The sequence below is a fragment of the Metopolophium dirhodum genome, chromosome 6 (genome assembly GCF_019925205.1).
Source record: "Metopolophium dirhodum isolate CAU chromosome 6, ASM1992520v1, whole genome shotgun sequence".
Lineage (NCBI taxonomy): Eukaryota > Metazoa > Arthropoda > Insecta > Hemiptera > Aphididae > Metopolophium > Metopolophium dirhodum.
This window is the reverse complement of record NC_083565.1, coordinates 1,681,369-1,825,547: the sequence shown is the minus strand read 5'-3', so window position 1 is coordinate 1,825,547 and position 144,179 is coordinate 1,681,369. Positions and strand designations below refer to the sequence as shown.

At 29.3% G+C, this 144,179-nt stretch overlaps 13 protein-coding genes and 1 long non-coding RNA gene across 27 annotated transcripts; 6 read left to right on the top strand and 8 right to left on the bottom strand.

The window, feature by feature from the left end:
* The first annotated feature begins 2,391 nt into the window (after positions 1–2,391).
* Positions 2,392–15,791, top strand: LOC132946286 (neuronal synaptobrevin). The gene is made up of 6 exons (XM_061016198.1): positions 2,392–3,018; positions 5,301–5,421; positions 5,487–5,565; positions 5,645–5,724; positions 8,903–8,954; positions 12,125–15,791. Coding segments are annotated over exons 1-6 (354 nt in total). The 5' UTR covers positions 2,392–3,016; the 3' UTR covers positions 12,145–15,791.
* Positions 15,792–16,436: 645 nt separating this feature from the next.
* On the bottom strand, positions 16,437–26,469 carry LOC132946285 (uncharacterized). 2 transcript variants are annotated; one of them, XM_061016195.1, is made up of 6 exons: positions 24,610–26,469; positions 24,166–24,247; positions 23,856–23,973; positions 23,088–23,279; positions 21,442–21,737; positions 16,437–18,401 (listed from the first exon to the last, which is right to left on the bottom strand). In XM_061016195.1, exons 1-6 carry the CDS (start codon positions 24,693–24,695, stop codon positions 17,544–17,546), a joined length of 1,632 nt encoding a protein of 543 aa, XP_060872178.1. In that variant the 5' UTR covers positions 24,696–26,469; the 3' UTR covers positions 16,437–17,543. The 2 variants fall into 2 exon arrangements, with proteins under 2 accessions (XP_060872178.1, XP_060872179.1); XM_061016196.1 differs by lacking the exon at positions 24,166–24,247.
* Positions 18,923–21,630, top strand: LOC132946288 (uncharacterized). 2 transcript variants are annotated; one of them, XR_009664691.1, is made up of 3 exons: positions 18,923–20,064; positions 20,796–20,860; positions 21,491–21,630. It is a non-coding gene; the product is annotated as an uncharacterized LOC132946288 (long non-coding RNA). The 2 variants fall into 2 exon arrangements; XR_009664692.1 differs by lacking the exon at positions 18,923–20,064 and adding an exon at positions 20,127–20,334.
* A 137-nt stretch (positions 26,470–26,606) lies between the features above and the next one.
* LOC132946283 (facilitated trehalose transporter Tret1-like) lies at positions 26,607–38,376 on the bottom strand. Of its 6 annotated transcripts, XM_061016190.1 has the most exons (9): positions 37,181–37,338; positions 36,328–37,116; positions 34,055–34,130; positions 33,908–33,995; positions 33,740–33,821; positions 33,538–33,655; positions 30,667–30,858; positions 30,290–30,585; positions 26,607–28,773 (listed from the first exon to the last, which is right to left on the bottom strand). In XM_061016190.1, the coding sequence occupies exons 2-9, from the start codon at positions 36,439–36,441 to the stop codon at positions 28,030–28,032; spliced, it is 1,710 nt and encodes a 569-aa protein (XP_060872173.1). In that variant the 5' UTR covers positions 36,442–37,116; positions 37,181–37,338; the 3' UTR covers positions 26,607–28,029. The 6 variants fall into 6 exon arrangements, with proteins under 6 accessions (XP_060872173.1, XP_060872176.1, XP_060872172.1 ...); XM_061016193.1 differs by lacking the exons at positions 36,328–37,116; positions 37,181–37,338 and adding an exon at positions 38,219–38,376; XM_061016189.1 differs by having other exon boundaries at positions 36,328–37,338.
* LOC132946287 (synaptobrevin-1-like) lies at positions 37,505–42,239 on the top strand. 2 transcript variants are annotated; one of them, XM_061016200.1, is made up of 6 exons: positions 37,505–37,775; positions 38,281–38,369; positions 38,469–38,547; positions 41,138–41,217; positions 41,292–41,343; positions 42,047–42,239. In XM_061016200.1, the coding sequence occupies exons 2-6, from the start codon at positions 38,286–38,288 to the stop codon at positions 42,067–42,069; spliced, it is 318 nt and encodes a 105-aa protein (XP_060872183.1). In that variant the 5' UTR covers positions 37,505–37,775; positions 38,281–38,285; the 3' UTR covers positions 42,070–42,239. The 2 variants fall into 2 exon arrangements, with proteins under 2 accessions (XP_060872183.1, XP_060872182.1); XM_061016199.1 differs by having other exon boundaries at positions 37,507–37,843.
* A 9,466-nt stretch (positions 42,240–51,705) lies between these two features.
* Positions 51,706–81,816, top strand: LOC132946973 (chloride channel protein 2). Of its 6 annotated transcripts, none has more exons than XM_061017114.1 (18): positions 51,706–51,945; positions 72,893–73,148; positions 75,572–75,700; positions 75,772–75,905; positions 76,366–76,648; positions 76,925–77,009; positions 77,137–77,238; positions 77,349–77,451; positions 77,546–77,677; positions 77,776–77,938; positions 78,025–78,140; positions 78,231–78,345; positions 78,420–78,557; positions 78,655–78,914; positions 79,900–80,039; positions 80,246–80,387; positions 80,490–80,717; positions 80,803–81,816. In XM_061017114.1, the coding sequence occupies exons 1-18, from the start codon at positions 51,889–51,891 to the stop codon at positions 80,929–80,931; spliced, it is 2,712 nt and encodes a 903-aa protein (XP_060873097.1). In that variant the 5' UTR covers positions 51,706–51,888; the 3' UTR covers positions 80,932–81,816. The 6 variants fall into 6 exon arrangements, with proteins under 6 accessions (XP_060873097.1, XP_060873100.1, XP_060873096.1 ...); XM_061017117.1 differs by lacking the exon at positions 51,706–51,945 and adding an exon at positions 61,398–61,414; XM_061017113.1 differs by lacking the exon at positions 51,706–51,945 and adding an exon at positions 64,914–65,372.
* A 3,979-nt stretch (positions 81,817–85,795) lies between these two features.
* Positions 85,796–88,836, bottom strand: LOC132946600 (large ribosomal subunit protein eL34). The gene is made up of 4 exons (XM_061016647.1): positions 88,750–88,836; positions 88,567–88,639; positions 88,264–88,461; positions 85,796–85,947 (listed from the first exon to the last, which is right to left on the bottom strand). Exons 2-4 carry the CDS (start codon positions 88,629–88,631, stop codon positions 85,848–85,850), a joined length of 363 nt encoding a protein of 120 aa, XP_060872630.1. The 5' UTR covers positions 88,632–88,639; positions 88,750–88,836; the 3' UTR covers positions 85,796–85,847.
* A 1,194-nt stretch (positions 88,837–90,030) lies between these two features.
* LOC132946601 (gamma-aminobutyric acid receptor-associated protein) lies at positions 90,031–91,417 on the bottom strand. Its single transcript, XM_061016648.1, has 3 exons — positions 91,168–91,417; positions 90,694–90,891; positions 90,031–90,615 (listed from the first exon to the last, which is right to left on the bottom strand). The coding sequence occupies exons 1-3, from the start codon at positions 91,255–91,257 to the stop codon at positions 90,547–90,549; spliced, it is 357 nt and encodes a 118-aa protein (XP_060872631.1). The 5' UTR covers positions 91,258–91,417; the 3' UTR covers positions 90,031–90,546.
* A 6,167-nt stretch (positions 91,418–97,584) lies between these two features.
* Positions 97,585–102,601, bottom strand: LOC132946516 (large ribosomal subunit protein eL22-like). Its single transcript, XM_061016553.1, has 6 exons — positions 102,441–102,601; positions 101,960–102,196; positions 101,154–101,894; positions 100,769–100,890; positions 100,585–100,690; positions 97,585–97,723 (listed from the first exon to the last, which is right to left on the bottom strand). Exons 1-6 carry the CDS (start codon positions 102,459–102,461, stop codon positions 97,679–97,681), a joined length of 1,272 nt encoding a protein of 423 aa, XP_060872536.1. The 5' UTR covers positions 102,462–102,601; the 3' UTR covers positions 97,585–97,678.
* Positions 102,602–106,272: 3,671 nt separating this feature from the next.
* On the bottom strand, positions 106,273–110,526 carry LOC132947219 (paired amphipathic helix protein Sin3b). Its single transcript, XM_061017460.1, has 2 exons — positions 106,425–110,526; positions 106,273–106,358 (listed from the first exon to the last, which is right to left on the bottom strand). The coding sequence occupies exon 1, from the start codon at positions 110,174–110,176 to the stop codon at positions 106,592–106,594; it is 3,585 nt and encodes a 1,194-aa protein (XP_060873443.1). The 5' UTR covers positions 110,177–110,526; the 3' UTR covers positions 106,273–106,358; positions 106,425–106,591.
* On the top strand, positions 110,527–114,509 carry LOC132947220 (protein OSCP1). The gene is made up of 7 exons (XM_061017461.1): positions 110,527–111,471; positions 111,793–112,171; positions 112,356–112,666; positions 112,734–112,893; positions 113,689–113,842; positions 113,910–114,107; positions 114,342–114,509. Exons 2-7 carry the CDS (start codon positions 111,952–111,954, stop codon positions 114,496–114,498), a joined length of 1,200 nt encoding a protein of 399 aa, XP_060873444.1. The 5' UTR covers positions 110,527–111,471; positions 111,793–111,951; the 3' UTR covers positions 114,499–114,509.
* An 11-nt stretch (positions 114,510–114,520) lies between these two features.
* LOC132947222 (protein aveugle) lies at positions 114,521–116,247 on the bottom strand. Its single transcript, XM_061017463.1, has 3 exons — positions 115,719–116,247; positions 115,088–115,204; positions 114,521–114,691 (listed from the first exon to the last, which is right to left on the bottom strand). The coding sequence occupies exons 1-3, from the start codon at positions 115,755–115,757 to the stop codon at positions 114,521–114,523; spliced, it is 327 nt and encodes a 108-aa protein (XP_060873446.1). The 5' UTR covers positions 115,758–116,247.
* Positions 116,248–117,142: 895 nt separating this feature from the next.
* Positions 117,143–137,600, top strand: LOC132947218 (NACHT and WD repeat domain-containing protein 2). Its single transcript, XM_061017459.1, has 22 exons — positions 117,143–117,370; positions 117,468–117,556; positions 121,160–121,276; positions 122,320–122,523; positions 124,393–124,537; positions 124,639–124,864; positions 126,773–126,971; positions 127,034–127,483; positions 127,565–127,704; positions 128,057–128,512; positions 128,597–128,849; positions 128,911–129,083; positions 129,334–129,553; positions 129,612–129,824; positions 129,895–130,055; positions 130,203–130,489; positions 130,562–130,775; positions 130,872–131,090; positions 131,156–131,705; positions 136,418–136,746; positions 136,813–136,993; positions 137,053–137,600. The coding sequence occupies exons 1-22, from the start codon at positions 117,268–117,270 to the stop codon at positions 137,215–137,217; spliced, it is 5,094 nt and encodes a 1,697-aa protein (XP_060873442.1). The 5' UTR covers positions 117,143–117,267; the 3' UTR covers positions 137,218–137,600.
* A 111-nt stretch (positions 137,601–137,711) lies between these two features.
* LOC132947221 (solute carrier family 25 member 16-like) lies at positions 137,712–141,091 on the bottom strand. Its single transcript, XM_061017462.1, has 7 exons — positions 140,441–141,091; positions 140,270–140,362; positions 138,939–139,072; positions 138,689–138,874; positions 138,471–138,627; positions 138,272–138,410; positions 137,712–138,023 (listed from the first exon to the last, which is right to left on the bottom strand). The coding sequence occupies exons 1-7, from the start codon at positions 140,532–140,534 to the stop codon at positions 137,849–137,851; spliced, it is 978 nt and encodes a 325-aa protein (XP_060873445.1). The 5' UTR covers positions 140,535–141,091; the 3' UTR covers positions 137,712–137,848.
* Between the last annotated feature and the right edge of the window lie 3,088 nt (positions 141,092–144,179).

Sequence of the window (144,179 nt, the reverse complement as noted above, 5' to 3'; positions counted from 1 at the left end):
CATTATAATATTATTACCTATACGAAAAACGATTTTGAGCAGAGATAGGCCATCTCAGTGCAAGCCGCATCGACTATTTCTAAGGATATTTTATTTATATTACAATAAGTAGGTAATTTTAATATTCTTCTTCTGTAGTAATACTACAGATTATATAAAACGAATATAATATAATGTAATATAATCTGTGGTAATACGTTAACTGGTAGGTTAAACTCCCCCCCCCAAAAAAAAAAAAAAAATTCATCACAATTATATCCTAATATATTATTATTAACTTACAACGTATGAGTCAATACAATACCACCGACGCGCGTATTTTATAACGGTGTAACTATATAGAATTTATTATGTTCTTCCCATAGAATTATTCTAAATATTTTAAATATTTCGTCGGGAATAGAAAATAAAATTAACATGATTGCGTAAAATTCAAGACCCCAATAAATAAGTATGTTTGAATTACAACAAAATCGATTTTAACGAAAACTGCATACATTCATTAGTTCGTTAATTAACTCCACAACATGTATGTCTGCAGTATTTAAAAAATACTTTTTAAAATAATTTAATTTGAATACCTAACGCCTTTAAACTTAAGAGTACAATGTAATAATATTATTACTATTTTATTGTTGTACCTATATATATTATATAGGTATTGGTATATAATATATAGCGTGCGCATATTATGTATACATAATACTATAGTACCTATTTCTTGTCGTGTTTAAATATATATATATATATATATATAGGTATAAGAATATTTAGAACTTCAGATTTAGATTAAGTTAACCCACGTTGTCGGACTACGACGTCAATAAACAAATAGATACTTTTAAGTTTCATCAACGTTTTATCGTTGATGATACCTATATATTATAATATTTATACTATATATAAGTAGGTACTGCAATGAGAAAAACAAAACACGAACCGACCGAAAATCACTGTTTATCCTATATATTGGTAGTTGGTACGATCAGGTCACGGAACTTGCGAACTAATGTGTAGAGCTGGATAATATTACGCACGAGTTATTGGTATACCTACCAAGTACATTGTATAAGTGCCTACAACAATAACGAATAATAACGAAAATAGAAAAATGTCAGCATAGAAATATCAGAAAAAATGCCAAAAATCGTATGTTGTGAACATCAATATTATGTATGTGTATATCCACGTAGCAAGTACCTACTTAAACACCCAATACAATAAGTAAAAAAAACCGACAAATGATTGGGACGGACAGCTAGTCATCGTGTCTTTTTGACGTCATTTGTGTACCGTGTGTAAATATAAATATCATGTATCTATAATATGATAATGTGCCTATAATACCTACAATACACGCACGTCCGTATGCGTACTCCAATATAGCGTGTGCATGTAAAATACGCGTCATGTGCATATATTACGCCCGAATTCGATCGCTGCCGCCGCCGCCTAAGAGCAATATAGAATAATAATAATATATAATCGTTGGCGGAGGACGCCCACGGTCGAGGAATCAGCGTTGCGCGCGACGAAATCACATGTACCATATATACCATGTACGGGGTGATCCTCATTTAACTGGTTACAGTAATTTTAAGTCATAATATGAAGTACAATGTACCTACGCATATATATATATTTTTAAAGTGTTAAGTATTTATAACACAACGTTTTTACAAATAAAAATATGTGTAATAATTGTTTACTATTTGTTATCGTACCTACGACCTACCTATAGTCTATATAATATTATGACTATCTACGCGCGGTGTCTTAGGGTTTTTTCATCTTGTTTTCAATTTATCACCTATATATTAATTTAACTACACAACTTGCAGGAGTAGAATGCTTTTCTGAAAATGTTGACGTGTATCGACTATCGATATCGAATGATGAACAAAATATGGGAACTTCTATCACCTGCATAGTATGAAAATGGACTTGAGAAATCATATAGCGTAGCGCCGCGTAAAAATGGAACATCCCGTATATACAATATATATGTATAAACGTACGCGTATACGGGCGCTAAAGGTTTTCCTTGTTTTCCGCGGTGCGTGGGCGGCGGTTGCGAGGCGTCTGCGGGGGTGGTTTGGGGCGCCGGTGTCGGTGCGGGTCGGTTACGGCGGCGGCGGCGGCGAGCGGGTCCGCTGTGGGCGACTCAGCTACGCGTACAATTGTATGGGTTATACGACCGTGCAGTCGGACGGCGGTGGTGGAATCGTTGGAGGTGGCGAAGGTGGGTGTGGAGGTGGTGGTGGTGGTGGCGGCGTTGTAGCTGGTGTGTGTAGCGCCCTCGACGGGGGTGCGCGCGGTGTTCCGTTCCCTTACGACGCGGCACTGCCGCGTATAGAGTAGTCCGTTCCGAGGGACCCGATCGATCGTCGAGCGGACGCCGCTCACCCACACACCCACACACACACACGAAAACTTACGCACACACTGACGTGGAAACTTACACACAGACACGATATATGACACTATATAACGTACGGTGGGACGACGCGCGCGCGCACACGCATACAGACGGTACTGGCGGGCACTCACACGCGCGCGCGAAAGCTCACGGCAGCCAGTGCCTTCTACAGTCGTCGTCGACGCCGCCGCCGCCGCTGGCAAAAACAAACTTTAATTTCAAATAAAATTCTCGTCCGGTACCATCTCACACTGTCGTCGCCGTCGTCATCGTCGCTATAATAATAATATAACATATTATACCGCGCATATCACGCTAGCCCGGTGTACCCTTATTCGTTATCATAATACCACATACCTACGCATAGGTGCCACCGAGAAAATTCTATACCTGCGACCGAAGAGGAATATATGTTACATCCATTCGCCGCGCAGCGCAGGTCCTAAGACATAACTATACGCTGCAGCTGAGTCGCCACTGCTGCACTCAGGCGCGCATATACTATATTATAATATAGGCAGTCGTCGTCGTACGACTCGCACATTCGGCGTACAGCAGCGACCGTAGTCGATTCATTCCGATCGCTTTACGGGCAAAATGTGAGTATAAATGTATAATATTATCGTACCTATAACAATAGGCATACATATTATTTTATTATGACGTTCGTCTATATAAGAACAGTATATTATAGTCACAATATAATGTGTAATATATATTTCATAATATATGGCTATGTCGTGTCACGTCAGTTTCGTATACGCTCATCAAAACGTACACGCGTGAGCTCGAGGGTCACGTCGTTTTCGAATTCCCACAAACTTTCCTCGGTTGCGGCGGCGGGGAGTGGGGTAGGCCGTTTTCGCTCAACGCCCAAACGCGGTCGAGTGTATAGCTATACAGTGCTCTCCGCGCGACACTCTCCACCACCCTCCTACCCCACAAAACCCTTCCAGACCGTCTCCAACAGGATTCCGCTTTCGGGGAAGTCCGCTCCACCACAACGACCGCCGCCGCCACCACCACGCCCGTGCGTGCGAGATATATGTTACCCTCGTAACAACTCGTGCTGAATGCTTACGCATCGTACGATACTTTCGACAGATACCGTTTTTTTCGGATGGGCGTATAATATAATATATCGCGTTGCGGGGTCTATGAATTATGTATACACATTATAATACAATATTATGTTAGGTATTATGATGTGTACGTGTTTTCATCCGGACTTTCCCGCACGTAATCCCGTAGGCGGCCCCCGCCGTTTTTACCATCGATTTATCAGTGGGAGGCGGCGATGATGGTGTGTACTGTGTTGTATTATTATGTATAGCTATACACAGTTCCCTACCTACATAGGTATAGGTCAATTTCAGCTGCAGCTCATCGTCGGTATATTATGCACACGATATTATATTATTTACCGATGGTGCTCTATATATATGCAGCCCCTATTTAGTGTACACTGTGTAGTACGACACAAGTACGAAAATTCAAATGTTCAGTAGGTACGTACTACTTAAAAAAAAATGTGTAGCATTCAAAATGTCCAAATTATCTTTACAACTTTGCCCGTATGCTCACACTTAAAGCTGCACAGCTTGATTAATATTATACAACATAAAGTGTGCTGTACGCCTGTATTTTACGATTTTTTTTTTTTAATTGTGAGTAGTTCTAGATGAATATTCACGTAACATAAAACCTATAATATGTAATTCTGACGTTGCTTCGAAAGTATTACTGTATAGTATACGACTAGTATCCAATTGATTATGAATTAACTATATTTAGGACTAATGATAACCAGTAACGGCAGAAAATAGACGATCAACTTTTTATTTATAACGATATAATATTAGAATCGTTTTGTGAAAACGTATCACACATTTATAACGATAATATTATCCGGAAAATATTATCAATACTTACATATTAAGTACATAAAAGCGTTAATATGTATATTAAATAAACTATATAGTATAATATATATGTGGCAACTATTCATATTTTTATATTGTTTTTTGGCTACTTAAATTTGAAAATTATATAATATTAATTTATGGTTTTGGGTGGAGATTAAAAAACACTATTAATTTTAAGTATTTTATTATTAATTTTCATGAATTCAATATTATCTACTTAACTATAGTAACTTTTTATTCTACACACTTCAAAAGCGTATACTATACAATTTTGTATATGAAATCGTTAAAAAACTATATTTTTTTTAGCAAAAAAATCAACGTCGAAACGCCTAAGTTTACCTTGTATATAACGGCTCAGTATACTGTGTTGCGTTAATTATAATTATTGCTTCCATGTTTGTTTGCAAAATTTCAATAAATAATTAAATAAGGAAAGTTAGATATTAAAAAGTTAATTCTGAAAAAGAAGTCAACAAAATTAATTCATATTGCACTAGGTACTCGATTTTTCCGATCTCCACACCCTTAAAATCACCCGGAACGTAAGTCGGTCAAGTGAACTACATAATATTATAGATATATATTATAATACGTACAAACACGTATTGTATACGTTTGTATATTGCTAACTTTATTACGACGGCTATTGTGTAAACGCGTGTCCTGTACCCACCTTCAGAAATCCTATGTGCAAACATGGCCCTGCCGAGCACGCGTGACAAATACGACAAACAGTATTTCGTGTAATTGAGCAAACAAACTAGGGTCGAAATACCTTTTTGTATAAAATGTAATACGCCCTTCTTCGTTTCTCGCGTCGCCAAAGAAACCACTTACTCGTACAACGATCGATGATAATGATGATTACGAGGACAGTGATGATGATGATGATGATGATAATAATATTAATTTTACATTATACATTTATTATAAGTTATGTATGTATGATACAGGGCCGATGGAACAGGCGCTGGACTTACCGCCGGAGATGACACAGTGGTCGGAGGCCCAAAGACACCACAGCAAATCGCGGCGCAAAAGCGATTGCAACAAACACAAGCACAAGTCGATGAGGTGTGTACGAGTGCAAAAACGGTGCGATTTATTTGAAACTTACTGTATTACTCGATGTATTTTAGGTGGTGGATATTATGAAGACGAACGTGATGAAGGTACTGGACAGGGATCAAAAACTCTCCGAACTGGACGACAGAGCAGGTTTAAACCGTTTTTGCTCATGTTTAATATATTTATTTTTTTATTATTATTAATTATTTGTATTTATTTTTTTTCACAGATGCATTACAACAAGGGGCATCGCAATTTGAACAACAGGCTGGAAAACTAAAGAGGAAATTTTGGCTACAAAATTTAAAGGTATGTAGTAACATTATTCGATATTAAGAATTACTTAAAAATTATGAAAATTCATACTCGTTCAAGTATTTTCATCAATATAGCTCACCTCAGTTTGAGAGAACAAAGCTGAATTCAATATTCATAATTAAAGGATTATTTTTTATTAGATTTAAAAAAATCGTTTTTTCACAATTTTGTTTAGAAAGATTAGTATATTTTAAAACTAACATTATTAGGCCTCATCAAATATATCTTTTTTTTAAACATATTGTACAGACCAGTAGTTAATAGATTAAATCAACAATTTCTATGAAAATAAACGATATTGTGGACATACAGAATAAAATTGATGGTTAGCGGAAAAGCATTAACAAAATTGTAAATTGCATCTTTAAACAATTTATAAAAGCGTTAAAAAAAACAGTACGTTCTATAACACATAAGCTACACGACTGTTGTTACTTATTAGTCATTTTGTGTATACATTCGATGTACAATATAATATTGTAAAATAGGTCAAAATGTAAAATATCCGAAAATTACACGTCTATGAGGAGTATAGGGGCACCGCCATACACTGATTCTTTCTATATTTGATCTAGGAACATAATATGAAATATGTTTTGGTATAATTAAACCTATAAATGGACTTTATAGTTTATTATAAGTATATCTACCAATTTGAAAATTACACAAATCGTAGCTATCTATATTTAAGTTTTGAAATTATCAGTTATGATAATATTATTATGCTTAATAAACGGTTTTATTCTTCAAAATAATTTGTTTTAAAGACTAATAGTTAAGATTTAAAAAAATATTAAACACATAAATAGGTAGGTATATAATAGGTATATAATTATTTTAATTTTTGCATATTTCGATAAAATTCAAATTTATTTCAAAACGATTTTAGATTTTTAAGCTTTAATAATGTAAATGGTTAAAGGTAAATTTTTATACTGCGTGTTGGATATAAAAAAGATAATAAAAAAGATAATAAAAAATATTGATGTAGGTAAGCTGTGGGCTAATATACCCAAGTTGTATATTTATTCCTAATGTTACTATCGCAACACAACCGGAAGTATGCAGCAAGATAACTACCACAATATATTTATATATATCTAATAAATGCTATATCTACATGACTACATAGGAATAGAAATATTTTTACTAAAAACTTGACACCATGTTATAAACATAAGTCGATAATATTTAGAAACAATATGACTGCGCGCCTGTAAGTTGTCATGAATCTGTGTATTTAATTCATAAATAACAAACTTGCGTTCAGAACTTGAAGTTTGGATACGCCATTCTCAGTTTTTGTAAAGTCAGCTGCTATAAAAGACATGATTACAAGAAAATATAATATTACCATTAATACAATATAATATATACATTAGTCCTATTATCTATGAACTGTTATATACTTATATGGTTTTAATAACTTTTTTAAAAATTATATTAAAAAGGTTAAATGCGTTAAAACAGGGGTGGCTCCAAGGGGGAGGGGCTAGGGGCCGCACCCCCAAGCTGTATTTCTAAACAATTTTATACTGTTAAAAACAAAATTACAAAAATAAATCATCTAAATTGTCTGAAAATGATGACTTGCCCCCCCCCTCCCCATAATCATAACCATGTCTCTGAAGCCACCCCTGCGTTAAAATAATTAGTTAAAATCAATTAAATTATCAAAAAACCTTTGCCAATAAAAAGAATGCACGGACCACATTATATAGATAAATTTAAAAAATAATTACCTCCCTTTATATAACTTATTAGATAGTTTACTTTATACTTTGTAATTATTATTATGATACATTTTTAACAAACAACAGTGTCTACTTAAAAAAATGTATTTTTAAAAAATAACTCTTTAATCTTGAAATTATTGCGTATAAAAGATGGAGAAAACACAAATTGTAAGAGACTTATCAAAAGAAAACTACACAATTTTTAGTTTTTGATTAACTTTAACACTTTTGTAGTAAGCAACAATCATAAATAAATCCAACTAACATTTTTTATAATGTAACCAAATATGTGTTAACTAATTCAATGATGTAAGAAGATAAGGTAATATTTAACAATGGGCTACACCCACATATAAATAAGTAAAACAAATAATCATATACCTACCTAATAATTACTCTTATCAATAAATACCTACATATCTTATAGTTTTTATAATTCTAACCAGTAAAAAATGACATACCTTTAATCTTTATTTATTCTGACATTCTGTACTAGAATAGGTACTTACTAGTTTAGTTAAGTTATTATTAACCTACTTCGTATACAATGTCTCAAAAGCCATAATTTAAATAGATTTATAACATTATATTTTGCATGCATTTAAAAATGCTTTTTATTTATGGTGGTTTTGATTAATAATAAATATTAAATATCACATCATAATATTAAACGATTAGAGGTACCTATACCTCAACAAATGTACAGCATGTTTTTATCTTTATGGCTATCATACCATTATACCAATATAAGTAATAATGTATAAGTAAAACAAAATGAAGCGTTATATAATATTTAGTTCAATACTTAAATTATTTTTCATTATAATACTAAAGAAATAAAATAATAGTTTTAATTAATTACAATTTGTGTTTACTATACTTTGATCGATTAATATTTCCAACAGGAAAATCATACTAGTTTTTCATTCTGATCTTTGCGTAAATACTTTACTAGCCACACATTACATTATGATGACTATTTATTTATAACCCTAATGTATAGACTATAGACGTATGATTACGATTTAAAATAATTATTTTATTATGGGGAACGGAGTGGCCGAGCGGACTAATAAGGCGTCGGTTGCGACGCGCACCAATGCCGGTTCAAAACCTCGGCCGCGGGTGCCATTTTTCTTCGGGCAAGTTATCGTGTTCGGAGAGAAGTGCCGCCATCCCCCACCCGGGCATGGCAGATACCTACGGGTGCCCACTTAAAAAAATTGCCAGACTGTGTAAATGTGTTTAAAACCTACAGTGCTTTTTCACACAGTAAAACCTAACCTAACCTAACCCAATGACCTAAGTTGCCAAGGGTTAATAAATAATAAAAAAAAATTATTTTATTGTTCTTTAATATTATCAAATTTGATAGATTTATAAAGTTTAAAAAAAAAATTGTAACTAAAGAATTTTTATTTTTTTTATTTCAGATGATGATCATAATGGGAGTTATTGGTCTCGTAATATTAGCCATTATAGTTGGTAAGTTCCAATAAAAACACTTTGATGGCTTAAGAATGTATAACATACCGGGAAATTATACAAATTTACCTATTCACAAAAATAATTGTTTAAAAAACGAATACAATATACAATAGAATTTAATTAAGCATTCCTCAAGTTTCAATTATATATGATATAACATTTCAGTTAGAAACACACAAAATTAATAAATATTGTTTTTAAAGCTTATTTTTTTATTCAAAATTCAACTTTGATTTATCCTTATAATACTATAAACATAATTATGTATTATCTATATATTATATATATATTTTTTTTTTTTAGTACTTATTTGATTACCAATATAATATATAATAGTATATATACAAATATATATGTATACATTATAAATAAATACATATATATATATATATACATTTAAATATATAAATATATATGTATGTATTATGTATATAAATGATTGATGTGTTCAGCTTAAAAATATTGTTGTTTAGCTGAATTTAGGACATTCGTTGTACTATAATATAAGGTCATATATAATATCAATAATATTTCCTAAATATTACTCGTTTATAATGTTTGAATAACACAGTATTATCCATTTTTAGAATAATTTATTTAGGTAAAAAGTTAATGAAATAAAACATAATTTTATTGTGCTATTATTAATGACGTGTCTTGTATTTGACAATGTATATTGTATATGGGATATAATACACATTATATACCTAATATTATACATATTTAAACCCTCTCAACATACCTATTATACTCTATAGTAGTCTATACCAACACGATAAACTAGAGAAAGACATTAAACAAAGCAACGGAATATTTTTAAAAAAAGGAGACAACACATACATAATATATTATACATTAATACATTATACTTACACAATGGATAATCATGCTTTGTTTTGTGTGCTTTATATTTTTGTGTGCCGTTTATTTATTACTATAATTTTTTCGTTCCGATAACGTCATGTGTTTTATGCATTTTGTTTCGACAACCGTTGATACTTAAATACTTGAACATAATTCTTGTTGAAACAATCTAACTCGAACACACTATTCTCTTCGGTATGTAATCTATTATTAGGTAATTTGTTTTTAAATTGTAAACTATTTAATACTTTTATATTTATTCCGTGTTTTGCACTAGTATTGCTATTTATTATCACGAATTTAATTTCAGTATTAACAACTCCTAAATATATATGAAATAGAGAATTGAAAACAAATGGTATGCCTTAAAACCCTTTAAATATTGTAGTCCTCCCATTATTCAATTATTTAGTATCTATACAATTAGGCTGGTCATCAGCAATACACGACCGTGGACGTGCGAACTAAAACAGCATACACAGAATACATAGACTATATTATACATTTATACATCATTTAATTTAATATCAATATTTCTTTGACTTATATTTAATTGCCTATCAGTAATTTCATTCAATCATTTATATCAAACATGTAGCTATTATTTTAAGTAGGTATCTATTTAATGTTTGTACATTTGCATGGCTTATTATAATATATTATTTATACTAACACAAGATTGTACACCACGGTATTTTAATAACCGTTATAGCAGTTCAATCAGTTAATATAATTGCAAATTATTTTTTCATCAACTTATTAATAATATATTATAAATTACTCAAAAAGTTAACTTTTGTACCTATTGTAGTTTTTACAAATTTACTTTGCACTTTAAAATAATTGTTCAAAATATTGTAAATTGCATATTAATTAAAACGGCTGTATTTATATCAAATGGTCTTAAATGTATTGTTAGTAAGAATTTGTTTTTGTAAACATAGTTATTTTACTGTAATGATAATATAATATATCTATTATCTACACTTTAAACAGTATTATACAGTACCTACCTATACACACTTCATAAAATAATAGTGATTCCCTTAAACTATACTTTATAAATTATATAATTATATGAACTATACAAATTAATTTTAAAATATACCTACTTAATTAATCTAAATAATAATAATAAAATTAAGGTTATGAATATATTTTAGTCGTTGAAATAAATAATAATACATACAACTTCATAATATAAAAAAGTAGATACCTAGGTACTATATTATAAAATGTAATAATATCTTCTGTAACTTTTATATTATGCTATCTGAATCTAACTGGTAACAATAAGTATAAAAGCAACTTTCTTTTAGATTATAGATAGTTATAGTTCATAAGTTATAACTAACAAAAATATATAATTAAATACAAATTCTAAAAATGTATTTATTAACTGTCATTCGCATAATTTCAACGTGTAAAGTCTGCTTTTTATAATTTAAATAAGTTTAAATAACGATCAAAAAAATATTAAGTTTAAATTTTAGATACAGTATACCTGCCTACATTTATTTTAAATACTTATACATAATTTTAAAACTGTAGGAAATCTATTAATGTTTAGTCCACTTAAATATAAAATATATGACTATAATATGTGCTATGGTAAAGTATTTGATCTACTAGAATACTAAATATTTACAGAATTTGTTTTATCTTGAATGTTACTTTTAGGTATGGGAAAACTAAAATAGAAAGCCGGGTATTTTTATTTGTTAAATGTTAGCCGTTTGCACGTTGTACTTATAGTATTATTAGTTAAATATGTGCTTTTTAATAAAAATTTAACTTTTTTTTCTGGTTTTTTTAAGAGTAACAATTTTAAATTATTTAAAAATAAAAAAAAATTGCAGACTATATACAATATAGGTTATTTTCAGTTTGCGTTGGTTAAATCAATATACGAAAGCATAGTAATATAATAACATGCTGTCATGCAGCCCTAGCCCCTAGTCCTTAGATCATATATATTATCTATGAATAAATGAATTATACGGTAGATCACATACTTAATCACAGCCAAAAATATTATTTACCATAAAATACGAATTAAATGTTTACAGTTTTTAATTAAATACCTACTTGATATATATTTTCAATATTGCTTTTAGTTATAGGAATACGAGTATCAATACAATTGTTGGTACTTTGTAGTTACTATATTATATTACGTACTTATTTTTATAGAGCAATTTTATTTAAATTATTACCTATACTATTAAATAGATTGCATTGTTTTTTTCATAGTTATTCTGTCTTATTGAATGTGTTAAAATATTTATTTTTTTTTTTTACAGCTTGGTTTTCGGATGAATAGGTAACAAACTTCGATGCGAGCCACCACACACAGTGACAACCGATCAACCGTCAAAAACGTGACTCTTTAAATGATAAAGAAACTGAAGGTGCATTAAAATAAAAATAAAACTTATAGATATATATACAATATACATATATATATATATATACTAAAAATACATAAATATCGCTTTGAAAAACTGCCCCTGCCCCCCAAAAAAAATAAATACTATCGTAATAATCGTTTAAAATGATTTTTGTTATACAGACTCACAAATTTACATGAGATAGGTACACGTACCTCCCTATACGGCTATTTCCATAAAAATAAATAAAAAATAACCACATGTACTTATCTGTATATATATTATATATAACGTGTATGTATGTGTATGGGTGTGTGTATACTTTATTTAATACCAAAGTATACGAATTCTTGATGAGTTAAACAAGAAATACAAATATCCATATAACTAAAACGATAGAATATCCTTTTGTAAATATTACTTAAAACTATTTTATATAATGTACATGTCTATCATCACATATTATAGGACTATAACGGAGTTTGTATTCCTTCACTATATAATATATTTTATTGAACCATAAAAATTGGGTAGGATTCTCAACATATTACCTACGCTACAATAATATTATACTCATATGTACATTATTATTATATGTATGAAAACCTATTCATTGTTATTTTATAGAGTACTTATATATTTATATGAGTATTGTTTGTACTTATAATATTTATATCCGCTTATTTAAATTTGAATAATTTATTATATGTATGGGAAAAACAACAGCTAAGCATAATATAATCTATCAAATTGTGATAAACATTGTGGCAAAATAAATTTGTTTTCAGATAATTTAAAATCATAATACACGTAACGCGTAACCCTGGGTCTAATATTAAAGGATTATTCATCAATCGTCAATTAATTTTGTTTAAAAAATAAACTTTTTACGAACATTTCCGATAAAATGAAGTCCCTCGTCTTTGAACAAATTGATATTATAATAAAATAGCAATAAAGAAAACAACTTAAAAATATGTTTAATCGTTATATTATACGTTTATATAAGTAGACGTATTTACGTAGGAATTTAAAATAATAATCATGTACATTCCCATTTTTAATAGGTATCCAATGATTTGTATTCAGATATTTAATACACCTGGAAAAGACAGTAAAAAGCATTTTAACATCAAAAGTACCTAGTTAAATAAATAGGTTTATTTTCAAACTAACATTTTTATTTAGGTAGGTATTTATTGAAGGTTTATTATAAATTATTACGCAGAACTGTTTTTTTTCTTTCGTTCATTCAATGAGGTTCGTTCATCCTATGATAATATGTGTATTGTGCATAATATAGAATTTTCATTGTTATTAAAAATATATCGGATAGCACCTATATAATATTATCTAGGCGTGATGAGTTTAAGCTTAGTTTATGAAATACAGATCATGCATTAATGCATAATATTACTAATAAATAAATAAATAAATTATATCACTTGTTATAGCCGTAGTAATTTCGGTGCGGCGGGAACACCCATCCATTACTTAAGACTATTTTCGTTTTTAAGTAAGAACATTGTGCTTCTGTGATTTTTTCAACTTTTAATTATTGATCTACTCGCAAAGATCAAGGCAATACCAAAAATTCCGAAAATCTAAAAATCGCTTTAGTCTGTGGTTAATTTAGAACAACTATTAACGAAAAAATCTTGGGAACCTATTCTATAATGCCCACCTTATCTATAATGACCTGTAACGACTTGTGGGGAGCTATATAATTTTTATCATTGGGGTTTTTTATTTTTTTTTTTTTTGTGTTGGGAGGAGGAGGGGTTATGAATGATTATAAAGGGTATGCGCTAATGTCTGTATGTGAATTTACTATGAACACCTCCCCGTTCACAAAAAAAAAATGGAAATATGACATGGTTATCTATTTCATGTAGGTAGGTATGCATGCGTAAATTGAGAGTATAGGTTCTGCAAGGGTGATCATTTACTGGTGAAAAATAAAAATCATGATTAAATGTTAACAATTATATCTTGAACCGTTTAGGAAAATCATTTTAGGAATCTTTAATAATTTACATTTACATAATGTCAAAAATTGGCTAAAGTTGACAATAATAATGCACATAATATACACTATACTATCTACTACACTATAGGTATGATACATTAATTAAGTACCTAGGTATTACAGATGATGTCGTTGATTGAAAATAAATTAGACCCATATGGTAATTGGGGGTTCTTTTAAGACTGTAAACTTCCATATAAAACTATTTTTAACGTAATCAAGAAAAAATGAGAAGAACATAATATAGAAACAAACTGTTAAGAAAAAAAAGCTTCACTCAGTATTGTTTTTAGATGTGTCACTATTAAGTTTAATATTTTTTTTTAATGTGATAAACACACTAAGGATAATATTTTTGTTTTTTTTTTGTGGTAAATATAAAGAATTTTGTCCAAACGAAACAGAAACTATACTTAATAATCAGGTAGTATATATTATATTGTTATATACGTATGTTAAACCCACATACTAAAAACAAATGTCCACTGGTCCAGTGGTGCAGTTGTACCTTTGTATGGCCACACGGTAGTTGGAGCTTGGGTTACTGCTTACATGATAACATTATACTGTTATACTAAAAACTTTTGTAATTATTTATGTTACCTATCAGTTACTCGATGGTTTTCTCGTAAGTTTAAAATACAGTATTTATGGACTTGAACCTTTTTTTCGATATAAGCCGCGTAACACTTAGTGTAATTTACTATTTTATTTATTGTAAACCAATGAGGTATCGCCATATCGGCAAACCTGTCTGAAAAGTTTGTTATTATAATCATAAATTTAATATAAGACGACGTAATTTGTGCCTATTTGACTATTACATAAATAACATATTAACACCTTTTAAGATTAATTAATAATAATAATTGTTGTATCGATATTGAAACGTTAATAGAGATTTATAAGGGTATATATATTTTGTCTCCCACAGTGTTATAGTATATTATTAAAACATAATATTTATTGTGTAATTAGAAAGGTAACATTTTACTTTTTACTTTAATATATTATTATATTTATCTCCATCGTCGACCAATATTGTCAAAATGTCAAGCTTAGTGATTTGGAAATTTGTTCTTATATTTTCCAACATATTATGCATATAGAATTTTTTATTGTAATAATAAGTTGAGCAACGCAACAAACACCAATTTAATTGCGCAACGCGCGTATATTAGATAACATTACCTATTTATAAATAAATAATATTAATTATTATAGTTTGTAAGAATTTGGTCTACAAAAGTGTGTATTGAACAAAAAATATTATATGCTCGTACCTATATACCTAGATATATTATAACCGAGTTGTCGAACGGAAACGTCCGGATGTAATATTATTTATACGATGAAATTATCATAACATATTATTACGCATGTACGATTTTGTCGAGTAGAAAACCTTTTTTGTGGCGTCTACTAAATTTTTATCGAATATAATATTATTATACACTTATATGACGTGTGTGTACGCGTGCATATATTATCAAATACACGAATATTATGGTATTATAATATATAATATAAATTATTATTATGAAAATGTTCCTCGTGAGTTTATATAATATGATATAATATTATATTAGTGGCGTAGCCATGAGGTCGTGGGGCTGAAGGGCTGGAGGCTGGAGCACTCGAGAAATTTCAGGAAAATAAAAAAATGCTCTCAGTGTTCTATGTATTTATGTAAGACGAAACCATGTATTATAGAATTGTTATTTCTATATATGCTGTTCGCTGATAAGGGCTGAAAATATTTTATACGCCCATACGGCATCAGCGTATAAAACCTATGAGCGATCATGGAGTTTAGCCTCCTCTATATACAATAAGTTATCAGCTCTTCCCCCACTCCACCAATCAAAACCCTGGCCACGCTACTGATATACCTATCGACACATCGATGATATGTATTATTCATATTATACCTAATATAATATGTTATTACTTATCCAGTTATTCCGTAGAGTTAAAGTGACTCATGAGCTCTAGCTCTAGTTATTTACATTGCCTACAACATAATATTATAATGTGGAATCACCGAACACGCATATAATAATATATTGTACATGGGATTATTTCGTAGATCCGATGTCGGGGTACTCGGTGGATTTTTCACGATAACTCGTGTTGCCAGCTTTAAACCCGGCGATGCGGGAGGATTATAATCTAATATAATAAAACTGCAGGACGGTATTTACATTTACACAATGTAACATCGTATTATTTTCCGGCGTCTGCCGTAAAAACCATGCGATAAACTTTGTTTTTATTTAAGTTTTTGATTTACATATTATTATAAAGATTTGAAAGTCATACTAAAGTCATAATAAAAAAATAATACATTAAAAATACAAAGGAAAAACACACGAACGACGAATATAAACAGATAAAAAAATGCACGTCAAATTTCATAACGATAATATAATATTAGGGGACGGAGTGACTGAGCGGATTAAGGCGTCGGTTCCAACGCACGCCGGCGCCGGTTCAATGACGGCCGCGGGCGGCATTTTTCTTCGGGCAAGTCACGGTGTCCGGTGAGAAGTGCCGCCATCCCCCACCCGGGCATGGTAGATACCTACGGGTGTCCACTAAAAAATCTGCCAAAAACCAAAAACACACGTGCTTAAACTGTAAGTACCCTACCCCATAGTAAAAACCACCCAATAGCCTAAGTTGCCGCGGGTTAATTAATAAAAAAAAAATATATATAATATTATATTTTATAGTTTATACACCGTAGTACTATTATGGGTAACATCGAGTATTATCGACCCTTCTGTGACGGTGCGGAAGCGAACCCCGCATCGACTCGTGCCTCACTGCACCCTTAAACGATGAATAGGTACGATAATAATTATACTCATAATACTTATGACACGGTTCCAACGTATGGTCGGGTGCATAAAACGGACGGTGCCGCAATTAAGAGGGAATATTATGTCAATGTCAATATGTCACTATATTATAATAATAAAATCATAACTTTCAACTGTCTGAAAATGACTGTAAATTCAGTTTTCACAGACATATATAATTTGAGATGAGAAAAATTACCAAAACAAAATATTTCTATAAGACAAAAACCTGAACAGATACTCGGAAAATGTTTTTTCCACAAAGCTGCGTAATACTCGGTCAAACGCCCAAACCACAACACAATAAAATATTCCCATCGTTTAACTTTGCGCACCGTCCATTATAATATATAATATTATACACATAGTAACTGCAGTTATGTAACGATTATCAACATTTACGACGCGACGCGGCGACGTAGATAATTATATGCCAAGATCACGGCGGCGTCATCAAATAGCTCGTCTTGCAGCGGGCGTTGCGAGTAGCGGCCGCCGCATTATGTTTGTCATCGGCGAAATGCGCTTCGATCTCGTCGAACCGCTTGCCCATAGTCTCGGGCAGGCGGGCGTGCACGTACACGGCCATGGCCAGCGATCCGGCAGCGAAGGCGGCGAATGTCGTGGCCACGGAACCACTGCCGTCGTCGGCCACCGCGTACGGGAACGCTTTGAGCACGACAAACATGAGCGTGTATGCGTACGCCACGAGCGAAGCGCCGGCCGCAGCCCGAACTGAAACGGGCAACAGTTCGCCGACCAGCGTCCACGGAAACACGAGCACGCCGGCCGAGCCGCTGCACGCAAACACCGCGACCCCTATAAGCGGCCACAGTGGCGCCGCTGTTGGGCCGTAGGTCAGCGCCACCAGTGCGGCCGAGAACGACATGGCCAACGACGACGCGATCAGTAGCGGACGGCGCCCGACGTGCAAGGACAGCGCGCACGCCACCACGCTGGTCAACAGGCGGACAGCGCCCAGCGCCACCATCGCTTCCATGTCTGAGTAAGGTCCACCGAGGGCGGTGGTACCAGCCACCGACCGCATGACAGGCACTGCGTAGAATATAACCGGGTAACAACCGCTCAGCTGCTGCAGAAGGAACACCGTAGCCAGCACGCGCACGGGCCGGGTCACAGTCTGCGGCTGAGGCGTACGCCACCAGCAGCCCTGCTTCAACCTTCGCCGTTTAGTCGCTTGTTCGCAGCCGATGCAGTGTAGCGGCTGATGTACCTCCAAGCTATCCGCGGTGGTCGTCGAGTCGCGGTACAGACGATCCAGTTCCTCCATAAACACCTACGTAACAACAAAAATTACTATTAACCTGTTAGCATGGACGTCCACAGAAATTTTTCAGGGGGTGGGGGCAACCAATTTTTTACTATATGTTTTTATACTTTTTAATACTAAGGTTTTTTTGATATATGTATATGTTTATATTAATAAACTAACAAAAAATAACTTTATAATTTTAAATACACTCAGCTTGTTTATACTAAACTATATAAACTCTATACCTAGCCACCAAGGTATGCTCCATTACTCTATTGAAATGTATGATAAAAATTATTTACATCTTTGTTACTTAAAAATAATTGAAAAATTAAAACTTTAACAGTTATAACATGGATACAAAGTTTAAAAAAAACATAAAATTATTAAATAATTAAAAATTATAACCTATATAATATAGGTAATAGCATTAAAAATATAATATTATAAAATCAATGGTAATAGATATAATATCTATAAAATCTAGCATTAGCTAGTAGTCTTATTATATTAATAAGTAATATGACACAGTAATATTTATTATTTAGTATTTTATGAATTAAATAATATTTTATTTTTTTGCAGTCAAGATCTTGAATGAACTCAAGATGAAACTTTTATGTTAAACATAAACTTGGTTATTCATTTAAATGCAGCAATTATTAAAGTGTTTATTTAAATAATTAATTATGAGTTTATCTCTGAAAATCAGCATTATTAAGGTTTTTGAAAATAAAATAGTTGGTTTAGGGAATTATTGGGCAATGATTTAAAAAAAAATATATGTTCCCATATAATAATTATGTAAAATAAGAGGAAGTCAGCGCACGTTTGTTTTCTCTGACCTACACGCAACATCATCATAGCCCGAATTTTAATTTTACTTTAAATTATTTTAATAGAAAAAACGTTTGAAAAATAACAAATATTGTGCATTATTCAAATGTATATTTTAGCATCTATATAACTATAATGTTGAAAATCAGGCTTTTATCTGACATGCAAAATGTCCTCTTTTTTTAGGTAAAAACAAATTGACGAAATCCGACTATTCACAGGGTGTGTGAGTTTTTCTTGTTCACATGTTTTTGTACTAAACACTCACCGGCTTTGACGCGCTTAACCCTAAACATAATCCTCTATAATTTTTGCAATAGGTGATTAGTATCTAAGATTACTCAAAAATCATAAAACCCGATTTTACAAGAATGCGTTTTATGTATGTTTCGCATGGGTTTGAGAGGGGTAAAAAATATTGCGCTGACAAGCTCAACGTCCTCTTAATGTAGGTATATTATTATCACGCATAATTTATATTTAAGCCGAAGTTGTTAATTATATTATATCTAATGCAAATCTCGAGTGTTTATAGGTATATATAAATGTCTAATCATTAATGTGTACCTAGTGGACAGTGATATTTTATCACGCACGTGCACATAAACATTAAACACGTTTATTGAGTGTTGTGAAAATCATGTTTTATATATATTTGATACCACGAAACTTTCGAAACTACAAAACTATTTGTATACTAGTTAACACTTGACACGTAGATTCATTAATATCATGTTACTTAAATAAAGTAAATATACTATTAAATATAAAAATACAAAATATATGGTTCTTTTATCCTTGTATACATTCATAAAACGTATCAAATAATTTAATTGGTAAAAATTAAAAGGTTAGTATATTATGCTATATTTATCTATTGAATATTTACTATAATTTATAATCAAAGGGGTTTCAAAAGTCAAAACAAATCAGGACGGAGCCTATCACGCATTCACGCAACATATTCCTGTACCTTGATCGTATACGTAGTATTGAATTTAAGATTGTTGAACTGCATAAAATAATATGTTAATATATTATATTATATTATAATATATTGCTGTAACTATAATAAACAAAAACAATATTGGACCATAGAAAACATAAGAGAATACATGAGGTAAGATGAGACAATCTATTTTCTCAAAAGTTCTGATTTGAATAAAATCACTTTGGAACCTTTATGGTACCTAAATCAGATGATTTTTTATAAGAAATTAGTATTTAAACGATTTTTAGTATCTAAAATAATAAACTCGTTTTCTTGAAATTTAGTCTGACTGCTACTTATTTTATAAAAAAGCTAATCAATTTTAAGGTACGAATAATTAACTATTTCTAATTTAATCAATTTTACAATATCTATGTAATTACATTTGTATATCGTAGTTCAGTTTTTTAAAATGTAAACAGTTTTCAATTGTACGGCTTTGGTTGAAAATAATAATTAGCCTAGTAGAACGTAATGGGACAATTAGTCATATATGACAAATCATGTGGGGTAAATGGTATTATCCCGTACTCCAGCTGTTTGTTATTAATTCTTATTTTATATATTAAAAAAAAAATGTTTGTTCGTAGGTAATTCTAAATAATTGTTCTAAAATATTGGCTACCTATTCAACTAAACAGTAAAACTATAAAAGGTACATTTTTTTATTAAATATTTATTAATTGTAACATTATTATTATTATTATTATTATTACTAAATTATTAAATTATGTTCAATTATAAAAAAATAAAAATGTTATTTATAATTTTAAATACTTAGTTAAACTATTAATAAGAATCAACTGTAATTTAAAAAGATATTAAGTTGAAATTTGATAATAGTCTTGTAAATATATTTTAGACTTATTTTATCCCTGCATTCATAGAGGAGTTGTGATGTTTTGCATTTTTAAATTTTTATCTTAAGACAGATACATTTGAATAGGTAGGTAAAGAGGGAAGGTAGGTATATATAAGAATTTATCTTATACGAGTATTTTATGATATAAAGCCAAAAATTAGGTAGCCCTTTATGCACTGGGTTCATTCATCTACATGTCAGTAGTACATAATATTCTTTATTTTTATTATCGTCATTTCTGTACTTCAGCATAATATAGGTGATAGGTACCAAATTTCTAGCGTGTTTTTAAGTTATTAAAAATCTGTAGGAATACGTTGTACCTATTACAGCAAATCGTATTTCGAGAGTTTTGTCAAAAAAATTAAACGAACTTGATCATTTGTCGGGTATATTCTTCTTAATGAAGTCCTTGCGTCGTAGGTACGGTCGGACCGGAACTTGGCCAGCCAGACCGGACTCTCCGGCAGGAAAATGACCAGGAGCACCGTCGTGACGGCCGTGAATATGAAAAATATCACGTTGACTGTCTGCCACTGGAACAGCGATCCGACGGTGGTGGCGAACAGTACGCCTACTGAAAAGAACACGCTGTTCAACGACAACAAAACTTGTCTGTGTGAAGCATGAGCTATTTCCGAGACGTAAACAACGACCATGGACGTCATGCCTGCAAATCGGAAACTGTTAGAAAATCTGTACTTATAATTTATTAATATTTACCTATACGACTTATTAGTTATTGTATACACCAAGTATGCTTCTTCCTATTTTATGCTTTAATGATTCACTAGTTCAAATTCTGATTTTAAATTTTCAAATATGCTAAATGTTAATTACTGTATCTTCAAATATGTACTTTGATTTTATATACCATTCAAGCATAATAAAATTGAGGGGTGTTCTGTGGCAATACGAACCTCTTTTTTTAAAATAAGAGCCGCCCTTTTTATTGCAAATTGTTAAGCAGATGATTTTGTTGATTTAACTTGATTTTTATTAGGTATAGGTATTTACTTTACTTACGAAATGTATATTTTCTGTTCTATGAATTATGATTGATTGTTATGACAAGACTTACTAATTTTACTAAAATAATAAGCCAAATAGGGACACAAGATATACCAAGTTATAAATAAAATGAACAATATTTCAATGATATTATACTCAGACGATCGATAGACATTAATCTTGGACTTAGCTCAGCTGTCAGCCTGTCCATATATAGTATATACTAATACCTTATTCACGGGCACGGATAAATACAAAAATAATAAAAAAAACTTTTCAAATCCGAATTATTATATTTATTAATTGAGAAATAAAAGAAGAACTGAGAAGGCAGTAAAACAATAGTGTTTACTACAAAATTACATGTAGACTAGAGTTAATCATTTTTCTATAATATTTAATATATATTACGTTTATATTATGGTCATATAAGATAATTTATAATTTAAGTTCCTAGTCAGGAATTCGGTAAATACTAAATAGGTATCGTATTAGAAGACAAGGCCTGATAATAATGATAAATCAGCATATAAATTTAAGTTATGCTAATTTCATTCAGGAATAATGAAAAGGGGGTGCTTGGGCAGTGATGTGATCACCAGCTGGTCACTACAGCAGAACAAACCACTAGGTAAATAATGTGTAAATAATATAATAATTTAATATAATATTATGATCATTAGGTATAGGTAAATATCAGAATTTGAATAAATGCATTATTAAAATAAAAAACGAGGATGATAAGCATGATCGGTGAATCGTCCTGTATCCATACAGATATAAATACTTCTCAATTTGTTTGGTCGAGGATTAAAATCGTACGCGTACATCATTGATATCGAAGGATTTCGGTACTTAATATTAATTTATTTTATTCGTGGCGACTCTGCCGAGAGCTGTACTATATAGGTAGCCAAGTAGGTATACTATATTATTAATTTCAAGACGGTCACTCGCCATAGATCGACCGTATGTCCATATATCATATAAGTAAGTTAAAGTGTCTTACCTCCGCCGATGCCTGCGAAAAATCGGCAAGCGTAAATCAGACGCATGTTTTCGGGCCGAGCAACCGAAGCGATCGACCAGGATATCAAGAGCGGCACGGACGTGAGTAAAAACGCGTTCTTCCTGCCGATCCGGTCCATTATGACGCCGATTGTGATCGCCCCGATTGGCGTGCAAAATACCAGAATGCTAGCTAAAAATGCATTAGTACGTTTGTTATAATGTTATAGTATAATTTGTAATATAATATTGGGCTGTTGTATAATCGATAATCGGAACCGCAGACTACGCGGCGTCAGATCGACTGACTTATAGACCCAAGTAACGCATTGGTATAACTGGACCTATACATAGGGCTGGTGGTATTTAAAATGTCGATATAACTATACAGGAATTTGTTTACCACAGATAGCAACAGTGTTTCCGGTAACTGCCACGGTAATTACCGAATCACGACATACCAAAAAGATTACTAGTCTAATTTATACCATTTATTAAACACGAATCTAATTATGCCTACACGGTTAATCAGTAGGTACCTAATAGTACGTAGAGTCCGATCAAAATACAAGACAATAGTATTATAGTAGGTAAGTAATAAATATGTTGTTGTGTCCCTGATTTGAATACATTGGTCTGATAAATAGCATTTCCCGTACGATAAAGACGTTCGTGTTTTTAACTTTAATTTGTATTTACCCATCGTTAATCAAAAAATATATTATTATCTAGATATTTTTGTGATTCAGTAATTTAGATATACACTTACTTAACCAAGATAACTCTGAAACATCTGTAAATTCGTAGTGATTCAGAAATATGTTCGAGTAAACCATATTGATTCCGGGCTGAGTGACCAACAAAAAAGCAACTACACTTGCTAATATCTAGGTAGAAATACTCGATTAGTGTGCAACATTCCAATTTTTAAAATAAACGTTTGTGATCTAGTTTTAGGTATATAATATAATATAATATAATATATTTTTTGAAATGAGATTCTGTAGTGAAGTTTTAATACAATAATACACCAACGAGAACCAATCGGTATTGATAATATATTATATAGTCATATTAACCTGAGGAAAAAGATCTCCCCATGACAGTTTGTTCGTGGTGACATTTTTTTCGACATTTGTTATGATATCATTTGATTTAAATCTATGAAAACAACAAAACAATATTCAAGAAATATTTAAAAAGTAGAAAATAATAAATTGTATAGGTCATAATTTATATAAATTATATAAAAATCTAAATTAGAAATTAGCTCATAAAATACTAAAATAAAACATTAAACAACTAATATGCAAATCAAAAGCAAACACCAAGGTCGCTTTATTTTAGATTATACAAATATGAAATCGAAAGTTTTAAAACTCACAAGAGTAATAATGAGCAAATATGTTATATTTACAGATTATACAAAAATAATATAAGACTATAAAAAATATAATCGCAATATTATGTGCGCATTATTTTACAGTATTATTACTTTGTTGTATTTTTTATTTTTTACTCACTGTATTCCATTTGAAATGGTTTGATGATTTTTCCAGACGCATGAATTTCTGGAAATAAGTGGTGTAGTAAACGTACTATACGACATTGTATATGATATAATGAATGAACAATAAATATGTGCTGCAACATCATGATGTATCTAACGTGTTTAGTGGATACATTGATACAATGTACGAATTCGATTCTTTTTAGCGTACTTTGATATTATTATATAGCAATGTCTTATCTCATCATTTTAATTATTGTACGCTGCACCTCGTGAAATGTATGGATTTAGTTTAGTACATATTATATTATGAAGGTATACCTACACATTGTATAGAAACGGAATAAAACTAAAACGTTATCTGAAATATTAAGCAATCACGTCATAATTATATTAGATCATTCCCAATAATTGAAAAAATAAATGTCTGTTATTGTCTACAAATTTAATACATCCATTAGGTACAGCGTGTGATATAATATTAAACACATATTAAACACACTAATTTGTAAAGGAAAATCACATGCATATTATTACTCGGTCGTTAGACAACACTTCGGACTTCCTGATTTCTATACGAGTAATACACAGAATGTATTATTATTATAATATAATAATTATTATTAGGCTACTAATTCAATTCCGGCAGCCGGCCTGGAGTAAACCGACGAGCTACCGAGATAATCTCTGTGGGCTGCGTAAAAAAATGGGGCTGGTAGCCTAAAACAAATTGACCGTTGTTATTTTCGGGCGAATATAGTCGCATTTCTAGGTGGTGACATAATATAGAATGATAATATAATAAAAATCCAAATTGATGGTTAATAACTATGAATGCGTCAATGGTATATTACTTTATTGGGCATTCCACTCTCAAGAATTGATAATGCACGCGACTCCCTGATATCGTCCATCAATGTGTTTTGTATAAAACTATGTCAACTTTAATGTATAGTTGTGTATGTGTATACGTAAGTGAGGAGCGAAACCACTTTTTTATAACTTAAATATTTCCTTAACCACTGGAGAAATTATTATTGTCTTTCTCAGCCAAAACTAGAGACTTCTTTTAATGTCAGTTGAAAAGGACTTAGATACTTCAAAATATATAATGAAGATGTTGTTAATTTAATTTGTAATAAAAGCCAAGATTCAATGAAGTTGTAAAAATAGTAATGAAAAAAAAATACAATTTAATGATTTAAATTTAAGACTTTTATTGATACTAGTCGTAATATTAAAATGTTTAACATTATTTACAATATAATATTTCAGATAAAAATAAAATCATTCAAATGTTTATTAGTGTGATAATTATAATTTATAATATTATAATTTTATTATATTTATAGCTATTTGATTCATTATAATTTTAAGATATTAAGCTTAATTATAAAATATATTGATGTTTACCCCTAGGCAATAATCATCTTATTTAATGCCGGCAATTAGAATATTTCTTTAACCGTATAGGTACATAATTAATTAGTGATTTGTTGTTAACCTTATTGGGTAAGATTGATTATCAGAATTATATCAAAATCTGATATAAACTAGAATTTCCTAGTAAAAATAAATGTATAAATAATCTTATGTTTTGTATTATACAATTTTAGCTAATTTTGATCATTATTAAGCTAAACGATTTTTATTTAAAAATAATAATATAATCAATAATATTAATTATAGGTATAATCAATGGTATTGTGTATTCAAATATAATATATACTATGTACATACAATATAACATTTATATCTAAAAGCAAATCTAATTTTAAACTTATAAAGTTATAAAAATTGGTTAAAAATGGTTATACTAAGGTCATACGTGTAAGATGGAATCGGTAAACATTGCATACATCTAGCATTAATAACTAAATAACTTACATATTGCGTTTCTTAATATTTCCTTTTGGTAGCTTTTTTATACGTATAGTTTAATGCCTATTAATATATTGGACATTTTAAATTATCTGGATACTTAATTTTAATGTTTAATGAAATAATGACTTTTTATGACAAAAATGTATTTATTGCACAAAATCATTATAATCAATGCAAAAAATTAAATCTAAAAAAAATTAACTTAATTTTGTTTAGTGTTAAACATACTAACATTCAAAATTATTACGCAGTTCGGATGATGCTTTTTGAACTAATTGTGGCTGCATATGGCGCGTTGTTATAAATTTCAAATAAGTAAATAAGTAAAAAAGAGAAAAACTAGAAAAACTGAAAAAATAAAGTGAAATTAATAAAAATATTATCTAATTATCTGCAGATAATCAGATCACAGTTTTATTTATATGGATAAGATAAAAATATATTGTTATACAACATAATATGCACAATACTGTCAGTGGGTTGTTTTGGGTATTAAAACACCCCACATCGGCCGTATTTATGCAAAAAAGTATGTACTATAAGAGTTTAATACTATATGATTCAAATTTATACAAAATATTAAGGGTTCAAATTGGTCTATTTCATATTAATAATATTATTAATTGGAAGATCGATGACTACACAGAGTATGTAAGCTCCTCACATGTTATATATTTTAAATATAAAAATAAAACACCTCCCAAAAAAAATTCTGGTTACGCAACTGTACCTACTATAATATATGTGTGCGAAATAAAATATAAAAAAAATAAATTAAATATCATGATATATATTAGAGAATGCGGGTACGTAAAATATCACTAAATAATAATATTTTTTTATAAAATCAACAGTGTTGAAACACTATAAAGGTAACGAAAATTGCGATGAACAGGATTATTAGTTACCCATTATCATACTAATTATAATAATCTAATCTACACGTAAATTGAACTCGAAATTAGAATACCTCGTTATATTATATAACGAATAAATTGTACCAGTTACCAGTACACAATAATTTGTATGTAAACAGTTTATTATTAATTGTAAATATTCGTAAATATTCAGCGCAACTACACTTGAAATGAGGATTTACCATTCATAAAACATATTACATTACATAGACGTTATGCTTATATTATTATAAAAATTACGTCGTATACAATAACAAGTTAACACTTAGAATTAAGATCGTTCGTATTGATTAACGTTAGATTAATATATACCTACGCAAATATTTTAATCTATGTATACATAATATTTTATTAGTGGAGATGAGGGCGAGAGAGGTTTGACGTGATTAGAAAAATATAAGTTTGAGCGATAATTATTGTACATAATAATTAATATTATATAATATATATATATATATATAAGACATACGTATAGACTATAAAGTGTTATATAGAGCCACTTTTTTTGATTATACGGATGAGTTCGCCGCTTAAAATTCCACCCATATATTGATGATGAGAAGTGTAGCGGTTGCAAATGTTCGCCAAACAGGGAGTGTATAATATATTATCATGTTATCGGCGAACGAGCTTTATGATGTTTTATTCGATCGCGCGGTGAAGTAATCCTCTATTTCTCGGAAGCTCTTGCCCAACGTCTCGGGCAGGACAAAATGCACGTATACGGCCATCGACAAGGACACGACGCCGAACATGAGGAACACGTGTGGCACTGAAACGGCGGCCATCATGTAAGGAAACGCCTTGAGAACGGCGAACATGATCAGGTAAGCGTACGACACCAGCAAGCAGCCACCGACCGCCCGGACGGGCGTGGATAGCAATTCGCATATCATCGTCCACGGGAACACGAGCACGCCGACGGAGCTGCTGAACACGTACAGCATGACGCCACACAGGGCCCACGGGACGGCAGTGGCGTCACGGTTACTGTGTGTAGCCGCCACCAGGATGGACGACAGCGTCATTGCCACGCACGAGAACACCAGCAGAGGTTTCCGGCCCACGCGCAACGACAGCACGCACGCCAGCAGGCCAGACGCAAACCTGACGGAACCCAGCGCGGCCAATGACTGGATATCGGTGGCCGGCGAGTAGGCGGCAGGCATCACCGACTTGAGTATGGGCAGTGCGTACGATATGGTCGGGTAGGCGCCGGTCAATTGCTGGAGGAGCAGCAGCAGCGACAGTATGGCCATCGGCTTGTACGCCGCGGGACTGGACCGGACGGACTCGATGAATGACGGTTGCCGGACGTCCGTTCCGGCGATGTCATCTGACGCGGATTTCAGGCGCCTCCACTCAGCTTCGAACACCTGCCCGACACGCGCGTCGTTTACTATTTGGGGACGCGCACGACGAATTGGTTCCCACGGACTGCAGTTTCACCGGGCAATGTTACCCCTCCTCCACTTTGTCTTATCTACTCACAAATACCACCAAATAATTGCAAATCTAATTTCACTAATTGCAAATCCATTTTTATATTTTTACGATTTTTAATTTTTGCACCCAGTCCATTCCCCCACTTTGTCCGATTGACTGGTAGTGCATGTATATCACCGCATACACATCGTCCGAATTGGTACTTGTTCATAGTTGGATTATTGTTTTTCACACACAATTTAAAGTCATCAAAACACAATGGCAGTCGCCAAATCGGTTGCTGTTTAAATTTAGGATTTACTAATTGTACCTAAATACCCCTCTATACTGGACGTGTTGATTCCCGTATTTCGAAGGAAGATATAAATAATTATAGTCAAGTAGAGCACATTTTTTTTCCTAATTAAATATTATGATTTTATTATTAATGATAATAGGTGTATACCAATTTCCATTTTAAATCAAATAGTTATTATTAAAAAAATATAATATAGATAATGTGATATGTATTGTGTATATATAAGTATATACAACTATCATCGGCTTATATTTAGATTTCAGATACCTTTTATAGTAAGCTGCAATAATGATAATAACTGCATAGGTTATACAATCTAGTTACGTATATGGCTACATTATATAATCAATTAGCACCTATATATTTTATAGTATATAATTACGGATTACCTATATACGTGAGTCTATATTACTAATAATAAATTGCTTCAAACTAAACTATAATTTAACTTTAACAACAAACTTAAAAACTTCAACAAAATCTTCAAGCAGAAATAAAATACGAATCATGAACCAATTTGGCTCACGGATGAAAGAAGATGCGATAAGGGAACAAATTCGGTCAGTAGGGTAAACTCAGTAACCAGCCAACACATTTTTGAATAAGTTATATTTTGTACAATTTTTTTTATCGACATCGGTTTTTTTAAGTTTTTTAAGTTTTAAGTGATATTATACATTTTTAATTCCATATTCTAATCAAGCAATTGGCTATTTAATCTACTTATGAATAAATTGACGATTACGAAATATCGAAAAATTATTGTTTACTGATAGAAGAATCACAAGAGTACCTAAATTTTTTCACTTTTGAAGACTTAAAAATATTTTTTTTTTTTATTTAATATATTGCCCGTCACACCTGCTTTTTACTTGTTTTCAAGAAATATCATTATTTTACTATCTATGTATAATTTTGTTCATTTTATTAAAGCCATCTACGAGACGTACAAATAATCATGTTTTTACTATGAAAAAAATTTCAGTGGGAACCAATCCGGACGTCCGTTGCATAAGATACCGGAAACCAATTCGAATAATGTATACAACCAAAATAATAAAATAATAAAATAATAATAATACTATACGGTGGGTTGAAGAATATGGTCGTCTTTGACGATAGGGTATTATAGTTGTATAGGTAGGTACCTGATTATCGTTCGGATAAATCTGTTTCACCGCCATTTTGGCTTTATCAACGTGCTCGGAACTCTTAAACTTCAGTATCCATATCGGACTCTCCGGCAAGTAAATTATTATGAGCAACATGTTGACGACCGTGAAAACGACGAACGAGAAATTTATGACTTTCCAGTCCAGGTCCGCCAAACAGGTGGAGAGCAGTATGCCACCAGAAAAGAAAACGCTGTTCAGAGACAACAATATCTGCTTGTACGATGAGTGACTGATTTCCGACACGTACACTATGCCCACCGTAGTCATTCCTGAACGATTTGTTAAATATAAACATATAATATAACATATGTGTTATTATTTTATCCAATGAATTTTTTACATTTGTATACCTGCGCCGATCCCAGCCAACAACCTAAATGCATAAAACGTGTAGATGTTATCAGAACTTGAAATAGTCGCTATTATCCATGACGCGAGTAATGGTAAACAAGTCAAGAGACAAGCCTTTTTCCGACCAATCCTATCCATCACCAAACCGACGAGGAACGCTCCAACGGGTGTGCACAACACCGAAATACTTGCTTTCATAAAGAACAACATAAAAACTTCGCATTAACTATAGGTATACTTGAACACAAAATCTTAAAGTTATAATCTTAAGCTCACATTCACTAATTGTAATTCAAGTGTAATTATTATTATTATATTATGTGCGTCTCAAGGTACAAATAAAGTGTTAATTAATTAATTATTGAGTGTCCCGTATTTTGAGTCGCCTAGCCGTATACTCATTCCCTGATATCCACACGAGGCCCTACATTATTTTATTTTCAATAAGACAATACGGACATATGCCCAATTTATAATTTGTACATTTTATTAATATTATAACTAAATTACAGTGTAAAATTAATCTTAATAATAACATTATGTTACATTATGTTATATATGATAAAATACAAATTTAAAGCAGGGTTATTAAATATTTTCTATAATGTGTGGCAATGTCGTATTTAAGGGTAGGGGGGTGGGTCCACCATAGTTCCATATTATAGTCCCCCATTAACCCCATAAATACCTATCTAAACATCTAATATATCTATTAATATATTCTGTAGCGGAGCACACCCACTTAAATGTGTTTGGAAAATTAAATAGACCCCCTCCATGAAAAATTCCTAAATACGCCACTGAGGTGTGGGTGTCAGTGATGGTAAACGAACAATTGATTTTTCTATGTGATACATTTTATTGAATATTATTTTTTATTTACAGCATAATATATTAATTAAAAATGGAAATAAATAAATTACCACAGATTATATAAAATATATATAGGTAATATATAAACTGTGATATTACTTAGTGTTACCAACAAACTCAGTGTCAACAGTTGAGATGCATTTTTAAATAAGATAAGATAAGATACGAATTTGTTCGGTAAAATTATAATTTAAAACTTTTAGCAAACTGTTTTGAAATATAAAACCCTGATCTCAATTCTTCATCTATTAAATAATAAAACTATGACTGAACCAATTGTCACATACCTATGGCGTTTTTTTTTGAGGGGGACCAAATCCGACCAATTGTCCTAAATTTATCAGTGATTCCATGACTCATCACTGTTACTTTTAAAAAAAAATATTATAATAATAATGATAGAATGATGTTAATCAACGTTACGATCTACAAAATAGTAATGTTAATTTCAATGAATCATTTAACAATTATTTTCCAGCAGAACTCCTCGTAAATAAATTTCTTTCGAAAAAAAAAATTGATGGGTAATATATTTTTATTTTTTTAAGAAATAAATAACATTGGAGGCAGCAATGGGATTCCATAATTACCTCCCTGCCCATGATTCCAAAATGAAAATAATAAAATAAATAAATTCCTTAAATATAAATACGATTATAATATAAATTTATTTTAGTGTAATAAACGTGGCTAAAAATAATATTTTTATTTTTATTATTTTTTATTTAATCATTTTTGTTGACTGTATATAATTTGTTACTACCATTATAATAATTGATTACTATTGGTAAATCACAAGTTCATAGTCTCAATGGAAACGTAATTATAGTAATAATTATAATAATAATAATTTAAAAAAAAATCACAATAAATATAATTTAATTCGGGTACTTTAATTTTCGGATAGGTATTTCGCGGGTTTGTAGGGCCGGATTGGGTAATCTCGGCCTTTCGAGTAATATTTTTCTACCGGCCAATAATATTCTTTAGTGGCCCGTATACAGTGCCGGATAAACCGCCGGTGCAAGCCCCGACTCTTTGAAATATTTGGGGGCCCCGATATTATGGATATCGAGTACTATATAAAATAAAATTGGTAGGTACTTGGTAAAATGTATGTTTTGTTTTTTAAAATGCTGTATTTAATTAATTTTACTTTGAAAGTATATTTAATTTATTCCCATCGGTGGTGAATTATAATTGCCAATGTTTGATTGATTGTTTTGTATTTATTGTACACATTATCGTGTACGCTGGTACACCAATTAACCGATACACGATCAAAGTTATCATAGTTGTTTAGTATACTTGTAGCTTTTTTTATAACATTTTTAAATTAGGGGTACCTAAATTTTTTTTGCACCGGGGCCCTAAGAGTTTAAGATCCGGCACTGCCCATTTATTGGTCAAATTTTAATATTAATAAATAATAATGACCTTATCACTAGGTATAGCTGTTTTAGGCCATTTTCTCCTACCAACCCCAAGTGTTAGCGGCCTTTCGAGATTTTCTCGAATACTCGACTGGCCTATCCGGCCCTGTAGAGTTGGGTACTATACACCATACGGTATAAGTACTATAGTATTTATAAAATTGTAATATATAATACAATTTACTATTTAGAAGGTATAGGTACCTATTATAATATTTAGTACCATGTTCATTACTTTCGACTGAAAAACTGGATTATTAATTTTAGACTAAATACTCTTCTTAATAGCGTAAATATCTCTACATTTTAGTATCTTATATAATATTGACTGGATAAATAATTATTTCATTATTTGTACTCTTATACTAAAACATATTTAATTTAGTGAGTATTTGATACAATTATTTTAATATGTGTCAATAAAAATATATTTTAACTATTAACAATTAGTATTGATTATTAATGGTAGCCTATTAGCCATTAGGTAATATATATATATTATTATATACAGTCGTACAGACAATGTTTGCAATTATTAAGTTTAAATATGATAATGGTTATTACCTATCCATGACAATTGATCTTTATTTATTGACGGCATATGATGCAACATATTATTTGAATAAGCTAAATGTATTCCCGGTTGAATCACCATTAACAAAGATATACAACTAGCCAATACCTAAAAAAAATAATCTTATAAGTTATACAACATTTAAATAATTATTTTAATCAATAAATTTAGTCAAACGAATTAAAAACCTACTTGAGGATATAAATCTCTCCATAAAAGACTAGAAACTGAATATTTTTCAACCTCGACATCTATAATTATATTCTCTGTTTTCCTGTAGACAAATTAATCATCTCAAACGCATAAATTGTAGTAGGTACCTATATCAATAAACCAAACATGTTTAGCTTTAATACGTACCTATTGTTTCCAATTAATTTATTTTGACCATCATCATCAGTTGCATATTTGTTTATACTAATTATACTTTTAGTGTTTATATTGCAGTCTGAAATAAATGTTTTGAATTTTAAATTATTAAAAATATTATATAATTTAATTACGAACTACTATTCTCGGGCAAAGTGGTTTTATCCGCAGTAATTTTCTCATTCTGATCTTTGATATTGCTCATTCTGTTACCCTAAAAATTAAATTATCAAAATAAATATAAAATATTTCTAGCCAATAGCATTGATGTACATTATAGGGAACATTTAATGGAGAACTGCAATAAATTGAGAATATCTATCTATAGAATACGAGTAAATGTTTGAAACAAATAGTATATATTATGATATACATGTAAAGTGATAGTATTATATTACAATACGATTCGGAAAATGTGTATCAAACTATCAAATTATACCAATAATAATCATTTAAGGTCATGGAGATGGACCTGCGCATTGATATTATATTGTTATTATTATTAATATTATTACGAATCTTTCAGTATTAAATAATAGTATAATACACTAAACTAAAATATAAGATGAATATTTCAATGATGTAATACATTTGACATGCATATCGCATATGTGTATCGATTGACTTAGGCCACAGTTTTACGACAGTATGTTTGTTACTACGAACAATTATAATCATAAATAATTTTAAAAAAATTAGCAATAACGTAGACAGATAGCTTATCCAGTTTCTACGAGCCTCATAATTATTTATTAAAAGAGTGGCCTAAACGAGATACCAATAGGCAATAAGATTTGACAGTTTTAAAACATTTCACGTCGGCTTAGTATTTTATTGTACAAAAAAAATGTGCAAGATTTTATTGTCACTTAAAAATATTAAAATTATTAAATAATTAAGATTACTATTAACTAGGTACAAATGTACAATATTATAAGTTATAACTATTTGAGAGACAAATAGAGTTATACATTTATTGCGACCTTTCGACTAACTATTCAGTTAATTAAACGAGAAGCAGAAAGGTGTATACTGCAGTGCGTATTTATTCTATAGGTACATATCATATTGGCTGTTCTATAATATATTTAATTGACTTTTGGATTTTCTTATACAACAAGGTTAATTGAAATTGTATTATTACGATTAAATGCATTGTATTGTATTTTATAACGTAACAAAAACTAATAGACATAAGCTGGGTAGAAATAAGAAATTACTGAAACCTTATCACATAATCATATTAATAAAAAGACTGGATAAGATAAATTCCATTTATCGGGTATCGCTTTTACCTATTATTATGGTAATTTGCATAGAATATAGAATTACATGGTTATTACCTGTTACTTGTTAGTTTTCTAACGCACGATTAGTTTTCAGTATTGCCTAATATTAATTAGATTACATAATAATATAAAGTTATAAAAAGTTATAAATATAATTTATAGGCCTAAAATTTAAAATTGTATATTATTAACATAGACATTGAAAATTAATAACTGAATAATAGGTACCGTTACAATTATTATAAACGTTTTATTTTTTAAAACATAATTTGAAGAATTTTATTTTTGGATTCAAATTATCTATACTCACTATAGAAATTCAAAAAACATTTCGCTTTAACTTTTAAGTGAAGTTTATTTGAATGTATTTGGTAATATTAGTAGAAATTGTACTAGCCATTCGTATATAGTTAGCTATACAAGTGTATAAAGTTTCGATACCAAAATTAATTTATTATAAAAAGTAAAATAACCGGTATAAAACTATATCTAATAGATATTATCTATACATTCCAAATCGGAAGGAATAAATTGTTTCCACCAGAGCGCGTTTTGTTAATCTACTCTCCCAATTGTTGACTGTTTTTATATTATGTTTTAAAGACTTATAAATTGTATGAATGTATTGAATTGGATTGAAGGAGTGCCTGCATATCTAATGCTCCCCAAAAAAGTTTTCGATAAATTACCTATAATAAATTTAAATAGCATCAAAGTAGATTTATGATAAATCCACCTTGGTATGCATGCGTTTAAATATCATATTTTATTTTCCTCCCTATATGCATGTATGTACCTCCGATTGCGGATGAATCCTAAACGATATTAACTCTTGCATGTTTTATTAATTTATTGCTTAGATTTCAGATTCAGAGTAGGTATAGTGGTAAGTGGTATATATAATAGTTAATGCACATAAAAAATGTAGTCGCTACAATAAATATATTACTTAAGTAGGTATTTATTGTTTTGTCAAAATTGACCTTATTCCAATAATACATTTCTCACAAAACTATAAATGTAGTAAATAGTAATCATACATAATGAGTCGAGATGAGAGTCTCGACTCAGTTGCAGTCATCTGCAAAGCGTAGTTAAATTATAATTAACTATTTAGTATACCTTATTTGTGTTATAGAGAAGCAAACGACGAAACGAAGTTATAAATTCAACAGCTGGATAACTGCAGCGAGTGCAGCGGTCGAAAATGAATAACAGCGTATCGCGTATGTACATAATATAGTTTACTATATTATGAGCATTGAGCAGTGGACGATTGGCAGTGGTGGCAATTATTATATTATTATACGGTCATACGGACTTCGAACTTTTAAGAGATATATCATTACCAGCAATGCATGCGATTAACATGATTCACATTTAGCGTGGTTGTTAATTTACATGCTTCCGGCCCGTACGTCAGCCTAAAACGCGCATAAATTATATTGTAGGTACCTATTTAATTTAATACATTATCATTTATCACCATCGGCTATACCTGCCTATATGATATAACTTCGCCATCCGAAGTTGTCAAAAAAAAAATAAATATAAAAATCATGATGTATTACTTAAGTAATATTAGTATGTAATACTATAATTTAACCTAGGTGGGCGTGGTACCCAATGCAAAAAAAAAATAGCTTCAGTTAGTAAAGTTTAGTCAAAGTTAAGAACGTTTAGTTATAAGTTGTTACAATAATGGTTGCGTTATCTAACTAAATTATTAAGTTATTAAGAACCAGTTAAATTAAAAAAGTTTAAAAAAATTAACTTGTTACTAGCTAATGTGCACATCTGCTATTGAATCTCAGTATACTTATCTGTTAAACATAAAACAGGCAAGTCGTGTATAATTGCGAGCATAGAAAAAATATTAATCCGATCGTTGAGAGGTAACACACAGCACATCTGAGTTGAATCAACAAATCACAGTTTAATGTTTTAAATATAAAAGTAAAATAAAATATATTACGAAAGTGAAAACTCAAAACACTGCGTGACGCTAAATTACAAGAGGTACAGCGTAATTTATTCATCGTCGATCAAATTCCCATCATTGAGTACAATAAATGACTAGATAGTTTAAATATTAATCAATTGACAACTTTAAATATTTGAATTCCGCGAATAACGATAAAATACCTTAAACGTCGATTGCGAAATCGCGGGTATAACCTGTTAGTTTTTAGCCCGCGTTCGAAGCGTAGAACGTGTGCCAAAGACGTTCCGAACCACAAGGCGTTTGCAACGTCACCGCGCAGGTACCGTATCAATTATTTTGACGTCACTTTATGATTGCATCACCACCAATCACTTTTCATCAACAGATTCTGTTGTACCTATTTCATTTCGATTAATAATTATTATTCTACTATTTCCTAATCTCCATTGACTCCATTCTACAATCAACAGTCAAAATTACGAAACGCTAGTCAGAGGACCGACCGGAGCAGACCTTTATGCGATAGTCGTCCAATTATTGTCGAGATTACCGAAAACCGTACGACGTGCGTCAGTGTCGTCAGGCAGTTATTCAATTCCGACCATCGACGTCCCGCCCTTGACCAGTAAGTTGTATACCTACGTCGTCCATTATACCGCATCAGCGACCCGGCCAATAGATCTAAATATCCCGGTGAGTACTATACGATCTAATGCGATAATATTACGTCCCGCACTTGTGTTATTTTCGAGTTTTCGACAGCCAGAAACTATGATGACGTTTAAGTCGAGTATAAAACACTGCGCCGCGTTTCGCCGTCTAGAATGTTTTGCACAGTTTTCGATCGCCGCGCGTTTAAAACTTACAATATTGGTTTTTGAGCAGGTGTAGGTGTACTACATTTAGCTCACACACAACTAACATACCTACGGCATTAGTCAGCTAATCTTTGTTTACCCACCAAAATGTTTATTGTGACGTTTTCTGTTTCCTGATAACTGGCAGTCACGAAAACGTTTGCCCCGACGATAATATACATAATATTAAATATAACTCTACGTCACGTACCTATTAGACATTTAGTTTCTAAATTTCCGTAGCACTGAAATTGGTTCCATTAACTCTTGCAGGCACAATGGCTGATAACAAAGGACAGAGCACAAAAAAGCCGACCGACTCCCAAAAGAAACTCCAAGAGTCTCAAGCTCAGGTTGATGAGGTCAGTATGATCACTTTATAATAAATTTGTTTGTACGAGTGCATTATCAGCTTTGTACGTATTTAATGAAATTATCTAATCATGTATAAATATTTCAAGGTCGTTGGAATTATGAGAGTCAACGTTGAAAAGGTATTAGAACGAGATCAAAAATTATCAGAGTTAGATAATCGTGCAGGTACATAAAGTATAATATATTATCATTGTTTATTTATTAATAAACAATAATACATATTGATTAAATATTTTAACTATTACGGTTAAAAAAAATTTAATAACAAATTTATGTTCTTAGTAATTTTAGTTATATTATGCTATAATTTAAAAGCTGGGCAAGTTAATAACGGGGCGGTATGTCATATGCAGGTTAAATGTAACAATTCAATAAAAATTACTTTTCAGAGAAGAAATGAAAAACTAATTTCTATATTATAACTAATCAGTAATAACCTTTTATTTTATTTTAGTAATAATAACTGTAGAACATTTTTTTTTCTAGATAGTGTGATAATAAACAAATTTAATAATTCTCTTAGAATAAAAAAAAAATACTTACTATCCAAGAAAATCCAATTTTTAAGTTAAATTTAATAAATTTAGCTGTGAAAGACTTTATTTTTTACTTCAATAAAAATTATTAAATATTTAGCTATTATATTTATAAATCACTAAATTATAATAACATTTTTAATAAATATTTCTCATACAACTATACAGTATACATTTTATGTATACAACCTACTAAAAGAACCATAACAATTAAAATATTTTTAATATCTAATGTAATTTACTTTTTAAAAAATAAAATAATACTATGGATAAAAATACAGTTCTTATTTAAGACTAATTTAAATATCCAAAAAAATAATTTAGGTTATATAGTATAGCTAAACCTAGTTAATAAGTTACTAAACAAAGTCAACTATTTAAATGAATAAGGAATAAAGTTATATTATGCGCAGCTTTGTACAACCAAATATAATTCATTCTTAGATATTTAACTTAAAATACTTTTTCTGAGTCATTCATTATACTTCATAAGTATGTTCTTACACTTTCTTATTTACTTTTCTTAGGCAGCTGGTTAACAAACTTATTAAACAAATAAAAGTGTATGATTAATCTGCTTAATATTCAAAAATAACTACCACATGTCTTTCTACAAAAATGTAATATAATTGATTTTTGTTTATGCTTACAAAACATTCAGTAGGAAGGTAAGTTTGGTTAATTAACCATAAATAGTAGATAGCGTTTTCAATAAGATAGTTTTATTTTATGTAGTAAAAAGTTATCATGTTAGTAAATAAGTGATGCCATTTGTGGGATGCATTTATAATGTGCATCATTAAATATATGATTATTATCATCTATTATATATTAATAGAAATAAATATTGAATAGACTACTAATATGTAAAAATTCAAAATTCATATTGACATTTTAGTATTTTACTATAGAAATATATAATAGTAATAAATGACACCAATGTTAATTGTTATATAACGATTGACGCTTTAGATAAATAAAGATTTATTTAAATGTCCAATAATTTATTTATTAGTATTAAATGTTTAGTAGATGCACGTGTAATATAAATTAATATTGATTATTTGTCTTTTTTATTTACATTTTGTATTTAAGAGTGAAATTGTATTTTTAGTTTTGAATGATTTGATTATTCAATTATAGTGGAGTTTGTTTAATATGTTATATATTTTTTAATATTAAAATGATGCTGCATACAGTATTAAAACATATTTAGGTTTATCTCAATTTAAAACGCTTGTACCTATTTAGAAAACATACTATAGATCACAGAAGATGCATATAATAAATATTTTATAGTTTATTATATTAGTTTAATTGGTCTTAGACATTTTGTAAGATTGTTAGCATAGCATATACCTAGAAAGTAGAATTTAAAATGCTCTTGGGGAAATAATTAATATATATTAAAAGACTTAAATAAATCATTAGAATAGAAACATTATTGGGACGGTGATGTATTTCTTTTATTAGTGTCAATATAACTTATCTAGTTGTCTGTTAAAAGCCAAACAAAAAGCCCTAAAAACCCGTCTCCGCCTCCTTAGACCCCTACTGAAATCTAAAATGAATATAAATATCAAACTACTACTAATTTACAAGTCCTTACTCAGGCCACTTTAGATCTACGGTGTTCAATTATGAGGGGCCGCTAAACCTTCTACCCGTACACAATCCAAGCCTTTTAGTCGATATGCCAACACCTAGTTTCATCTGCACCCTGGTACTTAACCAATAACAATCTCTACAAAGATCTTAAAGTCCAAAATCTTAACCAAATCTCCAAATTCTATTACACCAGATTTCACAATAAACTTCAACAACACGCAAATCCACTAATCTCTAAATTAACAACGAACACACTCACTGATAACCCGCGCCGAAAACTTAAAAGACAATGGTATAGAGATCTGCTTCTTTAGTAGGCGAGCAGAATACATGCTGGATGTTGCTACCTTTCAAATTTCAAACATTTTCATTGTTATAACTGTCACTTTATAGGGTGTTACGACTGGGTATCCTCCATAATCTGATGATTCGTGTTAACCACTATTATTTGTCACTTATCAAACCTACTCATTGTATAAAAAAATGTATAGATTGTAGATTTATTTCAATATAATAAAATAAAAAAAAAGTTGTCTGTTAAAATCCACTGTTTCAAAATGTATTTAAAAATTATATTTTTGGATAGTCTAACATAAACATTTTTGTTACAGATGTTTTGCAACAAGGTGCATCTCAATTTGAGCAACATGCTACAAAACTTAAAAGGAAGATGTGGTGGAAAAATTTAAAGGTTAGTTAGTACTTTGTAGTATTAAAATAAACATAATTTAACTTAATTTACATTTAATATTTTTATTTTACTAGATGATGATTCTATTGGGAGTTATTGTAGCAGTACTTTTGATTCTTATTGTCGGTAAGTTGTTTTGAAAATTTCACTTTAATATTATATAATTAATGTTAAGAGAATGTCAGCTCCCTATTTTTATTTTATTTATCTGACCAACGGGGATCAGAATTCAGTTTGTATTCAGTTGAACCAATCTCGTGTTTTTAGGCTTTAATATTGTAGAGAATTAATCTATAATTAAACTTAAGAGTACGCTATACTCTTATGCATTCTTGCTGTCCTACAAACACAAAATATGTTAAATTGGACATTGTAAATATCCCATTCAACTGTTATCTTTAATATTAGACTGAATTGACATATTGTCAAATTTAAAAGTAAGAATATTATCTAGTGAATCTCATAGGTATATTTTAATATTCAACTTTAAAGCGCAATATATGAGCATATTAAATTTCTAATATTTTACATTCTCAACTTTCCTAAAAATTGAAATATTGTAAATAGCCAACGAACATACGCATAATGGTCTTAACCTCAAGTTAGTCTATCCATTGTAATATTAATAGTAAAAATCTAAGATTGTTCTGGTAAATTCAAATTTGTCATGTTGTGAATTGGTTAGAGAGAGAAAACAAATAGTGAGCTGACATCCCCTCTAATGAAAAAGAAAAATATTTATTTATAACGTAGAAAAATTGTACCCAATTGGAAGGATAAGTTATTATTATTATTTTAACAATTAATTAAATAATAATTTTAATTACAGGGTCATTCTTTGGTTCCAATTAAGTAATGCTGTTTATGAACAGAAAAAAGCGGAATTGTCATTTTACATCCTGAAAGCATTAACTTAACATTATTATTATTAATATAAATTGTGATAAATAATAAAACAATGTGTCGCGGAATTGCATTTTTAATAGATTGCAATATTGCATTATATACATATTTGAATTTTTTGTCTGTTGCTAGAAATATTTTATTTAATCTAAGAAATTTATTTAATTTTTTAATACTCAAATAACTATAAACAGAATTTTTTTTTTGTTATTCATTAAACATTCAACACTGTACAGTAAACTAAATTCTAATATATAATCATTAATAATTTTTAATTTATTCCTTTATTATTATTGATTATTATTACTTTTAATTTAATTTGAGGTTTTAATTGGCTATGGTAATAAAATATTATTGTATTGAATATAATATTATTTAATGTATTTTATTTTATTTTATTTTTTTATATCAAACAAATTATTTTTATAATGTAGGCTGATCGAATATAAAATATATTATATTTCTTGTAAATCTTGTCAACAACATTTATTTTTGTTAATAATAACTTTATAATATTTATTGTTAAAATGTTGAAAGCTTTAAGAAATATACTATGAAAACATCAATTTAAATAATTAAATTTTAATTTATAATTTGTTTGGAAAATGTTTAATATTACCCAATACTAAATATGTAGGTATTTTTTTATTACAACATTTTACAAAGTATAACATTACTGATTACATCTCTAATTAAGCTAGTTCATTGCTAAAAGATTTTTTAACAAGAACTATAGATCATTTACTTTTAGCAGTAATCTGGGATAACAATTTAATCCATGAATGAATTGTTGTTAAGTGATAGCCAAAGCATGCACTCTTTACTTACACCAGTCGCTATACTGGAAATAAATGTGATCGAAATGTATCTCCAACTTACCAATAGGTTGTTATTTGTTCGAGTCCTGGTAAAACACCATATCCGATAACTATTGGAGATGGATAAAGGTGTTAATGTATAGAATGATTGACATTTGGTATTTTTGAAAAATACCTAGGTAAAAACTTAAAGCAAATATTATGAAAACAAAATCTTAAATTTAATAATTTACACTATAAATTTGTACAATGTATTAATGTAATATGTACTAAACATTAATGGAAACATCTGAAAATGCATGGTTAAAGTTGAAGTGTCTGTTACATGAAACGAAATATGTGTTTGGAATTCATTATCCTAGACAGTGGTGGAGAGTAGAAATATTTTTGAGTGATATATAAAGTACAATGATAATTTTATATCTATATTAATTAATAATTAACTAACTCATATTAGTTCATATGAGAATCCAAGTACAGTATAAATTTTTTGAACAAACATTGATTAACAATTATTGTAATTAATATGATTAATTAAATAATCTTAGTTACAGTTCATAAATCCTACTCTTCTGAGTATGTTAAATAAAGTTAATATAAGGTAAAATACTGTGTTTTAAATCCAAAAGTATACAACTTAAAGTTTGATATTAATGCTGTTCAGCTCCCAACCTTTTTTTTTCGATATTTTTTTCTTCAAAATAGAAGTTTTGCACGCTTAATTTTATGGTACTTTCAAATAAAAACGCTCAAACTCACTTTGTAAGTCAAAGGCTATAAACAAATTGTTCTCAGGGTGAAACTGGTGGTGTACTGGTCACTGGTGTTTACCATCCACGGTTCGGTAGTGAAATTAACTCGGCTCACTCTGTGCGACTTCGATGAGTATATTATGTAATATGTTTATCTACTCATTCTACTCATAGTAAAAGATGGCGAGTGCTGACAGTTGGAATCAATCTAAAAAATCTGTGTTTATCCTGTGTTATTGATCAAGGTTATTAACCTGACATGTTATAAATATTATTAATTATTTACTATTAATTATGATTAGTGAAAATCTGAAACATGAAAATTATGATCACACGGCGTTATAGTTAGGCTATTTCTCTACAGTATTACCGTGAGTTAAATCTATGGTAGTAGCCACTAGCCAGTAGATACAACGTATTGACTATTAATTAACCGCATTAATATCATATGTATGAATAATGATTAATGTATTATATATTCGAGTATTTGACATGAGTGTCATATCCACAAAGATTGCAAAAACTGAATTTCAAATCATACAATTTTAATAAATTAAAACTAAATATAATATGCGAAATAAAAATGCTTGTTTTATTGTTGCGATCCATGTATACAAATTTAGGGAATCTTCGTAATTGGGTAAGTGTATACTGTATTTGTTAAAATACAAAAATACTAAAATAATAGATTTCTTATGAAATATCAGATTTTTAAATGATCTACCTACCACAACTAAAAATATAGTTTCATAAATGTGCATAGGTATATTAATAAAATGTAACATGATGGTACTGTACAATTTGTTGAAAGTAATTTTGGTACGGGGGTCTAAGGTTTTCGTAAAAAGTTAAGAAATTTCGTGTTTTCCCATCTATATTACCTATGCACTACGCACAGGCTGTGGCGTCTACAGGTCAATTTCACGGGATGGGAGCGGGAGTTGCGGGAAGAAATAAATCTTGTATTTGTTAAAGACTTAAGAGAACGCTATACACCCGAATGCGATGTCATCGTCTTAGAAGTGTACAACATAGAAAAATCTGTTTTACGCGGCACAACTTTACTCCCTCTGTATTTATAGTAGAAACTAGAATTACCAAAATTCCCACGAGTAAGAAATAACTGTATATCCGTGTTGTAGCGTTTTCATTATTTGGATAACATAAATACAATAAAAGTTATCAGTTTGAGAACATTAGGTTTTTTTTTGTTTTAGATTCTGAACGGAGCCGAGGGATCTAGTGGTTTTACAATAGTGTTTATTTTTATTTTTTATCCTGTATGCAAAATTTCTACCAGAAGAAGTGCTTCGATTTCAACAAATAGTATCTTATCTTTTAAAAACCACTAATAATGGGATTTTAATTTCTAATGCTTTGTTTATCACCATAGAATAAAAACAAAAATTTTAGTTATTTTGGTGTAATTTATAATATTAATTCAACTTACAGGCTATAATAAAATATTAAATATAATAACAGTATAAAATATCCAGACTCACAAACCGTCTCCGCTCAGAATCGTTTTTTGTAAACAATCATTGAATTCAAATTTAATACAATCCATTATACAGTGACCCACTAGTAACCTACTGTACAGCAGAGTGACATCCACTTATCCGCTTTTTTTTCAATTAATTATAAAAAAAATATTGGTTAGTGCTATCAAAAACAAATAAAACGCTATGACACAGATAAAGTTCTTTCCTACGTGCTGTGGAATTTTAGTAATTGCTATAAATACAAAGGGAGTAAAGTTGTCCCGCGTAAAACAGTTTAATATGATATGTTGTACATTTGTATAAGACGGAGACAACGCATGCGGGTGTAACGTCTTCTTGGGACATGAAAAAAATGTACAAACGATGATTAAAATATGTTATAGGCGTTATCTATTCTAGTTATCTATACGCGTTAACCTATACCTAATCTATAACTGGAACAACAAAATATTACACTGCAGTATACTATACCTACCCACTGTAGTATACTACACTACTTAAGTATATTTAAACATACAGTAAACGGGTAGATACTCAACGTACACCTGGTCGATGGTTCCCATGTTTCCGAATTGCCAGTTTTTGCCAGTTTTTGGTATGAGGTATAGGTACTTACTCGTACTCGGTATATGGTTTTTGTACCTAAAATTCTTTTGCCGAGGAAAACTTATGCGAGAAACCTCGTATTCAATTACAGATATACCTTAGCTCATCGTTATACCAAAATGTTTTGATGCTTATGAAAAAAAATTTTTTCATAATTTTAAATCACGGTGAAACTATATTTCTGAAGAAAAAAATTACATTTGTTATCGTTATTATTTTTTATAGTATTTTACCTTTTTCAATGACAACGTACATTTTTAATTTTTTGTACACCTAAGCAGAATATTTTTCTAAGTACCTATTTTGATGTACAAAAATCAAATTTCAAACGAGTAAGACCTATATATTTAATTAGTTGTACTTAAGTATATTAATTAAGTAAGTAAGACATTAGAAGTTTTCAACTATTTTTATTTTATGTTGATAAAATTATTTTTCTTAGAAAATATAGCTTTAAAATTTATTACAAGGTTTCTCAAAAGATTTTCTCACGATATATGACTGATATTTAAAAACACAACTTATAAAGATAGTATTTTTATTTTTATTGATAGACAATAGTATAATGACTCTAACAATACCTAACTTTGATTATAATTTATAATATTTTATTTCAAAATGTAAATTTAGATCATACTGTTGTACTGTACCAACTGCCGTTATTTTTAAATTCCCACAACTGGTGCGCCCAAGTGCATGTGCCGCGAATCGTGATAGTTATTAATATCATACTTCAATACTTGCAGTAAGTATAGCCATTAGCCCGTATAGGTATTTAACATATTTAGTAAAATTGATTAGGTTATGTTAAATCAGCTATATTACAGGTATGCAACAACGATATTCGTCTTAAAAAGTATCTTTTGTAAGATATTACACATACCTAGGTACTCAAATTTACCAGCCCTAATAATTGTATTTTATGTTATTCTTTCAATCATTGTGGTTGTTATATTATTATGTTTAAAATTAAGTAATAATAATAAACATAATAATATGTAATATGTCTACGAATGTGCAACGCCTACCGTTTTTACAGTGAATAAACGGAGAGAACAGGGTCGTTCATAATTTTGTATTCACGAAGACACGAAGATGTTTTTGAATGCAAGATGTAAAATATGTTTCAATGTTTGTTAATCGTTAATACATATGAGTTAGTATGATGGATTACGGATATGACGTCCTCTTTTAAGTGTAAACATTCAATTTAATTTAATCAGTTATTATAGTTTTCGATAATAACCGATATATTATATTCTTTAATTCACACTAAATATAATGTAAGTATCTACGTTCATGGTTTATCATGATGACCTTTCAGATAATTGGGTAGCAAGGTTCGACTGCACTGTCGTAGTGTATACTTTAGGTACCTATATTAGTTATTTACATAGACCATGATTATATTATAAAATATTACTTACATTTTTTATTTATGAATTATTAAACTACTGAATTTATTTTTTCAATAAATAGTGAATTATAAATATATTAAAATATGTACCTACTGAATATAATTTCTATTACAACGTTACTTTGTAACGGAGGGGTCTCCCCGCAGTTGCTTATCAATTATCACCTTGGACCTAGGTCAATAAACTTGACCATTTTTTTATAGCACTTTTATATTTTTACTGATACATTCTACACACATTTCTTCTTCATTAGGTATGTAATTGACGATATTTACATACCTTAATACTAATTATATAAGGATTTTTTTTATTAATATAATGCAGCTAATATTATTTTTTAAAACTTTTTCTACTCTCTCAAACAAAGAAATCCTAGATCCACCACCGATGTTGTATACTCACGTCTCACGCCATGACAACTTCAAAAAGACTAAGTATACGACTTGTAAGTATATATAATTGTATGCGTCGTTTATTTTGTTGTGTTGAATCATAAAAAAAAAACACAACGAAGTTATGGTGGATAGGATACCTAATTTCAAAAGTTGGGCTCAAATAATAAATGAGATAGAATGTCTGAAAAATAAACACTTACTAAAAAAGTATTGCAATAAAATCGTGAATATCTATAGATAATAATTTATGTCATATGTGTGTAGTGTGTGTTTGTGTGTCTATTAATATAAGTAAATATAATATATTATAATATTATAATATTATATAGGTATTCATTATAATTTATAAGTAATATTATTGATTGTAGATACTAGTATACCTACTGTAATAATTATTATACTGAAATGGTAATATACATTTTGGATTAAAATGATACCTACCTACCTACGTAATATATTATGTGCGTATTAAATCTGAGCCATTAAATTGCGGTTGAAATTATTTCAGCTTATAATATATAGTTCAATGTCAGCCTATTTATTAAGATAAAGTGTATACTGTCTTATTGCAATTCGTTAGGTATATACCTACGCAGTTCGCAATAGTAGAATTTATTTATAATAAAATTGTTGTTATTGTATATACCTTATGTTAGTCATGTGTAACACACTTTTTTGAAGTAAACCACCAACATATTTTGCTGTTTGTAAAAATAAAAAGCAAATCGGAGTAAAAACAAATTTAAATAGCAACATTATATTCTATTTTATAGGCAACTTAAAATGAATGTTTATTATCATTAAGTAGATGGTTGGTGTTAGCCAACAAATAATAAAAACGAACTAAATGATCTTTTCAGGTTTTTATTTTTTATTTTACAACACTTCATTAAATATGTTTATTTTCAAAGCTAAAACTAAAGACGAATTATCAAATCTTAATAAGTATTTATTTTTCAGCTGATGGATAATTGACTACAATTTACGTAATAGTTATTTATTTTTACGTATCTAGGTTGAAAGAATATTACATAATTATATTTATACGATACTTACATACATATATTATAATGATTAAAGTAAAATTAGAATATAATGTAATTGCAGATAAACATTAATTACAAATTAAAACTATTTAAAATAAAATACATACCTATACCTAGGTATTAAAAGTCCAAGATAATAGCGTGTTTATTATTTATCCAGTACCTATACTCTATAGTATAAAATCTATCATCTGACTTTTTTTCTGTCATGTTGACTAAAAACGTAAGTCTAGTAAGACCCATGTTTTGGAAATAGTTTTCAATTTGGTAATAGGTACGACATTACCTTTAAAAAGTTAAAATTGATTAAAACATATGTCTATTGAAAGCGTTAATTTGGTTTTAATGTACATTTGGTAATTTGTATTGGGTAATTTGTAATATAAATTGTAATTTGTATTTATGTTCCTAATTCTAATTATATCTTATTAAATGTCTAAATGCTTATTATCATCGGTCCATGACTTCCGCAAACAGACACTAGCCGGACATAACCGCACATAACCTAGCCTATATAGGTACATACATCATTCATATTATGTTTATTTAAAATTAACTTAGATTCTGAGTGGAGCGAAGAAGCTAGTGATTTTACAATGATGTTTTTTTTTATTATTTTTATCTTGTAGACAACACTTCTACCAAAAGGAGTGCTTCGATTTCAACATAATATAGTATCTTATCTTTTAGAAAATTGGATCAATATGGTTGTTCAAAGATGTCATTTTTCGACTTTCTCAATAGTTTTGTAACACCGCTGGAAAACCACCAAAATACCCTATTGCTAAGCTATTTTTTTTCGAACGTTTTATTTATCACCATAAAACGAATACAATTTTAAAATAACCACTGAAAAAATGAAAATGTATGAATTTATATTTATTCAATTTACTATTGAATATAAACATAATTTAAGATAAATCTAATTTCAAATTATATAATATTATTTATTAAATATACTTATTTCTATATATAAATATAAAAAATATATATTACTACATATAATTACTAATTGTTACACTGATCTTCCGCTCAGAATCGTTTTTTATCGAATGCCATCATATTGCATTCAATTCGAATACTGTAATAATACACTATCCTGTCCGAAGATCTAAGGGACGATGTACAAACTTCCAACACCGCTGATATACTCCACCCCACTGCTCTTACCCGATTTTCAAAAATTTAATATTGAAGTATGGTGTATAATTGAGTATTACGATTTTTGGACGACTTCTTCCGAAATAGTAAAAATATATTTTTTAATTTTAATATTAAATGTATTATTACTATTTTATATTGCTATGTTAATAGGTATATTTAAAAAATTCAGATATAAATATATAATAATATAAGCTAAATAACTATAAAACAATTTAAATGGACTATAATGTGAAAACAAAGACTGTTTTATAAAATTACACATATCTACGTCTTACACGGCTAAACGTATAATAAGCATTGATTAATACATTTATACGTATCACCCTTGTGTTCTGTAGCCAACAAAGATATAAAAACATCCTTTTTTATTGTAAGATAGTGTAATATGTAGATTTTATATTATAACAAGAATTTTATACTAATATTATATTGTATATTAGCCATTAGGTATAACCTATTAAATAATAAGTATATTGGTTAATAATTTGTATTAATGACGTATTAAATAAACATAATGTATAGGTACTACTGAAATTAGTTACCTATATTATAATATCATCATAGTAGAATAAAAAAATATATTTGAATTTAACTGCAATGATATTATTATAATTAACTATTTTGTTTACGCGATCGAAATACGCGTATTTACTACAACTGAAGTAAGTACGTAATAATAAGTACCAAATACGAAACAATAAAATTATAGGTACCTACTGTACACTTGTGTGAATCTACATTAAATTAAATATTAATAATACTTGTTGGTATTGAAATCGTAACCACTCTCACTGTCGAACTATTAAAATGTCATGATTGAGCAATGCTATGTTAAAATGAAGCGTTAGCTCATATGTCGAATTATCATTAAAACCATATAACAAGTGGAATTATTCTTGTTGTTATTTAAAACATTAAAATGCTGACTAGTTTGTACATACTGAAATTGTTATCAAGTAATTATTAAATTTTTTTTTCGCATACAAAATAATATTTAGTATTTACTTCCAAAAGTTACTTGCTTATTGGAGGGTCGCAAATTGACATACCTATAATCTGAACCTATTTAAATTATTTATAGGCTATAACTTATAAGTTATGTTATAGTAGTCAAACTATGTATACATATAACATATTATTATGTATTATATTTTCTTATTTACAAAATGTATGCATTATTATTATCATTATTATATAAATATAATATATGATATATAGGTACAAGTATATATGTAAAATTTGAATGACAAAAAAACATAAGCATCGTACTAAATACGGCTTTCATATTAGATTCATTGTCAAGCGATAAATGTACAACTGAAAATTAGTTAATTATATTTATTTTACTATGAACACATATGTTTTTTATGTATATTGTAAAATGGCCGAATAGCAAAATATGATATAATGATAATTGATTAATAATCAGTATTGTGCGGTGCAATAATATAAAATAGTCTCTATATATGTATGTAATATATATATTTTATTTGTGTACATACTGATTATTAGTTTCAATAATTTGAAATTTTTATTTTAAATGAATAATCTTGTTAATGTTATAATGGTATTTTTCAAATATAATTTCTATCCAATTCGTTTTTATAAAAGAGGCATACATTGAACAATATAATTTTTTTGTATGGATTAACGTTTATAAATGTAGGTACATATAGCCTATAGGTAATATAACTCGTTTAAAACGATTTTATTAATTAAAAATAAATACTTTATTGCTATATTAAATTTAATAGTAAGTTTATTATTTAAGATAACTGTTTGAAATGCGATACATTCCCTTAGGTTTTGTAACGGTATTACCTACAACTATAGATAATGTATTCCACGGATTACCAACAGTCATGTGGTCATCGTTGTGAAGAACTGTCGTGTATGCTCTCCCTGATAATTATTGTTTATAAGTTATAACTGCTAACGTAAAATAACTATTGCTATTACCTTATTATTTTTAATATTTAGTTTAAATTTAAAATTTAAAATTTAATACTTCAGTTTCTTTTAAATATTAATTAATGTTATTATAAGTTAATATTATAACTAGGAATTATGGATAACGAAAACGGAAGGATTCCTCCGGACTCACATGAATACCATCATACTTTGGTAAGTCAATTTTATTATACAACTAAATTGTGGTTTTAATTAAATTCAATAAAAAGCGGTAGGTATTTATTGTTTTATAAATGTTTTGTATACATAGTTTATATAAAAAGAAAACTAAGTACCTTAAAATTTTATTTAAAAATATAATTATGATCCATTCATTTTTGTAATAACATCTAAAATTACAACTTATTATACTTATTCTGTATGATATATAATTATTATTTAATATTTACAACGTTTATTGAACAAATTAATTTTAGTTTGCTGATAAACTATTATTTTCTATAGTAAATTTAAATAATGTAACAGCTAATAATTGATACGAGCTATATATTTGTTGTATTAATATTACTAAATACTCACTAATTTAGATATAATTACCAATTTCTAGCAATCGGCTGTTAAGTAACCAAATTATCTGTTGAATAAAATATCTATAAAGCTATTTATAATAGGTATAAAGTCGTGTTTGTGGATCATTTCGGATGTAAATTGTAAACGCGGATTTTATCAAAATAAAATGTTATAATATGATTTAATAACTTAAATGTCATGTGCCAAATTTATTTTGATTCAAAAACAATAAAATAAATACTAACTGCCGTAAAGGTCCATTATTCGAATATAGTTAGTTTAAAAAGTGTATAGAGTTCATTATATTTGTGGAAAATAAGTATTAAAACAACGAAGTATAGTTATTTAGTTATTCATTGGTGTTTGTATTTGTTGATAAATTATATCGTTAAGTATGATTAGATATGATTCGGTACAACAAAAATTAAATCATACAAAGTAGTGCATTTATCTACAAATAATGCTTGTATAATGTATATATATCGTTAAAATTATTTTAATTCATGAATGTTTAATATATTTTTACAAGTAGCTCTATTTACGATTGTAAATCTCACGATTTGTTTATAAGTAATAACCAATTATCTATGTTACATGGTTTGTGTTATTTAACAATGGATTATACACTCGTAATTTTATCCTAAAAATATTAAAGTTAAAATATAGTTTCTCGAATGTTGAACGTTTTTGATTTTATATCACAAAAATACAACATAAGACTATGTGTTATATAATAATTAATTATCTTTGCATACGTTTTCAACCAAATAAAATAAAAATATACCTATACAAAGAAAAATATTATATAATGTTTATCAAGTTTATGTGTAACTAGTATAAGAGTGTCTAGATTAAAACAACGTATTATACATTTCATACCTATACGAAACACAGTAAAAATTAACTACAACATTTTCAGTAATTGCTTATTAGTTTTATATTTATATTTTTATTGAAGTACAATTTTAAAAAAGTTTTACGAATTCGGTAATTTGTAACTAATATAGTTTGAATAAAAATTACAATTTGTGTTTTATTCACAATAATCTATTTTCTTATTTTAAATAGTCAATAATTTACAAAATATATATTTATTACTTGAAAATTAAAGTTCATTATAGTTATAATTTTTGTTGAAACTTGACTATAATTTGCTATTTTTTTCAAGACTGTTAAATGTGGTAAAATGTTAAATGGTAAATTGATTAAATCATTTTAGGCTTAATCATACATGATATAATATTATGAAAGCTAGTGAACATTTATAAATTCCTGCTATAGTTTTTAATTATAATTACAATTATTTGTAACGATTTAAATTCTAATTAGAATTTTCACTACATAATAATATAGTAGGTACTATATAATCTATATGATTTAATAAAACAAGATTAATTTATGAACAACAGTTCATATAATATGATACATTGATACCTATACTATAGGTATCTTGAATAACTGAATTATATTGAATTGTGAGTTCAATATTATTTTAATAAATCATTTACCAGTAACTGATAAATGTCATTGTATAATATAGTAAGTTTGAATAAGAAGAATGGAGTGGTGAAGATTTTTTTTATCTCCATGTGCATATTTAATTCTTTACTTATTCACTCTAATAAACTTTAAGCTATTGAAGCTGATAATCTACTTATTGTTACTTTATTTGAAATCTATTCGCCTTTATTTTCAAAAACATTTTGTATAAGTTAAATCACTTATTTTAACTTAAATAATAAATAATAATGATTGATTGAACATTTAATTGTTTGTTAGTTTAACAAAATAAAATCTCATTCTGTGAAAGTATAAAATTTAAAAATAATAACGCCTAAATATCTAGTCATAGTGGAGTAACACTTTGAAATTCCTACAAAATAAATAACTGAAAATATTTAATATTATTGGTAATGGTAATATGGTTTGACTTTTAAAAAACGAACTCATTGTGTAAAAATGATTGTTTTATGACGGGAAATTAGCATTTATTCTCCACAAGAATATATACGTTGGTGAGTAATTGTTCAAAGATTTTTACCTCAAAATAAATTAATGATATCAAACTAACAGTTGGAGTTTTATTCGCAAGCTGACCATTACTTTAAATATTTTTTTCAAAGTAAAAATAAATATATAAAATACTACAATGATTATTTTATTACATTATATTATATTATATTATTATATTCAATATTCAAATAATGTAATCATACCAAACGGTATAGTTAAACAAGAAGTACGAGAATGGATAGAATTGAATGATGATGTACATAATTAACTGTGACTGACTGACCCAGACACCTTAAAAGAATTAACAGAAAGCGACTAGACTAAAGATTGTTATACTACTGAGTACTGACAGTTTTAATACAATATGTATGTATAAATGTATAATACATAGGAGTAATAGGTACATAGTACGTGCATGACAAAACAGTACACGTACATTTTGCAAATGAACTTCTTTTATGAAAATCGTAAGACTAGTCGTCTAAAAAGTTCATACAAAGACAAACAATAAATTTAATTAAACAAATTTTACCCGAAAAATTAAAACTTTAGAAAAATTAGCTAATATTAAATATTGATATACGATGAGTACGTTTTAGTTTTTATAAAATCACTATTATTTTTTTAATTTATACTTAGACATATTATCATGGTCACATAAAGATATTTTAATGCAACTTTTTATGAGGTATTATATTAATCACTTTCTAAAAGTTTGTATAATATCTATAGTATCTATAAAATGTTTAACTAATTAACGTAGTTAATAATTTATTAATATACCTATTGGAAAATCTTTAAATCCATAAATGGAAATGGTTGACTGACTTAAATCGATTAAATTAGTTTGAATCACTGCATACTATTTAAGAATCAAATGTCTAAGTATCCAACGAATATAATACAATAATAAATGTATATTATATAAATAATGAATGATAAAACACAATACATTGTTTAAATTTAAGAATGAATTTATTCTGAAATCATTAAATAAGTTTAAATGTGGAGATAATGATGTGGTTGTTGTAATAAATAAGATATTACATTTTTATAAATAATGTGTTACTAACGTGAGTGTTTTATTATAAATCATTACATTAAAAATAAAAATTAATTTAGGTACTCAAAAATTGTTAAATCTTTTATTAATATACAAAGTTACTAAGTATTACTTCCATTTTCTCATATTTTCTAATTTTTTTTTTATTTCATCAATGAAATTACAAAAATAAAATTATTCACTTCAATATTTGTGATAAATTAACCTCTATAAGCAAAGCTTCTAATGAAGTAAATGAGTTAAGTACAACCTGTAGTTATACCTACTAATTAATCATAATCATAAAGTGAAAAATTAAATTTTGAACAAATGGAAATGGTATTGAAGCTTGTCGAGTCCCTTAAAATATTACTATCCTCCAATGGTATATCTCTAATGCTAAAAAATCACACAACATGGAATCTGAAAATGATTAATAGGTAATTAGTTTAATTGTTGCATACGGTTTTAAAATGAATATAAAAAGTAATAATAAGTATGTTAAATATTAAATAAAATAATTTACTAAAAGTGTCAAGGTAAACAGATTATACAATATAAGCAATAAGAAATTCTACTGTATCCTGTTGTAATATTTAGTATAATAAAATATATGTTAGGTATTAATAATAGGTAAAAGGTACTAAAATATATAACCTATATTATAGTTACTTTAATTTTATTGTTTTTTTAAGAATTTGTAACATTTTTATAACTTGTCTATCCGGTTACAAATATTTAAAAATAAAAATTATCTCTTGAGAAAAAAAATTGTTTTATTTTGACTATGGATTGGTATACATAGTTCACAGATCTACAAATCTAAACTTCACAAAATCTATAACTAATAATTATTTTCAGACGATTCTAAATAATAATGATAAATTTGAAAGGTATAATAGGTGCATAGCAAATAAATAATACCTTCAAGTGTATTACAGACTTCCAAACAATAAATAATACCAATCAAATTAGCTATTGTAAAAACTGAGATGGCGATGCGCTCATGTTAGTATTAAAAAATAATATAGTATAGGCGTAGGTACCTATACCGGCTACCACTATTTTCTGTCTATAGTCGAGTAATACTTTTTTTGGCATAACCTCATTTAACCAGACAGACAGGATCTCAAAGCGATTATGAAGATTTAAAGATGCAGTAAATGGACGATTAATAATTGTTAGGGATTCCTTGTCATATACAGACTGGAGTCATGTGGCACCCCGGGGACTCCTGCAGGGGGTGTAAATATGAACAAATAATTTATCGAGATATTGGTGACTTCTGTGTGTATATTATGTATGCGAATGAGAACTGCACCACAATAATAATTGCGATGTAACAATAATATATTACACACACTTAAATATTAATTAACTTATCACACATTCACACGTTGGTCGTTGACACAATCTTAATATGTTGTCGCATAAAATGCCAATAGTTGAGCTCCCTTGAATAGGTTAAGATCCAGCCCAGAGGATAAAATAAAAATAATGATAAAAGAACATCCAATCCCAACCTGGTGTTTATTTCACTAATACATTTTCCGGATTGGAATTCGTCATTGGAATTACCTAACAAGTTATAAATTAGTTTCTCATATATTATAAGTATCTATTACGCCGTGTAGTTCCAAGCCCCGCGCACCCACTATACCACCTCCGCACAAGATCACGTATTTTTGAAATGAGAAGAAACAAGTTACTCATCGGATATTCATTGAGTTGGATGAAAAAAAATAACTTGAAAATAAAATCGGGATTTTTACAGACGTATTTATAGGTACCAAATTCCTGATTTTTAATAGGTATTAAATATCTCATCGACAACTCTTCGAATATAAATCAAGATATAGTATCTCTTCATTGTCTCTTATGAAGTTTTGCCACTAACTCTAGCACCTTATTGTAAATATATAATACATATATTGGTATTAATGTCGCTAATATTTTGTTTCCAGTTACTTAATTGCTATATTATTATTAAAAATTCTAATAAGTATATAATAAAATATTAAACGTTGAATTATTGTAATGGTAATTTAAATGTAATAAATAAGTAAAATATAATGTATAAGCTAATGGACCCGAAAGAATAAAGATGAATTAAATAAAAATAAATAAATGTAACACAGATACATTTAATTTTCATAAATGAAATTCATCGTTTGAAAAAAAAAGTTTAATATACGTTTTAGTGCGTATACAATTTGAGTATAACATTATTATTTCAATGTTCTCAAATTTATTAACAACAATCACTTGATATTTTAACTATTATTTACTATTATCATAAATAATACATGGGTGCCTACTTCAACTGTTGTAATAACTTGATATATACAGGGTTTAATCGTGTTTCTCAATAATTATCCTCGGTTATCAAATGTAATTTCATTGTAAAAATATCAGAAATCGACTTGATACACCCTGTGTAATTGCTAATACAATATTATACTATATATCGTCATATTATGCTTATCGTAGATAGTTCACGCCTTCACGGTGTTGGCGGCTGCTACCTTGCGGCAATAGGCAAGCATTTTTAAAAAAAGTTTTGACATAGATACGTGAAATTATAACACGTATTTTAATATAGGCAAGTTGTATAATGATGTTCAGCCAATAGCCATTATACGACCGGAAACAATTACATTCGTTACCACATCTGCCGGGAAGATCTGAATCTGTTTAGTATAAATACCTATATTATGATCGTTAATATTTGTTAAAAATTGGTAGCCTATACTATATAGCCTACGGGTAGATAGGTTCATACAAATAATAAATCTAATAATATGTAGGTACTATAGGTATAGGTACAATAACTGAAAATATATTATAAACATAATAATACAGTGGTGGTAAAAAAAATAGATTTACATTTCATCTTTGTGAAACTTTAAAAATCGATATTAATTGTATTTCATATACCTACTATTTGGCGATGGATGATATTATATAACTGCTATTTAAATTTTGGAATTAATAATAAACGTCAAGATTACAGGAAAATGTTTACAATTTTAAATTTAAGAATAATCACTTGGTACACTACCTACCCAATATATATTACTCAATAGTCATTATTTTTTGCATTAATATTTATATATTTAGTGCCTATTCATTATACTAGACAATACATTATAAATTACTTTAATAATATTAGTATAAGTAACCTTGTTAAAATGCGTACATTAGTATTAAATGCCTAACAACTAAAACAAAATATACCTGCTTGATTTTGTATGACAATCGCGCAACTCGGTAGTTGATTACTTACTTCAAAAAGATTTACTGGCACAAAATAAAATTTAATTGCGAGCAAATATATTGTTTGTTTAAAACATCTTGTTAACCATTGTTATGCTTAGGTACTAACTATGAGTTTCGATGATCGACTAGACGATAACACAAGGACGAGGAACTCATGCAGTATTTACCAAAAGTTATAATCAGTGTTAAACTTCAATTGACAATAAATAAAATTAATTTTGACAGTATTTATTGATGGTCAAATTGTAGATAGGTAATCGCACTATGTTGCATAAAACCATGAGTGAAAACCAAAAGTTAAAAATAAATAAAAACGTATCGATACTCTCGGGAATAACATCTTGTAGGATTTGTGTTAATTAATCTATAATGACTTTATAACAATCAAACATTTTTTATTTAGGCATCTGGTCTTAATTTTTATTTGGTATGAATCAAATATTTAAAAAAAATTAGAAAATATTTAAGCTATATGGATTTTATTTTTATATTTGTAGCTAATCATTATAATATTATGATATCAGTGATTTACAAATTCTTATATCATGTTTAACTTCGTTAAAATAAACTGAACAAATTGAATTGTCGTGGGTAGTCCAAAACATTTTAAGAACAAGATATTCTCAGCCTTTGGTCAACAAAATATAACGAACTGGATATTTTGCACATGACAAAACAATTGCATGTAATCTTTTTTGTTTTATATGCATACAATAATATAAAATGATGACTGGGCACTGGCTATTTGAATTTTAATTCATAGGTATATAATACGTTTCATACGAATAATAGGTAAACCGGATATAGTGTAGTATTTTTTTTATCCATAGTATTGTTGGTACCCGCGGTTAATGACCGAACATTATTGATGTACGACAACATTTCTTGTTATAACTAAACATGGCGACCTTTATAGTAATTTACATTAAGCAGTCAATTACTTAATGTAGTTGAGTAGGTATGAGTTCCACTAGTGACTCTTTGCTTGAGGGATTTTTCACAGATTAAATTATTTTATTTATTCATAATCGCGTATCCTAGTCTAAACCCAGTAAATAATGTCCAACTGTAGATCACTTTAATAATAATTATAAAAAAATAATCAAAACATTTAAAATTACTTTTATTTAAATAACATACAGTTTATATTAATACATTTAAATAGTACAGTACGTAGTATAATTTAAATTGTATGTGATTTAAATAAAAACATTTTTAAATGTTATTATTATGTATTTTGTCTGCTATATATATATATATATTTTTTTTATTGATCATTGAGCCCGGCAACTATGGCCATTAGCTGTTTGTTTGTTTGTAGGGGAAGATACTGTTGGTTGGTAGACACGTGTGTGTAGTTTTGGCAGATTTTCAAGTGGGCACCCGTAGGTATCTGCCATGCCCGGGTGGGGGATGGCGGCTCTTGTTCTCCGGACACCGTGACTTGGCCGAAGAAAAATGCCGCCCGTGAACCGAGGTTTGAACCAGCGCCTGTGTGCGTCACAACCGACGCCTTGGTCCGCTCGGCCACTCCGTCCCCTATAAATTTTTGTAGGTAGTAGGTAGGTACCTATTTTTAGTTCACACTGCAGATTACAATCCCACGTAACTTAACGATTTGCAGTTTAATGAAACTCATATAATTATATATTTATTTATTAAGTATTACTGCAGGCTCCGTATTTTTAATTTTAAATGATTAATTACATACATGTAATATATAGGTACCTACTTATTAAATTTACATACGCGCTCTACCTTACAAATCGAGAAGACAAGCCTAAAGAGTAGTCTTGATATTTGCAGGTTCGGTAAAACTTGTTCCAAAAATTGTTTATTTTTCTTGATTGGTTTCTGAACAACAATTATAATAATATCTTTGTTCTAGACAATATTTATTTATTTTTAAAACTGAATTATAGTTTATTTCATAGTATGAAATGAATACAATTTCCCGTTACCAACCCAAAGAAGTTTTTTTATGTCATGCATAAATACATAAAGTTCTAAACAATTAAATATTGTTTTCACTGCCAACCTAATAATATCTAAAATTAACTAAATTGATATATTTTGAATAAAAACCAAATCCATCACTAATAAGTATATACTTGTATTATTTAAATATTTTCATTCAAATTAAGAAAAAGTTGTATTTAAAGTAGGGTATTATTTTTATTATATCATTATTTGTTTAAACTATGTGAGCAGTGAGCACTGATTTTCAAGTATCAACAAAAATTACATAACATCAAATTAAACGAATCAAAAATTGTACCAACACCAAGTGTCATCATAGAAATATCTATAGATTTATCTGATACAATCGCATGATAAATGATTTATAGTTACAAGTCTTAACGTACCTATATAAACATGTTATTAGTCATATATATATAATTAAAAATGATAGTCGACCTTGAGTTTTTATAATGTTTGTGTGATCTGAATTATATAAAGCAAAAGACCAAAAAACAATCGTCAGAATAATGTTGCTTACATTTATAATTATAAACGTATTAGCACGATTATCGGTTTGTAAAGTTATTACAGTAATCATTATAATATGGAGGAAAACATAAGTTTATTCAAATATATAAGCCCCTCCACTATTGGTTCAATTAATCAGAGTTTTTTTTTTCAATATTTAGACTCCAGTGTTTCAGATTAGTAAATAAAAATAAAAGTTATATAAAATGATAGTTGATAACTAAGTTGTTTTTAAATTCAAATAGATAACATTTTATATTTTGTATCAAAATTATTGAAACTAACAAAGTAAGTGTTATAAAATATTTATTAGATTATCATAAAAACACAAAATAATTTACATTTATAATACTACGTGATAATACTATGTGATTTGGTCTTGGTGCACATAATATTATGCTACTTAAATACGTAAGTGATAATTAGTATTAGTCACACATTTTTTTAACAATACAATTTATAAATAGGTAATTAATTGAGTGTATTAATGGATTATTCTATAAACTTAATATTGAAAAAAATTTATTGTATTCTTAATATACAACATATTTATTTGTATACGTAAATGTAGAAAATCAATATTATTACCAACACTGTGTGTTCGTCATTAATCATTACGCTTTTATGAAATTAGCTGTTAATTTTTAAATTACTTTAATTTATTCAAAATAATAACAATATATCATAATACAAATAGAACTTTGATTGACCTGGATTTATACAAATTATTGTTAAGTAAACGATTAAAGTTTAAAACTATGTGTAAATTAAAAAAAATTATTTCCCTACAGTTATTATACCACACCATTGACTAAACTTTAAAGTTTAAACTATTTATCTAACTATTGAAACTATTAATCGTTACTATTATAAACAAAAGTACAAACTTTGGTGAATTAATTTAAAACCAAATTACCTATTATATTAAAGGGGGATAACAATTTTGTAAATATCACGAACAAATAATAAATATATAGAATCACAAAATTCAACAACTTTAAAAAATAAAATACATCATTTTATAATTAATGCGCCTCACTTCACATGAACGCATACACATTGACGTTCATGTGGTATAATGTGTCCGGTCATTTATTTTGTTAAAATTATAATAATATAGTTTACCGCTCAGTTGTTTACGACATTCATTTTAATATATGATTATGTAAATGTAAACTGTAATAAATGATTTTTCAATTATGCTCAATTTACATATTATACTTTTCGTGTATAGAATTAATAATTTAAAAATTAACTCCACAAAATAACTTTGCAATAAATTGCATTATTTATTAATCTAAATTAACTTATATTGGTTTAGTTATTATTTAATAATTAATATTAATAATATTTATATATTAATAGTTAGTTTATCTATTATTAACTTTACGTTATAAATATAATATAATAATAATATATGATTTTTAAAACAAATTTTTTACATGCAAATAATTCATTAATTGTCGTGTAATTAAATCCGTTTGCAAAATTATAATAGAATTGTAAGTATTAACCTTTTACTAAATATCTGTTATTTCCCTTAAATATTTTACTTTTATTTATGTTTATTTTAAATTACATAATTATTTTTAGTAAAAATTACTATAAAAGTTGACAACCGCTGGCATAACTAATTAAAAATACAAATTGTATTATTGTCGTATGCTTAAGTTATATTGTAATCATAAATTGATAATCTGCACATAATTATAAGATGTACTTAAAACACTATCAAATAAAATGTTTATATATAATAAAATAGTTCCAAATAACAAGTTAATACTATTAACTATTTTGTATACTCTATACAGTAGGTACCTACTAGGTATGATGTAATCATATCCACGTGAACTTTAAATTTAAGTATACCTGAAATTTGCTTAAACTTGATAATTACCTAACCTATAACTAGATTCTATAACGTCACTATGATAAATTTCTATCCCTATTTTTAACAACTAACTATAGTCTCGAACCTTTTAGATTCTGAGCGGAGCAATGTATTGATTTTACAATTATGTGTTTTTCTATTCACTTTTTGTGTTTGTGTTGCACACGATTATAAGTAATAAAAATAATAATTCGATTTTCAACATCAGTAACTTTCCCTATGAGAAAGTGAATCTAGTTGGTGATTTCAGGAGGTCAAAATTCCCTTAAAACTCCCTGAAATGCACATTAGTTTACAAAAACAACGGGAAAATAAAAAAAAATTAAGAAAAAACAGGAGTTTTTACAAAATATAGGTTTTTGACAAATCGATTATGGTTTTTGGTGTAACTCTAAAATTAATTTCCGTAGATATACATGCAATTTCTTCTGAATGTTTGTATTAGCATTTTCTATATACTGTACAATTTTGAAAATATTTTGACTCGCTTTGAGCTATTTGCAAACATTTTCAATTTTCATTTTTTTAGTTTTTTTTTTCTATAAATGCCAATAAAATTTTATGTTGAGTCAAATAGCTTTGAAATATAATACGAGGCTCCTCACATATCGTTAAAATATCAGTTTAAAAATATTAAAAATAAATAAGCAAGATTTTTTTTACAAGCATTTAAAGTTTAGATTTTGAAAACTTTATCAAATTGAAAATTTACAAATTATTTTTGAGGTAAACATTTTTAAAATGCTCAATTTTATATCTAAGGATTACAAACAAAAACAAGGTTCCGCGTAAGTAGTTCATACTGTAACCAAAAAATCTAAAAACTATTATAATATAAACTCGGTTTTTTTAAGGGTTACACGATGTTAAAGTTTGGAAGAAATTAAATATTTAAGCAAAGAAGAACGATTTTAGTTTTGTGTCGTATTTTAAAAATATTACTAATGGGTACTTGAAACTTCTTAAGTATATTATTATGTACAAATATGATAATATACAAATAATATTAATTTAACTTACTTGCTACCGTATTAAAACAATATAAATATAATAAACAAATATTTAATATCCTAGGCTGACAAACAGTCTCCGCTCGGAGTCGTACGAAAAACGTTTTTCGTATACAATGATATTATATCATTGAATTCAAATTAAACAACATCCATTATTACAGTGACCCATTTGTAACCTACTGTACATCAGAGCGTCACCCACTTTTTTTTAACTAGAGTAGGTTTAGTAAAATTGTTCATAATTGTATGTACAATTATTATTTTTTAATTCTAAATATTTAATAGTTAACTATCGTTATTTACTGCATTGGTTTTAATATTATAATTCAAAGAGATATCGTGTTCTTGACAATTTAACTTAGTTCATACGTAAGATTATGGACTATTTCTTTTGTATGAATACAATACAATCTAGATATAAAAAGCAAAATATAAATTGACCTTATTATTATAATGCAAAAATAAAAATATAGTTAAAATATATTACGTCATGAACATAGCATTAGTCAATTGCATATATTTTAAAATATTAAATGATAATACTATAGTACTTACTTACTAATCAACAATAACCACAGTATAAATGTATACTAAAATGGTACCTATATAGTATATAATATATATATATATATAAAATAAGTAACATGACGTGTGCTAATTAGTTTATTGTTCTGTTGTTTAATTCATATTATGTTGACTAAAGATTTAACGAAGATCGCTATAAAATACCGGCTCAGAATCAATTTTTTATTGCCTATAATCGTTATTATCCAAGCAGATAAAACATGGTGACGATGTTTAAAGAAACAGAGTAGTAATATAGTAGGTACATTGTATATATTTTATTAGTTATAGTATTCCGTGTAAGCTGAGCGTAACCAACTACATAGCATTTATTTATCTAGACGATTGTGACGTTTAATATCTTTTAATGCCCGACTTTATATATCCTTCGTACAGCTTATCCTGTAAAGTAACGGGCGTAGGTTTCATCATTGCCTCAGTGTAGTCCAATTTAAGGTGATTATTCAATTTATACTCCCTTTTTTGTGCACAGTTTATTCATGCCAAATAGTCGCACGCACAGTCGTCCGTAACTATATATGTCCAGTGTTATCAAAAATTTAAAAAAAATTCTTGTGAGCTAAAAGTAAAAATAAAACTAAATAATTATAAAAAATAGACTTCAAACATGACTGTAGGGAAAACTGCGAAAATTTCATCACCCTCTATGAGGAGACGAAAATCTGCTTTAGGCGAAGACGACGATTTGGAACGAGAAACAAAAGCATTAGCTTCATTTTATCCAAGTCCACCGCCCGTGGACTTTGTTCAAACTACAGTAAGTTAATAATGAATAAACATTCAAGTTACAACTTACAACTAGTATTGTAAATGATTTAAAAATGTTGAGAAAATTATAACAAACAGATAAATCAATTTTTTAACAACTGTGTGAATTTATAAATACATGCCAAATTACAATTTTTTTTTATATAGACTCAGATCTTACCATCTTAGGAAGGGTACCTATTTCAGTTAAATTAATTATAAAAATATAAAGTATGTATTATGATACAAAATAATATTATTAACTTATTGAATTTATTTTGTGAATATGTCAACACTTGTTAAATGTGTTTTTTTATTTAAGATACTCGACTTATGTACATACTACTGAATATTTGTACTTTTTAGGTACTTAATATGTATAGTAAGATTGTTTCTATGAAACTGAGACATGAGTAGGCAAAACAAATAAGACATTGATCCATATTAAAATACAAAAATTATTAAATGATTCATCGGCAATTATTTATAACTTTATAAGTAATTTTAGATTCTGAGCGAAGCGATGAATGTATTGATTTTACAATGATGTGTGTTTTTTTTTTATTTTTTTTATTTTTGTGTCTGTCATCACCTTTTAGGACAGTAAAAGTGCTTGGATTTTCTTCAATAGTAACTTTTCTGATAGGAAAGTGAATCTAGTTGGTACTTTGTGGGGTCAAAAGTAAAAATTTCCCAGTAGTTTTCACAAGCGACGTGAAAAACAAAAGAAAAATTGAGGAAAAACGGGAATTTTTACGCAAAATCTGTTTTCGAGAAAATCGATTTTGGTTTTTGGTGTAACTCTAAAACAAATGACCGTAGAGACATGAAATTTTGACTGAATGTTAATATTAGCATTTTCTATACACCATAAAATTTACAAAATATTTTGAGCTGTTTACGGCCATTGTCAGTTTTCAATTTTTTTAGTTTTTTTTTCTATAAATATCAATAAAATTTTATCTGTTGAGTAAAAAAGCTTGAAAATTTAATAGAAGACTCCTGGGTTATTGTTTCAAAGGCAAATGAAAAAAATGAAAAATCCTTAGTCACAGTTTTTATTTATAAGCATTTAAAGTTCAAATTTTGACAAAATACGGAAAAATCACGAAAATAATTATTTTGATTTGAGAATTCATAAAAATTTTTCTTTTTAAATCTAAGATTTGAAAATGTAATATAAGATTACTCATAAGTTTGTCTACCTTTATCAAAAAAAAATTTTTAGAAGAAACTTAAATTAAATTTTTATGAGCGTCTGAAATTTATATTTTTACAACATTTGATATTTACTCGATTTCTCATGTAACAATTTTCTTATTTTATTTTAATTAAAAAACGAATGACTGTAGATACTTGAAAATTTCACTGAATGTTTATATTAGCATTTTCTATACACCATAAAATGTTGAAAATATTTTGACTCTTTTTGAGCTGTTTACGGACATTGTCAGTTTTCAATTTTTTTAGTTTTTTTTTCTATAAATATCAATAAATTTTTATTTGTTGGGTAAAAAAGCGTGAAAATTTAATATAAGGCTCCTGATATATCGTTCTAATAGCAGTTGAAAAATATTAAAAATACATATGCACAATTTTTTTTTATAAGCATTTAAAGTTCAAATTTTGACAACATTTATCAAATTTATAATTTATTAATTATTTTGTGGTTAAAAATGTATAAAATGTTTAACTTTTATGGCTAAGGATTGAAAATTTAAAACAAGGCTCCACGTAAATAGGTTATATATAAATTACTTTATTCACAATAATATCATCAAATATACTTGGTAAAATCATAAGCTGACTGACCGTTTTCGCTCAGAATCGTTTTTCTTATACAATGATATTATATCATTGAATTCAAATTTAACACCATCAATTACAGTGACCCACTTTAACCTACTGTACAGCAGAGCGACATCCACTTATCCACCTTTTTGTATATAATTTTATCGGAATGAACAAAATGTAGTATAAAATCAAAACTTATACCTATAGGTACTTATAATTACTTGACACCAGCAGTGGCGGCTATCCCACAGGGTTAATGTGTATCTTGTGTGATACTCTTTAAAATTTGGCTGATGCTAATAATAATACTCTATGCTGGGTAGGGCAAAAACACAAAATCGTCAACATAAATATGTTGAATGAGCAAATAAAAATTTAGATTAAGTTTTTTATTTCAACTTGTACAATTTATTGTATACACAATACTCGTACTGTAAATATATTATAATCTTACAACATGTCAAAACAACGGCTAAATACTAACATTAGGGATAGGTAAAATATTTTAATAATTATTCGATAATCGATACACCGTAATTTTTCAGATATAGCCACCACTACATGAAAAAATGCAGTTTATTCATTATTATTATTTGCGTAGTTATTAGCCAATTCAAAATAAACATTTCAATAAACATATGATATTTATAATAATATTACGGTATTCTTTCCACCTTGACCCAGTTTATTTATACTCAGACCGTCTCTGTGTTTTATGCATTATGACAATCTAAGAAATCAGCGTCAGATAAAACCTATTATTATAGGTACTTAATGCATAGACTTTTCGTATCCTTCACTGACCACAACATTCCTATAAAACATCTTCAATATAGAAAGCTACTAGCTATTATAATGATATATAATATTAAAAAAAACCCAGTTCATTAATGTAATACGAAAAATGCTTACAATTTCATTACCTACATTGAATTAATTAAACTATTATAACGAGCAGAAATAGTTTTAAATTAATAAAAACAAATTCAACTGATAAAATTTGTTCCTTTATATGTGTATATAAAAATGTACAATATTTATTAAATATACGATGCTGGTGAATATGGCCCTTGAAATATTTTTTAGGGAGGCTTTTTCCCCTATATTATGTTATTGAGGGGTAAATAAATTCATTAATATAAAATGTGTATGATTTTTAACTATAAAAAATACTAGCTAACACTGGGGGTCTGAGGCTAGACAAGGGGGCTAGTACTATATAAAATGTATATAAGTATACAGAATGACAATAAACACTCATTTTCTCAAAAATAATACGTACGTTTTTGAAAATTTTTTTACGTATTTTAAAATGATTTCAAAACCAAAATTTGATATATAAAAATCAATTTTCGAACGAGTAAGTAATAAGTTATAAGTTATTACATTTATGATCGTTAGAATGGAGTGGCTCAGGGGTAGGTACCTAACAAACGGTTGATTAGTGATCTACTACTCCGCTCATCAAAACTTTAAATACCTACGTATAACTAATTCTACTCGTTTGAAATTCGATTTTGGACCTTTTCCGTTAATTCACTACCACTGTTTTTTTTTTTTTTTGTTTTTCCGTAGTGAATAATAATTGGTAGGTAGGTATCCCACTGTTTATTATTCCATGATTTTATTTTGCTCCAAGAACTCTCAATGGTATTATTAAAGTTATGGAAGTTCAAAGTTGCTGCCGTGATTACGCGTGTATCGGCACTCGTCGCTCCGCTCCGCAAATCGAAAATATCCCCAGACTTGCTATACAGCTCCACCTCAAGTTGGTCACAGGATAACCGTCGTATATCCACTCTTAATACGTATTATATACGTATTATACATATACCACTATTTAAATTGAATAGTCGTTGTAAAATGAAGGTATAGTTATTAAAAGTGGATATACGGTGGTCAACCTGTGACCAACTTGAGGTGGTGTTGCATAGCAAGTCGGGGGATATTTTCGATTTGCGAAGCGGAGCGACGGCGCCGAGGAGCGCAGCGACGAGTGCCGATACACGCGTAATCACTCCAACTTTGAAAAACCAAAAAAATAAATAGTGGTAGTGATTTAACGGAAAAGGTCCCGATTTTTATACATTGAAATGGCTTAAAAGGTATTTCGTTTCAGACTATGAAATCAAAAATGTATGTTGTAATTGAAAAAGGAAAAAAATATTTAAAAACATAATGATAAAAACTATTAAAAATATTGATTTATATTGACTACAAATTATGTAAAAATAATACTTTTCGAGATAATGAGTGTCCACTGTTAAAAATAAACCTACTATATACAACAGAAACTAGTTATATGGCTTTTTTATTTTAGTACTTATTACTTGCTTTTATTGATTGCATTATAAGGCACTTATTGTTGGATTATAGATAAGCGTATTATTTTAATACAGACAATTTAAAATTAATTTATATAGGTATGTCAAGTGTCAATAAAATAATTTGAGTTTAAATAAAATGTTTCACAGTATAACATTATTTAATCTATGTTAAACTTATTTTTTTAATTCAAACTGTGAGGGTGGGATTGGTGGTAACTGAATCGATAACTCATGTAGGTACTTCCCAATTTATTTATTATTATTATTTTACATTTTAATTTGGTTTAGCGTTTTGAAATAATTTCTACGTGTTATGATTTTTACATTATCGTAAACGATAGATTTCATGATCGTAGGTAGTATGTTATGAAAATGCTTATATGGCAAGTCAATCAATTCATAACATTTATAACAACTTATTGAATACAAAATGAAAATGAAAATGTAGAATGTTTGAATGAGGTTGGGTCGAATTTGTAGTGCATGTTCTCTTCGTTCTAAATGGTTTAAACTTGTTTTACGAACTGATTCATTATTCAAAGTTACTATAGTTAATTTAGTAGTAGACACTAGATAACCGTATTTATATCTGAATACTGATGTCTGATATATTATACTACATGTTATTTTATAACAGCTAGATCTAAAATAATATTGTACGCACGAAAAGTAAAATTCATTACTTAGGTATTACTATATAATTGTTTTAGTACCTTAGTTTTTATTTATTTCATAAAGTATAAGTTTGGTATAGGTACGATAAACTCGGGCAAATAAAAATATTAATTTATAAATTCAATAAGAGTATAATTACGAATTAATCGAATTAATAAAATAAACATTGATTTGAATTGATTATAATTTATTTATTATGTACGATCAAAATAATTATTTTCATATTTCATATTATATTAGTATAAGTTTTTCAGAAAAAAATATAAGTATTAGTGGTGTATATTTTAATAGTTTTTTAACTTTTAAATAAAGATCAATAGATACTGACTAGTGACTATCATTTATTAATTTAATGCCTGATAAATACTGTACAATAAATAAATTATCACAATATTATGTACTTATAGTGAAGTATCTAAATAAATTGTATTTAAATTGGTTATGCTGTACCTAACAAGTTTAATAGGTACGTAGGTAATATATGAAAACCCAATTTAAAAATGTTGTTAAGTAATGTATATGAAAAAACAGTATAGCTTAACTTAAATGAATCGCCTAAACTCTGCCGGAAATATATATGAATACTGGAAATTGGAATACTGAATATAGTTAGCACCGTTTGAATTTAACGTTGAATCCAAAAACCACACACTTTATAATCAATTTTATAATTACTAAAAAATGTATATTATAGGTACCTATTTGAAAATGTTAAATGTTTTATTTATTATCGATTTAATTTTTTCAAATAAAAATATATAAAAGAAATAACTGTCAGCTACCTAAGTATACTAATCAGTAATCATAATTCAATATTTTTTTCTTAAACATAAATTATTTTTTTTTATTTTGGGTGGTAAGAATATAGTGATATTCTTACCACCCAAAATAAATATTTAAAACAAAATACTTCTTCCCAACTTTTTGATAAACTTGGTAAAAATTATTTAAGTTCATAAAACATCTAGTCTGTGAATTAAAAATGTGAGATTTTTGATGCAAACGAATTTAAATCGATATAAATGTCCCGAAAAAAAACGTTAATCCAACTTAATACAATAATTAATACATCATATACGATTAATTATAATATTATTGACAAATAATATAATATAATTAGACATTAGTTTTGTGTAAATGTATAAGTACCTCTATATAGCTCAAATTATCCTTCTAACATCGCGTCATACCACTCATACTATAAGAGTAGATAGATAACTGATAAATCAAAAGTTAATTTATTATTTATATAGTAAACTTCTAAAAATAGATGTATAACAATATGATAATATAGATACTACAAACTGTATGTCCCATTATTGGAAATTCAAAGTTTTTAGTTGGGAAACGATTAATTAATAATAATAATATTAATTTAATATTATAATTATAATTTAAAGAAGTTTGGTAATTAAAATACTTGTAACAAATCGTAATGTATTAACATTTTTTATTAAAATACACAAAAGTTACAATTTAAAAATGAATATTATTTAAAACCACGCTAAATAAATAATTTGATGTAGCATTTCAAAAAATGAATACACATATATTCATAACTCAACTCACAATGTTCCAATGAACATTGGCTTTACTAGGTACCTACTGTAGTATTTTTTTAAATTCTGTAATTATTTTATTTCTGTACTAATTTTTTAATTAGTTGTATTCAATACGTTTTTTCAAGTTTCAGATTAACATTATCACTAAATATTGATTAATTTTGCTTATATAATAATTATACAGAGTACAACACAAATCGTTGACAATATTGCAAATATATTATATTTATAAAAGCCATATGTTCGTGATACATTGATACACTATGTATACCTCCGCTAAGTATGGATAGTTGATGTCCTTAAGTAGGTAGGTGCTTCTTATACAATAAATTTACATACATGTGGTCATATGGAAACATTCAATTATTTGATACATATTTTATCATGGAAATACATCGTTCCAATTATAGATATTTGTTTTATTATACGTGATTTAAATTTTTAATATTTTACTGAAATAAAAAAAACATACAAACAATGAACCATACATTTAAATGGTCAATTAATAACGAAAATTCAGTAAGTGGTATTTCTATTAACGATAAATAGTTATTACTTATTATAGTTAGTTAAAATAAATAATAATAAAAAAAAAACATCTAAACAAAACGTTGATTATAATTGAACTGAAATTGAATAATATTTCTATTATTTTTTGAAATGCTAATTGTTACATACTTATATATTTTAACAAATATTATATTATTTTTTATTTTAACTTCTTATCGGCTTTTAATACATTGCAATTGAATATGCATAGTATAAAACAACACTTTTATAATAGGTAGGTAACATAAAGTTATTATCTATTACATATTGCAATAAAATAACGATAAGAAGTGCACAGTCCATACTCCATACCTATGTATATGTTTTTACTATTCTACTCGCCGTTGCCTACTTGATACTAGAATTGATAAAAACAGTTTTCTGTTCACATCTTACGACACGAATTTAAGTCCCGAGTTTTCATATGATAATTGTTCCCCCTGTCCGGCAACACATTTGTATAGTCACCTGGCCCAATGAACATCGATAACTTACACTACACAAATAACGTACAGCAATAGATGGTTATGATTTGAATTAGATTTTAATTTAATGTCCTCGTTAACTTGGTACGTTTAATCGTTCAACAATAGTGTTTTTTTTTTCTTATTATTATGGAACAGATGTATGGACGTTACACGAAAGAATTGGGCGACTATGTCAAAGGAACGCAACAGAACATATCAGCGCCTGTCATACACGGCGGTGCTAACGAAGAATTCAGCAAGTACGGCGGGAAAATCAGTTCCACTTTGGAAGTTGTATGGCGCCATTCGTTCGCCAAGCTCAGCGAAGATTGGGTGTTTCTCACGTTATTGGGTCTCGTAATGGCTGTACTAAGTTTTGCCATGGATTACGGTATAGACTTCACCAACGAAGGTCAGTAGGTACTACTGTAACTAAATAGATATTATACAAAATGTTTAATTAGTATAGCCAGTGGGTAGGTGTTATACGTCATACTCAATCGTAGGACTATATATAAAATTGTATAATGTATATAATATAGTATGTTATTCGTACTACATTTGTAAAATATTGGCATATTATACAAGAGTAGCTATGCCTACTAGACCGAATAGTGTCCTACAAAGTCGAATAGTGTCCTAAATATAAAATACAATTCCAACGGTCAGACCCTCTCTAGTTCCTAGTCCTCCTCAATCCTCAATAATCATTTTTTTGATAAATTGCGATTTTATGTTTTATGTAGATACGTACTGCATGTCTACATGTAATCATGTAATCTTACATCAGCGAATATGTATAAATGGTGTAGGTATTCTACATTATGTTGATTAATATTTGAATTTCATACACTGACATAACATTTTTCTTCAAGTGAACTATGGCCACAGGCTTAACATCTTGTTAAAAATTCTAAAAGAAAATACTTATATATATTTTTTATTTTGGTGATTTATAGGGCCGTAAAATAAATTAATTTACGTGTTTTTTTTCTTATTACTTCGTCGAAGGAATTGAGTTAGCAAAAAATTGGTTTACTTTACTATAACTTTACTTTCATAGCTTTCATAAATATAATATTTTTTATTTTGTAATTTTATAGTTTCATATAGTTATTTGTATCTTGTGATACTGTGATTAGCGATAATCTACTGATTAGCATCTATGAATTTTTTAACAATGATTCCAAAAGTAAATTTACTCAAATGTCCAAAGATGAATATTTTTTTTAATTGTCTTTGTCCATAGCTCAATAGTTGTTGATAAAAAATACCGATAAAAAACATCACATACTTCCAAGGTGGATATCAACCTTGCATACTGATTAATGGTATTGATTGTTATAAACATATATCTAACACAGAACAAAAGCCTATAGGTATCACATAAATAATAATAATAATAATAATAATAATAATAGAAAAAGGTTCTAGACAAAGGTTAATTTTTTTATTCCCGTCCAAATTATATTATAAATTATAATGTAATAAATTATTAGTCTGACTTTAAATTAATGCATTACAAAACATATGGAAATATTCACAGAAAGGAAAAACAATAAATTAACATTACATTATCTAGTATTTACGGTAATAATCATTATATTTATATACCTACATATATATTGTACATTAGATACCGGTAAGTCAGAAGATGGAAAATATACGGCTTGGCTATAATTCTACAGTAATAATAATAATAATAGTAATATTATATACCATACCCCACCTGGGCATGACAGATACCTACGGGTGCCCACTTGAAAATCTGCCAAAACTATACACACGTGTTTACACCTACTGTTCCCTCCCCCAGAGTTTAAAAAACCGCCCAAAGACCTAAGTTTCCGCGGGTTAACTAATAAAAAAAAAATCATAATAATATTATGGTTAGAATTAACTGTAACATCTATAATTTATCAAGTACCAATTTTTATCAGTTTATCCCTTTCACTGCTCCAGACTACTATCAAGTCCTAAACACTTACACCATTCACTACTCTAGACGTACTATTATTAAATTCCTGTACTTTATAATATTATTATTTGCCAATAATCATAAAACCATAGGAAACTCTAGCTCACATTATTTTAAACTTAAATAATTTATTAGATCATATAGATCTCAAAATTTAAATTTAAATTTAAAAGAAAATTTAAAAATTAAAAATTAAAAAAAAAATGTTTTGTATTCATATATGCTTACCATAAAAATACTTTACTGTGTAGGTACTGCTTATATCTTTATTTAGTATGTTGTTTTTCTTTATTTATAATTGCTACTACAATCTGCAATTAGTTTTAATTGATCAAATTAGGATGTAAGTAAAATGTAATAATTATAATTGATAAGAAATTGATAGGTAAATAATATTATATAATGTGAATGCGTGATGGACTAACGTAAAATTATTGTAATATATCAACAAAATAAAATAACAATAATTACGAACATATATAAGATAATATATACCAAACATTTTCCAAAATATAGCATCTTAATTAGTATAGTAGACTATAAAAATCTGCACTTAAAAACATAATTTAAATAAAATTGCATCAGTAATGGAATAAAGGACATTGAAGATTAGTATAAATTAATAGATAAATTATTACTACATACGTGTATATATGTAACCAAGTAATATTCAGTCACAATGACAATAATAATATTTAACTTTTGCATTGATAGATTTATTTTTCTAATCAACAGAGTAAATTTTAACTGTAGATCGAAATATAGGATTCATTGTAATTTTGTTTCCTACCGTTATAAACCTAGTGGTAATACAATATTATAAAAATGTATTAATTAACTAAATATTTTGTGGACAGGAAGAATATGGCTATTCAAAGATATGGCGTTCAATCAGTATTTGCAGTACATTGCTTGGGTACTGTTACCAGTCAGTTTGATAACATTCGCAGCAGGATTCGTACACTTAGTTGCGCCTCAATCAATTGGTATGCAATTACAAATCTGTAAACTATCGTCTTATAAAATTCTAAAATGGTCGATATTTTGTTATATATAGGTTCAGGGATACCAGAGATGAAAACAATACTAAGAGGCGTCGCATTAAAAGAATTTCTCACCTTGAGAACGTTGATCGCGAAAGTTGTCGGAGTTACAGCAACCTTAGGTTCGGGTCTACCTCTCGGCAAAGAGGTATGTGCTCTTAAATATTAGTTATTACCATTAGAATTTAGAACGTATAAATTTGTCAATGTGTGATATTAGTATATTACCTCATGGTTTTATTTTGTATGTAGAATGTCAATAAATACAAACTAGCCAAACCTCGCGTAATATATAAAATGGATCATCAAAAATAAAATTAGAATATACGAACCTATAATAGGTATTGTATTGGATATATTTAAATTCGTCCATAATATTCAACAACCATAATATATTATTACATTAAGTATGATGTAGGGGGTGTTATGGTGGATGGATACCCTATAATGATATTTTTTTAAATGCTGTATATTATGAGTAATATAATAAAAAAATAATGTTTGAGTGTCACATATTACATTTAAAAAAGAAATGTTGTTTTAACATTTCCACTGGGCTGGTACCTACCATACTGATAAACTATAGGAATTTATGCGACAAATTTCAGGGCCCGTTCGTGCACATTGCCAGCATAACAGCCACGCTTTTGACGAAAGTAATTACCTCGTTCAAAGGAATCTACGAGAACGAATCGCGGAACACTGAAATGCTGGCTGCGGCGTGCGCGGTTGGAGTGGCCAGCTGTTTCGGGGCTCCAATAGGAGGTGTGCTCTTCAGCATCGAAGTAACGACCGTGTACTTCGCCGTGAGAAACTACTGGAGAGGTTTCTTTTCCGCAGTCTGTAGTGCGACCGTGTTTCGATTACTGGCCGTATGGTTCAACAAAGCCGGTGCGTATATTATATCATAAGCTGTCCCGCGCAGTCCCTCGTCTACGAAAGGCATTTATAATATTATAATATACCAATCATAAGATTTTATACATGATTATATGATTTTATGATAACGTCATAACAATAAATTAACAATGTTTTGATTATTAACGAACAAAATATTTCGTTTTTTAAAACTATGAAACACTCCCACGCACTTCCCCCCCTCCGCTAAACTTTTTTCGTATACGTTCCTGTTATCGTGTGCAATAATATGTGTGTAAACCTGTTTAGAAACCGTAAAGGCTTTTTTCCCGACCCATTTCACTATGGAATATCCATTCGATCCTCAAGAGTTGACCGTTTTCGCTTTACTTGGGTGAGTGTCTATATACATCGCCTTTGCGGCGTTACAGTGTATATTATGTCTATGCGTATGTGTACCTTACGCGCATTATATAATATAATATGAATGTAATACATAACGACATTATGCCGCGTTGTAGGGTAGTCTGTGGAATTATCGGAGCTGGTTACGTTTGGGCGCACAGGCAATACGTTTTGTTTATGAGACAGAGTAAAAGTATGAACTCTTTCCTACAGAAGAAGTAAGTGAGTATCATCACACGACCGTATTGTAACATTTGATATTTCACGTGCAAAATAGAAAAAATGTATTTTTATATTTATATTTGCCTGTTCATACATTATGTTATAGCCGTTTTTTATATCCGAGTCTCATCACGTTTCTCACGTTGACAATCACATTCCCATTAGGCACCGGTAAATATATTGCTGGTGAACTGAACGTACATGACCAAGTAAGAACAAATAATAATAATATAACCCATTGCAGCCTGCAGGCTTCATTTCGTATATAATAAATCTTTTGATTTTTTTTTTTTTTGTTTTTAGTTAACCGGGCTGTTTAGTAATTTTACATGGACAAAGAATGAGTTCACCATCGAGGAGGCAGAAATGATGAACCATTGGCGAACGGAAAACACCAACGTTTTCATATGTTTATCGGCTTACATAGCTTATAATGTAATATTATGAAAACATACCTAATTATACTTTTAACTTACCGCTTAATGAACAGTAATATAGTTTTCCTCCAGTTACTCAAGCAAGTTTGTTTTCAGTTTGTGTTCTCTATAATAGCATCGACCATTCCAATACCATCCGGTAGTTTCATTCCAGTGTTCAAAACCGGAGCCGCGTTCGGTCGAATAGTTGGTGAACTCATGCACTTGTGGTTCCCGAGCGGCGTTAGACACGGGAAATTCATAACGCCTATCATACCAGGTGAAAATTAATGAAACAATTTGAAAATGGCATAAATGAACAGTTTCCTATGTCAATAATATGTCTGTGAAATATAATATATTTAGGAGGTTATGCCGTAGTCGGAGCAGCAGCTTTTGCTGGGGCCGTTACACATTCCATATCAGTGTCTGTAATTGCTTTCGAAATGACGGGACAGATCACTCATATTGTACCAGTTATGGTATATTTAATCTTTAAAAATTGTGTTAACTAATCAACTATTACTATTACCTGCAGTTTAACTGATTAAACTTCATTATCAATTGATTAGATCGCCGTGTTAATATCAAACGCTGTAGCAGTATTATTACAACCTTCGCTATACGACAGTATTATACTAATAAAGAATCTACCGTACTTGCCAGATCTTCTCCCGTCCATATCGGGTACAATTATTTATTTAAATTGATTTTGTGAAATCAAAACTGTGTATCTAATAATATTTAACTTGTGTTTATAGGTATTTACAGTGTGTATGTAGAAGATTTTATGGTCAGAGATGTCAAGTACATTTGGTATAATATGAGTTACAGAGACCTGAAAAAAGTTCTGAGGGAAAATAAGGTTCTAAGAGTGTTCCCGTTAGTTGACAAACCAGGTAAAATCAAACTGTCGCTGTAAATAAATTTTATCGCAATACAATAATCAAGTTTATATAGGTTGTAATTATTATTAATTGTAATGTTTTATTTTAGACTCGATGATTTTATTGGGTTCGGTACCTCGGGTTGAATTAATAAAACTGATCGATAGACAAGTTGGTAAAGAAAGGCGGATGCAGGTAGTCGCTAAATGGCAGAAAGAAGCACAGGAGAGACTTGACGAGGTAGAAAGAAGAAGAAGGGAAAACAAAGAAAGGAGACCTTCCAGATTCGAAGTCACGCCGGCACCAGATAATCTACAAAGGAAGCATTCAATTAGTTCTCAATCACTTTCTACAAATCCCATGATTAAGGTATGTAATAACTAATAACTTTTACATAGTACATACTAAAACTTTTTTCATCATAAACATATCGGTACCGGGATCATATATAAACATATTGGTACAATGGTACCTATATATTATTACCACACGACACATGGACAAATAAAATAATTGTCGCCAACCTTACTCTAATAATATATTACTTGCTGTACAGTGCGTCTATATATGATTATGTCTTATTCTGGTTTACAGATATATTATAAGTTTGTAATAACGCAAAAACACGATAAATATAAAAACGACTCCTGTCGATAGTTGTATTAAAATCAGATGTTAAAATAGTAAAATTACGCTATTGCCTTCCTCCAGGTGTTCGGAGGGCTCTCGAGATCGTGTATTCGAGAATTAGATCAAACACACGGTACAATATAATTTTATTTAAAAAGCACATATATACTGTAATAACTGCAATCAATGCAAAATATTATATTAAATGCCTTACCTGATTCGCAGTTGTTTATGGATAATGTTGTAGGAGTTTTAGGTGACAGAAAGTAATACTTCAAATACACAAATTGAAATAAAGAACGCACTAATTATGGCTTATCATAAGAAGTCCAGATGTCGCTCGTTGAAATCGGTATTGAGAGGGTTGTTACTTAGGTGGCTGGTGCTCATGCACTGGTTTAAGGGACGACACGGATATGCCAACCAGAGAGTGGTAGGCGGTTTTCAAAGATTTTTGTACTTCCCCGAACTAGATTTCTCTTCAGTGGCAAAGACCTTTTGTCGGTGACAATGGTTTTATTGAGGATGGCCGATTTCTACGAACGACAGTCTGGCCGTTAATTATTATTCTGTAAGATTTTAGTTTATTTATTATAATGGTGTGTGAGCATATCATTACAAATTAATTTAATTTTAATAATTAATACGATCCTATAATCAGCAATAACAATTTTATCGATTTGCCCACCGACACTCTGATACCTAATACAAAATTTGATTTTAGGTGCAATGCAGTTCTTCATTGAAAGGTCATCCGAAAAAATCTATTTTAAAAAAGACAAATTCGTTCACTTTACATAACCTAACACCAATGATGACTCCGTCTGCGACACCGTATTCGACGATAACTGGAGCAGAAAGCCGGTAATTTATTATGATTAGGTATATTATGAGTAATGACTTTTAAATTTTATATACGAACATGAATATTGTATTCACTGGCATTTTAGACATTATAATAAATGTCTACAATATAATATATTTTATTATAATTGATACTTACGTTTTTGTTTATTTATTAAAAATAGTTTTTTCTCTGTATTATATTTTAATTGCAACGTTGATTATAGCATACGACTAGCGTTCGAAGCTATATTCCACAAATCTGCTACACTTCGAGATGCAAACCCAGAACAGCAGAGCTTGACAGATATTACGGACAAGGATAGGTCTTCGTCACAAATCATACAAGTGTCCAAAAAAGTTCAACTGGTAAATACAACATAACATATAGAAATATATTTGAAATCCTTATTTTTGTTGTCGAAATTCAGTGTACCTCACAAAATATTTTATTTGTTCATTTTCTCGCAGCCTAAGGAGAGGGTCATCGACATGTCACCGGAAGAGCAGAGCGAATGGGAACAAACGGAAATGGACAAGATTTTAGATTTTGGTTCCTGTCACATTGACCCGGCTCCGTTTCAGTTGGTCGAGAGGACGTCATTACTTAAGGTTCATTCGGTGTTTTCGTTGGTCGGTGTCAATCACGCATACGTCACTGCCATTGGCCGCCTGGTCGGCGTTGTCGGCTTAAAAGAAGTTAGTGTTGAAAACGCTCAGAACTATTGCAAAACATTTTTACACAAATAAAGAACTTAAAAAATACATTATTATTTTGTAATAGTTGAGAAAAGCCATAGAAGACACCAACTCGGGAACCAAACTTGGACACCACAAGACATCAGGCTTCCGCAGCGCTGCGATGGAATCACTGTTAAGTAATCGACAGATGGACGACGACTTTGACGTGTAGGTTCCATACTAGATACATTTTATAAAGGAGATTCAAAACTGACCGTTTTTTTTTTACGAAAACATAAGTACCTATCTTTTGATCATTACACGACACACACTGATAAGACTACAGACATCTATGCGTTCAAAAAATCAATAAACATATTAAAATTTGTTATTAAGTTTCTTTAATCGATCATCCACTTTTTAAAATGTTGAAATTATATCTTACTTCTATCTTCCTATTAAGTTGTACTTTAAAATGAAAAACAAAATGAACATATTTTAAACAGTGATTATATACGAAGAAAAAATCATAAAAAATTCAAATATGTTTTCAGATTTCTTATAGTATTACTAGGTTTGTATCGGACATCGGTACGTTGAACAAAAATTAGGTACCTACATGGTTTTTAGTGAAGAATAATATTACTCATCGACTACGGATTGGTGACATGATAGTGTGTTTGTTCGTGTGAAACCTCATTTACACTACAATTGCACACGCCACACACTTATAATGATCACCTATACTAGCACAGCACACACATCACACACTCACTGCACATTAAAAAATTGACTGAACTGAATCCCATTAAAATGGTTGGTATTGAATCTCCTTTGTGAAATATTATGTAAGGTATCGTAACTATGCATTAAATTTAAAAGTTAAAACCGTCTTACCGGTATTTTGATATGTTTTTTTTTTGTTTATGTTATATAATATGAAATATTATGAGTACCTATTGTTGTGTAATAAATACTTAAATATATAGGTATGTTGTAACTCTGTAAAATTATAAAATAGTTAATAGTTATAATATGTCTAACACGCTGGCACACTGTTTAAATAGGTACGTGTATGTACGTTTAATGTCTATATACTTGCCATTAATTTAACTTATGTTGTTGTATTAAACATTATTACATTAATCCTTCGTTTAAGGAGGCACAACCCCAACATATGTTTTCTCTGCCTAATTCGCGCATTATGCAGCAACAATGGTATTCTGCATATACTTCCACGACTAAATGGTTCAGTTTAAAAAATATGAACCTATTATACGCGTTTTATATGGATATTTTTTATGTATTGACCGGGACAGTAGCGTATCTAGCATTTTTTCACGAGGGGGGGGGATATAAATATTTTAATAGACATATTCAGTATACATGCATATACATATATTATAATATATTATATATATGTTGTATTGTATAACAAATTTGGTCTCGGGGGTAGGGTATGACCTCCCATACCACCCCCCCCCCCCCGTGTAGATACGCCACTGGGCCGGGATACATAATACACATAATATTATATGAGATTATTATTAATTGTATTTAAATAATAAGGTCATAGTAACACGGCGTTTGGGATAGGCAATATGAGTACATAGTGGTATGTCCATTTTCATGTAAAAACTATGATATTATTATATTAAGAGGATGCATTTGTTGTCCCAGTCTTTCACTAAGTATAATACAGCAAATTTTTATTCACTAGTTTCAGTCGTGTGCTGTTATTTTTATATTTATTTATTTATTTTATAATTCAACGGGTTAGCCCTTTGCCCCTTTCACAGTAGTTTTGAATGTGTTATTAATGACCAATAATGTATAGAATAAGTACAATTAGAGAATATAATAATTATTATGTAGAAACTAAGTAATATTGAAAAGTATATAAATATATAAGTATACAAATAATAAATATATAAAAACATAAAGAAAACATTGATTGATGAAGACTAATATTAAAATTATAATTTTTCTTTTAAAAATATAATTGACTTATGTTAAAGTATCACGAGTCGTATTGAAAAAATCTAAGGCGGTGGAGACTAAATTAGCAAGTTTCAGAGCTCTAACAAAGAATGAGTCATTACTTTATATGGACTTGAAGAATGGAATGGCATAAAAATCATGATTTATCGAGTATAGTAGGAGGGGACACGGAAATTGACCTGAGTTAAAAGCTCAGGGCTTACAATATTATAATTTAACAAGTCATATACGAACATGATATCAAATAATCGACGTCTTAGCTGGAGGGAATCTATGTTTACTAAATTTTGTACTGGCATAATAGTTTTTAGAAATGGGTAGGTTTTTCATATGGGCAATACAAAGATATAATGAAACATACATAACATATAATGAACACGTGGGCGGTGGGCGCAACTAGACCTCTAAAACGTGGGCTTCCATAATATTTAATATTTTAAAAACATAACATTTATGGTATTTCACTATAATAATGATAGTTAGACTTAAAAAACAAGGGGTGCTAAAGACACTTTTGCCCCCCCCCCCCTTAGTTGCACCAATGAATTATCAGAACAATAACTTGATGTGGAATAGGCAGGTGCCTAATTTAATTAGTACCTAGGTAATTACAACATTCCAAGAGCAAACTACGCACATGTAATAAAATTGCGTACACAACGCGTCGTCGTAGAAAAAAATATTTTTATTGAATACCTTATGGCTTATAATAATAAATTATAGTAGGTATGTTATTATTTTTTCATTTACATATAGATTTTATACAATTCGTAGATAATAATATAACATTGTGCCGTTTTTGGTTTTGTTATAAAAAAATCATGTGTGAAAGAGATTTATTAGAATACGTATTTAGTTTAATTTCAAAATTAATTAAATCAAAGGTAAAAAATCCCCAACAGTTTTCAAAAGAGTCAAGAAAAACGATTGAAAAATTAAGGAAAAACCGAGATTTTTACAAAACCCGTTTCCAAAAAAATCGATTTTGTTTCAAGTGTAACCCTAAAAAATGAAATTTTCATTAATATTAATATTAGCAATTTATTATACTACCTACTTCTTTTTTAGTAGCTATATTTTATGCATAAGTATGTCGTATTGTCGTTGAGTCGCTGAAGTTTTAAAATTTTTTTTATTCCACATTCATAGTATTTCGATCATTATTTACACTCACACATTTATTCATAAATGAATTGTACATAGAAATGTATTCATATTTTTTTTTCTCATCTAATAACTGTACAGTAAAAGTATTATTTTTCACAATAAGCAAAAATTAAGTGGTGGGTTAAGAAATATTAGAAATAATTTACATTTCAAACAGCTAGGCGGTTTGTGTGAAGGAGGCAGTGGTCATCCAATATCCATTGATGGAGCTTCATAACATTTTAATTTTATAAGAAACTAAACATCTTGAAAACATTACAAAATATATTAATAAAAAATACAGTTGAAATATTGGTATAATTCTGCTTACAAATATAGTTTAATTAAATAAATGCAAAATAATTAATGGAAAATGTATTATTAATTTTGGAAAAATAATAGGTATGTACCAATACGAAGTTACAAAATGTGATTTTATATTTTCAAATTAAAAATTCCTGTGATTGTCATGTGGCATAGATTTATATTTCAGGACAGGACAGGCAGCACACCTACCTTTCCTCGTCGACATCGATGATCGGAGCGAGAAACTATATTTAAAAAAATTAATACATTATTTATAAAAAATGCAACTTTTGAGTGCAATTACATATAAAAATGCTTATGTCTAGTCATTTTTACTCAAATATGCAAAAAAAAAATTTCTATCTAAGAATCTACTTATTATAATTCTGTCAATGAATTGAAGAATATCTGAATATACATTTACATACAATGGTCCTTATATCACTATCTACTTACCAATTATTAGAGAAAGAATTTTAACACAATTTCCTATTGATAGTAGCAAATGTGTTCAAAATTTCTTCTAGTAGTAATCTCCAAATAGAAGTTACTTTTTAAGTTACTCTGTTGGTCTTTTGTTTTGAAGTTTTAAAAAATTGTATTTTTTAAATAGTTTGCTTTAAATATCATAGTCGTAGTATGAACATAGAAGCTAAACCAACCGGGACCAGATACCTTTTAACTTCCAACAATTTGTAATTTCTTCACAAAATTGTCTTATATGTTCTCACATTTTTAAATGACTCAATTGACACTATTAATAATGATTAAATAGTGGAGCTGCGACTCCACTAGATACTTATTGGGGTATCTGTACATACTAAAAAATATAATCGTTCTTTACTTATTTTTTGTCACATCACAATCTATCCTTCTCGCTTACTGATTCTATCCACGATTCTTTATTTTTCTACACTTTTACCTATTCCATAGAGTATACACCCGTGTTAATTCACAATTTTTATTTGTCAATTAAGTATTTAACTCAATCCGTGGTCAGTAAACGAGTTATGGCTTTTACTAATAAATGTAACAACTTTTTTACTTTTAACTAAATGGCACCTTGATTACCTACACTGAAGTTTAATGCACCAAATATATAACTTCAAATGTGGACATTAAATTGTTAATTTGTTTTAACTTACTAGTTAATAAAGTTTCTAATTAACTTAACATAATTTTTTTTTATAATAATTAATCATGCTATATACAACAAAAATTTAATCTAATTCCTCAAATTAATATTTAGTTGACTTAATGAGTAAATGTTAACTAAAATGTAATATGCCTAAGCTACAACAATTAGTGAGCAATTAATAGGAATATTAAGATGCATATTTTAAAATAAAAAATAAGTTGCAAATCACTTCATCACTTGTTGTCTATGCATGACCTAGGTGGTAATTAAAACCAATAAATTAACTTTCTTTTACTGAATGAATGTAATATTTTATTCCATATTGATTATTATTATAATAGTTATAATATTATATTCCATATTATTAAACTTTTTGGTTAAATATATTGTTTATTAACTATACCCATTTTTATTTTTTGAATGTCCACATAGTTAATGCTCAAAAGCATATAATAGTAAAATAGTACATAGGGAAAAAATGGTTAAATAGATGAAAATTAAAATATTGTCTGTTATAAAATTAACATTTATTTTGAAAATTGATTAAGTAAAACTACTCATTTAGAGGTTTTCAACTTGGTTTTAGTTGAACTCTTCTGGGATCGTAAAACTTTAACAACAATTTTCTGTTCTTCAACCAAAAACGCTCTGAGGATCCTGTAAAGTAAAAAAATTATATATTAAAAATATATTGTTTCTATAATATGGGTTTCCCCAACTTATGATCGCGAAAAAATTTTTAAATACTATATGAATACTACGTAACGGCTAACAATATAAATATCAGTATATAATTGGTCATTATATGAAGCACACACACAAAAATAGCATTAATTTTAAAATTGTGTATACAACAAATAATTCTAGTGGTGAAATAGGACAAGTTGCCAATATCTTTGCACCCAATTATAAAATGCGAGAAGAGTCTTATTCTTTGCTTATGGCTGCAGTTAAACATAATTATTACTTAAGTATTAATATGTTGTGAAATATAATAAAAATAAAATATAATTAAAAATGCTAACACTATTTTCAATATAAAATTAATGAAATGTACAGTACTATAAAAATGAGTATAACTACAATGAGCTTTTAAATTTATTATACTCAGAACTCATTGATGAAATGTTTATAAACATTTATGAAATGGTTGAAATATACAGGTTATTGCATATCGACTCGGATTGTTAATATCAGAAACAAAATGGCTGCGTAATGGGATATCACAAATATACATTTTTCTTATCATCAAAAATATGCTGACAATAGCTAACAAATTCAAAATCTAGTGCATATATGCTTGATTATTATTGGCTCCCTTAACACAGCCATTTTTATTTTTATCATCAAATATTTGATTGAGAAAGGGTATATATGCAATAACCTTTTTAACCATGAGTATATTAACTAACAAATTTAACTATAGAGAAATAATTTATATTATAACATTACAATTTGACAGATTTAGTGATTAATGTACAGCAACATGTAGCCTTAGATTAAAACTTATTAGTTCTAAGAGTGTTCAATGCTGTAATTACTTTAGGGAGTTTGTATCGATTAAATCACTAATGCTTTCATGATGCAACCTTCTTTACTCCCTTATGTTAGCACACTGTATGTTTTCTCTCTCTGGCCAACATGTGACAGACAAACCGCATTCATGAAAAACAATTTTTTGTGAATGCATTACGTTGCGCATTGGTTGGAAAGAGAAAACAAATATTGTGCTGACATCCTCTTTATGTAAATAATTAATATAAATATAATCAATTATTTTTTATATAATTATTAGGCACAACATTTTTATTTATATTTATAAATAAAAACAAAACATGGCTACAGTATACCAACAAAAAAATATGCCTAGATAGAAAGATAAATTCATCTTAATACAAGCCACAGAAGTAAGCATACATTTTAAAAATACATATTTTGATAAAATAAAATTAAAACTGAGAAACGTCATTATACTATAGACCCGGGGTCTCCAACCTACGGCCGGAATCCAGCACACCAATGGTTTTTCACTGAACCACCAAGCTTAATTTTTGAAAACAATATATTTATAATATTATTTTCAATTAGTTTTCATCGTTTTTAATTTATTGAATTAATTAGTTTTTTTATTTTGGTGTTATTCATATCAGCTTATAATAGTAATTTATACCTATATTATACTAATTACTAACACTAATAATAGAAAAACCAGTTATAAAATTTAAAAAAGTAGATAAACACAAACATTCATTTTTTTAAATAAATCTTATCTATTCTTCAATTTCTAAATTGATCTATTTCTCTAAAAATGTTGGCCCGGAATGTCAAAGCGTATCTCATTTTTGGCCTGCGTAAAAAAAATTTGGAGACCCCTGGCTATAGACAACTATAAGGATGATTAAGAATTGGGATGGATTTATTTTAGTCTGCCATTTGCACAAATTTGAATGGATATCAAAGATTTAAAAACTATGTAAGTCAAGTTATATCTAATTAGGGTTAAAAATTTAAAAATAATTTCAATATTAAGTCATGGATTGAGAAATAATCTTGGAAATGATCAATAAATAACATACTGAATGCTATTTAACTAGTTTTTTTTTTATTATTTCAACTAGATTACCTATATAGGATTCTAATACGATTGCACCACATATTTCATTTTAACAGCATCTTACACAAACACTTTTTTAATGTTATAAAGTATTGGTTTTTAAACCTAAGAAAAATATTTTGTCTTCAAAATATTAAGGACTGAAGTATGAATAAAAATCTTGGTAATTATACCTTATAACTTCATTAACAGAAGATATGTACCTAACGCATATTTTAAACTATGATTTATGTGGTATCTAATGCAAGATTGTCTACTATACAAATTAAAACCAAACCTGCTATTTAAATCAATTGATAACCCAACGTAATGATGAATAAGAAATAAATCAAAATGTTTTAACTAGACGCTATACGTACTTTTCACGGACACAGCTATGACATAAAACTCCTCCGTATGCTCGTTTTACAGACTTCTTACGCTTGCACATACGACTCTTCTCAATGGCCCTAGCCGGCTTGATACCGTGTAACTTGATTTTACAGTTACCGCACTTGGGTACACGCTTTGGCTTCTTCAAGTATTGATATACTAACCGTCCACCAGGAGTGCGTACCCTGAAACACACAAGATATTAAAAATGATGCACACGAAATAAAACGGACAGCAAAAAACAAAGTAAAACGAAACAAGTTCTCAAACCGATCGATAATGTTACTCACATATGCCTCCTGTTACTTTTGGTGTTGTAAGACAGTCGCCTCCTAAATACTACACTTTGACCCATGGTTGGTCCTGAAAGCAATTACAAAACAAACGTGAAAAATGGAATTCGAAATGCACAACAACGAGGGTTAGTTGTGCGAAATTATTTAGATCGAGTAGGATAAAAAAATTTACATTACCTTTTTTGTGCTAGTGACGGAGAAAAAGTAATGAACGGATCCACACACGATCACGATAACCAGTGTTCGATCGGCAGTCAACAAAACATTAACCAATAATGATAACGTGAGCGTGAGCATGGAAGAGACCGAAACGCCGTGGAAGAAAAACCCGCGAACGATGTAACTACTTCAAATTTCCCTTTTTTTTGTATACACGACTGTCGAACATAAAAAAAAAATAATTACACACAAAATATACGTCGATGCGCATAACACATATTTTACACATATTTTATGCAGGTGTGAGTGTGAGACATTGAGACAGGTGATTTGACATAACGAGTTGCAATTAATAACAACATAAAATTATTTTGCATAACAATTTGTTATTTGTTATTTTTATACCTTCATAACGGACCACATTAATTGAGTTATGTCCACCACTCACAAGGCCCTTTAGCCTTGTAACCGTCTGGTGTCATATTGATTACTGACATACCTACCAAAGTACCAAATACGTCCGGATAATAATTACATAAACATTAATCAGTAATCACTACTGTGATCTCTATCGTAATAAAGATAAAATTTAAAAACAATGAAATCATTATAAATAATATATCTTTCATCATCCCGAGTTGTGACCTTGACATTATTCAATTGAAAATACAATTGTTTTTGGATCACTTTCCTACTTTCAATTTTTTTTTTTGTTACAAAATTAACTTAATAGTATTGTTAGTTTATATTGTCAAATATTATTATATAAGGTTCATCCACTTTAGGGTGGCTTGACATTTATAATCATATTCATATTTAACTAGAAACTCATATGGTGAGAGGTCATTATCCGCCTTTATGTCAAATGATAATATTAAAAAGATTAAAGATACTAAATTTAAACAAATTTTACTTGAAGTCTAAAATTATAACTGGGTAATTAGATATTTTATAATTTATATTCAAGACTTAAACGCAGAAAAGATAAATGTAATCTAAGCAACAAAATCACAAAAACTAATAGAATCTTATTTGATTAACACCAAATGACTAGTAGATTATTAAACCCGTTTAAATTTATCAGCTTTTATGATTTATGTTTAAATACATTTTTATGATTTAATTTGCTCCTATTAAAAAGCTACCATCATTTTAAAGGACAAATAATAACTAATAGCTTATCTTAAAATTTAAATATGTACTCAATATAATTACAGTCATAAAAAATATATTTTTGCTAGTTTATAAAGTTTTATTTTTAAACTATACGAGTGGTTAAATAAACACATACACAATTGTAATTACTAATATATAATAAAGAATTTATTTAAAATAATTATATGTATATACAGGATGAGTAACCAAATGTTTGTAATGCTAATCATTTCTGAAATGGTAAAATAATTTGAAATATTTTTACACACAGAATTAGCACACCTACACATTTAGCTATAAATATCTTATAAACAAGTCATAGTAAGCTTAATAAAAATAATAAGAAATCAAACAAAGGTTAATATTTTAGCAAAATTATAATATACATAGTATCTAACAATACATAAACATGTCATACTTATTATTCGCAATATAAAATAGTTTTTATACCACCATGTATGAGAAGCTTATATTATAAACATAATAAATAATAATATTGTTATTATTATTATTTTTTTTTTTCGATAAAATATAATATAATAATATTATATTAACCAATTTTTAATACATTTTATAACTTTTTTTAGGTCATTATGTATTCAAGGAGTGCATTTTGAAATGAACAATGAAAGAACAACCAGCCGACATTTCTCAAGTATGTTACACTCGTCCATAGACATTTTCATCGCTATACGCAATGTACAAGAAGTAATCTTCTTCGCGGTGATCCTATCAGAAAATAAAAACAAAAAAAAAACGATTTGGATGAATAAATGGCATTTAAGTATTGACCTTGGAAACACTCACATTATACAATGATCCCATTGTGGCACTGGTTGGTGGAATGACGTTGTTGACGAAAAAGAACAGGGCGTCTTCGGGACGTAAGTGGACGCGTTTTCTGATGAGGAAGTAGAATTGGCCGACCGTCAGGTCGGAGGGTACCAGGTACTTTTTCTTGTCAAGCTCGCCGATACGCGATTTAGGTGCCTTCTCAACAATCACCTGTAAAATAATATTAAAACGTAATAAAATAATAAGACGACAACAACAACAGCAGGGACAACAACAATAACAAAGGCGGCAGCGGCGGGGGAATAAAACAGGAAAAATCCGACATTGACCTTTGCCTCTGTATAAATAAACAAGTCACGTCATGGACAATGGCCAACAACACTTCGGGGAAAGGAAAAAAACGAAAAGGTAAAAAATTTTTGGGACGTTTCACGAACTCCGAACCGCCTTCGATGTCGTCGTCGTCATCGTCGAACTCCGTCTTACCGGGACCCTATCAGGATACTTCTTCCGGATTTTCTCGCCCTCAGTCTTCCTTTTCTCGAAAACGTTGTCTTCTTTGTACTGGAACTTCATTGTGTACCGCGGAACTATACGATTAAACGAACGATAGACGACCTGGCAAACGGGAACGGTCTGTATCGACTGACGAATTACGGAGGAACGGGAAACGAACAGCAGTGGTTCAAACGTAGTAGACGGACTACAGTAACAGTGGTAACAAATAACAATGACAATATACGTCGTTGGCTTCTGGCTGGCGGGGCGCGGGGTTTGTTGTTTTCGTTGAGCATGACAGTGCGGAGCGCGGGCGTCAGCTGACTGACGGCCGTACCAACCGTTCAGCCCCGGCGGTGGACGGCTGTGGACAGCCACTGTGGCCGGACGGGAGTACTTAGTTTGGCCTACGCACACCCGACGGGTGACCACCGGTCCTGACCTGAAAAGGCCCACGACGGCGATCCATCCGCTCGAACTCGTTAGCGTTTTAGGCGCTGCAATTGCTGGACCTGCGTGGGCCACCTCAGCTGATCGCCGTGGAAACTGCGACGATAATAACTAATAAGAGTATAATAAGACCCATCGGCCACTGCTTACTGCGCAGCAGTAGCGTCACCGTGGATGACGGCCGCCTTTGTTCCGCTGCTTGGCTGTGCAGCTGAGTAGCTGATGTCCGCGTTGACGTAGGTCCTTGTCGCGTAATCGCGCGATACGTAAATATAACTGTATGCCATTGTTTTGCCGATAAATGTTGCGTGACATTTGGCCACATCCACCAGGCCTGTCCGCTGTTCGTTTTCAGAAATATTTTTTGGAAAATTAAGCACCATAATGCATTTGTTTGGTAAAGCGGTTTTTCGTTTTTTTTTTGCAGCTCCGATATCCTCGAGTTGCTTTATCCAGTGACTACTAACCAGAGGTGTGCACGTACTTCATATTATTATTTAGTATTTACAAATTACAGTACCTGCAAACAAACAAATGAGGCCTTTGCTTCATAAAGATAAAAATAAACGTGTAATAATAAGTCGCAAAAATTAATGCCATTAAAACATACTATTTGTTGGTAAATGTTTATAAAAACAATATTTATTGCATTGAAACTTCTTTTAGGGCTTTTCTTACAATGTCCGGTTAAAGTTAACCGACACTTGGTCTATTAAATATATAACTTTAATATAATATCCATTTCTGAGACTAATTTTTGAAAAAGAAATTAAGTTTATAAAATAATATATTTAGTTCTTTTGGGCTGCAAAGTATGCAGACTATGCAGTAGCCCGCGTGTATGTCAATTGCATTGTTTCGTCAGACACAAGATTATAGTAATAAAATTACTAAATTAGTTATTATATACAATGTTTCTGATTCTACAGAAATAGATATTCGACATTTCGACGAGACGTGTAAAAAGTAAAAACGCCTCTGAAATCGACTAAACACTAAATAGTGAACTTAGTGAATATATTATTTATAATACATAATATGATTTATAATAAAGGTTTTAGACTAAAAAAATGTAAGTTAAATTTAAGTATTATAATGTTTTATCTATGTAGAAACTAGAAATTCAAGTAATTAGTGGACAATTTATGGGTTTTCCATCTGATTATACCATTGGTTCGAGTTATTCCCCCCAATAGATTGAAAATAAAACTTGAATTTTCTATTTGAACACATATTATAACAGTGTTTCGTATAATTTCATATTAGATACCTAATAGCTATTGTTTGTAAGTTACGTATTTTTTAAAGTTTAAGACGTGTTGTTTGACGTAGAACAACATACGCTTATCGCTCATATACCTAATATAAATAAAAAGTGTATCATTCATTTTTATCTCAATAACAGTTTTTTTTTTTTTATACAGTAAATCTTATGTAGATACGAAAATTAAATACAAAAGATACAATCATGAGAACTGAAAAAAAATTTAGTTTTAGAACTCCCCTGCACCAGGCTCACGTATTTCCTTCTATACGTATATAATATGTTATATCATTGATTATAAATATTAGTATGCGGTGATGGTGATGGTAACATTGAGGTAATCATCAATGATGACCGATGCAATGCATAATTTGATAGTAATTTAATCGTGTAAGTCCTTAAGTTATACCTATATGTCGTTGTGGCTATATATAAAGGAGAGCTGGCAAATGCTTCACACATTACATTTTTTAAAGATTTGTATTTTTAATTGATTGATGTTTCTCTATCAAAAATATTAACATTTTGATGGGCTTAAACACATTATTTAAGCTATAAGTGATAATTTTTTTTTAAATTTATATTCCCTCTTAATCATGGATGTATTTCTTGAACAAAAAATTAAGTATTTTAGACATTTTAGTACTTATAGGTACCTAGTATTAATAAATTTAAATAATAGGTAGTATCTTCTGAATTTCCTCCTGTTAAATCATATATAATTTAAAGATTTTTAATAATCTCTTTAGTCCTTGCATTATAATATGTACGTACAGATACGAGATACCTAACTATTTGTTTTTATTTGTATATAGGTATTAAAAGTGAAATGCTTGTTAATTACTAAAAATTCGTAAATCGTAATATTGTTTAAATGATAATAATTTTCGAATGTGTAAGTTTTCACGAGGAATCGAGGGGGGGGGGGCTACACTGCCGTCTGCCATTGGTAAATTATTTTTGCATTCCACAAAATTTTTTGAAATGACGCACGTGGACGCTTCAGTTATCTATCAAAAAATTCACCAGCCATAATTATAAATTAATCAAAAGTATTTCAAACGCGTCGGCCGAGTAACAAGGATACAATACAAACATCTGCAATATGACTGTAGACAAGTGATGTAGGTACCAAAGTTGTACCATACTATAGTATACAACCATTGGAACCATCATTATATTAATATAATATAGACGACGAAACATGATTCGACGACATCATGTAGCCACGCAATAAATATTACTTATTTAATATTATATGCGTATCGGTAGATGAAAGCAAATGGGCCATAAAAGCTAAAAAGTAAAAACATAATAATTATAAAATATCAATTACATGTAATATTATATATTAGCAGATTATCGAGATGTAAAATTATTCGCGCGTCAGACACTCTCACTACCGCTGCAGTCTCACAGACGTATACCTAGTACCTACTACAAAAAAAAATATTATTATTAGAAAATTATAGCAAAACTGTACGAGAGTCGACTACGAAAGATTATTGTGATGCCCCAGATAGTGATAAACACGAATATCATCACAGGATGGATATAATATAATATGAGAACCGCCGTATAACAAGCCACTAGTTAATAGTTGACAATAACTATAATAATAATAATTACGAATCGGTCGCCCGTGTCGATTTCGGCCAACCAATTACAATAATAAAAGACCCCTCATCGCATTTAAAATATAAATTGCGACTTCGCGCGGCACACGATACTAAAATAATATAGGTACTATATACTACTACATATGTACCTCCTAATTCCTATTCCACATTTTAAATTTTACAATAGGTACGATAATGTCTGACTATATTTTACATTATAATTTATAAGCAAAAGACAACAGTGTTAATATTTACTTTTATCATTAATAAAAATGATAGGTAAGGTATAACTTATAAGTTAGGTATATTATTATTATACACATACCTAGATAGCTAGCTAGTTTATTTTTTTTTCGGATGTAACCTTTGGATAGTATACCTGCCTAATACCAGTAATACCTTTGGGCTTTGACCTTTTCTATGATAGTGGGACAGATGATAGGCCAGCTTTAATGGTATATGGACACATACTAGTTGCGGACGAATTATTTAGGTCAGGAATTATAACATAACAATTGCGGACACGAGTTTCGTTGTCATAATACTAATTGCGTACAGAGCTTTTTTTTAATAAAAACCACGTTAGTTGTGGACACAAATATTTCCCTTCACCACTTTTTCAGGACTTAGGACAAGCTACCAAAAAAATTGCTAGGTGGGGTTAGAAATATTTGTGTCTTGCAAAAAAGCAATCGTTATTTTTAAAATGTTGTTGAATTATTTATTGTTTTAATTTTGTGGAAAAAATTGTTTATAAAATATTTATAGATTATCGTCATTATTTATCGTCATAGTTTTTATAGATCTTGTGGTAAAAATGTTTTTGAAACAGCCTGTATATCAAACAATAATTTCCCAACGTCCACGATCGCAATATCAAAAATAATAATAGGAAATTTCTTATCTTATATTTGTGTCCGCAATTCGTATGTTACCTTTTTAGATTTCGTCCGCAACTCACATGGTTTTTGTCACTTTGTCCGCAATTCGGAAACACCGAATGGTATTTGTAACGAAATTACAGCTTTAATCAAAAAAAAATGTGAGATATTCTCAGTCACAGATTAATTTCGTTACAAAGATCATGGGCCTATAAAATTGAATTGTGCAGTTTTTGAATTGTACATATCATTGCAATATATTATATATTATATATATATTATATTATATATTGCGATATATTGAAGTAATTGAACAATAGGTATTTTAAAAACAAATAAAAAATATTACATGCAATTTCAAAGAGTGTGTTTTTTATCATCTATTGGATTAGCATTATAGTCATCAAAGTTTGAAAACCATAGGTACAACTTTCAAAAAATATGCCATTATATTTTTTGAAAATACAAATTGCTTTCATTCATTCAAAATTGTTTTTTCCTCAATATTCTAAATAAATAATTCTACAAAATGAATTTTTAGAATTTTTAAGAAATTTTTTTTTAACTTTTAGTATTTTTTTCTTAGATTATTGTAAAATGTAGGCTATTTGTCATATACTCATATATTACATGCATCAATAAAATACTACACTACAATATCTGAATTATGTTTCGAATTAGAGCTACTGCAGACTTAATGACTTTCCAATTAATTAACATACTGTACATACTACCAGTGGCGCCGATCACCTAATTTATCTATGACATAATATGTGATATGTCATAGTATAATTTTAAGATGATGGAGAGGCATTGTAAGGTACTGAAGGGATTCCCGCCGAGGATCCAGAATTTACGTTAAAACGTATAAATAAATTATTGAACATTTCATTTTGTAGGTGCTTTCAGATTGCATCTGATTATGAAATTTAAAAAGGGGGATTATGAGCCCCTTGATTTTACGATGTCATAGCCCCCTTTGGGAAGTTCCGTACCTAGGAGGGGGAGGGGCGGAGGGCAAGTGGGTATCCTTGCCCCGGGGGCTGTTGGTATAAACTGCTCATGTGCTCTTAAGTTATGAAATATAAAAGTAATGAACATAAAATACGTATATTTATAGATATTTCCAAAAAATATTAATAGGTAATACAGTCATTAGTTGTTGTTTAACACGTTGAATACGAATACTCGGTGTAAACTCGTAGGTGGCGCTTAATTTTCATCAGAATAAATTAATTCAAAAAAATATTTTTCAGGAGTTGATGCACATAAATTGATTGGTTTTTTCGAAAATGTCGCTTATTCCAGCCCTGTATTCATAGAGGGACGTATTCCTGGGAAAGGAACGTTTTTGAAAATATCACTTTCTTTGCACTTAAAAATATACTGTTCACATTTTAACTATAACGTTCGTGGTCATTTTATTGTCACATTTTTTTTCAGTTGTACATAAATACATAATACTATAATCCAAAAAATCTTGTTGGGGAAAATTGTTAATATATTTTATATTGTTATAAGAATTCTTTCAAATACTTTCGAATAATATGCATTTAATTAGTTCAAGTATAATATTGACATATTCTGTACCTACCTACTAACCCACTGAACCATGTGTGTGCTCTATACATATATTTTAATTCTTTTGTGGGACATGAAACTACTAAACTAGACTATTGGATCATCAATCTCTTTCTAGTCCTTCTTATATAATTCTAAAATATGTATAAGCAGAGCTTAAAGTGGGAAAAAAATCCAGGGTAGACTAATGTCTCCATATAGTTTCAAGTGTTCCATATATAATTGTATGTAGGTACCTATAAAAGTATAATGTACAAAATCCTAATTTGTTAAAAGGGATGGTTTTTAACTACCATCAGAGGTAGGGAGAGTCCCTTTGTGTCCCACACACTTTAACCCCAGCAGGCTATATATAGGGTAGGTAGATACTTAGTAATGTAGTGAGTTATTGAGTGTACCCAGTTATTGCGTACAGATGGTATGTATGAAACAATGGTTCCAATAAAAATATTTGTAATATAGAAATACATAAACTTTTTGATTTACATTTAAATATTTTGTTTTGTGTTGACACCCGGCACACCCTATACCATGACCTATGTAAGGGCACTGTATTTACAAATTTCCTAGATTTTCAATGTTTCCTGCATATATATTTTATAAAAATCAATAAGAATATAAAGTTTTTTTTATTTTTTTTTTTATTATTAATAAGATGATGTACAAGGAGTCAAACAATTAAAAATAAAATTTGTTTTCGATCTTTAATCAGCATTGTCCTCTTCGTCATCATCTTCAGCATTATTGATCTATAACAAACATTTTACAAATTAATTGATTGGAAAATGATAGAAACTATTATAGACCAATTTAATCATCTCCAGATTGTAAATTTTCAATTTATAATGAGACAAGGTTACTCATAATTATGAAAATGCATTATAATTTTTAATGTATACATTTTAAAAATGTAAGAAAAAATGTACCAAACCCAAACTGTTCAAATTTGATTAATAAAACTTTCTTAGACACGAGTTAATTTAAGAGAACACCACAACCGCATTTTTTCTGACTCCATCTTACAAGTGTTTGCATAACATGGCATAGGTTAACATTGAGTTATTTTAAAAACTTAGTGCTCTACCTATTTATGAAACTTAATGGCTTAATAATAAGAACATTATATACGTTATTTATATACGTATGTCGGATTTTTACAATAACTAATTTTTTTAGCAAGTTTTGAGTATATACAATTGAATAGTGCCACTTAAAAATGTGTACAACATACTAAAAACTGAATTATTGTAGAAAAGAGATTCTAATTCTTAAGCTAACGAAACATCATGGTGTAAAATTGCCATATTAAACAGTTGCAAGATGAAGTCAACAAATACAGGCGTAGCATGCATAATGCCATAATACAGTATAGATTTTTATTCAATATTTCATTATTAATAGATTATTGTGATTATATTGAATATCAAACAGCTAATTTTACCTATAAGGTTTATTTTATATTATTTCAAATATAGAAGCCTGAGTAGAAAGTTATGTTAACATTATTCATACAATTTTAACAGTATGGTTAAATAAAATATAAATAGGAAGATACCTACAAGACTTTCATTATTAGGGCCAGTTATACCATCCTCGATTAAAATTAACCAGAATTTAATTGGCCGAATTCGCCCAGTTAAATATTGGTTATCAGCTAATTAAGCGTAATCAAAGTTTAACCATAGATGGTAAAACTGGCCCTTAGTATAATTACCGATATCAAATATAAAAGCCTTGGTTTATATATTATCATTTATCATTAATATTTAACTATATTTCACAAGTAAATTAGAAGAAACTAATATTATAAAAAAAATATAGTAATTAACGCCTAAGATAAACGGTATAAAATTATTAAAGAATAATACTAAAACGGGTTTATGAACCAGCATAGGTAAGTAAAAATATAATCTGTATGAATTTATGTTTGTTGTTGTAAATGAATGACCTATGACAAATTTGTAATATGGGTGCTGTTAAATTACACTGTATAGACAATATAAATATATACTATATTTTCTAATAAGTAATTTAACATCAAAAACCACTGTTATCATATAGTATTTATTGCACTTGTGTGTAATTTGTACAATATACATTGTTTTTACGTAGTGGTGTTTTTTTTACAAAAATTAATTTAAGAGTCTATATAGTGTCCGCATTGCAAAATATAGAAATTGATATTTTTACATTGAAAACATACTATTAATTAAGTGCAAAAAAAATAAAACAACAGCCGACCATTGAAATTCAGAGTTATGATGTATATGGATTTATAGTCATAACCAAGAACAACCAGTATTGTCATTTTTAAGGATGTACAAACGTAGAACATACCAAATTCATATTTAGCAGAATCCATTTTGGGTTGTTACTTTGAAAATTACAGTTAATTAACATATTTTAAAATTTAAAATCAAGAAATTATTTGTGTTTGTTCATCAATTTTTTTCTTAATTATATAATTTTTAAGTAATGAACTAATAACTATGAGAAGTATAAAAATGTACATCACTCATTAAAGTTAAAATTAAAAAAAGAAAAAAAGGCGGGCAAGTGAGTGTTGACCTGCTGTATAGTAGGTTACAGTCATAGATAGTGTTAGATTTGAATTCAATGACCTAATTTCATTGTATAAAAAAAAACGATTCTTAGCAAAGTCGGTCAGTGGTTGTTGACTGACTTACTAATATTAATTCAAAAATCGAACTTTAAATGCATAAAACAAAAATTTGTGCCTTTGTATTTTTAAACTGCTATTGTAACAATATATCAGGAGGAGCCTTGTAATCAATTTTCATGCTTTTCGGCCCAATAAATAAAATTTAATTGATATTTATAGAAAAAAAAACTAAAAATTGAATTTTAAATTGTCTGTAAAAACAAATCAAAATATTTTCAAAATTGTATTGTGTATAGAAAATAAGAATATAAACATTCAATGAAATTTTTTTATGTATCTAGTTATTCGTTTTTAAATTACAACAAAATCGCTAGAAACATGGGAAATCAAAATATTCAATCTTGAAAAAAAACAAACTTCAAATGCTTATAAAAATTTAATTTGACTTAAATGTAAATTTTTTTTTGGATCTTAGATTTAAAACAAAATTATGAAAATTTGCCAATTATTTTAACATTAATCATTAGAGTTATGCCAAAAATCAAACCTATGCTGCGTAAAAATTCCAGTTTTGAAAACTATTAGGAATTTTTACTTTTGATCTCCCAAAGTACCAACTAGATTCACTTTCCTACAAGAAATATACTGATGAAGAAAATCTATGCATTGGTGATAACACAAAAAAAAACCACATCATTGAACAATCAATATATTCATCGCTCCGCTCAGAATCTAAAGCTGCTACGATACATATAATATTCTCACTTTAAAATAATAGGTCTAGTTACTGGAATATTATATTTATAACTAACAACACAATTATTGTTCTAAGTTGTATGTTTGTAAAATGTCACACGCTCTAAATGTTAATCATTATTGTAACTAATATACAGCACAGATAATTTATTAATTGAATTAACTAACTTTACTTTCTTTATAACATAATTTTATTATAAATACTATCCAAATTAAATCAAAATTGTGTACCTGGAAGTATCTGAGTTCATAGCTGTCTGGTCCACTACGGACTACCCTCAACCAATCTCTCAAATTATTCTTCTTCAAGTATTTCTTTGTTAAATATTTTAAGTATCTGGAATTATAATACTACATTAAATAATGCTCAACTGTAAAAATATGTAAAAGACAATAATATGATTGTTTTACACACCTCTTGGTGAAAGGTACATCAGAATTGACAATAATTTTTGTTTTTGTCTTTTCTAAAGAGATAACATTACCAAAGTTATTTGTTTTTCCATTATACTTCATTCGTTCTTGGAGGAACTTTTCCTGTAAACGAACATTAATTTTATAATATAATAGTTATAAACAAAAAATCTTAATTATATACTTTGCTATATAATATAACTACTTTGTCCCACGAGCGATCATGCCGCGTGCCGACCAAAACTGATTCCTCCCACGCAACACCCAGCTATAGCCCCATGGGGAAATGATTTCAGTAGCTAAGCGTTGGGGGGGGGGGGGGGGGCACTGAACCGGCATGTTCTCTTATGGAACAGAGTATAGTAGTCAGTTTAATTTAGCCTTACAAAGTTAGTAACATCCATAATACTGTCTTCCACTGGATGAGTACAATCGATTGTCATCTTTCTAGTTTCCTTCTTCTTTTTCAAAGCAGTTCCTTTACCCCTCAATGTTGCCTTAGGTTTCTTCTGTACAGTGTTTGCTTTTTTAGTTAAAGCAATCTTTTTGGGTGCACCTGGTGCTTTCTTTAAGGTTGGAGCAGCTACTGTCTTCTTGACGGTTACGGCTGCAGTCAAAGGTTTTTTGGCTGGAGCAGCAGCAGTAGTAGCAGCAACTGTTTTTTTCTCAACTGGTTTCTGATCGGTAGTAGATTTCTTTTCAACTGCTTTCTTGGCAGCAGCAGCTGGAGTTTTCTTGGTAGCTTCGGATTCTTTTTTGGCAGCTTTAGCTGGTTCAGGTTTCTTTTCTGCTTTTACTGGTTCTTTCTTTTCTTTTTTGACGGCTTTAGGAACTTCTTCAGCCGGACGCTTAGCTGCCTTGGCCTTCGGTTCTTCCTTTACCTTTTTAGGATCTTCTTTCTTACCCTTGGTTGGCGGTGCTGCTTGTTGTTGAGCCTTCTTAGTTTGTTTTACTTCAGGCTCTTTAGCTTTCACTGGTTCTGCTTTTTTAGCTTTAGGATCAGCTTTGGCAGCTTTGGGTTTTTCCTTAGCTGGTTCAGCTTTAGCATTAGCCTTAGACGGTTGCTGTGGAGCAGGCTTCTTACTGTCCTGGCTTCCCTTTGGTGCAACCTTCTTAGGTGCAGGTGCCTTAAAAAAAGGTAATTTAAAATTTAAAATTTTGATTGCAAATAAATAATAATGAAAATAATTACAGTTTCTTTTTTAGGTTGTTCCTTAGCTGGTTTCTTTTCTTGGGCAGGTTGAGCTTTGGGAGCTTGTTGTTTGGTGTCCTTTTTCGGTTGTTGTTTTGGTTCGACTACCGGTTCAGGTTTCTTGGGCTGAGCCTTAGGTTCAGCTTTTGGCTTAGGTGCTTCCTGTTTGGCCTTGGCAGGTTGTTGAGCCTGCGGCTTTTTGGCCGCAGGCTTTTTTTCACCACCAGCGGCTTTTGGCTAAAAATTGAATCCTTATAATTATTTTGAAATAAGGTTATCATTTTAAGTTATTAATTATAATAAGTTTAAATTAAAAAAGATTATAATTTAACTAAAGACAGTACAAAAAGAACACATGCCCAGTACTAAACACGAGTACATGACAAACAGTCATAAATGAGACACAAGTACTTTAGTAGTTGTATCACAAATTACATTTACAATCTACAGAGAATATAAAATATAATAATAAACACTTTACCTGTTTTGCAGCGGGAGCCATTTGAAATTAGAATATTAACTAGAAATACAAAAATCTACAAATAATTCAACACTCGCTAAATAACGTGGTCGAGTATCACGAACAGAGAGTGAAAAGACGTGAAAATTAATCGTCGATAGATGTGATGGGGGCCGGGGATGCTTTGATGCTCATGGGAGAAAAAAAATATTTGTACATGGCATTCTAACCTGTAAATCATACAGTGAGTGTCGCAGTACAATAATTTTTTCACAGTCATTTTTTTTATCGCTTAAAACGCACGTGATCATTTTTGTAATCAATTTATATTATAATTATAACGAGATTCGAATTCCTCAAACAAATAATAATTTCATGTAATCACTAATCATGTCTAATACAGAACAGGACGTACGATCGTACGGAAAACAGTTTTACAAATGCCTTGAATAGTTGAATGCCTAGATGGGTAGATTAGTTACTGACTTAGTTGAATGTCTAGATTAGTAGCTTACCATTGCCGTATTTTTTATGAGGTATATTATGACAATTGACAATTGTGATTATAGAAAATAGATTAGATAATAATGATTAATGGCATTCACTTCACCAGTCACCTGCAAACGGATTAATGAATAATGATTGCCTTTCGGTGAGACCATAGAAGGTAGAACGGACCGTGGTTCTGAAATACCCACAGAAGTATAGAATGGACTTAAAAAAATTTCTATGCATCTGTAGGAATATCATAGAACATGTTTTATGGAAATACTGGACAGTGGGTAGTGAATACTGACTGTTGATTAATTATAATTTCAGAACACTATGATGATTGATGGCGTAACGCACATGAGTCCATGTTCGAAATTTAAAAATTCAATACGAAATAGTTAATAATTAATATTATTATTTTTAATACCTATTTGATTGCACTTTTGCAGTTCTGTGCCAAGAATCAAGTAAAGTAATGATCCTCAATCCTTTTCCATTTGAAATAATGAAAATTGTCAGTGTTTGTGTTTGTAATTTCACAGATGGAATCATTTAAAAAAAATAAACGCAGGTCAAAATACAAATTTACAAAAACAACATTTAACAATAAACAACAAATTTAATAGTGTCGTACATATTAAATGATTTGTATGGACATATTATAAAATATAATTTAGATTATTGATAAGTTATAAATACATTTGTACAATTAAAATTCTACCTTTTGATGAGTGATAAATACATATTATTTTGTACAGTTAAAATTCTACTTATTGATAAATTTACATTTTACATAGTTTCACAATTTTGAAATGATAACATAGTTGACAATATGAAGGCTGGATGCCTCATTTTTATAAGTAATTTTTATCATTACAAATATCAATTCTTTTCAAATCTTATATTTCTTATGTTTTATATAAAAATATAAAATTTACTTTAATTATTCATAAATAGTTTTGAATAAAAAGTTAATTTTCTACTTTAAAAAAATGTCAGTAAAAGTTATCATTTCCCTTTCGCCTATTGGATGGACAATGGCTGTATTGAATATTGTGGCCTGTACTCTGTTGACTGTTTTATTTATAAATGATACAAAATGAATTCTTTAAATCTTAAATTATGTTTCAGTGTTGAGACCCAAGAAAGACTATGAATATTGGTTTAAATTTAAATAGAACACTTAATAAATTATGAATTAAGTACCATACTACTATTTATTTTTTATTTTGTGGTACCTACTTGATTGCTTTAGAAAAAAAGAATAGTTAAAATACAATACTGAATACAAGTTGTATAAATACGAAATAGTATAAAGAATATAATATGTATTTTGCTTATTGCTAAATGCTAATATCAATAAAAAATACTTATAGTAATATGTTTACTTGTTTAGATCATTGAAAAATTTTTATTTTTTATTTATGTTGTACATAAGTTTAACAATTTAAAACCAGTCTTTATTAACCCATTTTCAGCCTTTATTAAGTACCTATTGGTATTTATGGGTAAAGTAGGAATTAATTAAAAATGTTTCTTTAGTTTCATATTATTAAAATTGTTTTTAAAGTAACTTCAATGTAAACTGTATATAAAACTCATTAAAATACATTTTTGCCAAATTAATATTTCATAATATTCACAAGATGTTTCATTGTTTTACAAGAATTAAGGTAAAGTATAAAAGTAAAATCAAAAAGTATAAAATAAAACTTTAATTAATTCATTCCAAATAAATTAATCGATATATAATATATAAACAAACTAAAAATAAAAAAAATATAATGCAAACAATTCAATTAAAATTAAAAAAAAAAAACTGTAATAAACATATTACAACTTACAAGCAACCAAGGAAATCAATTCAGTAAATGGCAATTTTATTGACATTTTTATTCATATTTCATATTTCATATAGATATATTTTAAATTTTCATGCCTAATTTAAAAATCATTAAAAATACTACTCTCTAAAAAATATTTTCCTATTTATTAAATAAATATTAACATTTCTATGGCATGTATAGTACAATTATCAATTCAATCATTTCTACACGTTAAGAAATTATTTATAATGAAAAATATATAAATTATTTACACCATTATAGGTTATAAATACAAAAAATTGTAACAAAATAATTACACATTTTTTGTTTACAGATTTAAAAAAACCTATGCACAATGGAAGAACCCATATTTGAACATGATTTGCTATTGCTGCATAATATTAAATTTAAAACTATAATTTATTTTATTCTACGTTCCTACATTCACAGTTTAAAGTATAGATTCTTAATAAAATTGGTTATTTGTTCTAATAGTGAAATTTAATTTCACAATTTTCACAATTGTTCCTATTGGTGTTCTAAAAAAACATCCATTGGTAACTGATTAAAATATTTATCTATTTTTCTACAGAATAAGTAAAATAAAAAAATATACATAAATACAGCTTTTCTATACATAATATTAATTTTTTAAACAATAGTAAAAATGTACAAATCAATGTTTTTCAGAGTTTATAATGTAGAATATAAAACCATTGTCCAGTGTTGCGAGAATGAATGGTAATTGGTTTGCTGAAAAAATTAAATTTATTAGTTTAACTTTATATTATATAGGTTCAAATAGGTTATTTTGATAATTCAAATAATATGGGTTTTTTTAATGTTATGTATTCTTCAGTATTTAATAAGTAATATAAGAATATTTAATATAATATAAAATGTGTTTAATACTCAAAGGGGTCCAAATGAAAGCTTTAATGAACATTTTAGTTTTCTTCAGAAGTAAACAAATAGTAGTAATATTATAAATTATTATTTTTTTCACGTTAACTGATGTCAAGTATTGTTAACAAGATGTAAGGAGCTAGAAACATGTTGCTTTTACTTTCAAATTATTAATCAGGTATATTCAAAATATTAAGTTATTTTAGGAGATGGTTTACCAAGAAAAACTATTCTACTAGACTTATTTGAAGATTTAATGAAAGTAAAATACAGATTTTAACATGATTATAAAAATAATTTTTGGTTATTTGTGATTATAAATAACTATTGCTACTATTTATGTGATAGACGGGGTATTAATAAACTCTGTACCATATTCAAATATTTATTGAATTACCTTAGTTATTCCTAGAATATTCAACCAACAAAATCTTCAAGGAAATTGATTTAATATTTTTCTGGAAAACAAAAAAAAACTACTGTTAATACATTGATTTTATTTTATTACAAAAATGCAATTACACAAAATATAGTTGAGAACTAAAACTACTCGACAAAAATAAACTAAAAATCTGGTGAACACATTTTTTACAAAAATTACTACAAATATTAAATAAACATATCCTTACTTTTATGAAAAAAAAATATGCGGCAACTGGATTATTTGATTCTCATCAAATGTTAATGAATAGTTATGTACAAAAGTAAGACAAAACTGAAACAGAATTAAAATTATTAGCAACATAGTTACAAAATTGTATAATTTTATTAATAACATTACCTTTTAAAGTAATAGTTCAGACGAGACTTTGGAATCAATACAGAACAAGAAAAATTAGGCTACATATTGTAGTAGAAACAATTTATGTAAAAAATTAATAATAAATAATAATTAAGGTATAGAATACTTGGTTATTTAAGGTTAGATCATTTTTAGAAACTGAATATTTAATCTTTAGGACTTTGGTTTTCTTCTTGTTTATCATCATTAGTTTCAGATAGTGGTTCATTATCAAAACTTGTCCATTTACCACTGTCCTGATTATCATCTGTGTCAGTGTCCAGCAACTCAAACGTTAGTTTACAGTTAGATTTGTATACAAATATTTTATAGCAATTGTTATCGTTACTCAAAGCGGCTTCAGCCCTGCGTTGGTATGCTGCTTCTTGTGCAATTCTTTGACATGCTGTACTGCAAAGACCACCTGTTCCGTTCTTTTTACTTTCTTTTATAAATATATTATAACACTCTTGACAGTATTCATCAGACACTAAATGCTGCAACTGACGAACAGCATAAACAACAACCTTATCGAGTGTAAATCCTACATATGCGTGGATACCATACATTTCTCTTAACGTGTCTTCATAGGTATTTGAATCCATGTTGCCATCCAGCACATTTTTAATCATATCGAGTAGAGCAGGATAATAGTCTTCTAACAGAATTGATGAATTGGGATTGAGATGAAGTTTTGAAGCTGCAGTCTCTGACCTAGTCACTTGGTAAATACATTCTTCATGAAGCAATTGTGAGGCTTTTTTATATATTTGAGTAAGCCGATCACATAGTATATGATGTAGTCTGAGGAACAAATACCAGTTATTATTGCCATAAAATAAAGTGTAACATTCTTCCGTACTAGAATGTTCAGGTGCTTTTAATTTATCGTTATCTGTTATTTTAAGCTCGGGTAAATCTTTTTCTTCGGAAATCCGCAAAGATGCTTTAGTTGTTTCAGGTGAATTATTATTAGAACAATCATTTTGACCATCACGTTCATCGTCACTTAACTCTTGCCTCGGATGATGAAACATATCGGGAATGAACCTTCTAATAAGTGATTTTATTTTTTGTTTGTCTTCTTTATTGATGCTTGCTTGTCTCTTGACGTGATGTATCAACAAATTAGCAGCATCATCTATAATTGATTTATCGATATATGAAAACACCATATGAGGTCCAGTGATAGTATCACTATGTTCGTTACGTTCATCATATAAAGCTTCAATTTCATTTAGTAACGATTTTGACCTAAGAAATTTCATGTCACTTTGTTTAAAATTAACACCTTGATGGTCTAATGATTTAAGATAGTATTTTTCGTTTTGACTTTTCCATATTTCATTAAAAGTATTTCTGGCTACTTTCCATTCTTCATTTTTGGATTTTAGCCTTTTTAAAACTATTGGAACAGCGGTTAATGGATTTTTTTGAAGTCCTTCAAGGATATCTGTTGTCTTATCACCATATAATCTTTTAATAGCTCGCCTATTAGTTGTCATTGAAATTGTATCACTACCAAAACTACAGTCATCCATTTTAAATTTTGATAGTTCTTCTGGTGTCATTCTATTGAATCTTCTTGTTAGTTCTTCTAAACAATATATTGCTGCCAAATTAACTTCCATTACGAGATCGAGTTCAAATCTTTCATCTTCGCACCTATGCATGTATTCCTCGTATTGAGTTTTTCGACTAGTAGCAAATGATGATTCTTCAGACCACGTAGGGAAAGAAACCCATGTGTCATTCAGTACTTCATAACACATTTTCGTCCTACCGCTACATTTAGGAGTTAGATAATCTGAGGGTACAGCACAATAACTTGCACCTAACCTTTTACAGATGCTGTAATCTATATCAGTAGGTAGATCACCAGCAGATCTATCTTGACGATTAGATCCAGGGTCGAGTAACGAAAAATGTGGTAAGCCACAAAGTTTGTTTTCCGTTGGAACTGCGGCAGCATTATTACTTTTTTCACTGGTCCCAATAAAATCTTTAAATCTTCTAAACAATTCTGAATATTTTCCAAGGAAAGGCTGCACTAAATTTAGCAGTTCTGATTTAGATATGATCTCAGTGTAATATAATACTAAACATCTCAAGAAATCATCATACGCGGCAGCATTATGAATTGACTTTCTAACAAGATCAAAAAATGCAAAATCTGTTAATGTACCGTATTTATATGCTTCTTGATATGATACGTCTCCCAAACTAGGAAACGGAGATTTTGGTTTTTTAGGCGGTGGTAAATTCTGACTGGAAGAAAACGACGAAGTTCTTTTCAAAGCTACGTTTGGAATACTAGGCTCTTTAACAATTTCCTTAGTAATTGGAATAGCTGCCGGATGTTCTTTTTTGATGGGAGGTGGTGGTGGCAAAGGAATTACAGGAGGTGCACTAGTAACAACAGTAGTTTTCTTGGGAGGGACAATGATTGCTTCTGCCGCCTGTTTAGCATCAGGTGATTTAGCATCTGGTAGAAACTGTCCAAATTCCAATAATAAATCATCTTGGTTTTCAAATAATTTAGCAACTTGCTGATATACTTCAGCTTCAGTTAATGTTTTTTCAGCAACTGGCACATTATCTTTATGAGTTTTTTGCTCTTTTTGATAAGTATGCAATATTTCTAGAAATCTTTTGTATTTTTCTGGTTGCCCTTGAAAACGGTTTTTAATTTTATTCACATAATTGATGGCGTGATTAAACTCGACTGGTTGATTTTGAGAGTTGGTTGATTCCTGAGTTGTAGGTATCGACACTTGAGGTATATTAGATGCCACTTGGCTTAAACTAGCTACAGACAAAGGTATTTGGGTAGGATGAACTACAGTGCTAGTAGGCGCAGTTGGTGTCACACTATTATGCGTCGTATGGTGATTTATTACAACCGAAGTAGTATTGACCTGGTTAACAGCAGGTAAATGTCCGGCTGGTTTAATTACTACAGGAGGTGTGTTACTCAAAGTGACTGGTGGAGTAGTAACTATTGGAGTGCTTGACATTATATGTTGAGTCGTCGAATGTATAATTGTCTGGGAAGACGTTATCGCTGGACTTTGAGGTATCGACACAGAAACGTGAAAGCCAAGTTCGTTATTTTTTATTTCTATTTTATAACCAGGAGGTAGGAACGTATTAAAACCCACTATGAGCTCAGGATGACCTTTGAATAGGTTTGAGACCCGTGTTATCACTCCGGGGGTGTCTATGCTCTGTGACTTGAACTCTTTCATTATGTCCAAGAAGTCGTTGTACACTTGAGGTTGATTACTAAATTTATATTTCACCTGATCCAAATAGGACAGGGCATCTTCGACCTTGAGTCTCTGAAATTGAGTCTGCTGCTGCTGCTGCTGTTGCTGTTGTTGTTGCTGCTGCTGCTGCTGCTGTTGCTGTTGAATTATAGTCGCGGGCGGCACGACTTTTTGCCTTATCTGTTGAATAGAATGTTGCGCTTGTATCGTGTGGAGGGCCGGCATGGCGGAGCCACCAGGTAGCGAACCAGGAACCTTATCGTTGATGGCTAGGACTGGCATTGTGGGCGCGCTGAAAGGCTGCACCGTGTTGAACTGTATGTTCGGGTTGTTTATCGCCTGCGAAACGAAATTCGACTGGACGACATTGGAAATAGTCACCAGGTTGGGCCTGGACCTAGGCGGTGAACGGGTGGTAGCGGCGGTGGCGTATGCGCCGACAGTGTCCGCGGACGCCATGTGTTCATCCGAATGCCGTTTCATTTCTCGTCACATTTGTCCGGTTAACTAACATCACGACGTGCATCGGACCGGACCAGTGAGCGGACGTTAACATGGCATTATCGCCGGGCACGTATGCGGCGGTCGGCACGAAAAACGAAACGTTTGGACTCCGTGCGCAGTGCTGGCGGTCTGACAGACGGTTTGCGACGGATACGCGACGGAAGCGGACGGGACGACGGGAACAGAACGGTTTTTCGTGCGAGTAACGATACGCGGACCGACCGAAATGCAATGCAACGCAAAGTGTAAACAAACGTTACGCTACCGATCAGCGTTAGTGCGGGAGACGGGCCGCTTGTTGAGGTGAACCCCAGCGGGGAAGGGCGGGCGGGCGGTGGGGACATATGAGAGAAATCTTGCGGTGGCCACGTTGCCGGACCGAACAACGGCCGTTCCGTTCCGGCTGTGCCGAGTGATCCGACTGAGTGCCGTCTGGCGATTTCCCCGGCCGAACGCGACGCGTCTCTTATCAGCGACGGTCCGGCAACTCCGCACCAGGTGTTTCACCAACAACTGTTGCAAAATGGCTGACGATAATAAAATTATTGTCGCGGTAAAATACGAACGCCTCGGCGACGTCCGCGCACAGGACCGCAACATAACTGTAGGAGAGATAAAGGATATTGTTCCCCAGAGTTCCCGACTTCCCGTCGTCGTCCTGCAACTCACAAGTAATCCGGAAATGGCATGAGCACAACGCCGTCACGTCATTTCGCGCGTTTCCGGATTCTCGTCCGCGATTCGTACTATTCCTGCCGAATTGGGGGTACGACGGCCACTGGGCACTGGCACACCACAGCTACACTGCTACAGGTCGATCGCGGACGGTACATCATAATAATGTTGTTTGTTGTTATTACGATTTTCGGTTGTTGTACTATTTTATCATGGTCGGTACACCGGATCTGATCGTGTATTCGTGTCGGCCGGTGTACCGTGAAAAATACCATCGTATTACGACTATCACAATATTAAAGTACACAGCTGCTACGACGGCGACGGTCCCCCATGAAAGTGATGACGACGAAATGTTCGATTTTTGTGATCGCATCTTATTAAGACTTGCGTTGCACACTTGTACCTACGAACAATAATATTATGCTTTGCATCCATTGTGGATGGACATATACGTGTACCTATATATATTATTATATTCACCGTTCGATGGATGGTTAAATACAATATATTTTATAGTTCAAAACTTATCTCAAATATAAAATCGATATGAATTAGAGAACATTGCATAATGCTTCCGTAATATATCGCTCGTTGCGGTTTGTAAAATATATATTACTATTATATTTATATACGCCACCTACTTACTTTTAATCGACTATATTTTACGATTTTACGATATATTCATTTTGGGTCGTTGAAACGTCAGCTAAACTGCCGGCTTTAAATACCCAATGTACCATGTTAACTATAGACGTTTGATTTTCGTTATTGTTTTAAATGTTGACATGGTTCAATTTACGGACCAATATTTATTTACTAAATATTGTTGGCATTGTATTATTATACTATTATAGGGTCAAGGTTACACACTTACGTCTTACATGTATAGGTAACTTACTTATATATTTTGTTCACAGGTTATGCGGTCGTCATTTTTTTTATCACCTTCTTTTAGGTTAAATGTTGTTATAGACCAATAAAATAATAATTATTATAATAACAATTGTTTAGGACTTTAGGAACAGGTAGTAGGTACCTATTTACCTAATACCTACTCACTATTATGTTTGGTCTCCATGGTACCTCTGAACAATAACAAATTAAAGTTGGGACGTTGTGTAATGTGTACCTACCTAAATGTAATAACAAATAAACATTGGCTACATTTACTGATATTTTTAAACATGGCTTTACAGACGTATTCAATTTTATATTTAAATTTAGTGTGTGAAATGATTTATGTTGTGGCAGAAAGATTAAAAACACAAAAAATTCAAATAGACAAATCCAAATTAGGTACTTATCATAATACCTTTTACTAATTATTACGGACATTAATGAAAATTAAATGTTTAAATAAAATATAGCTTGTAATTATTAGTGTTGTTAACATAAAAAATAAAATAATTGACATAAACATGTCAAATTTACACTAATAAAAAAACTTAACTATTGATTTGATTTATATTTTATATTGCAGTTCTAAATGATATAATTGCCGCATCACTTAACTGTCCATTTTTATTTGTACCAACATCTATCATTAACAAAGATATTTTAAATAAAAGTATATGTTGTGCAGTTCATTCCTCAATTATGCGACTGAATGATTCTAGTATGGAAAAGTTAATGGGTTTGATAGAAACCTCGGTAAAAATGCAAATGTTCTCAAGTAATGGTCCAAGGCAAGTATTATTAGTAACATTGAATCATTTAGATTCTATCCGTGAACTGGCATGTACTCATCAACTGAAACAAAATATAGATGTCGTACAACACAATTTCTATCAAGTAATTGTTACACACATTAATACATAGCTTGAAATTTGAATAAGTAAGTATAATTTGTTATTAATAGACTTTTGAGAAAATGACAAACGGAGAAATAATGAGACTACGTTATGCAATGTTGAATTATTTGCAAGATATCCATGTTAAAGTTACCATATTTATTAAAGAAGGTTTACAGCGGTACAACGGATCATTTGTTTCAGTAGGAAAATGGGTGATTCCACATGGTTAAGTATATTTGTAGTTTAGATCATAGATTTTATTTCCATGTAGTAATTTATGTTGTAGTGTTAATAAGAGTTAATACAGTATTTGAAAATGTATATTGCATTCCATTCCATTATGTTCTCGAATCATTTAATATTATTATGGTTAGTGCCTTACAGATTTTATAGATAGTTTTTGCACAAATTAAACATAATTTTAAATTGTTGAGGACATAACTTTTTTTTTTTAATCTGCTTTTGTTCAGCAATTTACATTAATATTTCTAAAATAAAATTTGTATATAATATTAATAATAGAACATTTAAAAAAATATAAATTAATTATTATAACTATTTATAACACAATTTATTTTTATTTACTAGGTAACACTTTAATATAAAGTAAATTTAGTATAAAACTACCTAAAAATATTTTAATACACAAATTGTATAGCTACACACGTTAATTTGTTACAAACAAAATTGGAAACCTGAAGTATATTAAATAATATAAATTAAAGTTTGTGTTCACGTTAAATTAATATGGTTGAAATATAAATCATTTCAGTAAACCATTTTATAACAATTTACAACAATACATGAATAAAATAACACATTCAGTTCTTTATATACACAAACAACAATTATGTTGAAATAGTTAAATGTAAGTTATATTAATTTGTAAAAAATAAATAATTTGTATTCTTATACCTAATATATATTTAAAATATTAATTTGATAATAAAATGATATTAAGTACCTAGGTAATAGTTATAATCAAATTATTTAAGATATAATCTTTATAATGTATTACAGGATGTGAAGCTCCGGGTGTTATAAGAGTATTCAATAAAAATAGTACTCTTATTGACATTAGTACATTTCATCCAATATCATTTTACAAGGTAGAAACCGAAATAGGTTCAATTAAGCCAAATAGTCCTCGGATCACTACTCTCGGACTTTCAATGTAAGACTGAAAAATAAAAAAACAGAAAAAAGGTATAATATAGTTTAATAAATATTTTTATTTTTAGATTTAATATTAATAAAAATATTAATCAACCTTCTGAAGAAACATCAGATCCATTATTTAATGGCCAGACTAGTCGCGATGGATATAAACAAGAAATGGATCTTTTTGTTACCCAATTGATGGGTAACGATAATGATAGTGAAGAAATGACTAATTTGGATCTTGAAATATTAGATACTTCATTAAACACAAGTGAAAAGTAATGGGAATACAATTTTATCTAACAATTTGTATTTTATTTTAAATTATTTAATGATATTACAAGACTATAGTTTTAAAATTGTATGATTTAAAGTTAGGCATATTTCCCAAGCTAATAAGTTAAAATTAATATAATAACTGTGTAACCAACCACAGAATAAATGTTTATGAAATAAATAAATATTTATTATGTGATATAAAATATATAAATATACAAGCAATTTTATTTCAGCAAAATCGAAGAAAAAATGTCAGAACACAATATTTTAGATTTTACTCAAATTACTAGCAATTTGTCTTTACAAAATATAAGAACGGAAATGGACGATTCAGTTTCAAGACAAACTGGAGACATACTAAACATGATGCAGTTATTAGATTTGGAATAATTACCTGTTTAGATTTGAAATTTTAATCATAAAGATTGTTGCGTTCCAGATCTCTAAACTCTAAAATATAAGTTTTAAGACGTAGTTTAAGTATTTCACGACAAATGTCTTGACTATGATCTGGATTTATAATGCCCATACGATACAGTTGATTTTCATTTATTCTTATTAAAGCGCGTCCAATTATTTCATGCTGGAAATAAATTATGATATAGTAATTAATCATAATATATATTTATAGAAACATAATTTGTGGTATTTTGTTTAGTATTAGTTAAATGTTAATGTTTTTTTTTTTGAAGTATTCAATTTTATAATTATGTTATATTAGGTATTGTTTTTAAACAATACAATAAAATATCTATTATTAGTTTTAATGTTGAATTGATCAGTTTTATAGAATTTAAATGTTTAAATTATGAAAATGTATAAGTTTACAATATGATTCTGTTGTTAATATTAATGTTACTAAAATAAAAAAAACATACCTATTAGTATTATAAATATTTACAATTCAATTCTAAAGGAAAAATAAGTGTTAAATTAGATCTTAAATAAAGGAGTTTTTAATTATGTACTAATTCGGTACCTGCAAGAACTTTTCTCCATATAAAACATAATAATCATAGCAATGACGTCGAAACCATTTTTGAACGTCTTGTACAGTCCATTGATAAACAACTTTAGGCCGAGCTGCTCGACTATTCTAATAATAAAATAGAATTTTATAAATTACATATTAAATAATTTTAAATGATAAGTGTTTAACTTTTTAATAATCATAAATCACAAGAGTATTGTTCTAAATAAATTTAAATAAAAAAATGTTTGTCTTCAAAATAGAATTCATATATATTTTGTTTATATAAGATTTTAAGACTAGACAATAAAATAATTCTTGCAGGATGTGGTTTAAAGTATTAATTAAATGTTTAAAATTTAAATATTAAAAAATATTTTAATACATTCTGTACACAAAAATGTAACAGATAATTCAAAAACGTTAGTCTGAAAATAATTAGAATATCAGAACAAATCAATAAGTATTTCAAATTTAAATTATAACAAACAGGTAATTAATAATATAGGTAATTGGTGTTTGGTAAGATAATTATTATATATTATAGGTAATTGCAAAATTGTTTTTTTAATGAAATATATTGACATTAATCATGCTAATGTAATAATAATAATAATATTATCAGGTACTTAAATCTTACCCTTGGTTTGATGACATTTTGGTTATCTTCTAAAATCATTGCTTTTTGCTTAAACTTTACTAGGTATATTTACAATTAAAAATTATCCGAAAATTAAAACGTTTTCATACCCTAATACCTAACACACTTCAACAGTTTGAAAACATTACATTATCGTTAAGAGAATACCAGATAGGTCATTGTAATAATTACATCCTAGATATATAGATAATATAAGCATAGACATTTAAAATTTAAAACAACTTCATTTGATGTATATATTATAAATGTTTTGGTTAACTATGATCTGAACAGTTTAAACTTGTAATTACTACAGTATTATTTGTATAATTTAATCTACATACAGACAAAGAGTACCAGAATAAATTTCAAGTTTACTACATAACACTACTACGGTCAATAGCAAGTATCAGCGATTGAAGAAAAAAGCCTAAAGGTTCGACATCAGACTTTAAAGTAAATAAATAAATAATAATATACATAAACAACAAAATAGGTACACTCTATGATATACACAGACATGGAATTTCTAAGATGTTTCGTATCAATATCAGCGATGATAGTTGATAACGTTTTCCGAGACCTTGGCAGCAGCAGCTGCTTACACGTGAGTTTAGTTCATGACAGCATTTGCAAATGTGCATGTGGCGTGTGCATTGTGCTTTGAAGTTTGAAGTGTCCGAATACAATGTGAACCCGCAGCTGCTGCCCGTGTGGCAGGTACTTCCCTATATTATATTATTATGGCTGTAATAATATATGTTATTGTTACCTCAGTTATCTACGACCTACCTACTCGTATTGATCTGTTACGGCATTGATTTCACCGATTCCCAATAATAATTGTCCCATTGTTATTTGTCCAATGATTTTGTATAATATGGTCACATTTCGCAAATATAATATGAATTAATGAATATAACCAATAATAATTTATAATAGTACCTATGCCTATCTATTTATTTCATCTCATGATATTATATTTTGTTTATTCATATTTTATCTTAAATGTATGTACATTTTTAGATAGGACGTAGACTCCATATTGTATTTCTACTTTGTCTAAAAGCGTTTTTACTCTAAATCGTGTACCTATCAGTTTGAAAGGAAGTTTATGCATAGGTTTATATAGTAAATAATACACGAATAATGCAATTACCTCTCCCTCCCTATTCAATGCGTTTGAACTTTGAGTTCTAAACAGAACATGCAATTATAAATCAATATAATATTATAACGAACGACATTTAACAATTGAATCGCTCTGTATAAACAAACAATAACGAGACAAAGGGTTGCTATATTGCAGTTTTGCATTAAACATCCACATATATCTACATACCTATAATATAGTATATATATCATATTATAAGGTTTAACTGTTTAGAAAAAGTGCTTTCACGAATAAGTTCAAACGTATGGAATAATAACACGCAGTCGTGATTCTTCATTCCAACACAATGCAACCACCACATTTTCTCGATGAAAATTGAGATATTTTAAACTCTATATCAGCTAAACAACTATAATATTATTATAACTTCACAGTATGGACGACCGGACAGTAGATTTAATTTTCGCAGGATCCCTCGAGAATTTACCTCCAGTTAGTTCTAAAATTGTTAGAATTTTTACCAGCTCCACATTTACAGGCACGTGATTATAATTTACGATGACGAGAGTTGCTTAAAAACGTTATGCTAAATTAATATATTATTAATTTAACATTTGAAAAAATTACATTTTCAGATACAACGATGGAGAGGAATACATTAATGGCTCAATGTTATCCAAAACTGAAAGATTTTTGCCGGGAAAAACATGGACTAGAATTTCAGGTGAAAATAAACTGACACGAAATGAAGTGAACCTAATTTGAAAACATTATATATTTTATTTCTAAATTACAGCTTTATTATATAATATCATGTAATTATAAAATTATTTATTATTTAAGCAGTAAATTTTATGCACAAAGGTTAATTATTATTAATTTTTAACATATTATATACTTATAGTATACCTAAATTAAAATTTGGTGCTGTAGCCTGTAGGTAACACATTTGTTTTACTATAAATTACTATCGTAATTAATCCTTTATAATAATTATATACTTATACAACATAACAAAAACATTATGTAGAAATGGTAGTTATATTAAATGTAAATACCTATCTGTTATCTTCCTCATATTACATTTTATATTTTGATTGCCCTGCTGGCTGCTTTACTGCAGGAATGCAGGATAAACATCTAATCTTAATTGCCTAATCCTCTAGAATTCTTTAACATTCTTTTCAGCATCCCCTCCATCCTTATTACAAATCTAAAATCACGTAGCTATCATATACCTAATCAAGGCCGGTGGCAATGGGGGTATCAACCCGGGGGGGGGGGGGGGGGGGCCTTTGAATTTTTCGTAACTATCAGTCATTTTCGGCATTTTCTTAATAACTGAGAGCTGTCAGAAATTATACGACTAATTAAAAACTATTTTCCTAGATTTTCTTAGGTTATAATTTTACTAATAAAAGCGAGAACGGGTCCTCGGCAATCTGCAGTATTTTGATTTCTAAATTAATTACAGAGGATGACACTATTAATAGTATACTATGTAATGAAAAATTTAAAATATATAAGTGGATATTTACTATTTAATCAATGACTATTGACTCCACAATAGTGTTAGTATATACAAGTAAGGAGAAGTAGAACTCCTTGTTTTCCTTATTCCCACTGACTTCGACTATACGCACTTGACAATTTAAGAGTTAACTGATTTAGAAATCAAAATACTGCCGATTGCTATACGTATATAATACCTATAGTAAATTTTTTAGTACCGTCGTCCATCAGTATGCTATCACTAATCGGCAATCGCTATCTCAAGCACATATCTGTAGGTGGTAGGCCTATATTGTTATTATTAAAGTCAGTGGTGTCATTTCAGTCTTTAATAGAGGGGTAAAATTTTCGACCAGCCCAAATGGGTGGCTTAAAAAACAACCCCTGGCAAGCACATATTAATATATTATGTTCCTGATCAATTTTTACACGGCGGTGGTTTATCCATAGGCGAAATTTGGGGGGTATAGGGGGGATTAGCCCCTCCTAGTTTTATTTAAGCCCACCTAAGTTTCTAAATATATTCATTCTTAAATCCAACTAATAAAAAATTATGCGTGTCTGTATTAATTTTATAAATTTAGCCCCCCCCCCCCCAAATCAATTGTTCAAATTGCGTCTATAGGTTTACCTACCATAGATAATATATTAATCTGAGATTTTTTTGTACTACTTAGGATTGTCCTGTGAAACACAAACTTCCGTTTTCAAATAATAACCTCCCCCCCTTACTATACATTAATTAGTGGGTCATTTTTATGGAAATGTTTTGTAGATTAATATAAATTACTAAAATTTTAAAGGAAAAAATAGACTTAACCAATCCCCTTACAATTTTTAAATTTTTTTCTTCAAACGACTTGTTTTTTATGCTTAAAACGATGGTGTAAAAATTCAAAATTGTTTACCGGAAACTATTATTTTAGAAGTTATAGCCTTCCAAAGATTGCGATTTTACGTTTATGTGCTTGCGCGCAACTATACTTGTCTGCCACGCGCAGCGCCTATAACAAATTTTAATTTTTTTTTTGTATAGGTAACCATTAGCCTGTCATCTACCTGAAGATAATTGCTTTTTAACAACATTGTTTAATTCCGAGGCCTACCGAAGGTGGTTTTACATAACAAATCAAGAGATATTTTCGATTTTTTTGTCCGAACACAGCGCAGTGAGCAACGCAAATATAATTTTTTTGCAACAGTTCAGCCGATGAAAAATGTAGCATATTATTGAGTATTTATGAGTTATAATAATATAAACTGAAAACTTCAATTAGCTATAACTTCGAAACTAAATTCGTGTGCCAAATTCTTATTTCATCCAAAAAAGTTGTCGAACAACTTGTAAAAATACGTAAAAAAAAATTAAAATTTGTTATAGGCGCTGCGCGTGGCAGACAAGTATAGTTGCGCGCAAGCACATAAACGTAAAATCGCAATCTTTGGAAGGCTATAACTTCTAAAATAATAGTTTCCGGTAAACAATTTTGAATTTTTACACCATCGTTTTAAGCATAAAAAACAAGTCGTTTGAAGAAAAAAATTTAAAAATTGTAAGGGGATTGGTTAAGTCTATTTTTTCCTTTAAAATTTTAGTAATTTATATTAATCTACAAAACATTTCCATAAAAATGACCCACTAATTAATGTATAGTAAAAAGGGGGGGGGGGAGTTATTATTTGAAAAACGGAAGTTTGTTTTTCCACAGGACAATCCTAAGTAGTACAAAAAATCTCAAGTATTAATATTACCATATGTCCATATCTCAAAGTAGTGCGTTGGACGGTACGCTACTGCTTGTAAAGGTTTCTGAAAGTTGATATTTGTGTTTCTTAATTATTATACCTATAATTAGTTATTATATCTTAACTCTTAATTTTGTATACCTATAATTGTCGTCATACCATAAGTATATGTTTGACGGAGATGAGTGTACCACAAGATCGGCTTTGGGAGATCTTCTTCTGGCCATGCCAGTGTTAATGCGTGAATGTCTGTGTGATGCAAGTATGGCCTATTCGAACTTCGAAGGTGGTTTGTTGTATTAATACTATAGCGCCTATCGGTAGGTACGTTATTTTATCGGAAAAATTATTTATTTTAATGGGCGTTTTCGGTACCTGAACTTGCTATTTTACTTTATTTTAGTAGGTAGGTACGGTAAACGCCTCAGACTCAAAAAAACCAATTAATTATTAGACAAGAACGATATCTGGTTAAATATGAGGGCTGAGAAGCTGTAAGATCGGCTTATTGTTTGTAATACGTATTAATATATTATAGTGTATAATCTTGTGAGATGTAAATTTAGGTGAACACGTAAATGGACTATTCTAAATAATACACATTTTTTATAGGTATTTTTGCTTGTTTGTCTTTGATTGGGACTCACTAAATTTATTCATGAACTCGTTGTTATTAATGTAATGATAATAATATAAACTTTTTTGTTATCTCACCTTCTTTATTTATTTTAAATCACCCTTTTTAATTTTTATTCTTAAAATGTATATCCATATTTTAATTCATTATAATATTAATTAATATACCTAATTATAAATATACTATAGTAATTGATTTTATAATTTAAAACAGAAACATGCTATACGTGCCTATATTATGGTATATTTGATGTGTGCTGTATATACATATATATAATCTACTATAGTTGTAATAGTATGCATGTTTATAAGTATTTAGACACTATGTAAAAGTCTTGTAAATCAATACAATAAATTTGACCTTGATGTATATCTGCGTACCAGGTACGGTTGGTAAGTTATTTAGGTACCTATTTATAATTTTAAATTTTAGGTGGTTGATATGAGATGGGGTGTTCGTGATGAAGCCACAGATGATCACATGACAACTGAACTTTGTATGAAAGAAATTGAAAACTGTCAACGTTTATCAATGGGACCTAACTTTGTGGTAAAACTTAAAACCATAACCTAAAAACGGTTTACAATTTTGTAAAATACAATAAATTGTATACATGCACGTCTTATCCAGTAACGGATCTAGGATTTTGAGTAGGGGGGAACATTTTACTAAAAAAATATTACATACATATTTATAAAAAATAACCCTTATTAGGATGTCTGCGCACTATTTGTTTTCTCTCTGGCCCACCCGCAACATAGACAAACCACATTTATGCAGAATCGTTTTTTCTATATTTTTAAGTAATCTTAGAGTAAAAATGTAAAATCACCCATTATAAAAAAGATAGAGAATAATATTTTTGAGGGAATGAGATATCGAGTTGTCTAAATATTGTCTCAAAACAATTTAAACGTAATTTAAATTTACAACTTTTTTTTGTTTATTTTGAAATTCGAATACAAAGTCAAATAACAATAAAATATAAAACCGATGTCATTCCCTCAAAAATATTATTCTCTATCTTTTTTGTAATGGGTGATTTTACTCTAAGATTACATAATAACCTAGAAAAAATTATTCTGCGTTAATGCGTTTTGTCTGTGTTGCGCGTGGCCCAGAGATAGAAAATAAATAGTGCGCTGACATCCTCTTATAAGTAGCTATTAGAATAAAAGAATTTTATATTATTAATTAATTATTATGTACCTATAAATTATTAATATGCAGTTGTATGTCACTGCTATATTTAGCATATTATATAGCACAGCTAATAGCAGGCCCATCTACCACCCCTTAAACTATTCATTAATTATCTTGGATAATGGGTTGTTTGTTGTTCAGTGTTCACGCTAATATAAGTAATAGATATTTAAGGCCCGGACAAACAATGCAAAATTGGTTCTAACTTCTATCGAACGATAATTTGCTATGTTGACATATTTCGCATGGGTCTGAGAGAGAAATCTAATCATTCTAATCGTGTGCTAATACCTGAATATAGGAATTCATTTTTAGTTATATACAATTTAATATTAAGAATTTATATATTCTAATATTTTATAATCATGAATTTTTTCTATCTACTACAGGTATTTTTGGGACAAAAATATGGCTACCGTCCGATTCCTACGTATATTACTTCATCAGAATTGGAGTTATTGAGGGAAGAGTTGGTCAATGTTGGTTCAGATGTCACCTTATTAGACATGTGGTATAGAAAAGATAGCAACGCTGTACCCCCAATTTCTGTTCTGCAACCCATTTCTTCAATACTTATCAATTTTAATAATAAAGTAATGTAAAAACTAATAACCAATATAATATTATGACATAATAACAATACTTTTTTTTTAGCTTTATGGTTTATTATTGTAGTCAATATAACATTACAATATAAAAATTAAAAAAATATTATTTTTCAACTGATAATTATAACTAACCTAACCTATAGGGTTGATAAATAATAGCCACGTGCCGTCATAGAGTCGATACAATTACGAATGCAAAGCCGCCTATATTTTACGTGTAAAATTTAATAGATTTACGCTATGATTTAAATAACTTAGTAGAGAATATTTTATTGCGTATACTTAATATTATTTATGTATTTAAGACAAATTATTTAGACAATAGTGTACACCTTGGTATTGGACCAACACGATCCGCTCTGTTAAACTTTAAATACTTATAACTAGGCCCCGGATTTTAATGCAAAATATTTTACTATAATTTTGTTTATTTGTATTGTATATTTAATATTTATACATTATAATATTATATACCTACATTTTTGGACTGAACTTAATTTTTTAATAATTGATAATTCAAAAAATGTTGTTCCGACCATTTGTCATATTTAGTGAAGCAACTAGCCCGAATATTTGTTGGGGGGAGGGGGTTGAAGCCCCTCAATAAATGTTCCTGAAAAGTAACCCGATGGAGCTCTGTCCCAGTGGCGCCATTTCAGTTTTTGAGGGAGGGGGCAAAATTTTTTACGGGCCCAAAATAAAACTGAAAAAAAACCGCTTGCTAACAATTACATTACAATTGCATTTTTATCTCAATACAATTAGCCTTCTTACATAATTTTATACTTACTAGTTAGTATCAAAGGTTACTATCATATAAGCATAAGTAACCCATTTTTTTAAAGAGATAACAATAACTAAATAATTAATACATAATATGTAGAGCCCGGTAGAGGGTACTTAAATATATTACCTATTAGCTACTATATGAAGGCCCAAAACTAGCCCATACCCGGCCCGACAGCGACCCGCTAATGACAAGGGGAGATGACCCCCTGCCCCCCACCCACCAAATTACGCCACTGCTCTCTCACCACACCACCATCACCATAAAGTAAATCGTATATGGCAACGCTATCGAACTAGAAAATTGAGCAGTTGTGAGGATGTGTGTGATGAAGTTGGCCCCCCGATTTTGTCCAAGAAATATGTCAATATTTTGCAAATTAATTGCAAATAATTGCAAATCAATATTTTTTTTTTGGCGAATTTTACAAGTTTTTTAGACAGGCTCCCGACTTTGTCCGATCCATTCAAAAATTATGTCAATACTTTGCAAATGAACTTCACACACATGCTGTGAGGGCCAGTTCTTCAGGCACGCGTAGAGTTAAAAATAATTTAGCGGCGTTAGATGCCATTATCAAATTAATTTAAATCTAAATAATAATTCCTGGCAATGCCATTCACAGCGTTAGATTGATTGAACCTCACTAAACCTAACAAAACCCAACAGATATTTAATATTTTTCATTTATAACCACTTGAAAATTTGTTAAAAAATATGGCTGTTGCCAATGACCCAAATCAAGGTTGCTTCAAGTACCATGAAAGAATAAATAGTTGTAAATAGATCTACTACCTATATGAATATGAATAATTAATTAAGAAATTGACTCTTGTATTAATATAGATTTTACACTAAAACATACGCCGTCGTTAAGACTTTGTCTCTGTAACGATACGTGCATGTTTTAAATGCCTGCGTATCTCACTGAATAATATTAGAGTTAAAGTGTACGAATGTGAGATCCACACAATATTTCTTTGATTACTTTAAATCTAAGTAAAATTATTTATAGTGTTTTTATGCACTTTAAGTCAACAATAATCTATATAATTTTATATTTCCAGCGAATCCCAAAACTTCAACAACAAGATCAAGGAATTTGGTGGGATACGTTGGCTAAAATGCAGAAATTATTTAGGAAATCATCGATAAGTTTATTTAATAGCGGGAAAATTGATAAAGACACTATGCACAACTATTATATGTCAGGTAACTTACTATGAAACATAGAATGTAAAATAAAGTAAAATGTAATTGTTCAATATTGTTGACTATTTAACTTACATTCAAATTGTTGAATTGGTGTTTAGTGACAGAAAGAGAAGTTATAAATGGTATATTAAAAGTAAAGAACACAAAAAATCACTGTCTTGCTTATGTACGCTATATAAATAACATCAATCTCCAAAATCTGAAGAAAGCTTCAAACTTTTTGGATATAGTTAATAGGAGTATTGATACAGAGGCAGCTCGTTTACTGGGGAACTTGCGAGATGAACGTCTCGTGCAAAAAATAGAAACAACAAATTACCAAAAGTAATTCTATCAAATTAATTATTATTAAATGTACACAATAATATACCTTTAATACCTATCATAAATCAAATTAATAATAAATATTAGTTGAATATTAAATTATACCTACCTAGTCCATAGGCGCAAATAGCGTTTGAAATTTTTAGAGGGCTCAGCCCCTAAAGCCTCCTTCCCTTTTTTTTGCGACTATGGTAGGTATTACCAATACTTATTTATAATAATTCGTATTACGTAGTATTTACTTTAAAAAAATTTTAAAAGTCCAATATTGTTATTAGGGTATATGCATTTCTTGATAATTTATTTACAAAATAATGTCAAAATTAGGTACATATAATGAGTACCTAGGTATGTTTGAATTTTAGATTCTGAACAGAGCGATGAATGTATTGATTTTCTAATGATCTGTGTTATTATTTTTATTTGTGTCTGTCATCACCTTTTAAACACTAAACATGATTCAATTTTCTTCAACATCATCTTTTCTTGTAGGAAAGTGAATCTAATTGGTTTTAAATTTCCAATAACGTCAGGATAAACAAACAAAAAACTAAGGAAAACTGAGATTTTTATGCAAAACCAGTTTAAAATTTATTTTGTTTTTTAGTGGAACTCTAAAATCAATTATTGAATATAAATTAAATTTTCACTGAATGTTTATGTTAGCAATTTCAGTGTCAAATTCTATACACCATAATATTTTCGAAATATTGCGACTCTTTTTGAGCTATTTATAGGCATAAGAAAATTTCAAGTTTTATTAGTTTTTTTTTTAACTATTGTCGATGCAAAATGTTTGGGTGATTAAAAAACTTGAAAACGTAATACAACATTTCTCATAAGTTGATGTTTGTGGAAATTAAAAAAAGTTGAGCTTAAATCCACAGTTACTTTTTGTGAGCGTCTAAAGTTAAAAATTGCCAAAATTCATCAAAATCAGGAACATTGGAAAAAATTTTCGAGTTGGAAATTCATAAAAATTATTCTGTTTATATTTATATTTTGTTTAAATTTAATTTAAGATTCCCATTAAGTTTTCCTACATTGAACAAATTAATTTTTTAAGAGCTTATGAAGTTAGATATTGGATATTCACCAGTAAATCAACAAATTCTCAAACTATGATTTTCTTATTTTGTCGTTATTCAAAAACTAATTACTAAAAACTAAATACCATAGGTACTTGAAATTTTCATCAAATGTTTATTTCATCGTTTTTTGTACATAATTTATAGTCATTTGAAATTTGAATTTTTTTAAGTTTTTTATTCTATATAATATGTCAATATAATGTTATTGGTTGGGTCAAAAGGTTTGAACATTTAATACAAAGTTCTTTATAGTAGATCTTAAGTATTAAAGATCCATAGGCACTTTTTTTTTTATAAGTATTTAAAGTTCAAATTTTGACAACATTTATCAAAATCTTAAAAATTATCAATTTTTGTAATTAAAAAACTATAAAATGATCAATTTTTATAGCTAAGGATTAAGTATTTTAAACAAAGATTCTCATAAGTACTTAGATCATACTGTAATCAAAAAAATCTAAAAAAATATTTAAATTATTATTAATAAGTTATTTTTTATAGTTATTTTATGTTCAAATTTAGACGAAATTAGATATTTAAACGAAGAAGAATGATCTTAGTGTTGTGTTATATTTTAAAATAACTATTCATTGATACTTGAAACTTTTAAAGAATCTAAAGTACTTATATTATTGTATATAAAATACGATAATAATCAAATAATAATAATTCAACTTAACCGGCTACCATATTAATAATAATTAATAACAATATAAATATAATATAAAATATCCTATAGGATAGGCTGATCTACTGTACAGCAGGGCGACTTCCACTTACCCGCTTTTTTGTATTAATATTTAATTTATTTTGTTAGGTATACAGTTGAGTGGATTGGTCGGGAAGGATTAGATACTGAAACACACCAAGAATATTTACAAAATTTCATAATGCATTTTTACAAAAATATTACTAAGTTAGTGGATAGAGCAATGAGAAAAGAAGATTCTAGTCCTCAAGGGCAAATTGTGACTGAAATATTACAGCATTTGCACGCTTGTCATAACTCTGTTAAAGTTTGTTTTTTTAGGTATATTTAAAGATTTTTCAAAGTTTGATTGTATTTTTTCTTTTCAAGGTTTTTTACGGGCGCGAAGACAGTTTGAAACATATTGAACAATATATGAAAAGTAAATGTGAAAAACCAATGATACTTTTTGGTGAAGGTGGTTGTGGTAAAACATCACTCTTGGCAAAGGCTGCGGGTTTAAGTTATTCGACATGGTTTAATAAGACAGCCACCAAACCACTTTGTGTAATAAGATTCTTAGGAACAACTCCAGACAGTAGCACATTAACACCAGCATTAATATCTATATGTCAACAAATATCGTATAATTATATGTTGCCATTTGATGACATACCTGATGACTTAGTCCCACTGACAGCACATTTTAAACATTTACTAACATACGCAACTCTTGAGCAGCCTTTAGTATTATTTTTGGATTCAGTAGATCAGTTAACAGGTACTCAAGATACTAATAATGTATCGTGGTTGCCAACAAGATTGCCCAATAACTGTAAAGTACGTATAATATAAAATATTGAATGTTTTTTATCAGAATATTTTACTTTTTACTATTATATAAACAAATGTCTGTTCAAGTTATTGGTATCTGTAGCAAAAGAAGAAGGAAATTCAGATGTATCTCGAGATTACCATGTATTGCGAAGAATGATTGATGATGAAGAACAGTTTATTGAAGTAACTGCACTTGGAGAAGAATTAGCCGAAGAAGTAATTAGGTAATCTATTATTGGTTTCACTTTTAGAGTTTATTATATTTTGCATAGTTGTATTTTCTTGTAATATAAATTAAATTGTTATAAGTTATATAGGAAATCATATTTTTTATCATTCCATGTTTGCAAACTATTTTTATTTTTAAGGGTTTTAATCATAGAGCTTTTAATTACATACCTAGTTCGTAGGTCTATAGTTTAAATGCTATTATTACTTATAAAATGCTTTTAAAAATTTAATTCTTCTCCATTTAAAAATCTTTTTAACTCTAATTTATTTAATTTATATACACTACATACCTGTTACACTTATATTTAGTTTAATATTATATTATATTATATATTTACATCATAGAAAGTGGATGGAAACAGCACACCGAGATTTAACAAATTGTCAGTGGAGACTTGTGTCTAATGCTATCAATCAATGTTCTTTACCAATTTTCGTCAAACTAGTATTTGCAGAAATTTGCCGTTGGCGAAGTTACACTAAACCACAAGAAACTCATTTAGCATCTAATGTTATGGATTCAATCATGATGCTTTTTGAAAGGATTGAGAAGCAACACGGCCGACTTCTAGTCTTTCATGCTTTAGCGTACATAACAGCTTCAAAGAGTGGTTTGTCTGAATCAGAACTAGAAGATTTAATATCGTTAGATGACAAAGTATTAGATGATGTTTATCAATACCATTTGCCACCAGTCAGAAGAATTCCTCCTTTATTGTGGACTAGGATTAGAAATGATTTACCTAATTACCTGTCAGAAAGAGAAGCTGATGGTGTTAGTGTATTAAACTGGTATCATAGGTATGTTTAATTTGAATTATTATTTATTTCCAAATGTAGTGAAGTTATTAAAATTTAATATGTTTTTTTAATATATTTTGACAGACAATTTAGAGACGCTGCTCGAGAAAGATACTTTAAAAATATGAATATGGTTACCTATTTTCATTCGTCTATAGCTGATTATTATTTAGGAATTTGGGGTGGGGGAAATCCAAAACCATTTAAGTATACTGAAATCCAGAGACATAGATTTAACTTATTAACTAGAGAAGGTTCAGCAGATAGAAAAGTACCAGTACAACCTCTAGTATTTTATTCAAAAGAAGGAACAGCTTCAAGATATAATTTAAGAAAAGTTAGTAGTATAAAATGGCAAGATTGTTTTTACCACTAATAATTATAAATTAAATTTATAGTTTGGAGAGTTACCATATCACCTTGTACGAGCTCATCGTTTTCAAGATTTGTACAAGAATGTCTTATTTAACTATCAATGGTTGCATGCAAAGTTATCCTCATGCCCTTTACAAGCAGTTTTAAGTGACTTTGAAGATGCTTGTGCAAATATTGATGACCGAGATGCTACTAGGTAAAATTTGTTTAAAAAAAAAATCTTGTTATTATATTTCTTTAAATATTTAATGCATATTTTCTATTTCAAAACATCAATTAGCAATGAGATCAAATCAAAGCAAAGGTCAGGTTTTGGTTTTATAAATTAAATGTGATTGTCCTTTACAGGATATGCCAAATCTGACATGGCGATGGTCTAGGATGCCATACATCCTGAATGAAAATATTTTCTAGAATTATAAATAATTTTTAGAATTCATTTTTAGGGAGTTGATACTTGTCGCTGATGCTTTAAGATTAGGTGGAGCAATACTTAGTGAATTTCCAGATATGCTCGCTCCTCAATTAATTGGTCGTTTATTACCAGAAATCGGATCAAATCCAAATATAAAAAGTTTATTAGCAGAATGTGATAAATTTGGACCAGATAATTGTGCTCTTATACCATATTATCATTGTTTACATACTCCGGGAGGTCCATTAAAAGTATTAATTATGTTAACTATCGTCATTTTTTTATTAACTGTATTTTATTTATATATAGTATTCTCTGGAAGGTCATCAATTTGCTGTTTTTGATTTTCAAGTAACATCCGATTATAGATATATTGTGTCAATATCAAATAGATTTATCACATGGGATTTATCTACAAGTGATATGACTAGGAATGTAAATCCAGGATTGGAAGGAATTATGCAAGCATTATGTTTAAGTCCTGATAATCGCTATGCTGCAGCTTATACTAACAATAATCAAGTAAATTAGCGGTTTCTAGATAATTATAATAATTGTTTATAACTTCAAAATATTATTACATTATGTACAGACTGTCTTATTGAATTGTCTTACAAGTGAATTTACTGTAATTGAAAATCCTTTTGAAAACGGAGAAATTGTTTCGGGCGTCAACATGCTAAATACTCATTTATTTGTGCATGGATCTTTTTCGCTGTGCAAATATGACTTAAGAGGAAATTTAGAATCCAAGTATTTAATCAATCATTTTTAGAAATGTATTCAACCCATTACTATTTATGAGTTTTATATCTGGAATTTAAATTATCTTTATTACTCTATTATAAGTTAAGTTTACTAATAAACTATTTTTCTCATTTGGTAAATATTGTTTTGCAGAGTTACAACAAACGAAGATCCTAATCAATGGGTTTTGATGTCTGTGAAATTCAATACATTAACTTGCAATCGTTTTATATTTTGGTCTGGAAAAATGGATGACACTAGGATGATGATGCAAACAATGAAAGATAATAATATTTGTCCACACTTTTATTTTCATAGTGCTATGGCCATAAATAAGGATGAAACTAGATTGTATTGTTGTCCAACTAAAAATTCGTATGATATTTCCCAATTCGATTTTATTGACAATGAGTGGAAATTGATTAAAGATTTAGAACATAGTAAAATATTAATTTTTGTCAGATTTCACTTGTATGAGTTGTATTTTAATACAGTATAATAATTAATTTCAGTTGGAAATTGCACAGTGCTTCAAATTAAATTATCAGAGGACTCGTCTTCGCTTTTGGGTACAATTTCAAATGGTTTTTGTATTTGGGATTTGTCTTCAGATGGTACAAAAGTATTACATTTACCACATGGAGTACGTAACATTACTATAAACATGATGCAGTCTAATTCATGTATGCTGTCAGCTGACAAACGGTTTTTAGTTGCTGGAGTTCGGTAGGCATTACGCATTAAATAATAACTATTAACTCAGACACCTAGTAACCACATTAAATTGATAATATATGTAAATGAATGTTTAATTTATTTTAGAAAAATGTTATATGTGTGGAATATGGAAACTGAACTATTAATTAAAGTATTAGATGCACATTTTGGTCGCATAATATCGCTTTTGCCATTAACTACAGGGAATTGGAATTCTGTAATTACTTCATCCATTGACAGATCAGTAAAGGTTTGGAATATCAACAATATATTCGAACAAGTTCATGTTATAGATCGACATGAATTACAAATTGATTCTATAAGGTAAAATGATAGTTTGTAAAAATAATTCTTTGTAAATTATTAATAAATATATAATGAATTTCAAGTTTATCACACTCTGGCTTGGCAGCCACCGTAACACGAGGTTGCGTCGGGATATGGGATATAAACACTGGGAGGTTAATCCAACAGTTAGCCGACAATTTATTGGGAGCTATTGTTACTCAAGCGTTAATTACACCTGATGGAAAATACATAGTGTGCTCTGAATCTGGAAATTTACTAATATGGAATCGTATTTTATGTCGAGTAATTTTTAAGCAACAACAATCTGGAATCCAGCAAATAATGCTTTTAGACGAAGCAACAAAATGTCTTACAGTTTCCAGACAAGAAGAAATAAATGTAGAAACCCAGCAGAATATTGATGCTACAGCCATTGTGAGATCTATTCCAGATGGAAAAACTATTTATTTATTTGATTATCAAGTACGTAATGTAACGGGTATGGAGTTTAAAGACCTCGTTGTAACCGCAGATGGACTTAATTTGATTGCTCTGGCTAGTGATAAAGGTCACAGAGAAGCACTTCATATATTTAATGCGTCCAATGGTGAATATGTTACTAAAATTGTTCTCAAACAATCCGGAATGAAGGTAAGATTAGTCATAACTTATACTTTATAGTAGTTACTAGTTAATTGCAATCATAGTAGGTAACTAATATTTGAAATTAACAATGGTGGACACTAGTACATGTAAATGATTGATTAAATTGAAAAACACACTTGTTAATCGAATATCATTAATCGTGGGTCTCGCACATTCAAGATCCATTGAATGCAACTAGAACTTAAAATTTTTTATGGGGGTGCTAAAAGTATTAAACACAAAATTCTGAGATTCATTATTTTTCATCTGGGAGGGCTATGGAGATATTTGGGGGGCTTGGCCTAGTTGTAAAAGTGCTCGATCTGTTTTATAGGTAATTAATTTACATAAACAATTGAATGTTGATGTTTGTTAATACATGTTAATTATTCATAACATTTCAGAAGTAGAATCTGACTATACCCACAAGAGGCAGTTAATAAAGCATAATTTCTGTTAATAAGCAAAAATGAATAATTTTTTTATTATTTTAGTCATGTGTGGTGCTGTTGGTGTAGTCAGATCTTGTGACCGGGCAAATTACCTACAATGTTTAATATCAACAGAGGTTGAAGTGTTTGGATTTAATAATCTATTCTCGTGTGGAGATATGTATTAATTAATGCATAAGAATGAAACCTGGGATAAATGTGTGCAAGTTATTGGGACATTTCAGTGAATGATACTACATATGTTGCTGATCTGAAGAGAAATAATTAACAACCGGGAAAAATCAAGGGAAACCCAAATAACGCAGCCTTGTGCAAAGGAAGTCATAATAATTTATGTAGAATGTATTGTCCCTACAGGTATTCCAAATGTTGACCAATATGGGTAGTGGAAGGAGAACAAATGAATATGGTGTATAAGTATAACCGCACTCTAAAATCATTCAATGTAATTGATGTCAAATTATAATATGTCATTTTAATACCTGTAGTTGTGATGTTAGGGATTTAGATTTAGATAATTTCACATTTTTACCATTTATCTTTCATTTGTATAAACCAGACACCATCATTTGGTATATATTGTTAGTTGAAGTAACAATTAACAATGTTTTAGATGTAGGTACCTAAATACCTAATACTTATTAAGATTATTTATTATTCATAAAATGTGAAATTATGTACTATGTATGTTTTTCACTCATTGCAATTTAATGTATTATAATGTATTCATTATAAGTATATGAAAAGATATATATATTGTTTTTTTTTCGACATATATAAAATTTATTTTGACTTCAGGTTTTGTCATCGTAGTTGTATAATGTATAGATAATAATAGAATTATACAAAGCACAAAAGAATAACAGAACAATCGAAATAGACATATGATTTAAATATTATGCGGTAGTCTTGACAATGCTTGTTTCTGCCACTTGTTTGGCATCAGGTGGTAGGTTATTGTTCAAACGCCAATAATAAGTCATCTTGGTTTTAAAATAATTTAGCAACGCACTTATAAACTTTGGCTTCAGTTTTTGTTTAGTTACTACAGGTGGTGTGGTAGTCAAAGTGACTAGTTGAGTAGTAACTATTGGAGTGCTTGTCATTATAATATGTTGAGTGGTTGAATGTATAATTGTCTGGGAAGACATTTTCGCCGGCCTTTGAGGTATCCACACAGAAACATGACAGACAAGTTTTTAATTTTTCATATTTCTATTTGATAACTCGGGGGTAGCCACACATTAAAACCCATTATGAGCTCAGGGTGACCATTGAATAGGCTAGAGATCCGCGCTATCACTTCGGGGTAGTCTATTCTTTTCTTTTTGAATTTTATCAATAAGCCTAAGAAGTCGCCATAAACTTCAGGTTGATTACTAAATTCATACTTCACCTTATCCATATAGGACAGGGCATCTTCAACCTTTAACTTCCGTGATGGGGTTGGCTGCTCCAGTCCCTGTAGAATAGCGTTATCCCTCATCCGTTCCTCGTCGTTGTTGGCTTGGCCCGGCATTGTATTGAACTGCTTCCACTTAGTAGGTACGTTCGGGTTGTTTATGCCGTTTATGACCTGCGAAATGAAATTTGACCGGTGGAATTTTTAAATAGAAAATGACAAAACGGTCACCACGCGGCAATCCCCAAGCTGTTTCTACGACCGTGCTGTAGCCAGTTGTAGTATAATTCAATATTCATGATAAACTACTGTAGATACACGATCGAGTTGTCACTAAATCAATAGATATGATCAGAAAAATGTAAAAACCAGTTTTCGTTGGGTTTGCGCATCCCCGTCACCATTAATTTAGTCATTATAGATATTAGATACTATGCAGTGTGTGCACCCAAGGGCCAGGATATACTACGTACACGGAATATTATATTATTTCTTCGCATGATCTGTGCTACATAATATATTATGTGGATAAGACGGTGAAGTCACTTCCTAATTTTTCTATTTTTAAATTTTGATTCGGACATTGGAGGTACTTTCGGGAAAAGTACAATGATCCCATCTTCTTTGACCCAACAATTTTGAGTCTTTTTATATCATTTATTCCGGATATAGTTCCACAGGAAAGCTAAGAAGGGATAATTATTTATACCGTTATTTGACTTTACCGTGAAGTTGGAATGTTTATATTTGTACGTGCTTTTAGTTTCTGCGAATTTTACTTATTACCTATTGAGAACCTATTGGCTGTTAATTTAAGGGGCCCGATGCCGGTTTTTCAAATTTTTCGCAATTTTATAAAATTTGAAAATTATATTTTATACTTTAGTTGCCACCTTAATTATAATTTCCACTAATCTACGGCCCGATACATATTTAGGGCAGGGGGGACGGTATTATATCGAAACAACTAACTTAAAATAATTCTCAGGCCTTGTAGAGTTTTAGGATTTTGATAACTATTTTTTTATCTGAAAGAAGATGACTTCGTACAATCTTACAGGCCGCATTGAACTCCGATTTTTAAATTTTATTTCAAATAATGGTATAATACTATAATATAATTTGTAAAAACTTAAAAGTTAAAATTGTATTATTTTTGAAGACATACTCTAAAGTTTGAGTTTAAAATATTGAAAAATGGAGTTCAACGAGGCCTGAAGAATATTACGATGTTAGTTTAAAACAAAATGATCAAATTTGGTTGATTTTATAGAACTTACAGGATCATTATTCCTGTAGAGCGTATTTTCGTGGATAAAATTACATTAACACTGGACGCCTTAATTTACAGATTACAATATGAGTAAAATTACATAATATTATGTACATATTTATAGTCATGTTATTTACTTCATTACTTATAATATGATCAATTTATTAATTATTCATATTTTATTTAGTTATTAGGTAGGTACCATATCCATAGATTAAACAACAATATTTTTCTGATATTATATGAGTCTATTTTGACATGATGTTTTGTCTCATTGGAGACTGGGGTTGTATAATGTATAGAGGTATACTATTCTAAGCACTAAACAATAACAGAACAACCAAAATATACTTATCATTTGTTGCATACAATTGTGTTTGTACTTGTGAATTGTGCCCCTAAACAAAAATTGATGTAAATCAGTCAATCATTTTTCAGTTGAGTCATGTGCTTTACATAATACACCAGGCGTTGGCGTGTTGTCCTTCAATTGTTATACCTATCTACTAAAATAAACTAAATATGAAACAAATAGGTTTTTTTTAAAAAATTAATTCTGTATAGGTTAGGTACCTACCTACATTTTTAAATAATAAATATAAAAACTAAATACTGTAAAATGCATGGTTAGAAAAAAAAAAATTAAATATTTTACATCTATTTAAGAGTATACTTATCACAAATAAAAAATCTTTGATTTATTCAAATCCAACCCAATATAATTTTAGTGTATAAAAACAAATGAGTACTAGTTAACTTAAAAGTTAAAACGATATTAATCATATAAATAGTTTGGTTTATAGTAAATACACCATGATTAATAATTGTTAATGTTTTTTTAAACTAAAATACATTTTCTAATTTCTATTTCAATAAATGTTATCTTAATACTTCTCTGTTACTTATTGAGCCATTAAAATCTACGATGGTAATTTAAAAATGGATATAAAATAGTTTAAATTGTATAATTTATAATTATTCAGTATAAAATTATTATATCTTTAAAATATTATTAACAACTAGAGTGAAACCTGCTTAAAACAACATTAATTATTCATAGCAAATAGTTGAGTTAGTAATAACTAATGAAGTTGTTAATGCTTTTTTAACTATAATGTATTTTCTATTTCAATAAATGTTATCTTAATACTTCTTTATTAGTTATTGAGCAATTAAATTCTACTATAATGATTTTAAAAAATGGATGTAAAATATGTAAAACTGCATAATTATTCAGTATAAAATATTAGAGTATCTTAATAAAATTATTAATACCTTGAGTGAATTAAAAAATGTGTTGAGTACAATTAGGTTTTAACCACAACAATTATAGTGACAATAATGATTTCTAAATTGTAATAAAAAATTGATAATGATTCACTCGTCCACATTATATTAATGGGGTGACAAAGCTCAACTATCTTCCACCTAAACCTTTAATTTTATTGCTGTGGAAAACTTAGAATTAAAAAATGGTTCAGTGTTTATTGAAAGACATATACAAAATAATTATAAAATTAATACTGGTTGTGACTGGTAATCATTCTTGAAATAACCATAAGAGTACATAATGTTATATTATTATTTTCAGGATATTATGTTTATTGTAGCAATGCCACATCGAGCTAATTTAGTTGCTGTAATAAACCCTGACAAAGGTATGTTGTTTGACATCCGTACAAAGAAATTTTTAAAATCTGTTCCAAAATGGGGAGGATTTTGTACAAAAGATGGAAAATATGGATTATATGCACCCACCAGAGGGGGTCTAGAGCTTTTGGAACTAAAAAAAGGAAGCTCTGTAAAGACGTTCATACCGCGAGTGGCCGAGGGTGTATTTACCGTAATTTGTATGTTTAACAAGACCGATGAATACGTATTGTATTATCATAGCGGAAAGAAAACATTGAGAGTTTTTCGGTTTGTTTTAAGTCTCAGTAATATTTAGTATTGTGAATTTATAATATAATATGAACAATTCAACAGACTTACTGATGCAAAAATGTTGGCTAACTATCGTGTACCAGCAGAACTAAGTGCTATAGAAACAACAGAAGATGGAAGGGCGGTTGTTATAGCTACAGTAGATGGATGTCTTACGGTCTTAGCTATAGCCGATCCAAATAAAAATTCATTTCTCTCGGCGTTGCCATCCAGAGATGAAACTGTAAGTGTCAAGAGAATTTTTGAAATTTTATCCGCTAAAATTATTAATTTGTATTTTAGTGGAAAAAGAAAATGGATAAACAACGAACAGCAAAATTATTTAAAGCTGCTGCTGCTATTACTAAGTTTTGTGTATCTGTAAGTGAACCAAATTTAAAAGAAGAAGTTGGGAGTAGTATAAATAATTCACAACTACATACATCAAAAATATTGTCAAAAGGATAAAATAGATTTATGTTTATTTTCCAGAGCTTGATTATTTTGTAGTTATATATATAATTAAAAAATGGTTCAGTGTAAATTATTATACTTGCGTATTGTTTTTAAATTAACATAAATAAATCAAAATAAATTATTCTGGTGGCTTGGCGTGACGCGTTGGCTGCTACCAGTCGCGGAATGCGACTGGGAGTAAGTAACGGCCACAGCTACTAGCTCCCGGATGGGTGACCACCCGGGTTCATAGTAGTTAAAAACCTTGCCACACATACACGTGTTTGCTACTTAACGTAACAACCGTTAAAACAATCGTAAAACCTACTGTACCAACCTTACCCCTACCAGTTCATAACCCCTACAACAGCTAATGGCCATAGTCGCCAGGCTTAAGTTCAATAAGAAAAAAAAATTATTCTGTTAGTTTTATTCATTTTTTTTAAATAAAATTTATTTAGACTAGATTTATTTTTTATCAAATATTAATAAGTTTAAGGCACCACTTCTGAAAAAATAATTTATTTTAATTTCAACAATTAATACATTTTTTAAAAAAATAATAACTATTTTAAAACAATAAATATTGTAAACTATAAAAAATCTAGGTCTAAACAGATTCATTGGACATTGTAAAACATACTCAGGAATCAACTCCAGTATCTAAGTGCAGAGTCTGTTTCATTAATTCGTAAGTAGAAAATGACACAGCAACCATAGGTACTGCTCTAATGAAATTTATACTCATTCCTCGATATAATCCGTTTGTAACACCATTAGTACGATAAACTGTAACTAAGGTCTTGATCATACCATGTCTGAAATAAGAAACAGATGATTATAAATAAACTGTATATTTTAGGTATACTACGCGCACTTTAAGAACATGATCAGTTAACATGGGAAAAATCCCATTTTAGATGGTGAACTGGTCAAATTCTTAATATGCACAGAGTATATAATTAAGACAATTACAATAAAAATTAATAATAATAAAACATAAATATTTTATTATGTGTGTTGTTTGTATCGAAATATAAAATGTAGTTTAAAGTAAGTTACTCACCCGTATTTTGCATTGGTATCCATGCTAGATAATTGCATTCTTCTCCTTGTTACGTCCAATGGATAAGAAACGCACTGTGCAAGTGCACCAGATAAACCACCACATAGCAATTTTGCTGGTATAGTAAGTACGGCACCACCTATTCAAAATAGATATAAATAATTTATGTAGCCTTTAATAAACCTGACTTATAACTTACCAGAATCGCTGTTAGATGGTTTACTAAACCATGTTGGTAATGTTTTCAAACAAAATTTTTTAATAGATTCAAAACAGAAGAATGTTAAACCTGCATATGGGACCATACCACATAATGTAGGAACAAAACCACGATATAAAGCTTTTACTCCTCCTTCCTATTAAAACTGTTATCAATATACGTTATAAACTTTATAAAGCATGCGATTTTCAAAGTACATTTTGGATAATGGATTTGGCTGTATGTATAATCCCGTTGTAAACATGTTCACCAGTCACTTGAAATGCTAATCGTGCTCTGATTGTATCTAGAGGATATGTGATGGTAACTGCTGTGACACCAGCTGATGAACCAGCCACAAACTTTCCAATATGTGAACTATTCCCAAGAATGGATCCTAATAGCTGAAAATAATTAATTAAAATTTTAACTATAATTAAGAATTAAGTAGTTTAATTATAATATTACTGTTTTGTAGAATTCAAATGATGTGAATTGAATAGCAGCATATGGGAAAACTCTCACCATTTGAGCACCATTGCCTTTATATAATGCGAAAAAACTCTCACGTTTAACAATTTCAGCAAGACCACTAAATACTCCTAAAATAGTATACAACAATTAATTAATATGGTGTTAAAACAATTTGAATATATACTTATATTATGAAATTACATAACTATAAATGTATATTAAAATAATAAATAATAAATAAATAAACCTAATAATTTATAGATATATGTACTTAATGCATGCCTATCTGTGTTATTTAATATATGGATCTAATATGTTAATGTTCTATGAGAGTTAATTTCAATAATGATTATAAGCATTTCATAATATTTAATTGTTCCAACTGTCAAATAAAATACATAGGTAATCTACATATTTAACTATCCATTATATAGTTATTAAATTGAATAATTATTGTGAAAATAAATATTAAGTACATTACTTCTATTATATAGAAAATAAGTTGTAACAATGTTATATATTTTTTAGAGTTGAAATAAAAAAATTAAATAACGGTAAATTATTAATTGATATAACATTTTTAAGATAAATTGATTTTTGGATAAAATTGTTACAGAAACCTTGGGTAATAAAAAAAAACATTTTTAGTCAGTTTAATATATAGTTGATATCACTTTTCTGTGCCTAGTGTCCTGGACTTATCATTTCTCTATTATAATACATTAAATACAATTTTTGTTAAATCTACTTATTTATTTGGTATCTAACATGTTATGTAAAGGCAAGTCATTAAAATATAATTGAAGAAAATATTAAATTAATAATTTTTGGATTTAGGTACTATTTTTATCTTAGTCGTAAAAAATAGTAAATAGAAAATATCCTATCATTAGTTACATATATGTAATATGGTATAGTATTAAACTTGTGACAGCATTCATTTGCTGAAACATTTTAAATTAAATAAATATAAAAATAATTTATAAATGCATATTTTATAGATTTAATTTAAAGAGTTTATTTATTTTTGTTCTTCAAATTCCTTTGCAGTAGGTAACTTTTTTAAAACTGTTTAATTACATTTACATAGGTAGGTACATTTATAATTTTGACATTATTATAAAATATTATTATCGTATTGCTTTATTGGTTAGGTAATTACTTAATATCAACATTATTACAATTTTTTTTTACATTTTTGACTAAAAATATGAATTTGTATATAATTATCTAAGCTGTTCTTTTAATTAAAAATGTGGGTAACATTTTGTTTAGGTAATATTTAAAGTATAATAATGTTGATTAAAAAATACAAGGTAGTTTACCAAAATTTGAATAATGCTTGTTATGGGCCTGTAACAGTATTTTTATTCGATCCAAGGGAGCAACAGTTGTTTTCGAACACATACCAGCAACACCTATAAAATCAATAAGATGTTATTGAAGTGATCACATTATTATGTATCACAGGTAAGAGATTCGCAATAAAGCCTCACCACCAGCAAACAGAGATTTCATCACATAGGTAAAATCTTTTTTTTGTGTCTGCTTCAGCACGATCACTTCTTTGCTCTCGGACGCCAAAGCCATGGTCGGTACGGATTCTGCTGGAAACTATTGACAATGCGCCGCCGTCCACTTTCACTGGGAACGAGAGAGAGATAGAAATAGAGAGAGAGAGAAGAAAAAATTCGACGAATTCTCGGTTGGTAAATTTACGACGGGAAAACTGCGGCAGACCGGAAGCACCACCGCACACCGCCAACAGTCGAATGCGCCATGGCCCGGTCGTCGCTTCGGGTTATATCATTCAAATTCCCAACTACTGGGCACTTAAACTATAGGCAGGTTCGACCGCGGACCTTGAAAATAACTTTCACGCGCGACATTCAATTGAGGAGGATACGCCGCTTGAAATTTCTACGATAATATTATTAGGCACGCGCGATGCAGCGATAACAAAATGATATTAGTGATATTACCCACACCGCGTGAAAACAATAATACAACCGACGCGCACGCACCATAGACATATTATTATAGACGTACGTCATGGCATAAGTATATAATGTTATTATCTGTGCGTGTATGTTTTGTGCCATGACGGGCGTAGAAAGCGCGGTTCCGTATTTACGTCTCACCTTACACTACCAGAGAGGGGATTTTTTGAAAAAGTTAAAAATTCGAAGCTTTTAATATTATTATCTAAAAAATACCTTAAAATATTCTATTAAAAACTGGTAAAATATGCGGTAAAAATATACTATAAAATAGAACCTATATTAAAAATAATAAATTTTAATAAAATACCTAGTAACTAGTAAGTAGTAGGTACCCACTCGCCACTCGGTTACTTCGGCTACACGTCCAACGTGGAAACGTATGAACATCTTTTGGCGGGTCGTACACATGCCAAGGTTCGTCTGCCGTCGGGCGTCAAAACTCAGCAGTGACGAAACAAATCGTGAGCTCACCTCTTCTATGTTTGGTATTTTCGTCTTGGCTGAGTACTACAATAGTTGGTACTCGGTACTGTCGAGTGGAGAGTGGTGGTGACACCAGTGTCGTATACAAGGGGGGAGTGGGGGGCCAGATCCCCTACCGTTGGCTTTGGAGTGGATAATCTTCCATATTGTGTTTGATGTGAATTTTGAATCAATTCAAATTATATTCGTTGTTCCTCATTGTAAAATATTTTACTACCTAAGTAAAACGTTTTGAGGGTGGGGGATTTCCCCCTCCCCCCCAGGAATCATGTCATGTGACACACTGCATGACACTATGGGTGGAGTATACAATTATTAAACATTTAAATGATTAATAAATATATTAATGTATAAATTATGAATAAATCAATAGCAATAGTTAGCTAATGTGGTCCCTCAAACTGAGTTGAACACGATTCAGTGGCCAACGATTGGTCCATTCCATAGACCTATAAACTAATGGACAGCGCATTCCACTCCGCCCTGCCATCAATGCACGGGAATCATATAAGAGAAAGAAAGAAGAAAGAACGAAGAGAGAAAAGAGAGAAAGAACATAAAAGGGGGTAATCATTGACGTATGAAACTAATACTATATTTCCCCCCACGTTCTCTTTTCTCTTTTACACTATATCGTACCCCTGACCTCTCTCTCTAAGCGCTGTCCATTAGTTTATAGGTCTATGGTCCAATTTCAGTGAATAATGAAATTAATAAATATTCAATATTTTTTTCAATTTACGCAACCCAGGATTAATGCGTATAGTACCTATATTATTATATTTATTATTATTTTGTCTATATTATGTAGAATAATTTAATTTTCAATTGCTGTTCACTCCAACTCTCTAGAGTAGGTACCTACCTTTCAAACATCACAGATATGAGATAATAGGTCATCAAGTAAAAAATAGTGGAAATTAAAATTTGTTGTTCTCAACAAATAATAATGTATTTTTATTTTACATTTTAGAATAAAAGTTAAAATATTCTGAGTAGATAATATCACCCAATAAAAAGAACTGGTTTAAAATGTGAAAATGTATTATTAGTTATTACCTATTACTATTATAATAATACCTATGATGCCATGTATAAATATTGTAATAACGCTGTAACAAAGTGATAGATTACGACCAACAAGAACATTGTGGACAATTCTTGGCCATGCTGCTAGGAAAAATATCTGTAGAATTTGTTTTGTTTATGTATTTTTCAATACATAGATTATACAATTACAAATAAAATGCAGGGGTTAGTTCTGGAGGGATTCGAGGTGCAATACGGATATTATGATTTATGGCGTTGACGTAGTCCCCTCCCCCATTAAAAGTTATTACCATTGATTATAAATACTAGTATTATAGTATTTATAATCAATGTTATTACTCCTGATTTTTGAAATGACCTATTATCATTTCTTTTTGTCAAGGTAAACATTTTATGGTATTCGGAAAAAAAGCTCCGATATCAAAATACAGTAAAAAGAGCCCCGCCTATAGAAAAGAAAAAACCACGTACCAACCTAAATACCGTCCTTTGGGGTTATTTTGCTCCAATTTTTCAAATTGTTTTTTGTTATAGTATTTTATGGTGTATTAAATTAAAACAATATATTGTGCTTATATAGCCTAACCTAACCTAAAAATGAGTATTTTAATTACACAATTTTTTTTTATTTTTTAAAAAGTGGAGCAATGTTACTCACAGGGTCTGCATACTTTTCCCCACTTCATGAAAGGGCCAAGAAATCGTATAGTTTAATGACTGGAGCAATGTTAACAGTTGTAAAAAGAAACAGCACCATTAAAAACTAGGAATAACACATAGACATTTTTTTTCTGCCCAAACATAGTGAGAATAGGTAAAAAAAAAGAATAATAGACAAAAAATGTATTTATTTAAATTTTTTCTTGTACATTGAAAGCAATGAAAGCATTTTTATCTATGAAAAATAAAGACTATATAGGCAGGATTACCTATAATTGAGAACTATTATCAACTATTATCTAACATTTAACGGTGTCACAAATGATAACGCACTAATAACAGAGAACCTTCATTTATGGAGGTAAAATATAAAATAGCTTTAACGGTTTTTCCACCAACGCACGAACAAACATTTAACTATCACAATTTCCAAAGTCAAACCACAGAATAGATTAAATTAATCTATTCTGTGGTCAAACGGTGTCAACAAAGTTTTTTTTTTGGAGCACACTAGCACAGTTAACTTGAAGGGAGCAAAGTAACCACAAACGACGGTACGTAACACTTTATTAGTGTACATTTTATGGATTTTATAATTATTTAAAAATTTTTAAATTATGTACCTACAAATGACAAATAACAATTATTAACAGTGTGAAATGCAGATTGCAGCTATAGTTAGATAAATGTAATGATTATTATATTATATGATTAAATTAAATTACGTAAATCATAATAAAAAAGGATAATTTATTTAGTTGGTATAGGTTTTTTTCCCAAGATTCCAATTTATCTAGGAGCCTATTTTGGATGTTATAATTTTATACAATTTTAAAATGCTCATAACATATTTTGGTATAACTTAAAAATACCTTTAGCTATCTAAAAAACCCTACAGATACACGAGCCTCAATTTTTACTAATAAACTTGATAATAGATCAATTAATTTTACAAAATTAAAAAATAATATCTTAGTAAAATTGATTATTCAGAACGTTAAATTTGCTATTAGGTAGGTACCCATGAATTAGTAAGACG

Excerpts from the sequence above, each read along its gene's own strand:
- LOC132946286 (XM_061016198.1), top strand. Across the intron at positions 5,422-5,486 it reads CACAAGCACAAGTCGATGAG|GTGGTGGATATTATGAAGAC; the intron begins GTGTGTACGAGT and ends GATGTATTTTAG. Across the intron at positions 5,725-8,902 it reads TTTGGCTACAAAATTTAAAG|ATGATGATCATAATGGGAGT; the intron begins GTATGTAGTAAC and ends TTTTTATTTCAG.
- LOC132946285 (XM_061016195.1), bottom strand. The coding sequence starts at position 24,695 with ATGTCGTATAGTACGTTTACTACACCACTTATTTCCAGAAATTCATGC. Across the intron at positions 23,280-23,855 it reads TTCAGAGTTATCTTGGTTAA|CTAGCATTCTGGTATTTTGC; the intron begins GTAAGTGTATAT and ends ATGCATTTTTAG. Across the intron at positions 18,402-21,441 it reads TATACCCGACAAATGATCAA|GTGTTTATGGAGGAACTGGA; the intron begins GTTCGTTTAATT and ends GTTGTTACGTAG.
- LOC132946283 (XM_061016189.1), bottom strand. The coding sequence starts at position 36,441 with ATGTACATACGCGATACGCTGTTATTCATTTTCGACCGCTGCACTCGC. Across the intron at positions 33,656-33,739 it reads GGAGAGATTTATATCCTCAA|GTATTGGCTAGTTGTATATC; the intron begins GTAGGTTTTTAA and ends TATTTTTTTTAG. Across the intron at positions 30,586-30,666 it reads GTTGGCTGGGATCGGCGCAG|GAATGACTACGGTGGGCATA; the intron begins GTATACAAATGT and ends CAAATCGTTCAG.
- LOC132946287 (XM_061016200.1), top strand. The coding sequence starts at position 38,286 with ATGGCTGATAACAAAGGACAGAGCACAAAAAAGCCGACCGACTCCCAA. Across the intron at positions 38,370-38,468 it reads CTCAAGCTCAGGTTGATGAG|GTCGTTGGAATTATGAGAGT; the intron begins GTCAGTATGATC and ends AAATATTTCAAG. Across the intron at positions 38,548-41,137 it reads AGAGTTAGATAATCGTGCAG|ATGTTTTGCAACAAGGTGCA; the intron begins GTACATAAAGTA and ends TTTTTGTTACAG.
- LOC132946973 (XM_061017113.1), top strand. The coding sequence starts at position 65,223 with ATGACTGTAGGGAAAACTGCGAAAATTTCATCACCCTCTATGAGGAGA. Across the intron at positions 78,141-78,230 it reads CTCATATTGTACCAGTTATG|ATCGCCGTGTTAATATCAAA; the intron begins GTATATTTAATC and ends TCAATTGATTAG. Across the intron at positions 78,915-79,899 it reads CTACAAATCCCATGATTAAG|GTGCAATGCAGTTCTTCATT; the intron begins GTATGTAATAAC and ends ATTTGATTTTAG.
- LOC132946600 (XM_061016647.1), bottom strand. The coding sequence starts at position 88,631 with ATGGGTCAAAGTGTAGTATTTAGGAGGCGACTGTCTTACAACACCAAA. Across the intron at positions 88,462-88,566 it reads AAAAGTAACAGGAGGCATAT|GGTACGCACTCCTGGTGGAC; the intron begins GTGAGTAACATT and ends TGTGTGTTTCAG. Across the intron at positions 85,948-88,263 it reads CATAGCTGTGTCCGTGAAAA|GATCCTCAGAGCGTTTTTGG; the intron begins GTACGTATAGCG and ends TTTACTTTACAG.
- LOC132946601 (XM_061016648.1), bottom strand. The coding sequence starts at position 91,257 with ATGAAGTTCCAGTACAAAGAAGACAACGTTTTCGAGAAAAGGAAGACT. Across the intron at positions 90,892-91,167 it reads AGTATCCTGATAGGGTCCCG|GTGATTGTTGAGAAGGCACC; the intron begins GTAAGACGGAGT and ends ATTATTTTACAG. Across the intron at positions 90,616-90,693 it reads CAATGGGATCATTGTATAAT|GATCACCGCGAAGAAGATTA; the intron begins GTGAGTGTTTCC and ends ATTTTCTGATAG.
- LOC132946516 (XM_061016553.1), bottom strand. The coding sequence starts at position 102,461 with ATGGCTCCCGCTGCAAAACAG. Across the intron at positions 101,895-101,959 it reads AACAACCTAAAAAAGAAACT|GCACCTGCACCTAAGAAGGT; the intron begins GTAATTATTTTC and ends CCTTTTTTTAAG. Across the intron at positions 100,691-100,768 it reads GATGTACCTTTCACCAAGAG|ATACTTAAAATATTTAACAA; the intron begins GTGTGTAAAACA and ends TTATAATTCCAG.
- LOC132947219 (XM_061017460.1), bottom strand. The coding sequence starts at position 110,176 with ATGAAACGGCATTCGGATGAACACATGGCGTCCGCGGACACTGTCGGC.
- LOC132947220 (XM_061017461.1), top strand. The coding sequence starts at position 111,952 with ATGGTACCTCTGAACAATAACAAATTAAAGTTGGGACGTTGTGTAATG. Across the intron at positions 112,667-112,733 it reads TACAACACAATTTCTATCAA|ACTTTTGAGAAAATGACAAA; the intron begins GTAATTGTTACA and ends TGTTATTAATAG. Across the intron at positions 114,108-114,341 it reads TCATTAAACACAAGTGAAAA|CAAAATCGAAGAAAAAATGT; the intron begins GTAATGGGAATA and ends ATTTTATTTCAG.
- LOC132947222 (XM_061017463.1), bottom strand. The coding sequence starts at position 115,757 with ATGATTTTAGAAGATAACCAAAATGTCATCAAACCAAGG. Across the intron at positions 115,205-115,718 it reads AAAATGTCATCAAACCAAGG|AATAGTCGAGCAGCTCGGCC; the intron begins GTAAGATTTAAG and ends TTTTATTATTAG. Across the intron at positions 114,692-115,087 it reads ATGGAGAAAAGTTCTTGCAG|CATGAAATAATTGGACGCGC; the intron begins GTACCGAATTAG and ends ATTTATTTCCAG.
- LOC132947218 (XM_061017459.1), top strand. The coding sequence starts at position 117,268 with ATGGACGACCGGACAGTAGATTTAATTTTCGCAGGATCCCTCGAGAAT. Across the intron at positions 129,554-129,611 it reads CTCCGGGAGGTCCATTAAAA|TATTCTCTGGAAGGTCATCA; the intron begins GTATTAATTATG and ends ATTTATATATAG. Across the intron at positions 131,091-131,155 it reads TTACAAATTGATTCTATAAG|TTTATCACACTCTGGCTTGG; the intron begins GTAAAATGATAG and ends ATGAATTTCAAG.
- LOC132947221 (XM_061017462.1), bottom strand. The coding sequence starts at position 140,534 with ATGGCTTTGGCGTCCGAGAGCAAAGAAGTGATCGTGCTGAAGCAGACA. Across the intron at positions 139,073-140,269 it reads CAAGCATTATTCAAATTTTG|GAGTATTTAGTGGTCTTGCT; the intron begins GTAAACTACCTT and ends ATACTATTTTAG. Across the intron at positions 138,628-138,688 it reads CCAAATCCATTATCCAAAAT|GAAGGAGGAGTAAAAGCTTT; the intron begins GTACTTTGAAAA and ends CAGTTTTAATAG.